Source organism: Anas acuta, chromosome 7 (genome assembly GCF_963932015.1).
Source record: "Anas acuta chromosome 7, bAnaAcu1.1, whole genome shotgun sequence".
Taxonomy (NCBI): Eukaryota; Metazoa; Chordata; class Aves; order Anseriformes; family Anatidae; genus Anas; species Anas acuta.
Window position 1 is genome coordinate 31,770,849 of NC_088985.1, and position 140,425 is coordinate 31,911,273.

Here is a 140,425-nt window from a genome sequence, read left to right on the forward strand (position 1 = left end):
GGAAGGTGAAGGAACTTTTGTAACTCGGCCTAAAATACACCAACACAACACACAGTCTGCTGTTCTTGATTTAAAAGTCAGTGACAGATTATTAGTCCTCTTCTCCTTGTCCGCAACCTGGCATGTGAGAACAACAGAGGGGAGCCTTTCTCCCTGTCATTTCTCTCCCTCTCTCTGTTCATCTGGCGGAGCAGGCAGTGGGGACCTCTCAGCTCCCCCACTCCCGTGAATTAGAGTGAATTTTGTTCAAAGGTGCACCAGATATAATTTATTCCCTCTTATAGCCCTCCAGGGTCAAGTTGCAATCCAGCCTTTTGATTCCATCCTCTTTGGAATAGGGACATTGTCTTCTTGAATGTAACGTGCAATATAAATGACAAAACATCTCAGTTAAATAATGATATCTCCAGCAACACAGCATCCCCTGACACTGTGTTAGAGCATTAATCCAGAAACGACTCAGATTCCCATTTACTAAACCACCGCCACCACTCAGTGGCTGCATGCACTGTAGGTTTTGCTCATCACCATCCATGATTCACCGAGTATCACACTAGAAAAATCCATTTTGTTTTCTATGCACTGCTTTGGTGACGAGACTGTACTGTTCCTTCACTTTTGCTTTTCCTCCATGTTGAGACCAAGCATTGTGGGTGCAGGACAAACAGTGCAGGAATATCCGTGGTCATTAAGATTAAATATGTTGCCTTAGCAGTACAGTGGGAATGCTAATGAGGATGACTAATCTTTGAGAAACCCTTTTTTCTGCCTGAATTTGAAGCGGGCACTAACCAAACAACAGTTCATGTGGGGAAGGATACCATGATGCTGAGGGGTGATGGATAAATTCTCTTGTCACTGTCTTTTTGCTGATTAGAATAAGCAGACAAAAATAGATACAGGAGAAGGAAAGTCCTGGGACTCTGGAAGAGATAATTAACACTCAAATGCCTCTTGGGTAAAGAGAGGCGTTTTCCTTAGACTGTGTTTTTGGCAAGATCTGCAATTCGTGCTTGCTCGTGAAAAGAGCTCATCTTTTTATGTGTCAAGGTCATCACGTTCCTTCCTCTAGTTAGCTCATGTCACTAAAATGCATCTTAGTCATAAAAAGCTGTTCATTTTGAGTGGTTTATTTAGGAAGGAATTACAAAGTGGACTGAACATGAGGGAAGGGGCGTTACCTCAAAAAGAGGAGGTGCAGGAGCAGTCACAACAGGACAAGTAGTGCAAATCAGAACCATAGAAGCGTTTCTGAGACCATCAGCTCTAGTTTTGATGGCTTTTTTTCAACAGCAAGAGTTCTGGCCTTGCTTTTCTCAGCTGTCTTCCTTCAGCCCTCCACTGGGAAGAGGGAGTAAGGGGAGAAGAACAAGGCAGAGAACGATGCAAGAGCTACCAGGCTTCCTCAAAGCAAAATCATTTTTAACACAATGTAGCTCTCAAGGGAGATATTTTTGAATGCAAGCTCCAAGCGTAACATTTTAAGCTCAAAAATCTTTAAAAAAGAACTGGAAGAAAAGACGTGATTGAATATCCTCAGAATAAGTGGACTTGGACAGAAGACAAGGTACAATGATGAGAGAGTTTAAAAAGCGATTATCACAGAACAACAGTGGATATCTACAGTGTATTTAACATGGAACCTTAATCCTCATGTGTGCCATCTATCTCTATTACACATTCTTCCAGGCATTTCTGGCCCAAAAGATCAGCTTTTTAATTTTTTGTGTTTTCATTTTTTTAAAAAAGGGTATTCCAAGAATTACAGTGGATTTTTGTCAGTTTCAGTAATTTGAAATTCCCTCTCCACTCTCATTACTGAGCCAATGGTACATCTGATTAAACATCAGGCTCGATATTCTGGCTGCCCTTGCACAAGAAAAGGCAAGAAAATCTTTTAGCCTACTCTGCTCCGAGGCTGTTCGATGCTCTGCTTTTCATTTCCAGCTGCATACTTGCTAAAGAGGATCAGAGCAGTTTACAGTGGTAAACTGGAGCAGATAATCTGGTGATTTAATTTCTCCCTGACTTCTATTTATGAAGTAGGAAGCTTTTTGCCTTTTTTTTTTTTTTTTAATGCTATCTCTTCTTTGAAATTATTTGCTGAATGATTCTTTGTTGGCAGATCTCGGGTGAGGTGTTTGTTTTGAACATTATGCAGTTGTGAGGCACGGGCTAGTTTTGTCTAGACATGCAGCAAGCTCCTGCTTTCAGCCTAGACAACTAACTTTCAGTAGCTGTTGCAACTGTCCAGATTACACATTTACTGGAGAGACTATGCAAATTTTTGAGACTGAACACAGTTGTTTGTTAACTTTATCTTAGCTTTTGTTATTGTTTCAATTACTGACTTCTTCAGGAATTCAGCAGAATTAATTGATTGCAGAAATCAGATTGCTGGGCTCAAACCCACCACAGTGAATTGGAAAGTTTTTCTCATGCTACTGTTCCTGTCTGCTCTCTTGGTTTGAGAAAAACAATAAATCGTTAAGCTGAATGTATTTTGATGGAAATATTGAAAGCTAGGTGAACACATGCATCGCGTTTCTGGTCTGAACACAAATGTTGCATCCCCAAATATGAGGATTCCTGGTTTTCTGAGGCTGAATGAGGTAGGCAATGTCCCACTTGGCACAGTCCCTTTTACTTTTCACCTTCATTCTTATGGCCGGTTTCCTCTGGATCTCATCCTTCAGCTCCCATTGGCCTCAACAGGAGGGCTGAATCTTCCTATAGCTCTCAACAGCCATACACACACTTTCTTGCTGGTTTTAAGCTCTCAGGTACTGCCACTGTCATTGCTTCTGTGCCTTTCTCCTCTGTCACCAGGGTTTTTCCTCCTCTTTGCTTAGGATGTAGCTTCAGTCTTCCCTACCTCATTCTTCACTGGTACACGAAGGATCGCATGACAGATAGCAAAGTAAAAGTGTGCATAAAGAAGGGGGTGAAGGATTGAAATCAGGCAAATGCACATTGGATTTTCCATTGTTTTAATTGAAATCTGGTAATCTGGTATAAAACTATTCAAACAGAAATCTGGAGTCACAGTTACACTAGAATAAGTAGAATATTGGACTTGAAATAAACACTAGGTAATACTACAAATGTTGGAACCATCATCTTTTTTGTTCATTTTTCATTGAACTTCTTTCACAGCCTTTCAGCAGCTTCATTAATAGCCTTCCAACGGTGAGGGTGACAGGGCATTGGAACAGGTTGCCTAGGGTGGTTGAGGAGTCTCCTTCTCTGGACATATTCAAGGCCTGTCTGGATGCCAACCTGGGCAGCCTGCTCTGAGGAAGGGACCAGGACCGGGGACCAGCTGAGAATCCATGTAAGTAATGTCACTGAAAACAGACAAGGTGAAGGAAGTCCTCAAGCTCCCCAACACAAAACAACTGTAGAACCCAGGAACACTTACCTGCCATCTTCTGAACTTGAGTCACTGCCAAACTACTTCACAGGGAAGTAGCACCACCAGGGTTTTCCTGTTCTGAAAAGTCACCACCAATGTAACTAGCTCATAGAGTCTCAAAAACTATTTCACAGAGATAGTAGAGAACCTGAAGAAAAAGCAGCCTACTGGGGAACACTGAGTCCATTTCACCAGGACAGTAGAAAAGCACCCTAAGTAACCTGAACCTCAAACTCTCCTGGAGTGGCAATTCTTCCCATAACTCCTCATGCTTCCTATATAGCAAAGGTCAAATGATCCCCCCACCTGGCAGATTTCACCTCACAAGGGTGGAGCCAAGAGACCTCGTGGAATAGGCTCATCAACCTGGCTTCAATGTTTTAGGTTCAATTGCTCCTTATCGCTAATAGAAATAACCTGACAAGGGGCTTAGTGGTTAGAGTTGACCTAATGAATTAATTACAAAAGGCACGGAAGGGTCATATTTCTGTTAGTCATTCTGTGAGGAAAATTAGTACAGAGCCTGTTAAAATAAGATAAATAAACATAAATAAAAGAAATAAATAAAAGAAAAAAGAAAATGACCTAAAAGGCAAAATTGCTGTCATAGATTTTCATCTGTCTAGTCATGACAGATAAAGAATATAGCAATCAGAAAGACCTTTTTTGACATTAATGTTGTTTAAATTTGCTTTCTGAGATCTCTTCTTTCTGCAGGACTTTTCAAAATCTAGCACCATGACCTCTGACTGCAGTATTTACTTTGGCTGCATGTAAACTATCACATATAAATGCCGGGATCCGGATCCTCACTCCCTATTCAGGTCAAGGACTGGGCTGAAAGTTTTGGCTTTAATTTGGTTACATGACTGCATTGCTGTTGTCGTGGTTTCCCCCAGCTGGCAGCTAAGCACCACACAGCCATTCGCTCGCCCTCCCCCGTCCTTCTCTAGGATGGGGGAGAGAAAAAGGAAAATGAAGCCTGTGGGTCGAGACAGAGACAGTTTAATAAGTGATGCACAATGCAATTGCTCACCATCCACTTACCTATGCCAAGCCTATCCCCGAGCAGACAGCCCCCCCATCCCGGCTAGGCACCCCTATCTATTGTTTAGCATGATGCCAGAGGGTATGGAATATCATATCGCTTTGGCCAGTTTGGGTCAGCTGTCCTGGGTCTGTCCCCTCCCAGCTCCTCCTGCACCCCCAGCCTGCCCACTGGCAGGACAGAGTGAGAAGCTGAAACGTCCTTGGCTTGGTGTAAGCACTGCTCTGCAACTATTAAAACATCAGTGTGTTCATCCTAATCCACAATATAGCGCCCTACCAGCTCCTAGGAGGAAAATTAACTCTATCCTAGCTGAAACCAGGACAGCTGTTTTCTGGCAGGTCATGGGGAGAAGATTGGCTGGCTTGGGGGAGCTTCTGTACACATGGCTTTTAGGCTGCAGCAGAACTGTTCCTCTAGATCTGGAAGTCTGAAGATCGCTGAGTGGTTTGAAAGCTGCCTGGCAGAGAAGGACCTGGGAGTGATGGTGGACAGTCGGCTGAATATGAGCCAGCAGTGTGCTCAGGTGGCCAAGAAGGCCAACGGCATCCTGGCTTGTATCAGAAGCAGTGTGACCAGCAGGGCGAGGGAAGTGATCGTCCCCCTGTACTCGGCTCTGGTGAGGCCGCACCCGGAGTAGTGTGTTTTAGTAGTGTGTAGTAGTAGTTTTGGGCCCCTCACTACAAGAAGGACATGGAGGTGCTCGAGCGAGTCCAGAGAAGGGTGACAAAGCTGGCGAGGAGTCTGGAGAACAAGTCCTACAAGGAGCAGCTGAGGGAGCTGGGCTTGTTCAGCCTGGAGAAAAGGAGGCTCAGGGGCGACCTTATCACTCTCTACAGGTACCTTAAAGGAGGCTGTAGCGAGGCGGGGTTTTGGTCTGTTCTCCCACATGCCTGGTGACAGGATGAGGAGAAATGGGCTAAAGTTGCGCCAGGGCAGTTTTAGGTTGGATGTCAGGAAGAACTTCTTTCCCAAAAGGGTTGTGAGGCACTGGGATGGGCTGCCCAGGGAAGTGGTTGAGTCACCATCCCTGGAGGGCTTTAACAGATGTTTAGATGTTGAGCTTAGCGATATGGTTTAGCGGAGGACTTGCTAGTGTTAGGTCAGAGGTTGGACTCGATGATCTGGAGGTCTCTTCCAACCTAGACAATTCTGTGATTCTGTAAAAATTATTGACATTTTTCCTCACAGGCACGGCAGGAATGAACGTGGGGCAGCGCCGGGCACCTCCCCTCCCGCACAGCCTCGTCCCCATCCAGAAATGTCTCCTCCGAAGCACTGCGCCGTCGTGGCACACGAGGAGCACAGCGTCCACAGGCTCCATCACCCAAATTTCTCTCCGCAGACGGCGCTGGGGGCTCCCACAGGCTGTGCAAGGGGAGCCCGAGGAGCTCCAGCACTCGGGCAATGCCAGGGGTTGTGTGGGGACTGAGGGCAGGGCCGGGGGGCTGTGGCAGGGCGGGGCCACGGGTGACAGCACAGAGGACGTGTCACAATGGGGGGACTGTTTTTAAGGCAGCAGCGGGCAGCGCTGCTTCACTTTGTCCTGAGCCATTGGCGAGGTGAGTGAAGCAGCGGGGGGAAGGCTGGGCCGGGCCAGGGCCGGGGCACAAACACCAGCCCCCCGAGGGCTGCTGAGCCTGCAGCGAGGGCCCAGCCATTCTGGGCAGGGCTCGTGGCTGTCACCGCCAGCCCTGGGGGTCTGCGGCTCCTGCCCCGGCTCCCTCGGCCGCCAGCCAGCTCCCACCCAGCCCCACTGACTCCCTTCTCTCTCAACTCTTGCAGACCATGGTTTCGGAACTCTTCTTTGCGTTGACTTTCCTGGGCCTAATTCAGAGCCCAGCGAAAGTTGGCGATGAACTGGATGCGCCTACAACCGCGCGCATGCAGCAGCGCGCAGAGGAGCTGCAGGCTCGCATGGTGCAGCTGCTGCTGGAAATCGAGCAGATTGAGCAGGAGCACGGCGGGGCGCGTGTGGGAACCCTGCTCCTGTCGCTGCTGCAGCAGTGGCAGTTCTGGGTTGTGACCGGAGAGATCGTCCTGTTCTTTGTGCTCTGCCGCATGCTCATGAAATTCTGCCGTGAGCAGCGCAGTGCAACCAGGAAAGGCATCTCTGGAAGAAAGGACGATGACGACTCCGAGGAAAACCCCAACGACATTCTGGGTGCCCAGAACGCCTCCAATGAAAGCCTCTCCGTCGAGCTCATGCTTGGGGTCAAGCAGGGCGACTCGGACACCTACCTGACCTTCGAGTAGTCAGAGGCCAGCGTTCCCAGCAGCACGAGGTGGCCCCAGAGCTGCGCTGTGCCAGAGATGCTCTTCTTCAGGAAACACCTCGGCATTCTCGGCACACCTTCCACCTCCAACATCTGCAGCTCTGTGTCTGTATGCTGGTAGGCACCAACTTTGCCACCTGTGCCTCGACGACCGCTGTCACCCACCTCCTGACCTGACCACCATCCTCGTGGCAAGCCACGCACAGGAGGTGTTTCACCAGCGATGATTTTGGTGGCTGCGAGGCTGAAGGAGTGACACCCTGCTTGCCACATGCCCCATGCCCCAGAGCTGAGCACGCTGCCCATGGAGACGATGCTGCTCAGCTGGGAATTGCTCCTCCATGGCATCTCCGCAGCAAAACCACCCCTGGGGGAGGCAAACCCCGTGCAGCTGAAGACACCGCTGCAGGGAAGCTTGAAGTAGAGACTGCTCTTTCCACACGGACAGTGACCATCTGGGCTCCTGGGGAGTGTCCACTCACTCCAGGAGCTCTGAGCTCTGCAATATATAATTGCAATATATATTGCAATTTTTATTATATTGTTCATATATTGTTTATTATTTATTGTAATATATGTTGTTTATTTGAACAAAGGCTTTGTCTGTGAGTGTCTGTACCACACCGGGTCAGGAAATGCCACAGCCCCGGGGAGCATTTAGCTGAGGAGCTGATTCCGTGGGCTCCAATTGCACTCCTGGAGCTACAGCTCTGCTGCCTGTCCTGGCTCCTCCAGCAGGACAAGGAGAACAGCTCAGCACCCTCCTCAGTGCCGCATGTTGCTGGTGTGCTGCATGGAGTCTGAAGGGGGGACTTGTGGAACACGAGGCGAACCATGCCTTGGGAGCCCGATGGCTCCCATCACAGTCCAAACGCTTCTTAAACTCCTGTCCCAGTGTGTGACCACCCTCTCAGTGAAGAACCTCTTCCTGATGTCCAGCCCAAACCTCCCTGCCTCAGCTTGACCCCATTCCCTTGGGTCCTGTCACTGGTCACTAAAGAGAAGAGATCTCACTAAAGAGAGAGGGTTCAGTACTGGGGCCGGTTCTCTTTAATATCTTTATCGATGATCTGGGTGAGGGGATCGAGTGCACCCTCAGTAAGTTTGCAGATGACACCAAGTTAGGTGCTTTTGTCGATCTGCTCGAGGGTAGGAAGGCTCTGCAGGTGGATCTGGGTAGAGTGGAGCAATGGGCTGAGGCCAACTGTATGAAGTTCAACAAGGCCAAGTGCTGGGTCCTGCACCTGGGGCACAAGAACCCCAAGCAGAGCTACAGGCTGGGAGATGAGTGGTTGGAAAGCTGCCTGGCAGAGAAGGCCCTGGGAGTGATGGTGGTGGACAGTCGGCTGAATATGGGCCAGCGGTGTGCTCAGGTGGCCAAGAAGGCCAACGGCATCCTGGCTTGTATAAGTAACAGTATGGCCAGCAAGACTAGGGAAGTGATCGTCCCCCTGTACTCGGCTCTGGTGAGGCCGCACCTGGAGTAGTGTGTTTTAGTAGTGTGTAGTAGTAGTTTTGGGCCCCTCACTACAAGAAGGACATGGAGGTGCTCGAGCGAGTCCAGAGAAGGGTGACAAAGCTGGCGAGGAGTCTAGAGAACAAGTCCTACGAGGAGCGGCTGAGGGAGCTGGGCTTGTTCAGCCTGGAGAAAAGGAGGCTCAGGGGCGACCTTATCACTCTCTACAGGTACCTTAAAGGAGGCTGTAGCGAGGCGGGGTTTTGGTCTGTTCTCCCACGTGCCTGGTGACAGGATGAGGAGAAATGGGCTAAAGTTGCGCCAGGGCAGTTTTAGGTTGGATGTCAGGAAGAACTTCTTTCCCAAAAGGGTTGTGAGGCACTGGGATGGGCTGCCCAGGGAAGTGGTTGAGTCACCATCCCTGGAGGGCTTTAACAGATGTTTAGATGTTGAGCTTAGCGATATGGTTTAGCGGAGGACTTGCTAGTGTTAGGTCAGAGGTTGGACTCGATGATCTGGAGGTCTCTTCCAACCTAGACAATTCTGTGATTCTGTAAAAATTATTGACATTTTTCCTCACAGGCACGGCAGGAATGAACGTCCGGCAGCGCCGGGCACCTCCCCTCCCGCACAGCCTCGTCCCCATCCAGAAATGTCTCCTCCGAAGCACTGCGCTGTCATGGCACATGAGGAGCACAGCATCCACAGGCTCCATCACCCAAATTTCTCTCCGCAGACAGCGCTGGGGGCTCCCACAGGCCGTGCAAGGGGAGCCCGAGGAGCTCCGGCACTCGGGCAATGCCAGGGGTTGTGTGGGGACTGAGGGCAGGGCCGGGGGGCTGTGGCAGGGCGGGGGCGCGGGTGACAGCACAGAGGACATGTCACAATGGGGGGACTGCTTTTAAGGCAGCCACAGGCAGCGCTGCTTCACTTTGTCCTGAGCCACTGGCGAGGTGAGTGAAGCAGCGGGGGGAAGGCTGGGCCGGGCCAGGGCCGGGGCACAAACACCAGCCCCCCGAGGGCTGCTGAGCCTGCAGCGAGGGCCCAGCCATTCTGGGCAGGGCTCGTGGCTGTCACCGCCAGCCCTGGGGGTCTGCGGCTCCTGCCCCGGCTCCCTCGGCCGCCAGCCAGCTCCCACCCAGCCCCACTGACCCCCTTCTCTCTCAACTCTTGCAGACCATGGTTTCGGAACTCTTCTTTGCGTTGACTTTCCTGGGCCTAATTCAGAGCCCAGCGAAAGTTGGCGATGAACTGGATGCGCCTACAACCGCGCGCATGCAGCAGCGTGCAGAGGAGCTGCAGGCTCGCATGGTGCAGCTGCTGCTGGAAATCGAGCAGATTGAGCAGGAGCACGGCGGGGCGCGTGTGGGAACCCTGCTCCTGTCGCTGCTGCAGCAGTGGCAGTTCTGGGTCGTGACTGGAGAGATCGTCCTGTTCTTTGTGCTCTGCCGCATGCTCATGAAATTCTGCCGTGAGCAGCGCAGTGCAACCAGGAAAGGCATCTCTGGAAGAAAGGACGATGACGACTCCGAGGAAAACCCCAACGACATTCTGGGTGCCCAGAACGCCTCCAATGAAAGCCTCTCCGTCGAGCTCATGCTTGGGGTCAAGCAGGGCGACTCGGACACCTACCTGACCTTCGAGTAGTCAGAGGCCAGCGTTCCCAGCAGCACGAGGTGGCCCCAGAGCTGCGCTGTGCCAGAGATGCTCTTCTTCAGGAAACACCTCGGCATTCTCGGCACACCTTCCACCTCCAACATCTGCAGCTCTGTGTCTGTATGCTGGTAGGCACCAACTTTGCCACCTGTGCCTCGACGACCGCTGTCACCCACCTCCTGACCTGACCACCATCCTCGTGGCAAGCCACGCACAGGAGGTGTTTCACCAGCGATGATTTTGGTGGCTGCGAGGCTGAAGGAGTGACACCCTGCTTGCCACATGCCCCATGCCCCAGAGCTGAGCACGCTGCCCATGGAGACGATGCTGCTCAGCTGGGAATTGCTCCTCCATGGCATCTCCGCAGCAAAACCACCCCTGGGGGAGGCAAACCCCGTGCAGCTGAAGACACCGCTGCAGGGAAGCTTGAAGTAGAGACTGCTCTTTCCACACGGACAGTGACCATCTGGGCTCCTGGGGAGTGTCCACTCACTCCAGGAGCTCTGAGCTCTGCAATATATAATTGCAATATATATTGCAATTTTTATTATATTGTTCATATATTGTTTATTATTTATTGTAATATATGTTGTTTATTTGAACAAAGGCTTTGTCTGTGAGTGTCTGTACCACACCGGGTCAGGAAATGCCACAGCCCCGGGGAGCATTTAGCTGAGGAGCTGATTCCGTGGGCTCCAATTGCACTCCTGGAGCTACAGCTCTGCTGCCTGTCCTGGCTCCTCCAGCAGGACAAGGAGAACAGCTCAGCACCCTCCTCAGTGCCGCATGTTGCTGGTGTGCTGCATGGAGTCTGAAGGGGGGACTTGTGGAACACGAGGCGAACCATGCCTTGGGAGCCCGATGGCTCCCATCACAGTCCAAACGCTTCTTAAACTCCTGTCCCAGTGTGTGACCACCCTCTCAGTGAAGAACCTCTTCCTGATGTCCAGCCCAAACCTCCCCTGCCTCAGCTTGACCCCATTCCCTTGGGTCCTGTCACTGGTCACTAAAGAGAAGAGATCTCACTAAAGAGAGAGGGTTCAGTACTGGGGCCGGTTCTCTTTAATATCTTTATCGATGATCTGGGTGAGGGGATCGAGTGCACCCTCAGTAAGTTTGCAGATGACACCAAGTTAGGTGCTTTTGTCGATCTGCTCGAGGGTAGGAAGGCTCTGCAGGTGGATCTGGGTAGAGTGGAGCAATGGGCTGAGGCCAACTGTATGAAGTTCAACAAGGCCAAGTGCTGGGTCCTGCACCTGGGGCACAAGAACCCCAAGCAGAGCTACAGGCTGGGAGATGAGTGGTTGGAAAGCTGCCTGGCAGAGAAGGCCCTGGGAGTGATGGTGGTGGACAGTCGGCTGAATATGGGCCAGCGGTGTGCTCAGGTGGCCAAGAAGGCCAACGGCATCCTGGCTTGTATAAGTAACAGTATGGCCAGCAAGACTAGGGAAGTGATCGTCCCCCTGTACTCGGCTCTGGTGAGGCCGCACCTGGAGTAGTGTGTTTTAGTAGTGTGTAGTAGTAGTTTTGGGCCCCTCACTACAAGAAGGACATGGAGGTGCTCGAGCGAGTCCAGAGAAGGGTGACAAAGCTGGCGAGGAGTCTAGAGAACAAGTCCTACGAGGAGCGGCTGAGGGAGCTGGGCTTGTTCAGCCTGGAGAAAAGGAGGCTCAGGGGCGACCTTATCACTCTCTACAGGTACCTTAAAGGAGGCTGTAGCGAGGCGGGGTTTTGGTCTGTTCTCCCACGTGCCTGGTGACAGGATGAGGAGAAATGGGCTAAAGTTGCGCCAGGGCAGTTTTAGGTTGGATGTCAGGAAGAACTTCTTTCCCAAAAGGGTTGTGAGGCACTGGGATGGGCTGCCCAGGGAAGTGGTTGAGTCACCATCCCTGGAGGGCTTTAACAGATGTTTAGATGTTGAGCTTAGCGATATGGTTTAGCGGAGGACTTGCTAGTGTTAGGTCAGAGGTTGGACTCGATGATCTGGAGGTCTCTTCCAACCTAGACAATTCTGTGATTCTGTAAAAATTATTGACATTTTTCCTCACAGGCACGGCAGGAATGAACGTCCGGCAGCGCCGGGCACCTCCCCTCCCGCACAGCCTCGTCCCCATCCAGAAATGTCTCCTCCGAAGCACTGCGCTGTCATGGCACATGAGGAGCACAGCATCCACAGGCTCCATCACCCAAATTTCTCTCCGCAGACAGCGCTGGGGGCTCCCACAGGCCGTGCAAGGGGAGCCCGAGGAGCTCCGGCACTCGGGCAATGCCAGGGGTTGTGTGGGGACTGAGGGCAGGGCCGGGGGGCTGTGGCAGGGCGGGGGCGCGGGTGACAGCACAGAGGACATGTCACAATGGGGGGACTGCTTTTAAGGCAGCCACAGGCAGCGCTGCTTCACTTTGTCCTGAGCCACTGGCGAGGTGAGTGAAGCAGCGGGGGGAAGGCTGGGCCGGGCCAGGGCCGGGGCACAAACACCAGCCCCCCGAGGGCTGCTGAGCCTGCAGCGAGGGCCCAGCCATTCTGGGCAGGGCTCGTGGCTGTCACCGCCAGCCCTGGGGGTCTGCGGCTCCTGCCCCGGCTCCCTCGGCCGCCAGCCAGCTCCCACCCAGCCCCACTGACCCCCTTCTCTCTCAACTCTTGCAGACCATGGTTTCGGAACTCTTCTTTGCGTTGACTTTCCTGGGCCTAATTCAGAGCCCAGCGAAAGTTGGCGATGAACTGGATGCGCCTACAACCGCGCGCATGCAGCAGCGTGCAGAGGAGCTGCAGGCTCGCATGGTGCAGCTGCTGCTGGAAATCGAGCAGATTGAGCAGGAGCACGGCGGGGCGCGTGTGGGAACCCTGCTCCTGTCGCTGCTGCAGCAGTGGCAGTTCTGGGTCGTGACTGGAGAGATCGTCCTGTTCTTTGTGCTCTGCCGCATGCTCATGAAATTCTGCCGTGAGCAGCGCAGTGCAACCAGGAAAGGCATCTCTGGAAGAAAGGACGATGACGACTCCGAGGAAAACCCCAACGACATTCTGGGTGCCCAGAACGCCTCCAATGAAAGCCTCTCCGTCGAGCTCATGCTTGGGGTCAAGCAGGGCGACTCGGACACCTACCTGACCTTCGAGTAGTCAGAGGCCAGCGTTCCCAGCAGCACGAGGTGGCCCCAGAGCTGCGCTGTGCCAGAGATGCTCTTCTTCAGGAAACACCTCGGCATTCTCGGCACACCTTCCACCTCCAACATCTGCAGCTCTGTGTCTGTATGCTGGTAGGCACCAACTTTGCCACCTGTGCCTCGACGACCGCTGTCACCCACCTCCTGACCTGACCACCATCCTCGTGGCAAGCCACGCACAGGAGGTGTTTCACCAGCGATGATTTTGGTGGCTGCGAGGCTGAAGGAGTGACACCCTGCTTGCCACATGCCCCATGCCCCAGAGCTGAGCACGCTGCCCATGGAGACGATGCTGCTCAGCTGGGAATTGCTCCTCCATGGCATCTCCGCAGCAAAACCACCCCTGGGGGAGGCAAACCCCGTGCAGCTGAAGACACCGCTGCAGGGAAGCTTGAAGTAGAGACTGCTCTTTCCACACGGACAGTGACCATCTGGGCTCCTGGGGAGTGTCCACTCACTCCAGGAGCTCTGAGCTCTGCAATATATAATTGCAATATATATTGCAATTTTTATTATATTGTTCATATATTGTTTATTATTTATTGTAATATATGTTGTTTATTTGAACAAAGGCTTTGTCTGTGAGTGTCTGTACCACACCGGGTCAGGAAATGCCACAGCCCCGGGGAGCATTTAGCTGAGGAGCTGATTCCGTGGGCTCCAATTGCACTCCTGGAGCTACAGCTCTGCTGCCTGTCCTGGCTCCTCCAGCAGGACAAGGAGAACAGCTCAGCACCCTCCTCAGTGCCGCATGTTGCTGGTGTGCTGCATGGAGTCTGAAGGGGGGACTTGTGGAACACGAGGCGAACCATGCCCTGGGAGCCCGATGGCTCCCATCACAGTCCAAACGCTTCTTAAACTCCTGTCCCAGTGTGTGACCACCCTCTCAGTGAAGAACCTCTTCCTGATGTCCAGCCCAAACCTCCCCTGCCTCAGCTTGACCCCATTCCCTTGGGTCCTGTCACTGGTCACTAAAGAGAAGAGATCTCACTAAAGAGAGAGGGTTCAGTACTGGGGCCGGTTCTCTTTAATATCTTTATCGATGATCTGGGTGAGGGGATCGAGTGCACCCTCAGTAAGTTTGCAGATGACACCAAGTTAGGTGCTTGTGTCGATCTGCTCGAGGGTAGGAAGGCTCTGCAGGTGGATCTGGGTAGAGTGGAGCAATGGGCTGAGGCCAACTGTATGAAGTTCAACAAGGCCAAGTGCTGGGTCCTGCACCTGGGGCACAAGAACCCCAAGCAGAGCTACAGGCTGGGAGATGAGTGGTTGGAAAGCTGCCTGGCAGAGAAGGCCCTGGGAGTGATGGTGGTGGACAGTCGGCTGAATATGGGCCAGCGGTGTGCTCAGGTGGCCAAGAAGGCCAACGGCATCCTGGCTTGTATAAGTAACAGTATGGCCAGCAAGACTAGGGAAGTGATCGTCCCCCTGTACTCGGCTCTGGTGAGGCCGCACCTGGAGTAGTGTGTTTTAGTAGTGTGTAGTAGTAGTTTTGGGCCCCTCACTACAAGAAGGACATGGAGGTGCTCGAGCGAGTCCAGAGAAGGGTGACAAAGCTGGCGAGGAGTCTAGAGAACAAGTCCTACGAGGAGCGGCTGAGGGAGCTGGGCTTGTTCAGCCTGGAGAAAAGGAGGCTCAGGGGCGACCTTATCACTCTCTACAGGTACCTTAAAGGAGGCTGTAGCGAGGCGGGGTTTTGGTCTGTTCTCCCACGTGCCTGGTGACAGGATGAGGAGAAATGGGCTAAAGTTGCGCCAGGGCAGTTTTAGGTTGGATGTCAGGAAGAACTTCTTTCCCAAAAGGGTTGTGAGGCACTGGGATGGGCTGCCCAGGGAAGTGGTTGAGTCACCATGCCTGGAGGGCTTTAACAGATGTTTAGATGTTGAGCTTAGCGATATGGTTTAGCGGAGGACTTGCTAGTGTTAGGTCAGAGGTTGGACTCGATGATCTGGAGGTCTCTTCCAACCTAGACAATTCTGTGATTCTGTAAAAATTATTGACATTTTTCCTCACAGGCACGGCAGGAATGAACGTCCGGCAGCGCCGGGCACCTCCCCTCCCGCACAGCCTCGTCCCCATCCAGAAATGTCTCCTCCGAAGCACTGCGCTGTCATGGCACATGAGGAGCACAGCATCCACAGGCTCCATCACCCAAATTTCTCTCCGCAGACAGCGCTGGGGGCTCCCACAGGCCGTGCAAGAGGAGCCCGAGGAGCTCCGGCACTCGGGCAATGCCAGGGGTTGTGTGGGGACTGAGGGCAGGGCCGGGGGGCTGTGGCAGGGCGGGGGCGCGGGTGACAGCACAGAGGACGTGTCACAATGGGGGGACTGCTTTTAAGGCAGCCACAGGCAGCGCTGCTTCACTTTGTCCTGAGCCACTGGCGAGGTGAGTGAAGCAGCGGGGGGAAGGCTGGGCCGGGCCAGGGCCGGGGCACAAACACCAGCCCCCCGAGGGCTGCTGAGCCTGCAGCGAGGGCCCAGCCATTCTGGGCAGGGCTCGTGGCTGTCACCGCCAGCCCTGGGGGTCTGCGGCTCCTGCCCCGGCTCCCTCGGCCGCCAGCCAGCTCCCACCCAGCCCCACTGACCCCCTTCTCTCTCAACTCTTGCAGACCATGGTTTCGGAACTCTTCTTTGCGTTGACTTTCCTGGGCCTAATTCAGAGCCCAGCGAAAGTTGGCGATGAACTGGATGCGCCTACAACCGCGCGCATGCAGCAGCGTGCAGAGGAGCTGCAGGCTCGCATGGTGCAGCTGCTGCTGGAAATCGAGCAGATTGAGCAGGAGCACGGCGGGGCGCGTGTGGGAACCCTGCTCCTGTCGCTGCTGCAGCAGTGGCAGTTCTGGGTCGTGACTGGAGAGATCGTCCTGTTCTTTGTGCTCTGCCGCATGCTCATGAAATTCTGCCGTGAGCAGCGCAGTGCAACCAGGAAAGGCATCTCTGGAAGAAAGGACGATGACGACTCCGAGGAAAACCCCAACGACATTCTGGGTGCCCAGAACGCCTCCAATGAAAGCCTCTCCGTCGAGCTCATGCTTGGGGTCAAGCAGGGCGACTCGGACACCTACCTGACCTTCGAGTAGTCAGAGGCCAGCGTTCCCAGCAGCACGAGGTGGCCCCAGAGCTGCGCTGTGCCAGAGATGCTCTTCTTCAGGAAACACCTCGGCATTCTCGGCACACCTTCCACCTCCAACATCTGCAGCTCTGTGTCTGTATGCTGGTAGGCACCAACTTTGCCACCTGTGCCTCGACGACCGCTGTCACCCACCTCCTGACCTGACCACCATCCTCGTGGCAAGCCACGCACAGGAGGTGTTTCACCAGCGATGATTTTGGTGGCTGCGAGGCTGAAGGAGTGACACCCTGCTTGCCACATGCCCCATGCCCCAGAGCTGAGCACGCTGCCCATGGAGACGATGCTGCTCAGCTGGGAATTGCTCCTCCATGGCATCTCCGCAGCAAAACCACCCCTGGGGGAGGCAAACCCCGTGCAGCTGAAGACACCGCTGCAGGGAAGCTTGAAGTAGAGACTGCTCTTTCCACACGGACAGTGACCATCTGTTGCTCCTGGAGAGTGTCCACTCACTCCAGGAGCTCTGAGCTCTGCAATATATAATTGCAATATATATTGCAATTTTTATTATATTGTTCATATATTGTTTATTATTTATTGTAATATATGTTGTTTATTTGAACAAAGGCTTTGTCTGTGAGTGTCTGTACCACACCGGGTCAGGAAATGCCACAGCCCCGGGGAGCATTTAGCTGAGGAGCTGATTCCGTGGGCTCCAATTGCACTCCTGGAGCTACAGCTCTGCTGCCTGTCCTGGCTCCTCCAGCAGGACAAGGAGAACAGCTCAGCACCCTCCTCAGTGCCGCATGTTGCTGGTGTGCTGCATGGAGTCTGAAGGGGGGACTTGTGGAACACGAGGCGAACCATGCCCTGGGAGCCCGATGGCTCCCATCACAGTCCAAACGCTTCTTAAACTCCTGTCCCAGTGTGTGACCACCCTCTCAGTGAAGAACCTCTTCCTGATGTCCAGCCCAAACCTCCCCTGCCTCAGCTTGACCCCATTCCCTTGGGTCCTGTCACTGGTCACTAAAGAGAAGAGATCTCACTAAAGAGAGAGGGTTCAGTACTGGGGCCGGTTCTCTTTAATATCTTTATCGATGATCTGGGTGAGGGGATCGAGTGCACCCTCAGTAAGTTTGCAGATGACACCAAGTTAGGTGCTTTTGTCGATCTGCTCGAGGGTAGGAAGGCTCTGCAGGTGGATCTGGGTAGAGTGGAGCAATGGGCTGAGGCCAACTGTATGAAGTTCAACAAGGCCAAGTGCTGGGTCCTGCACCTGGGGCACAAGAACCCCAAGCAGAGCTACAGGCTGGGAGATGAGTGGTTGGAAAGCTGCCTGGCAGAGAAGGCCCTGGGAGTGATGGTGGTGGACAGTCGGCTGAATATGGGCCAGCGGTGTGCTCAGGTGGCCAAGAAGGCCAACGGCATCCTGGCTTGTATAAGTAACAGTATGGCCAGCAAGACTAGGGAAGTGATCGTCCCCCTGTACTCGGCTCTGGTGAGGCCGCACCTGGAGTAGTGTGTTTTAGTAGTGTGTAGTAGTAGTTTTGGGCCCCTCACTACAAGAAGGACATGGAGGTGCTCGAGCGAGTCCAGAGAAGGGTGACAAAGCTGGCGAGGAGTCTAGAGAACAAGTCCTACGAGGAGCGGCTGAGGGAGCTGGGCTTGTTCAGCCTGGAGAAAAGGAGGCTCAGGGGCGACCTTATCACTCTCTACAGGTACCTTAAAGGAGGCTGTAGCGAGGCGGGGTTTTGGTCTGTTCTCCCACGTGCCTGGTGACAGGATGAGGAGAAATGGGCTAAAGTTGCGCCAGGGCAGTTTTAGGTTGGATGTCAGGAAGAACTTCTTTCCCAAAAGGGTTGTGAGGCACTGGGATGGGCTGCCCAGGGAAGTGGTTGAGTCACCATCCCTGGAGGGCTTTAACAGATGTTTAGATGTTGAGCTTAGCGATATGGTTTAGCGGAGGACTTGCTAGTGTTAGGTCAGAGGTTGGACTCGATGATCTGGAGGTCTCTTCCAACCTAGACAATTCTGTGATTCTGTAAAAATTATTGACATTTTTCCTCACAGGCACGGCAGGAATGAACGTCCGGCAGCGCCGGGCACCTCCCCTCCCGCACAGCCTCGTCCCCATCCAGAAATGTCTCCTCCGAAGCACTGCGCTGTCATGGCACATGAGGAGCACAGCATCCACAGGCTCCATCACCCAAATTTCTCTCCGCAGACAGCGCTGGGGGCTCCCACAGGCCGTGCAAGGGGAGCCCGAGGAGCTCCGGCACTCGGGCAATGCCAGGGGTTGTGTGGGGACTGAGGGCAGGGCCGGGGGGCTGTGGCAGGGCGGGGGCGCGGGTGACAGCACAGAGGACATGTCACAATGGGGGGACTGCTTTTAAGGCAGCCACAGGCAGCGCTGCTTCACTTTGTCCTGAGCCACTGGCGAGGTGAGTGAAGCAGCGGGGGGAAGGCTGGGCCGGGCCAGGGCCGGGGCACAAACACCAGCCCCCCGAGGGCTGCTGAGCCTGCAGCGAGGGCCCAGCCATTCTGGGCAGGGCTCGTGGCTGTCACCGCCAGCCCTGGGGGTCTGCGGCTCCTGCCCCGGCTCCCTCGGCCGCCAGCCAGCTCCCACCCAGCCCCACTGACCCCCTTCTCTCTCAACTCTTGCAGACCATGGTTTCGGAACTCTTCTTTGCGTTGACTTTCCTGGGCCTAATTCAGAGCCCAGCGAAAGTTGGCGATGAACTGGATGCGCCTACAACCGCGCGCATGCAGCAGCGTGCAGAGGAGCTGCAGGCTCGCATGGTGCAGCTGCTGCTGGAAATCGAGCAGATTGAGCAGGAGCACGGCGGGGCGCGTGTGGGAACCCTGCTCCTGTCGCTGCTGCAGCAGTGGCAGTTCTGGGTCGTGACTGGAGAGATCGTCCTGTTCTTTGTGCTCTGCCGCATGCTCATGAAATTCTGCCGTGAGCAGCGCAGTGCAACCAGGAAAGGCATCTCTGGAAGAAAGGACGATGACGACTCCGAGGAAAACCCCAACGACATTCTGGGTGCCCAGAACGCCTCCAATGAAAGCCTCTCCGTCGAGCTCATGCTTGGGGTCAAGCAGGGCGACTCGGACACCTACCTGACCTTCGAGTAGTCAGAGGCCAGCGTTCCCAGCAGCACGAGGTGGCCCCAGAGCTGCGCTGTGCCAGAGATGCTCTTCTTCAGGAAACACCTCGGCATTCTCGGCACACCTTCCACCTCCAACATCTGCAGCTCTGTGTCTGTATGCTGGTAGGCACCAACTTTGCCACCTGTGCCTCGACGACCGCTGTCACCCACCTCCTGACCTGACCACCATCCTCGTGGCAAGCCACGCACAGGAGGTGTTTCACCAGCGATGATTTTGGTGGCTGCGAGGCTGAAGGAGTGACACCCTGCTTGCCACATGCCCCATGCCCCAGAGCTGAGCACGCTGCCCATGGAGACGATGCTGCTCAGCTGGGAATTGCTCCTCCATGGCATCTCCGCAGCAAAACCACCCCTGGGGGAGGCAAACCCCGTGCAGCTGAAGACACCGCTGCAGGGAAGCTTGAAGTAGAGACTGCTCTTTCCACACGGACAGTGACCATCTGGGCTCCTGGGGAGTGTCCACTCACTCCAGGAGCTCTGAGCTCTGCAATATATAATTGCAATATATATTGCAATTTTTATTATATTGTTCATATATTGTTTATTATTTATTGTAATATATGTTGTTTATTTGAACAAAGGCTTTGTCTGTGAGTGTCTGTACCACACCGGGTCAGGAAATGCCACAGCCCCGGGGAGCATTTAGCTGAGGAGCTGATTCCGTGGGCTCCAATTGCACTCCTGGAGCTACAGCTCTGCTGCCTGTCCTGGCTCCTCCAGCAGGACAAGGAGAACAGCTCAGCACCCTCCTCAGTGCCGCATGTTGCTGGTGTGCTGCATGGAGTCTGAAGGGGGGACTTGTGGAACACGAGGCGAACCATGCCTTGGGAGCCCGATGGCTCCCATCACAGTCCAAACGCTTCTTAAACTCCTGTCCCAGTGTGTGACCACCCTCTCAGTGAAGAACCTCTTCCTGATGTCCAGCCCAAACCTCCCCTGCCTCAGCTTGACCCCATTCCCTTGGGTCCTGTCACTGGTCACTAAAGAGAAGAGATCTCACTAAAGAGAGAGGGTTCAGTACTGGGGCCGGTTCTCTTTAATATCTTTATCGATGATCTGGGTGAGGGGATCGAGTGCACCCTCAGTAAGTTTGCAGATGACACCAAGTTAGGTGCTTTTGTCGATCTGCTCGAGGGTAGGAAGGCTCTGCAGGTGGATCTGGGTAGAGTGGAGCAATGGGCTGAGGCCAACTGTATGAAGTTCAACAAGGCCAAGTGCTGGGTCCTGCACCTGGGGCACAAGAACCCCAAGCAGAGCTACAGGCTGGGAGATGAGTGGTTGGAAAGCTGCCTGGCAGAGAAGGCCCTGGGAGTGATGGTGGTGGACAGTCGGCTGAATATGGGCCAGCGGTGTGCTCAGGTGGCCAAGAAGGCCAACGGCATCCTGGCTTGTATAAGTAACAGTATGGCCAGCAAGACTAGGGAAGTGATCGTCCCCCTGTACTCGGCTCTGGTGAGGCCGCACCTGGAGTAGTGTGTTTTAGTAGTGTGTAGTAGTAGTTTTGGGCCCCTCACTACAAGAAGGACATGGAGGTGCTCGAGCGAGTCCAGAGAAGGGTGACAAAGCTGGCGAGGAGTCTAGAGAACAAGTCCTACGAGGAGCGGCTGAGGGAGCTGGGCTTGTTCAGCCTGGAGAAAAGGAGGCTCAGGGGCGACCTTATCACTCTCTACAGGTACCTTAAAGGAGGCTGTAGCGAGGCGGGGTTTTGGTCTGTTCTCCCACGTGCCTGGTGACAGGATGAGGAGAAATGGGCTAAAGTTGCGCCAGGGCAGTTTTAGGTTGGATGTCAGGAAGAACTTCTTTCCCAAAAGGGTTGTGAGGCACTGGGATGGGCTGCCCAGGGAAGTGGTTGAGTCACCATCCCTGGAGGGCTTTAACAGATGTTTAGATGTTGAGCTTAGCGATATGGTTTAGCGGAGGACTTGCTAGTGTTAGGTCAGAGGTTGGACTCGATGATCTGGAGGTCTCTTCCAACCTAGACAATTCTGTGATTCTGTAAAAATTATTGACATTTTTCCTCACAGGCACGGCAGGAATGAACGTCCGGCAGCGCCGGGCACCTCCCCTCCCGCACAGCCTCGTCCCCATCCAGAAATGTCTCCTCCGAAGCACTGCGCTGTCATGGCACATGAGGAGCACAGCATCCACAGGCTCCATCACCCAAATTTCTCTCCGCAGACAGCGCTGGGGGCTCCCACAGGCCGTGCAAGGGGAGCCCGAGGAGCTCCGGCACTCGGGCAATGCCAGGGGTTGTGTGGGGACTGAGGGCAGGGCCGGGGGGCTGTGGCAGGGCGGGGGCGCGGGTGACAGCACAGAGGACATGTCACAATGGGGGGACTGCTTTTAAGGCAGCCACAGGCAGCGCTGCTTCACTTTGTCCTGAGCCACTGGCGAGGTGAGTGAAGCAGCGGGGGGAAGGCTGGGCCGGGCCAGGGCCGGGGCACAAACACCAGCCCCCCGAGGGCTGCTGAGCCTGCAGCGAGGGCCCAGCCATTCTGGGCAGGGCTCGTGGCTGTCACCGCCAGCCCTGGGGGTCTGCGGCTCCTGCCCCGGCTCCCTCGGCCGCCAGCCAGCTCCCACCCAGCCCCACTGACCCCCTTCTCTCTCAACTCTTGCAGACCATGGTTTCGGAACTCTTCTTTGCGTTGACTTTCCTGGGCCTAATTCAGAGCCCAGCGAAAGTTGGCGATGAACTGGATGCGCCTACAACCGCGCGCATGCAGCAGCGTGCAGAGGAGCTGCAGGCTCGCATGGTGCAGCTGCTGCTGGAAATCGAGCAGATTGAGCAGGAGCACGGCGGGGCGCGTGTGGGAACCCTGCTCCTGTCGCTGCTGCAGCAGTGGCAGTTCTGGGTCGTGACTGGAGAGATCGTCCTGTTCTTTGTGCTCTGCCGCATGCTCATGAAATTCTGCCGTGAGCAGCGCAGTGCAACCAGGAAAGGCATCTCTGGAAGAAAGGACGATGACGACTCCGAGGAAAACCCCAATGACATTCTGGATGCCCAGAACGCCTCCAATGAAAGCCTCTCCGTCGAGCTCATGCTTGGGGTCAAGCAGGGCGACTCGGACACCTACCTGACCTTCGAGTAGTCAGAGGCCAGCGTTCCCAGCAGCACGAGGTGGCCCCAGAGCTGCGCTGTGCCAGAGATGCTCTTCTTCAGGAAACACCTCGGCATTCTCGGCACACCTTCCACCTCCAACATCTGCAGCTCTGTGTCTGTATGCTGGTAGGCACCAACTTTGCCACCTGTGCCTCGACAACCACTGTCACCCACCTCCTGACCTGACCACCATCCTCGTGGCAAGCCACGCACAGGAGGTGTTTCACCAGCGATGATTTTGGTGGCTGCGAGGCTGAAGGAGTGACACCCTGCTTGCCACATGCCCCATGCCCCAGAGCTGAGCACGCTGCCCATGGAGACGATGCTGCTCAGCTGGGAATTGCTCCTCCATGGCATCTCCGCAGCAAAACCACCCCTGGGGGAGGCAAACCCCGTGCAGCTGAAGACACCGCTGCAGGGAAGCTTGAAGTAGAGACTGCTCTTTCCACACGGACAGTGACCATCTGGGCTCCTGGGGAGTGTCCACTCACTCCAGGAGCTCTGAGCTCTGCAATATATAATTGCAATATATATTGCAATTTTTATTATATTGTTTATATGTTGTTTATTATTTATTGTAATATATGTTGTTTATTTGAACAAAGGCTTTGTCTGTGAGTGTCTGTACCACACCGGGTCAGGAAATGCCACAGCCCCGGGGAGCATTTAGCTGAGGAGCTGATTCCGTGGGCTCCAATTGCACTCCTGGAGCTACAGCTCTGCTGCCTGTCCTGGCTTCTCCAGGAGGGCAAGGAGAACAGCTCAGCACCCTCCTCAGTGCCGCGTGTTGCCAGTGTGCTGCATGGAGTCTGAAGGGGGGACTTGTGGAACACGAGGCGAACCATGCCCTGGGAGACCAACAGCTCCCATCACAGTCCAAACGCTTCTTAAACTCCTGTCCCAGTGTGTGACCACCCTCTCGGTGAAGAACCTCTTCCCGATGTCCAGCCCGAACCTCCCCTGCCTCAGCTTGACCCCATTCCCTTGGGTCCTGTCACTGGTCACTAAAGAGAAGAGATCTCACTAAAGAGAGAGGGTTCAGTACTGGGGCCGGTTCTCTTTAATATCTTTATCGATGATCTGGGTGAGGGGATCGAGTGCACCCTCAGTAAGTCTGCAGATGACACCAAGTTAGGTGCGTGTGTCGATCTGCTCGAGGGTAGGAAGGCTCTGCAGGAGGATCTGGGTAGACTGGAGCAATGGGCTGAGGCCAACTGTATGAAGTTCAACAAGGCCAAGTGCTGGGTCCTGCACCTGGGGCACAACAACCCCAAGCAGAGCTACAGGCTGGGAGATGAGTGGTTGGAAAGCTGCCTGGCAGAGAAGGACCTGGGAGTGATGGTGGACAGTCGGCTGAATATGAGCCAGCAGTGTGCTCAGGTGGCCAAGAAGGCCAACGGCATCCTGGCTTGTATCAGAAGCAGTGTGACCAGCAGGGCGAGGGAAGTGATCGTCCCCCTGTACTCGGCTCTGGTGAGGCCGCACCTCGAGTACTGTGTTCAGTTTTGGGCCCCTCGCTACAAGAAGGACATGGAGGTACTCAAGCAAGTGCAGCGACATTGTGGTACAGAGGTATAATTTCAGTTCACACTAGAAGACATTCTTCTCACTACAGTTAAGACCCACAAAGTGCCAAAAAAAAATAAAAATAAAAAAATCACACACACATACACACCAAAAAAAAAAAAAAAGTAATGTATTTTCAAATTAGTTTTACGTGTTGGCATTATTTACTTGTCTGATCTTGCATTCAGGGCTTGATTTATGTGGAGGGGAACATGTAATGCCATGCAAGGTTGTTTGGTTGTATGACTGAGAACAGAACTTTTGAACAGAACAGTTTTTGAACAGTTTGAACTGTTTGTATAGAAGTGAAATACAGAAGGGTACACTATCCCCAAGGGAAACGTAGAAAACTGCCTGTTGCTTCTTAGTTTTAGTTTTCCCTTAAAAGGTGTAAGCATCTGTTAAAGTGTATGAAAAGGTGTAATCAGCTGTTTGAGTACAATTCTTACATATACATTAACATTTTCTTCTACAGTTTCCAACTTGGAGTGCAACACTTTTCATCATACTCTTAGATCAGGACTCTGATTCTAACCATGGTTCCTAGTGCAGGGAACTTTTCCAGACAAGAGAGAAGCAAACCAGTCCTCCCTGCGTTGAATGAGATGGAGATAGCAAACAAATGTAAAAGAAGAAAATAAACCTGTGGGAATGTTTTCCAAGAATTGTCATAGTCCAAAAGCTTTTAATTGGTTCAATCCCTGAAAGTTAATTAGTGTAAACTCAGTTTGCATCACTGAACTTGAAGCAGTAGGATAGACTTGCACCATTGCAGAGCCTCAGTCACGGATTAAATTACCATTACCTCTAACTCTATGCAAGAACGAAAGAGAAAAGCACACCTTTTGACTTTGTCAGCTAATGGCAGACCTAGAGAGAAAAAAAAAAAAAAGTTGTTATTTAAAAAGTAACGTTGTTTTAAGGCATTTCACCACATCTGTGGTAGTAAGCAGACAACAAATGAAAGGGAAGAGGAAACAGTAGAAGGTACTTGCATGGCCTTAATTCATGTGGCAATTGACAATAAGAACAACTTGCAATGATTTCAAAGTGCCTTCCACCATTCAACCTTGGGACTCTCAGGACCAGGACAGACTCTGGGGACCAGATATTCTCCCCATCTCCCTGCCACACATAACTCTCCTACCTCTCAACATATTTGTGCATGATGTGCTTTAGGATTTCTTTAACCTTTGACAAAACCTGAAGTGCATTCTGGAGACATACCAAGAAGAACGTGCTCGTCTGAACATCCCAAGGATAGTCGAAGCTTTGGAAGGCTACCAATGTTTACGGCTTTAGCTTAAGCCGTAGGCAGGCAAATCATTCTTTTTTTTTTTTTTTTTCCCCCCTTCTTCTTCTTCTTCTTCCCTGTCAAAGCATCCGTATTGTGCAAACTCCTCATGCACTTCTAACATAAAATACCTACAGGATACCTCAGGCACACCAAAAGGCCATGGCCCTGTCCAAGACCTGCGAGGATTCACATTGCCTTCAGGCAGACCTCCACATGGGATGGCACCAGGCACGTGCAGTCCCTGAGAGTTCGATTCAGATTTGATTTCCCTTTGGTTCTCCTAAAATGTGATAGAAACCTCCACATGAACTCTTAGGGAAGCACCCATTCAAAAGAGACAGAAACACAAAATGAGGGTCAATCTAAAGAATTGCATTAGAAATAGAAATTGCCTATATGATATCTATTTTCAGACCTAAATATGCACATTCTTTTCTTGTTTGCAGTACATATCTAATGCTTTTGGGTTGCAAACAACTTCTATGCATTGGAACTTGACATAAAAATAACATAAGGAGAGTCACAGATAATTTTGCCATCTCTACAGAGAATATATATATATTTTTTGCACTTGACAGAAACTAAGAAGTGTTAGCAATATAAATAAATGACTTAAAAATTATGACCTTTCCTATTGAACTATAAGAAGGAAAAAAAAAAAAAAAAAGAAAAAAGAAAATGAATAGATTTTTACCGTTGTCTGAGTATGAGGTTTGTTTAGAAGTATTTTTTCTGGGTTTAAATATATTATGCCTTTATTCTCTCTTTATAGGTCTCCAAGGATCTCAGAGACCATTACCTCAGAAATTATCCCAAAGTTATCAACTGTCAAGGAAAACCTCAGCAAATACCATAAAATTATGTCCCCAAAAAAGTTTTTAACAACTGGAGTTCTGACCTTCTCAACTTCTTTCCCCTTGTTTACAAGGCCTAAACGTTCAACATTAATAGGCTGCCACTTGAGACTGGGTAAAAGTAACTTATTTGCAGATACGTTAAACTCCACTATTGCTTTGTGTACTAAGCTTGTAGTTACAGCAAGATGGTGAAGTATCTACCCACCTTAAAGCAGAAACCATGTACTGCTTGAAAGAATAAAAAGAACCTTCCTTCTTAAAGGTTGGTCTTCTTAACAAAAACACGTTTAAACTTCCTCCTCATTCCCAAGACTCTTTCCCAGACTTAGTTGCCCCCCAAAGCTTCTTCCCAGAAACTTTCTCCTACCAAAGGCCTATCCCATGTCTCTTCTGTTGTTGAAGGGTCTAATGGGATCCACCTGCACCACTGAGTCAACTGTGATTAATCTGCAGTTAACTGCAGGGTCTCAACACCTCCGATGTGTTGGTAACAGGATAATCCTTATTCCCTGATGATACTAGGGGAGAAAATAGTAGTAATACTAATAAAAGAAAAGTAAAATAAAATAACATAGCATAAAATATTTTAGGAAGGAAGGAAATTTTATATATTTGCTAGACTTGGACTTAACATGTATCCTTTTCAAGCCTTGATAAACCAAGACGTGTATTTTCTAACTCTTATCCCATGTCGCAGAGCTGGTATAAATCTCAGAATGATGTTTGTCATTTTGGGAGAGTTTTTTTCACTTGCTGTGTTGATGAATAGTTCAGATTTTATATCATCATTGCCTTTTAGCAATATAAATTTCAATTTGGCTTCAGCAAGATCTTAATATAAGTATGTGATTAGAGAAGGAGTCTGAATTAAATTGCTGTAGTTAAGTTTTATGTGCATTAAATGTATGTACTCCAAGCACTCTTCTCCAGTGTTGCTTACAACCCTCTTTTCTTTGAAGCATGGTTTATTCTTAGAAAACTCAAGCTGCTCCTAAAATTCTGCTCCCAGTAAGAGACAAATTAGATAAAAGCAACTTATTGAGAGAAGAGAGCTTACAGAACTCATGCAAATAGACATAGAGTGCTGCTTGACAGCCTTCTATGCTATTTTTTTTGTAAGAATTATCCAATACCCAGACATATAACAGATAAAATTTCACTTTTCCAAGATATCTGTACTGCATCTTCCCAACACCAAAAGTTGGAAGGATTGTGAGGGCTATGGGAATACTGCAAATTTATTTTGGCACTGCCTAGTGCTTCAAACATCCTGGAAATCAGCACTGGATATGTTCTCATAGTCTAGATGTAAATTAGCCATATGTGCATTAGTGGCGTTATTTACAGATTGAATTGTGCAACTATACTTAGGGCCTTAGATAAATTATTTGTATATTGGGTCCAATTTTTGCTGTCATTTACAGTAATATAAATCTAGGATCACTCCACTGAAGTCAGTGGGGTAATTATTTTGAACTTTCTCCAGTATGACTGAGAGCAGAATTTAGCTTCTGATTATCATTTGCAGCTCTGAAGCCTTTTTCCCTACACTAGAAGTCTACTGAGAAGTCTACTCTGTCAGTTGTGTTCACTATTGCTTTAGAAATGTGCTCAGAGACTTTATCTCAGTCTGAAAGCAGAGCCATGCCGTCAGATTTAGTTCTTTTTGGAGTAAATAAAAATGAAAATTGTTACCCTGTTTTACAATCTCTTGTTGGATATATACCTTTGTCTTCTTTGTTTCTAATACAGGAATTTCCATGAAAGTTCGTCATTGGAGCTATAACTGGTTAAGCCTCACTAATGAAGTCATCATTAACAGCGTTAGAATACAGGGGCCACCCTCTGAGCTTCTTCACCCACCACTTCGAATGGACCTTGTGTTAGCAAGTGGCATACTTCCTTACTTTGACCTTTGCCTTAAGCTTTTCAATGTATCTTCATGGCTTAAGCCAGTGGTGCTCCCTTTTTCCCATTTATATTTGACAGCATCTTCTATCTACCTGTGAAAATGTGGTGAATACAAGTAAAACTCCATCTGCTAGAAAAATAGGAAATCAAAGATGAAGCACATTAGTCTCAATAGAAAAATAGGAACCATGCTAACACATCAGCAACTGTTCCCTAGAAACACTCTCACTGATGTTGGAGTAAATAGGATTGTCCGTATAAGAACACAGATGTCTCATCATCCAGCAACACATGATGTTAAGACATACCAATGTTGGATGCAACTTTTTAACTGTGGTTCAAAGCTCATGTAAGAGAAACACACTGGGATACTGGTTATATCTTTTTCAACTCAGTATTTCTAATGAGAAGAAGATGTCTGAATGTATTTTATGTAGGTCATAATCATTTGAAAAAATGCATTAGCAGGCACAGGTCTTGTAAGTGATTTTAAATCATCTCCATATTTTGTTTTTCTTCAGCTTCTCCTTTGTTTCTTTGCTTCTGCTCAAACTCATTTTTTCTCTAACCCATATTACTACAACAGCATGTTTACCTTCATTTGCAGTGCTAGAAAAGGCTGTATAATTAGACGCTTCATTTTGGCCATCAGATGTTCCAGCTGACTCATTTATCTCATCTGGATTTTGTACAGTGTCCTGCCACTACCTGGGTCCTTACATTCTATTTTATAAGCCTCAAAATGCTTTCAAAAATAATTTCACTTTTGAATTTTTGAATATGGTTTGGATAAGGTTTGAGGAGAACAGGAACAGAATGATTACTGTTTACTTATTCTGTGTAAGTGTGTAACATCTCATCATAGATGAATCCTTAAGGAAGAATCCTCACAGATTAAACATTCTAAAAACAAAATGTCAGGTGATAAACTTTAAGTAATGCATGTACTCTTCATGTTGGACAGTCCATCACTGCAGGGTGTACTCAAGAGCTGAGGATGCCTACTGGGTCCGTTCCCCTCTGAGGGCAGTCCAGGCATGGAGGGCATCAGGAGGGAAAGTTCTTAGTGCTGTGGGCCAAGTTAGGCGCTGGTGACAGAGCTTCCCAGAGTGTTGGCCTCGCTTGAAGAGGGGACCATTTGGGATGTAGGTTTCAGTGTGGTTCATATACTGGCTTTGATTTTGCCAACGAATTCAACCAGGTAAAACTGGACTGACCGCCACACATCCTTGGTCATGGGGATCACCATGATTAACAAACCTTTCCTTAACAGTGCCTCACCTGGAAATCCTGCACCCAGCCTAGTTCATAGATCAAGCAAATTTTCTCCTCACATCAAAGTTATCCAGCCTTGACCTAAAAGCTTCTGGGATGAGGAACTCATGATTAAATTTTCCTGATGAATAGTTAACCTCACTGCTAATTGTGTCTTCTTTATCTATAACCTGAATTTGACTATGTTCAGCTACTAGGCCTTGATGCACTTTTATATGGAAAGTTTCAGAGCCATTACAAATCTTCTCCACATGTGGATAGATATTAATATGTCATAATCAAGTCTCTTAACCTTTCTTTTGATAAAGTAAACAGATTAGGCTGCATACATCGATCCCTACAAGGCAGATACTCAAGATCTTGAAATCATTCTTTTCTGATCTATTTTCAATTTTCTATGCCTTCTTTGAAGTGTGAACACCAAGACTAGTCATGATATTCCAGTAGTTTTCCCACCAGCTCACACACAGCTGTACTTCTTGTGCCAGAATCCCCAGCCCAGTAATTCGGCTGCTAGCTTAGGTTTAGGAAATTCAATCTGGGGCATTAAAACACTTGCTATATATTTTCTCTTCGTAATTGGAAAGCAGTGAGAGATCAAGCAAAGGATCAAATTAGGGGGAAAAAAAAGTTTCCAATTCTCAAGCTAATTGTCCTGAAAAGTTTGGAGAAGTTTGCTAGAGAGATACTCTCCCATAGAGCAATCGAGTGCTGAATGTAAGTCTGTTTATGCTTTGGACACATCTGTATGGCAGCAGCATAAAGAGTGTGGCATGCTGTTTAATATCTGTCAGGCTTCTTTTTTAAACCACTTAATAAGCATGTATGTAAATTCTACGCAATAAAAAAGTTCTAACAACCAGAACAAGAATAACCTTTTATGTGGTGGCTCCCACCCTTAATCCCAGCTTCTACATGCCAGTTCCTCCCCCCGCTTTCACATCCCCATCCCTTGACAGGTGCCAGAAGGTTTCAGAATTTCCTTGTGGCTTCACCATGGGAACTGCCATTTCACCAGGAACGAATTTGACCCGCTGAGCAATAAAGCTGAGGCAAAACATTTATGCTCTACCCAGAATTGCTTGTTTTTCTGTTGGCACTCTCTTCCAGCATTTTTTTAACCAATAAGACCTACATGTTCACTCAACCTCCCTCTCAATTCACCTTGAGAAAGGAGCAGAACTTTGAAAGTGTCGTTTTCCCAGCAACAGCTGCTGTTTTTAGCATCCAACAGTCCTTAAATCCATAGAAGGCTAGTTTATACGGACAGGGAAGCATTAAATGCTAGGAAATGAGGGTCTTTAGGTAACTATTCCAGATCTGCTATATCTGCAGTTACAGCAATTGGTGGTGTAGGTGGTGTTCTTTTACTGGCTTTTAATGAGACACATTTATTACTGCCTTGCGATAAACCAAAGTAAAGCCATAAAAGTGACTTTCATTGAACATTTGTTTGAGTTCTGCCTGGGTCTTATAAAGCTCCATTTGTTCAAGACTTCAGTTTTTGTTTTACATGCCTGCCACCTTTTTTGTAACAGCTGTTATCTCCTTCAATAGCTGCATAAAATAAGCTTACCTGCTGTGATACAAAAAAAACTTGTTTCATGACTTGTGTGAGACATAGTCTGTGTCCTTGCTCATGGTGGTAGATCCTTCATAATCTAGTAAATCACTTGAGAAACCCACCTACTCCCTATGAACGCACAGAATGCGGGATTGAAACCACTTATATTTATTGCAATTTCACAATAGCTGAGAAAGGATCTGTGCAGGTTGATAACAACTGAAATTTTAGAAATAACAGCAGCTAATCCATCAGTCTTCGTCCCAGGGAGTGAAGTCTCAATGGCTTCTGAGGGATCTGAGACAGACCAGAACCTTCAGCCGAGCCGTCATGCTTTTCTAGGTCCAGCAGGGAATCCAAACTATTTAAGGCTTATACATTTTCTTAATCTACAAGACTTGTATGCATTTCACTAAACACAACTTCCAATATTGCAGCTAAACTCTCTGAAAATATTCTTCAAGAAATGGTCTTACCAATTCACCTTCATAATTTAATACCTATTAAAACCTAAAAATGAATTAGATTTGGAATTTCCTGGATTCTTGTGTTTGTCATGCAAATTTTCAGGGCTGTTCTTTTTATGATAATATGAAATAAAGTAGTTTCTTATAGTAACATTGTAAATCATTTGCTTTCTATTAGACGCAGCTGGTTTCGTTACAGTAATGATTTTGTATGGGTGCACACTGCAGTGCATATTAAAGGCAATGAGACATTCTTTTTCAGGGCTCACATGCAATTGATGTTTGTGCAAATATAACCAGATAATGACAAAACCGTAATTTATTATCATATATTAGTGAAGTTGTCTTTTTTCCCTTCTCTTCTCCTAAATGCACCTTCTCATAAGCTGCCCTCCCCCCCGAAGAAATCCTTATTTTTTCTGTTTACAGAAATGACTCCCCACCCCTGCAGATGCAGATTACAGTTTTTCAGCTCACTAGAGATCCAGAATCAAAATCTAAACCAGCTGGTGTTTTCAGGCGGGTGTCTTACTTTAGCTTACTCAAAAGAACACAAGATGAACGGTAAGAATTAAATAAACCACAAATTATTTTGGGGACTGTCTGGTTTGTATTAGAAATAAACTTTTCACTGCTGGCTGTTGTTTCAAAAATATTGCCTCTATTTTTGATATTCATCCTTGGGATCTAACACAAACTATGTCTTACTAGTTTAATCCATTGTTAGGCCATGTTTAAATATCTTTTATTATAGTCATGTGCTATAAAATAGTTCTCACTGGAGTTTGCTGGCTCTGAGCCAGAGGGTAATACTGCTTCAAGTGGCACAACACAGTATTAAAAGATTTTTTTTCCTTTGGTGTTGGTACTTACCAATTTCACACCTTGAAAGGAGCCAAACTACATTAAAAATGTGATATATCTACTTTGAGTGCAGTGACTAGAAAATGATTATAGAGCAAAATGAGAGCAAAGACAACATTTTAACTGTATCAACATTCTGTTCATTTTTTTTGTGTGTGATTAGCAATTTATGTAATTCCTTGCTGTAGAGCCTATCAATTATATCCAAATATTTTTTCAAGCTGCTGTTTTCAAAAGTACTTTTGTTTTTCACTTGCTGCAGCAGGACCACTCACAGGACTATGATGACCACAGCTTAGCTCATAGCTAACATTAAATTAGGTCATTTGTATTTAGAAAGATTTTTTCCTCTCCTGAAATGAATGGTGTAATATCTCCAATTCAGCTTCTGCAAGCAGTTTTTTCTTTTTTTTTTCTCATGCACAGCCACAGTCACAGAAACACTGCCAATAATGTCAATGAAGAATGATGATAATGCTTAATAATGTGGACCTTCAACTCTGCAAGCATTTCATCAGGAGCAGATTCCTTCCCCGATGCATTTCAAAATATTTCCAGGTATGAACTAGGCTCCATTGGGATTATCAAGGCTTAAGACAAAAAATTGCTACCATTACTTCATCACCGTGGTTTGCACCAGCACCTCCATTCTGGGATATTATGACATTCAGTTCTGTTGTTTCTATTATTCATGGGGAAAACATGCCCAGAAAGGAAGGAAAGAGATTGTTAGGAGCAGTTAACCTCTGCAGCTTCCAAGGAGAACACTAACCTTCAGTATATGCCAAATGCAGACCCATTAGATTGAATAATGAGTAAGTATATCTGAGACTTTGTATGAGACAAGATGAAAACAGATTGGGCAGGCTTTTGTACCGTACTTTATTACCTAGTGAAATGTAATTTGATCCATTTGCAAGAGGAAGAACCAGAGATGCTTGTTTCAGAATTCAATTGTTCCAGAAAGATGTAAGTACCCCAGTGTCGTTATTTCTATACAGATTTTTATGAAACACATGTCGTTAGATTTTTACAAGGCAGTAGGCTCTCTTAACAATGGCAGCAAGATGAGCAGTGCAAATGTTAGGGGTCTGAGTACATTCCTCTGTCAAATCACAGGGGCAAGAATATACACTTGCAATACAGCTTTGTAGAAATAAAACCAGGAGACATCCAGCTCAGACAGGATGTGGTCAGTTTACTTCTCAGGGAGGTGACTGTGTGCTGTCGCTTCATTCTCCCAGTCCCAGGGTGGGGATGTTTAATGAAGTGCCTTAACTGTCAAAACCCTGGGCTAGGTTCTCCACGCAGCATCTTTAGTGGTGAAAAGTCAGCTTTGTATTTAAAATTGGCTATTGATTTCAAGATGTGGTATTCTCTACTGTGATTTAAATTTGTGTTCTAGAGATTTCTATGTATTTGCTTTATTTCAAGAGTGAGAATAATTTTAAATTTTGATCCTGCATGCTTGAATTTGCAGTAGGCATGTTAGAGAAAGATTATGTTTGAATCTTTAAAAGCGAAGCACAGAATTCATTAGCATAACTTCCACTTTTTTTTTCCTTGAATCCCTCTTGAGTTGAAATAAACAGGAAAATAAAAGACAAGGAGATATGGTCAGAGAAAGGAAAAAAAAAAAAAAAAGAAGAAGAAAAAGATAAATAGCCCTTATATAAATCCCAGCAAAAATGCTGTTGAGCATAGACACTGTTGTATTATCTAAAATACCTGTTAAGCCAATATCAAATAAGCCACATACAGCTGGACACAAAAATCAGCTTGCTGCATATACCTCCAGGAGAGGACAAGAAAAAACATCACTCGCCATTATCACCAAATTGGAAATATTTAACATGAAAAAATACACTATAAATAAATTAACCCTGGAAGTCAGACAGCAGCCCAGTCCCTTCCTGTAGAGGGAGGCTGTATGGGCAAGTGTTCTTTTAAGTTTTATGGAGATACCATCATAGTTTCTAGTACTTTTCTTTTCTGGAAAGTATCACCAACATCAAAGATCTCAAGGCTGACTCATTCACTTTTCTGTCCTCTTTAATTTTTCTTTTTTTCCAACTTCATTGGCTTTTTTTTTTTTTTTTTTTTTTTTTCTGTGCAGACTTGGGAGGAACTCCTGAAATGTCTGAAATCATGTGAACTGACACACCCTTTTTTCCTTTTGTTTCTTGTTCATTGGTGTGGTACATGTATCATCTCTTACAGTAACTCTTTCCAACACTTATCTCAGCTTCTTTCTTCTCATTTTGCAACCAGCATGTTCTAGAGGCCTTTACTTTAGAGAGGCTTTTCTCTGAGAGGCTCTTCTCACTATTTCTGATTTTGTTAAGTTCTGCCTTGTTCCTGGAAGAAAAATCCACATCCAAATCTCTTCATCTTTTCTTGGACATGACTGGGTCCTGTGTTCCTTCAATCAGCTGCCTTATTCCTTCTGGAAGAAGACCTCCTGCTGGTATCCAGTTCACTTTGCTTTTGTGTCTGGTGTCAGACTTTGCTCCCTTTCCCCCATCCCTGTTACTCTGACAGTGGCCTCAGCAGGTTGGGTGTGAAAGCCACACACTTTCTGTATCTCTGCTCACCTCAGCACGTACTGGCTTTTAGCTTGGTATATGCTGCCCCGGCAGAAGAGAATTCACAGATTTTTCAGGACATAACAAGTGATACTGAGGTTTCCACATGCAGTTAAGTGCAAACACCGTCTGTCCCTGCAGTCCAGTCTCCAGGCACTCCCTGGGGGCGGCAGCTGAAGTTCGGCATCCCTTCCTTCCCAGCTGTAGCCCTCAGAGAACGCAGATATAATTTTAGTACCACAAATTGTGCCTTACAAAAGGTATTGTTAATCCTGTACATAACGTAACAGGGAAGGATGTCAGCTGCAAAATCCAGGTTGACATCCAGAGCCAGGAGTGTCCAGAGCTTGGGATTTGATTCACACCCATTCCCAATGCACAGCCTCTAGATGAAGAAAGAATACTTAAGAAAGCTCTTTGAAGTATGTCTGAACACAAGAAGAGATTCCAATCACTTAAACATGATCGAAAATCCCAAATGCGAAGCAATTGTAGTTCATTATACTTCATCATTTACTCGCTTCCATATTTTTCAGTCTGCTTTTAAACTCAGAAGCATCTGAAATACATAAATTTTATGTCTTTATCCTCATTTAAACACTACTGTAAATGCCATTAAAATATCCATGCGTAGGAAATCTCAAGAAACATTCCTATGTAATATACTTAAAGATTTATCATGGTGGAATAATATATAAAGACAGGGTAGCCTGAAAACCACCGTATAAAAGCCTATAGTAATGTATAATGAAGAATCTTACCTTTGGTACAGTAGTAATACGCTTTTTATCTGTCTTGCACACATATGCTAGCTGCATATGCAAATTGAAATGTTGTCTTGAACCAGCAAATCTGTCCTAATGTTTTGTAACTTTTTATGTAGAGGAAAGATGAGGACACACATCAAATGTCTTTGCTTGAGAGTTATTTTACTTGCCCTACTCCATGAAATGGAGTGTGCTGGTAAACTGATCTTCTGGGGTGTTTCTGAATGTGGTCTCTTTATCATATGACTGACTGACTATTAACCTAAGAGAGATCACGATTAGATCTCAGTCTGCTACCTTCTGTCGTTTAAGTAAAAATAAATAAATAAATAAATAAATAAATAAATAAATAAATAAATAAATAAATAAATTCTGAGGGTCTTTTCCACTGTGCTTCCTGAATATAGGTAGTTCAGAGACAAAAGAAAGCTGATGTTATATCCTGGCTCCTGATCTTGAGACACTTGCTCAAGCTAAACTAATGCTTTGCTCACATGGATATCTGTTTGCACTTTACTGAGGGAGAAAGAATTCAGAGAAATAATTGTGGGATCTTTATTCAATAATCTGTCTTTTATATGGATAACAACACAGCTTGTAGTGCAAGTGATGAATAAAATAACAGCACAAGAAAAACATAACAAATATTTGGAGATCCTATAATGTTTGACTCTGAAAAATGCATTTTTGCATGAATGTTCATGTTTGAACTAAAGGTAGGATTCTCTGTTGGGCCCAGTTGACCTGGTGAGGAAGTTCATAGACATCAGCTTTCTGCTAGAGGCTCCCTTGGGTGAAGGAGCCTGCCCTGAGGACTAACAGCCAGAGGCCATCTGAGCTGAGCACTGCAGAAGGCTCTTGGGAGTAGAGGAGATACCTGTGACATGGCCTGAGTTTTATCTGGACATCAGATATATTCACAACTCACCTGCAGCAGTCACCATTAAGGGTCAGCCAAGCTCGTAGTTCAATGCCACAGTGAAGAAAACAGCCCCACCCTGCCATGAACACATCTGATAGACAGATGGACTGGAGAGTGTTCTGGAAGTTAGCTATTCACAGCATGAGGATAAAAACAGCTTCCAGATGAAATCACAGGTGTTCCATCGAATTCTTTTAAAAACATACCAGAATCCGAAAAACAAAGGGAGATCCTTAGCCCTGTCAAAATAAGGAAAAACATCTAGAGTGTCATGACAGTAGAGACAGAAAAGAAAGGAACTGTAAAGTGAGTAAGACTAATGGGCTATTTAATGATTATCCTGACTATCTGGGGTGGGGAGCATCTCCCTTTACTGCAGCCATGCTGAAAAGAAGTTGAATAACAGGGCTTAACAACCATCTACTGAGGTGGAGATGGAGGCTGGCTTAAAAATAGCCCTCCAGAAACTGCCCTAAAAAGCTATTATTCCATGACACATCTGGTTGTGGATAGATTTTCATCTGAACACAAGCTCTGCCTGTTGGTACTGGATTGCTTTTACTGGTGGAACATGGCAAGGTGCCCTGGGCCAGGAGGGTTCCAAAGCTGGGGACAGATGAGGCAGGTCTGCGACTCAGTTAGCATGGCACAGCTTCAGATTTTGGCAATTCACAAACTGCTAGCTCACATTCATATGTGGGAATGCAAACCTCCTGAGCAAACCTCAAGGTTTCCAGCATAGCAGCAGACAGACCATGGTGAGCCACCTTCGACAAGAGCAAAATGAGGGGGCCTGGCTGTAACCATTCCTTTCCCTATCGCCTGCTCCTGATTTCCATTCCACCCAACACCTAAATTGTGTCTGGGAGGAAGTGCCAGTATCTTTACAGGTGATTTAACAACTGTGGCCTGGTGGTACGAGCACAGAAAGATCCCCTTCCTGACCACTGTGCGTCAATACCTACAGGAAGCAGCCGGGCCTACCATAGCAGGCCTTGTCCCATTGCTGTGCTCAGCCCTACACAACCTGCAAAAACCCCGCTCGCCGACCCTGGGGCAGATCTTCGCCGTAGATCAACAAGATTAATGGCACGAGTTGTTAGTTTCAAGACCCAGCTCTCCAAATAAAAGATATTTTTTAATTACTGTCCAACCCTATTAGGCACAGGGCTGAATAACATGTGTTTCCTCTTAGAGATGAGCTGCCCCGGCGGCGGTCCCGGAGCACTTTTTGCATAACTCTTTCCCCCTCCTCTTGCCCTTCGTGTGCCCTACCTTTGTGCTGATGTGTTAATGTGTGGACACAGTGCTAATGGCTTGGGTATGCATCATCTTAAAAAGCAGTTTTGACCTGCTTTTTTTTTTGTTGGGTCTGTGTCACATCCATGGTGCTGACTGATTCCTGAAAGTGGGCAGGCAGTGCCAAGTGGTTTTTGGATCTTCACTCCTTACCACCTGGCCTGACTTCTCCTCGAAGATAAATCTCTCTCCCTTACCCACCAAATACCAAGGCTGTTTTGACCCAGGGGGTTGGTTTCTTATCTGGTTGGATCATTCTCATTTTTATCCATATTTTTGTCGGTTGATAGGGTTTGGCCACTCAAGAGATGTTAGAGGAGGAGGTCTGCAGGCATCTGCAAAAGGTGCATATCGTTTTGGCATTTGTCTGAATGTGTTTTAGGGCAATTTCCTTTCCCACGGTGTGTAATAATTACTCGGATTCAAGCAATAGTTTTCACTTGGATGAAAGTATTTGAAAAGGTCTCAGCCAAGCAAAGGGGGGCACAGTGCTTTGTTTAGCAGGTTTTGGCCATCCAATAACCTGGGAAGAATCCTACAGCCTTTACCTGTGCGAGTAACTCACAGCCGTGTGACTAGACTTAGCAGGATTACATGGATAATTACAGGTTATTCAAATGCAAGACAGTTGCAGGATCAGGCCCATCATTTTCAGTACGACGGCTGGAGCAGATGGTACATGCTGCAGTAGGGTTGCAGGATGAAATTTCCATTTGTAATTCTGACATGCTCCAGTTTTCTCTTACTTTCATTTCTGTCTGTCCCTGCTGCTGGTCAAACTGAAACGTTCCACCATTCAAATACCTAGCAACAACAATTTAATTTGACAATTTGTAGATGGTATTCCTGTATTACCCTTTAGGACCTTAATAATAGGTTTTTCTTTAGTGAAGCATTAAAACATTAAAGGCCATAAATTCCACAGTCACCTGTATCCATTTATTGCTAATTTATTATGGAACATATCATAAAACTTTGCTTGACATATAGGCCTCTTCATAACTATAAATCTTTTTTCAACTGTTTAGATAACTTATGCTTAAGTTCAAGGAAAGACCTCTACGAACAAATATTTAAAAAATCTATTTATTATGCAATAGTAATACATATGAACTACATGGAAAATACTGAGGAAAAAAAAAAAAAAAAAAAAAAGAACACAAACACAAAATAATCTACATTCAGATTACTTACCACTTCACGCTTTTATAGGGATACAGCTATTATAAAAATAAAATAAAAACTCTGTGTCAAGTATCTGCTTTATTAAAAGGTTTAAGAGGTCTAACTGAATAAAGCTGTTATTACAGTTAACATCAAACATATAAATGTTACTCTTCAGATCTGATTTGTCACTTGTAACCTGGAACCACTGTAAAGATTGTAAATGTGCTTCATAAAAGTGAGCTCATCAGAGAGAAGACAAAAGTTTTCAGACTTTATAATTCCAAAACAAAGTACAGTCTGTAATACCGTGCTACAGAGCTTGATCTTGCTCTCATGAAGTCAATTTTAAAATCCCAGTGATGCTGAATCAGAGTCATATACAGAAATAATTTGGATGTTTCATTTATTTTACCTCAAAATAATAGTGTTGGCTTTGATAATGTTTGTTTGTTGTTTTTAAATTACTTTTTGTTGTTTCATATGAGAAAGTGTTCTTTCTCTTAGTGTATAGATATAAAAGTTTATTGTATATATCAAATCAGCCTTCTACAGAATAACTTTTTTTCCTTTACTATTTTTACCTTGTCTGAAATTTAGAATGTGTTAGCATACATAGTAAAACAACTGGTTTTAACAACAATGCATGTGCATATACTCAGCCAGCTTCTTTAGCAAGAAATTGATTTGTAGAAAAAAATTTTGGATGTTTCATTAAAATACTGTTTTGCACTCCATGTTTCCAAGTTATTTTTTTTTCCCACAAATCAGTTTTCTTGCACATCAAAGGTCATTTTCATTTTTGAAACAAATTTCCATCTTAGTGCTATCTTCATCACTTCAGTTTGGAAGGGGTTTGTATATGCTCTGTGGCCTCAGGATTTTCTTGTAAATTGTTCAACTACAGAACTAAAGCTATGGTGAAAGGCCAGAATAGTACAGGAAGCACAAGTCTCGTTTGGGTATATCAAAGTCAGAAAAGAAGGATGTAAATCTGCAAATCTAGATGAAATGTTACTTTTTCAAGTCACCTTATTGTTTCCTTTTCATAGCAAAAAAATCACAATTTCAAACCACAGAAGTTTGTGTAGCTGAGAAAACCACAAATACCACACCTTTAGCATCCAAAAGAAAGCAAAGCAACTGATTTTTCCAAAATGTTTCTTTCTTTTCCTTGTCCTTTTGAGGACCCTTTCCCCCATGCAGCACATGGAGGCAGCTCCAGCAGCCCCGTGCAGCACCGTGTCACTTGGAGAATGGCAGATTCCAGCATTGATTGGGCTGCATGCACCCTGCTTTTACTCAGGTTTTACTCAGGTTCATATATTTTATTAATATAAAAATATTAATGGTTTGGGCCTCGCTGAGAGGAATAATAAGTCAATATACACCTCTCCAAGAAATAATGCCAGCAGTCGGTAAGCTTAAACAAACAAGTTATGTTTTGATTAAATTATCTATAGCAGGCTCATTTTAATATTACTTACAGACTTTGTGTGCCTTTGCAACAGGCTCCCAACACATCTCTAAATTCTCCAGTACCACAATAAATAATTTTTTATATTACTTCCTAAAAGTTGACCCAGATGGATTGTTTAATTACCTATATTGCTGATATCTGACAGAATAAGCAATTTTCCAAGTTATTTATGGTCTTATATTTCACCAAACTATGTAACACAATGTCTCTTTAAATGCTGTCAGGTGCTGTGAAAATTATCAGCCTCCAGCAGTGATGCCTGTGGAACAAGACGAGGTTTAAAGCTGTCCCAAGAGTAAGTTTCAGTTACTGATAGCATCTTACCAAAATAAGAGATTTACCTTTAATAAATATATTCCAGGACATTCTGAGATGGGACTCAACAAGCCAATTAGCTGTTATATTCAGATGCTTTTTTTTTTTTTAATCTGCAGAGAAACTCCTGGGCCAGGCTCCCTTCTGGCACAAGTCTGCTTAAGTCAACAAATGGAGTTACACCCGAGATGAATTTGCCATGCTATGTTTTTCTAAATAGATTAGGGGTCATTTGAAAAGCTGTAAATAAACCTTTCAAATTCTTTAAGGCAAAAAGAAACAAATCTCCAAGAGGAAGAGAAAGGGAAAAAAAAAAAAAAAAAGTAAGAAAGAAAGAAAAAAAGATTTATTCTGCTTTCCCAGAACTGCAAGTTTCCAGGTGTTCACCTTTTGATCTGGCTACAGGCAATGATTTTCTGAAGTGGTTTCTGATGGTGCCTGACATCATTTATGGCACTCTTGAACAATCTTGTAATGTGCTAAACTACACAAAATTAAGTGAGTTAGTGGCTAGCTAAGAGCAGCAAAAGGGCCGAGGGTATCGCAAGTGCTTTGCTACTTGCAACAGCATCTGTTAGTTGCTTCGAAGCAGCGTTATTTCTTTGATTTGGTAACGGGAATAAGATAATGACTGTTCCTAATTGTTAATAGGACAGTAGGGTGAGAGGCCCTTGGAGTCTCGCTGTGCTTGATGCTGTACAAACACAGAGCAAAAAAACAGCCTGTCCTAATAACTTACAGCCCAACCGAAGGCAAAGCACGGTGATGCAGGCAGCAACCCATGGGGAGGAGAAGGAAAAGCAGGGTGAACTTGCATTAAGTCAGCACAGCTGTGTGTGTGGTTGGACAGCCCACGTTACTCGTGTTTGATCATTTTTTTAACATATTCTTCATAGTTTATAATTAAAAGACAGAACAAGCCTTCCTGTGAGATAGAGGCACATCAAAGCAGGACTAAGCTGAGCCAGTGGGAACATTGCTATTTATTTGCGTGGTAAAAGGCCAGGCCCATGCAGTAGAAGCAATGTTGAGTTTCACTTTTCTCTTATCTTACAACACCCTTCAGATAGATACCCGTTAGATACTTTAAGAAGCACGATGACCTACAGCTTAAACAAGCCTAGAAAAATCTGGTTTTGTCAATGTGTTCAAGATGCATGGTAAGCAACAATGCCTGGATTTTGGTGCCCAGGTCTGGGAGATCCCAAGTACCACTTTCTCACCATCCACTTCACACATTTCAGTAACCCAATGCTTCTCAGGATCAAACTCAAAGTGGCTCCAGGGTCAGAACTTAGTGAACTCTTTAAATAAGGGAGCTGCACACCTGAACAGTGTTCTGTGATGAAGCGGAGGGCAGATCTGATGCGGGAAAAACAGGGCCTTGGGAAAACAGGAACTACATCATTTATTAGCTGGCATTTCCTAAGATCTAAGGGCTTCTTGTGAATATGAGCTCTACGTGCTGCTGTCCAGGAAAAAAATATTATGGTCATTCAGAAATGGGATTATCGCATCATCACCCAGTGTGGTCACCAGCACACCAGAGGTTCTTCTTGTGAATATTTTAGTGAGGCAGAAATCCATGCAAGGTATAAGTTCCCAGTGCAGAAATGAGTGAAATGCTGCAGTTCTGTCATTTACAAAATATTTAATCTATAAATAAATAATTAGGAGCCTTGCAGAATTTGTCAGTACAAATGTTGATTCCAGAGGTTGAATTTGTTAATAGCATTTTAAATTCTCATTTCCTATCAACAAAGACTGTGAATGCTTAGCCAAATTAATAGAATTTTGCATTGTCTGAAATCTCTTCTCCCACTGAAAAAGTATAAGAAGAGAAATATATCTTTGAGATTTTAAAGTGATTTTGGGAAGTCTTTTCCAAGTGCTTATTCTGCAAATCACTAGATTAATACCATTTAGAAAGATCAGGCAAATGAAGCTGCAATTAAAAGAATTAGTTAAATCCATTATAGGCTGCTGGCCTTACTCTCCAACTCAGGAAGGATTAAGCACCACACCCAAAGTCTGTTTGATCCTATCTTCGGGGCACTATTTATTAATTGCACTTAATTATTCATGGCAAACCCCAAAATGAAGCAGTTGAACATTAATCCAGCTGTTACCTTTCCCTTAATTCAGGGGCTACTTTGACATGCTTTTCTCATCTTCTTGTCTCTTCCACCCAAAACTTTGCAGCAGTTTTGCCTGAGAACTCCTTGCAGCATTATTTTCTGAAAGATAATGGGTCACTTTTTGTCACTTATTGGTGTTAAATCATCATTCCCCATAAAGTGACTTGGAGCCAATGTTAATCATTAGAGAATCCAAATATTTACGCCGATTAACAGTCTCTATGACCTGTGCAACTTTTTTTTTCTTTTTTTTTTTCTTTTTTTCCTGTGGACTGTTAGCATCTTAAAAAGAGGATTAACAGCAGCCAAGTGAGAAAAAAGAGCCATTAGGAAATAAAACTGATAAGAAAGTCCATTCTGTAGGTTTTATTTCTAACCCTACTTTTTATTTCAAAGAGCAGATCTTCTCCTTTCTCCCATAGTCCAATGGCCAGCATATTTAGCCGGTACCCATTTAACATAGGTAGACTGTGATTGAAATCCTCTGTCTTATTTTGAGCAGAATATGAAACCACTGACATCTCCAAGAACTAAATCTGAGGTGCCCAGGACCCTCTCCTGGTCCTCCACAAGGCTTGAGTTACTCAAGTTCAAAGCAAACACAGGGTAGGTCACCCACTGCGACCATTACTTCGTTACCAATATTATATTCATTACAGTTATAGGGTAACTATAGTTAGACTCTATAACTACAGTTATATCATATAGAGTATATAATATATTTACATGGTGTTATGACTCAGATTCTTTTACCATAAAGAGATAATTAACCACCCAGGTTTTGTAGGTTGTCCATAACAAGGATAGTTTAGTGGTTCATTTCTGCAGAGAGGGTCCTTCTGTACAAAGAATGGAGATGATAGAAACATTATACAAGTGTAACCAAAAAATTAAGCAAACAATGACTTAAAATTGCAGTGGTCCATGTCTGAGGGCAAAACAAGAAAGGGAAATGCTACACATTTATCTGCTTCCTATTCTCACTCCATGATCAAAGCTTTTAACTTGAGTTTGTTCAATTCTTAAGGGTTTTAAGGCTGTTTGTGTAGTATGGAGTACCAACACAGAAGTGGCACAAAGTACCTGATGTTGAACGCCAAGTCTCCTTTTCAAAATTGAGTTCTTCTGCAATGAGATTTAGAGCTGATTAAAAAAAAATAAAATAAAATAATAAAAAGAATAATAACATTCCTCCACCTAAAACCATAATAATCTCTATTCTTGCCTCTGGATTTGCTGATGTGCCATGGCTTTTAAGTATTTACCTTCTAGATATGAAGCTCCTTAGGACTACATAATGCCTTATTATTATTATTACCAGTCCCTGAAGTCATAATGAAGTCTGGATTATAGTATATTTTATCTTTAAGTTTCCAGGACCAACAATTATTATATTTTCCTTGTTCTGAAATTAAAAAAAAAAAAAAAGTCATATAAAAATAAAAAGTCACATAATTAGTTCTTTTCTGCACTACACACCAAGAATAGTTTAGCAATTTCATCACTGCAAATGCTTGGGGAAGCCTAAAAATTTTTTTTTTCCTTTTTCCTGTTGATGGTGGAAAGATAGTTATTTTGTTTTACTAATCCAGTGAACTGGTACAAGTTAAAACCATTAAATGGTGTGAGTGTGAATTTTAAAATGAGAGTGTGAAGAAGAAAGAAAGAAAGAAAGAAAGAAAGAAAGAAAGAAAGAAAGAAAGAAAGAAAGAAAGAAAGAAAGAAAGAAAGAAAGAAAGAAAGAAAGAAAGAAAGAAAGAAAGAAAGAAAGAAAAAGAGAGTGAGAGAAAGAATGAAAAAGAAAGGAAGGAAGGAAGGAAGGAAGGAAGGAAGGAAGGAAGGAAGGAAGGAAGGAAGGAAGGAAGGAAGGAAGGAAGGAAGGAAGGAAGGAAGGAAAGGGACTAGTAGCCACCCAGATTTCCAACAACAAGGAAATGTTGTCTGAATAGAAAGTTTTTAGTCATCTGCGCAGATTTCTCTGTCCAGACATCCCAGACAAGCTGTCCATGGGTGAAGGCACGACGTATTATTGCAGGACTTCAGCCACAGTCAAAAAGTGTCAGGCTTGTGTGGGGAACTGTGGACAAAAACATGCCAGCCCAACAAAGAACTGCCTAAATAAGAGCTGGGCTGCTTTGGTTCCACTTGGTCTTTGCTAGGCCAGAGATGCTGAAATTACCTTTCATACAGAGGTTTGAGTCATTCTTGATAGAAATTTGCCAGCAGATGTTTCCTTGATGGTCTCTTTGAGCCAGTTTGTCAAGCCTGGTCAGCTCCCAAAGTTTTAACAATGTGAGTGGCTTACAATAGTTTTGCCATTATGAGCACCTAAAAAAATATGTGTGATAAAATGGTATTTTTTACTCCTCAGCTGAATTTAATAAAGAAATAAATTCAAATTATACCTTTGTATGCACCTGTTCAGCCCCCGTGCTATGAAAAAGTTCTACGCTGATGAAACAGCTTTTGGAATCAGCTAATGTGATTCGTGATGATCAGATAATGGCTATAACAAATTTTAAATAAATTTCAAAACCAGAAGGGTTTCTTTCGGACAAATACCATTATGGCATGCATTGTCATTGTCTTGTGTGCTGTTACCATTGCTTTTGCTAAACTCCTTTTTGCTGCTTTCCTGTTTCTTGAAGTGCACCCTGATAGGGATTGAATCTTCCTTAGTACATAGTTTCTTACTAATAATGCAGATTTATGTAAGCATACAAGGCTTCTGGCCAGTTTGTTCCCTTGATTCATATTTGGGTGGGTGGAGGTTTTGTTTTTTTTGCCTTTTTTTTTTTTTTAATAATATTCCACAAACTTCCCATTATGTTTCTACAGCACAACATCTTTTCATGGCAGGCAGGAGTTGTTCACCAGTCTTTTGTTTTTCAGGAACTCGGCATTTGGCACATATTGTGAAGGCTGACAAATATAAGTGGGTATAAGGAGGCATTTGGTTTTGGAGTTACAGTTCTAGTGTAAGTGAAATATATTGAGGGAAGAAGAAACTAAGATTTTGTGCTCCATGCAAGCAAAAAGCCTGGTTTTCTTTTGAATATAAGAAATAGGAAGATTCTCATGTGTATATATTGCAAGAGCAGTTATCTTGCCAATGTAACTCCTAATAGAGTTTAAGTCTCCCTGACAGGAGCTGAACTACATGACAACCTTGTACATCAAATTCAGGGAATATCGGGGAGAATGCGATGAATTGAAATCCTCATCCCACATCTTCTTCTCCTCTTGCTCATCTCACCTCAAAGACAAACCACCAGCTTGTGGCTGTGCATACCTGGAAGCACAGAACACTCTCACCTGTCCTTCTGGGAGCCCACTGTTCAGACAACATCCGATGTGCTCACCCCACTCATTTTCCAGTGAGCTGAAGCAGACTGAGGGCAGGGAGCGGAGCCACTTCTCTGGTGCTGGTACTAAAGTGCAGAGCACCGATGGAGTGAAGGGATTTTGGGTAAGGATGCTCAAGGTTGACTTCTGTGCAGCAGTAGGCATGGCAGCGCTGCTCCGTCTGCAAGCAGCACGTGGGTGTTCGCATAATAGCGTTCAGTCATCAGAGCTGAGCTACACACCTACACCAAAGGCTGTGTGATATAACAGATTATGCGGGGGTGGATTAGAGTATGGAGAATATGGGGAATTCGGAGCCAGGGTTTTAGGTTTGCTTGATGTTACAGCTAATTGTTGTCCAAAGAATCATTTAATGGAAGCACAAAGGAACTCCGCCTGAAATCACCTCATCCAGGTTTGCTGGATTTTAGGTGTTGAAAGCCAGGATCTGGGATGTAATTGTGTAACATTACATGACACATCAGGTGTCCTAAATCCCCTTGAATTACAGGCACGTAATTCAGGATGTGCCTCAGGTGCCCTGGGAGAAAAAGACGGAGACATCTAGGGAGCAGTTGGGCTCTCAGCGGCGATGCTGTGGGAACAGGCACAGCGGCCAGGTGCCTGTGAAGGCGAGGAAAGAGGGCCCGAGGTGCTCCAAAGCAGCAGGAGGTGTGAACCCAGCCATTCATCTGCACCAGAAAATGAAAGCCTGCGGCAGGGCTCACACGTAGAACTTGTCTCCATGAAAGCTTGTCCATTTTTTTCCAGTGATATCAGCTTTCCTTATAAAACGCACTACCTCTCCCTACAAAACCTTGCTCTCAAATAGGTGAGTAATCCTGCTGACTTCCAAGCTCATGACTTGGAAATGCTCATGAGCTTTTGCTGGTTGGAGTCCAAATGCCCTTCTAACCTGCACGCAACTATGGAAAAAAAAAATGCTGGCTGAATGGGAAAAAACGTGGTCCTAAAATACATTTAAGTCCTCTCCTCTCCAAACCTCAGCTGGCAAACACAGTGAGGCAGATGCTCCATCCTGAACCACAGCTGTTCAGTCTCCCTGGTTCATAGCCCCCATCATCTGCCAGCTCTGAAGATGGGAGGAGGTCACTTGGGAGTGGACTAGTTAGCTGTTAGAGCAAAGCTCCAGCACTAGCTAGTGCTCCAGCACGAGCAATGCCCTAAAAACCAGGCAGCTCTGCAGAATGAAATAGGGCATTTTTATATGTGGCTGTGGTACGGTTGGGTTATGGCAGGTCATACTTGTCATATCTGTCGGATATTCTCTCCTTCTAATAAACCCTATCTATCTGCAAAGTAATGGATTCTGCAACCCTTGTTCAGGTAATTACTTTTTAATTTTAGTTCTCAAGGAATTGTATTCAGACTTCTTGGGCAGATGCAGAGTCTGGCCTGCCTGTTCCTTGGAGGACATGTGTTTTGTCCCAGCCAGGTGTGTTCAGGGCCACTAATTTTCCCTCTGGGACTCTCTCATGGAAGTCTTCATTTCACTGTGGCAGGTCAAGTCACTTTAGATGCTTCTCAACAGGCAATTATGTACAACATCTCTGTTTCATAGAGAGCAAAGCACTTCCATTAGCAAGGGATAGCCTTTGGGAATCCACAGACCTTGACCTGCTGCAGCACAAGCTCATTTCTTTCTCCTTTCCCGTTTTCAGTGTATTGTATTCTAGACCCTGCCTAATGAAGTCTTCCTGCCTCAAAGTTGCTCTTTACAAAGGTGGGAGAAATGTTGCTTTATTTTTCAGTTTCAGCACTTTCCACCTCCATGAGAAGAAAGGTTTGAGTTTCCCCTAGAGTTACCACGTACTGTTATTATGGTCTTTACTCGGGGTAACACCAGTCTGACAGCTTCCAGTGTATTAACATTGTTAAATACGTTAATAAACATGCCATTTATTATTAACATAACATTCTTCAATTACATTGGTGCAGTCTTATCCAGCAAAAGCAAACCTGGGCCAAATATGCCTTTAAAACATCTGCACACATGGCAGTGCCAGCCAAGGGTGTGACATTGTGGGTTTTTTTATTTTTACAGTTTTTAAGAACACTTCACACTGGCAAAAGCTTTCAGGGAAACACAGCTTATACTGGCATCAAGTGATTTTTGCTCATACTGGTCGCCTTGTTTGCAGAACCGTTTCAGGCTGTAGCAGAAAAGAGCACTCTGGCCAGCATAAGCTGAGCCTGTGCCAGGGCATACACAGCCCAGCCTTGCTGGGCAGCTGCAGCTGTGTCACACCGTGTACAAACCAGGACTTCATTGGGTAGTGCTAATGGGGAACCTTTGTCCCTTTGTCTGACCCTTATTTACCCCCACTAAACCCTTTCTTGCTTCTTATTAGGAAGGTTCACTGGTGTAGTGAGGTATTGGCATGCTTGTGTTGCCTTCAGTTTTTAAAATTTTTATAAAGTTCGGGTCCCCAAAATATGGGCCAGCATATGCTCTCCCTGACAGAGGGAATGCACAGAAATGAAAACAATTGCTCATAAACCACATTGGATTGCATGATCTGGTCCTAGCTTCATAAATAAGGAAACTCCTTGCTTTTCTTGGTATTCACTTGATGCCATCTGACAAGCCCAGAGTAAACAGAGGAGACCAAAGGCTTTAGATCCAGAAGAAAAGTCTTTGGGTTGGGAGGAGACCAAAAGTACCTAAACAAGGATTTTCCTTTTGATGTGGGTTACTGGATAAATTCCTTCTTTTGGAGATGTAGCAAGACTTTCTTTGTGTAATATTTCTACCTGTTGTGATGGAGAAGGATTACCGTATTCTCAGTCTTGAAAATGTGCCATTTTTTCTTTTGTGTGAAAACATTTTTTCCCCATTTTCTGAACGGTTTGGGGGTGAACGGTCAGCTGATAGAAGGATCATCCCTTTTCTGAAACCCTTTACAAATTGGTAAATGTTCTAACTGAAACAAACAAACAAGCAAACAAAAAACTAACTCTGAAGTATACCTGAAACAATTTCTTTTTAATCCAAGAATGTTGTTTTAAGTCTCTGCACAAGTATTGGACAAGGAAGCTGTGAAGCTTGCCAATGGTAAGAATTGCATCTTTCTAAAAACGTAAATCTGTGCCTCCTGTCCTACTGTAACCAGCTGTGGTGCTGCCCACACGTTCCTATGGGAAGCTACCACCCCATGTCATAGGCCCCAGAAAGAACCTGTCTAAACTTTTGTGTTTCACATACCCATCTTTCATGGTGAGGTACTGAGTCGTGACATCAAGGAGTTAATGTGGACAAAAATGTTTGATCTCATTCTACTTGAACTGATTACACTTTGAATTCTGATACTGCTACAGCAAAGCTGTAGATTTATCTTGAAGTAAGCCAGCAGAAAGGCACTATTTTCCTGTAACTAGCAGCCATTCTGTTCCTTAAAAGAAATTTGGGACAGATGTGTGTGTCTTCTTATTTCAGTGAACGCAGGGAGAAAATGTATTTTATTTCTTATTAAATAAATTTGCCCTGTTCATCTCAGTATGTGGGACTGTCAAAGTTTATAAATTTGGCAGTATTTTAACATGATCATTCTGTTTTTCTTTAAACCAAGTTATTAATTTGATACCTTTTTTATAAAAAGCAGAGCCTGATGGAAATTTATTTTCTCATCTTTTGACATTTAGCTGACTGTTAAGGGGTTTTAAGTAACACTGTATCTTAAATCAGAGTGGCGGGAAGATAAAAGGACTCCCAAAGCCTGTTGAAAACCACCCAAATGGTAGGGATGCACTGGGTAACTGCATATTTTGTTGAAACATTGGTAAAGTACTTTTTTATTATTTATTTTTAATTATTATTTATTTTATTATTTTTTATTACTTTTATTTTTTTTATTTGCCAATGCTTCTCTCCCATCTCCTTCCCCCTGATTATGGGTAACTAGAGACAAACAATTCAGGTCAGATTTGATGTGAATGCAATTCAGGTGAAGGCCAGACTCTGCTGACAATGAAGGTCAGACAATGCTGACTCTGGAAAGCTCTCTTACCTTTCTTTTGAAGAAAACACTTGTTTTTTAGTTGCATCATGAGAAGCTGCTATGACTGGTTGAGTAGGTACTAAAGCAAAATTCCAGACCAAGAGTTTAAGAAATTGAGTTTTTTTTCTAGTCTTTGCAATCCCTATTAAAACCATTTACTTCCTAACAAATGAAATCAGGCATTTCTATGGGGAAGGGGGAAAAGTGAAAGCAAAGAAAAATTAAGACACGGAAACAATGAAATCAGTCTGCACTCAGGAATAGGTCAACCTTTACTTACGGAAAAGTGATTGCTACTTACTTTTTTGTGCAGTATTGTGCACACTACCTGAAGAAGAACAGACACAACATTCAGAAGTTAAACCAGCGTATCAAGATTTACATTTGTTCCACTGCCAGACGACAAAGCTGTTTCATTATACCCTGAACTACGTTGTGTGCTTCGTTCTCCTCGAGCTTATTGTGGTTCTACCCATAGCAAAGACTGCTCATATCAGTGGAATTACTTAATGTCTCCATTTGCATGACTGGGAACGGAGTCAGAGCCACAATTCACTCATTTTTAAAATTACAAGTTGCTAAGAGTTTGCTCGAAAGAGGTCTCTCTTCCCATTTCTCAAAGCTGAGCAAGTTGGAGCTTAGATAAAATTTTGGAAGGAATTTCAATCTGATGGGCAAGTTTGATGTTCCAGGAATCGCTATAATCCCCAAACAGGACATTGTTTGCAAGTGTAGAAACATTCCATGGAACAAAATGCTTCAAGATTTATTGATCCCCAGGGTCATGAAAATGCTTCTTTGGACATCTCTAATCAAAGAAAGGTATTTTGTATGGAGAGAAAGAAAGTTCTCCTTGCATTGTGGGAGACATAGTCTGGGCAAAGAACAGATCCCTCAGTTACAGCTGGGCACAAAAGGGAAGTGCAGTTCTGTTGCTTGAGAAGTAACTCAGGAAAATATAAATTAATGTTAACTTGGTCCAAAACAAAGCTTCACAGCCAGACTCCAGAAATAACCACGAGGTTGCTTCCCACTCAAAGTCTACCACTGATTTGCTCTGTGGCTGGATACAATTTAGGATCAAGTATAAAATCTAGTATTGGGAAGAACACGATAACGGTATGGAGAAGTGCAGGGGCCATGCAAATCAGTGTTACCTGTGAAAGTCAACGTGTTTGACAGCAAATCTCTGATCAGGTTTTAGCCACTAAATGTCTTTTCCTCTCTTTGCTGTCTTGCAGTGGAAAAACGTCTTCCAGGAGTCACTGGTCAAAGTTAATCCCAACACAGGTCATGCTTTTTAAATATTTATCCCGTACTAATCCTCCATTTACTCAGATTTGGCATCCTAACATGAAAGATTTCATGGAAAGTACACTTTCTTGTAGCAAAGCATTTGCCTTTTTTTTATTATTATTATTTTTTATTTTTATTTTTTCTTGTAAATGAGATGTCTCATTTGCTTTCTTTCTCTTTCTTTCCTGCAGCAGGGCAGGAAGCAAACACACACAAAAAAATAAAATAAAATAAAAAAAAAGCAAGGACATTCATGCATCTGCCTCAGCTGAATGCCTCATGTCCTCCTGGGCCAGTAAAGGGGAACTAAGTATCAGGTCTATAAAGTATGAAATGGAGAATTTATGAGCTTCCTCATGCCATGTGTGGTAATGATCGTTAACCGCTGTCCTGAGCAGGAAAGTGGTGTAAAGCACGGTGGCTGCTGCCTTCCAGCTCAGTATGAATGCAGCACCTTGTTGATGGGTGATACCCAGCACAAAACGGAGGAGCAGCAATCCCTGCCTTCAGCTTTGATCCTTGCTAGGAAGGTAGGGAAGGGAATAAAACCTCCTTCACAAGGTGTTGAGTCTAAGTCCTCACCAGGAAGCTGGCTTCGGGTGCTGAGGAGCGTTTATTGAGCCAGGGCTGCAGGAGCCCCTCAGGGGAGCTCAGGTCAGGCCAGGAGGAGCTCCTGCAGAGCTGAGGCACCCTGCCACATTCACTTCATGCCACATGTATCTGCAACCAGCTTTTGTTCAACCAACAAAAGCAGACAGCATCTCAGTGAAGAAGAGCCCCAACTACTACAGGCGCACTTCACTCTTGAGTGGCTGCCCATTAAATGTGGCTGGCAAATTAAACAGAGAAAGAGCGATAATGGTTTAGCAGGGAGAAGAACAGTTTTTCCACCTCTTATCTGGAGATAATGGTGGAACGTTGCAGGGCGGGTTTTATTTATTTTTTTTTTTAGCCTCTTCCCAGCACCTGTGCTTATTTGTTGAACAATTTATAGCTCCATCTGAAGTATTATCCAACTGACGGTAGGAGGCATTTGCAGCGCAGCACAACATAATCCTCCCCTCGGAGATTAAGACTATTACCTCATTGATGCTCCCAGTCCCTGCCAGCCTTGGCATACCAACGTACGGCATGAATACAGGTCTGCAGCACAATAGCTCACTATGCTACCAGCTAAGCCACTGAATATTTCTACAGTCATGCCTTTTATTGCCGGAGAGACATGACAGTAATAATGGATAATGAATTCTGTTAATGAGATGACTTATTTCAAAAGTAAATAAAGCTCAGGTGTCACGTGGATGAAAAATCTGAAATATCTGCAAATGTGATTTAGACGAATGTTCCAGGAAATAAAAAAAAATAATAATAATAAAACCCAACCCTGCTCTGAGGCAGCTGCGTGGGTAAGTAGCAAGAAGTGGAACAGGGCTGGTGAGGAGGGATGTGTCCTGGTGTGGATGGCTGCTGGCACTGACCTTCCCAGAGCCCTGCACAAGCACTTGTTGCATGGTGCTGAGCACCACCTCTGCTCTCTGCTTGCTGCTCCGCTCCTCAGGGCAGTGATGGCATTGGCCGGTAACAACAGGCTCTCAGCCTGCTTGCACCAACACTGAGGGAAACACAACTGTCCACCAGCACCTCCGCTAAATGATATTTGTTCCTTTACCACTTTATAATGGTTTTCCTGTGAAGAAACAACTTCTGCATCTTTTCGCTTTGCAGAAATGTTGCCATCTTTTTCCTCCCCTCACACTCTCATGTGACTGAGCCGTGTCTTGCTTCATTTTCACAAGCCAGTTCACTGACAGGCACAAACTGAGTTTATAGCGACTCGGTTTATCAGACGTAAAAACTCTATCAGCAGCATCAGCACCACACAGAGATGTAAACACGCATTGCCCGTGAGGAGCAGCTACGGTGTGGATGCTAATATTAGAACTGCCAGACAGCCTTTGTACAACTCAAGGTTTCTTTATTGACCATAAAAGCATTAAAGCATCAAAGAAAGAGACTACTTGGTGTCTACAGGCATATTTATCTTCCCTAAGACTCCTTGCCCTGATGTGGACTCTGACTACTGCACATCTTTAATACATTTATCCTCACAGTATGCCTGGAGGACGCAGAAGAGCTACTATTTGTATTTTACAAACAGAAAACTGAAGCACCAAGGGAGAATGCAGGCAGGCCCATGAAGTGAGAATTCAGTGAGAATTTTACCCTAAATAACCACAAAACACAGGCTATCCTCCAACTTCCAGTGCTGCTCCTTTGCAGTCCAAGGGGAAAAGGGTCCTGAGGAGAGAGCAGAGGAGGGATGAGGAACCCCAAAGAGGAGTCCATTACGAGCTCGCCCCATCACAGGGGTCCTGCCCACGCCGTGGCAGCACAGCGGGATGCGGCCTGCCCCAGGCTGAGCAGGGCTGTGGCCCCGCGCCATCCTTTGCAGAGCGCTCAGTATGACTTCGGGCTGCTGCGAAGCTGCCCCGCTGTTTGGTTGTTTAAGCTGCGGCTGCAGAAGAAAAAGAAAAGCAAAACCAGGGCTTGATTTATATCTCGTGGTTGCTGGAAGTCGTTCCCAAAAGAAACAAACAAACAACCCCAAACAGTTTTAAACTTAACCGTTTAAAAAAAAAAAAAAAAAAAAGGCAAAGAGCTTCTATCATTTTCAGTAATTAAAGCACGAGCAAAAATTAAAAACTCCTCTGGCTCTGTTCATTTGATGACTTCAAGCCTATTTTTTCCCCTCGCATACTCCTTGCACATTTCATTCCTCACAGCCCCGTCCCCATTAGTGGTGATGACAAAGCTCCCAGCGCTCCCCGTGTGTGGGAGAATCACACTGTAAGTATGGATTTAATCACCAACCTTCAAAGTGACTAAGAAGGCAGATAGATGGGATTCCTGGGGAGACTTTCAAACGTGAAGTTTGACATCCTAGCTCTTTTGAAAATGGTGCTGTTCTTTCCTAACCACAGTGGAAAGCCTGCCCTGCTGGGGCTAATTGCAGGTGTCCCAAGGTGCAGGCACCCAACTGGTGCCAGTGGCAGGGAAACAAGGATGGGGTGGGCAGGGCTGCCAGCTCAGATCCTGTCTCCGGCACTGCTTTCCAGCCTGGGACTTGTGGAGGATGGGCAAGGAAGGGTCATTCTGTTGCTGGCTATTTCCCACATCAGCAGTGTACATGAAATGCATCCACTCTCTGGCAATGCTGGCTCATCATTTTTGGGGGGCAAATGACTAAAAGCCCTTCAGATGCCACCACCCCTTCAGAAAGAGCAGATCTAAACTCAGGGGTTATTCTCTTAAGCATTTCTAGTTAAAGCAAATAATGGGGTTAATTAAAAGACGTGCCGAGCGGGGCACTCAGCCCTGAGCCAGCCTTTCTCCCTCAGCCTGTGCTGTGTAGGTGAGCCCCATACTCAGCCCATTGCCCAGCCTGCCAAACAAGCAACCAGTAACAACCAAATCCAGCTTGCAAGGCATATTGGTCTGTGCTCAGAGAAAAAAAATATGTCATCACAACTAGTACGTTCTTGATATTAGGTTTAAAAAACAACAACAATACAGCAGGTAGTTTCAATATTCTTTTTTCATGCATAGGAAGAGGAAGCTGTGAACAACATTCACACTAAAGAACAGAAAACAATTCTCTTGCACTTATAAAAAAATGATTTTTATTTTACCTTACACATTTAAGAAGGTTATCTCTGAATACCAAATGAATTCACTTTCTTTAGTGTGCTCATTAACTATGATTTTGTATGCATGGAATGATATCATTGGGGCACTGTTAATATAAGCAGTTGGGTTCTGGATCCATATCTTTACCTAGTGAAGTCAATGGGAAAATGCTCATTTATTTCAGTGAAGGTAAGGCTGGACCTTAATGAATAGTTATCTATTGGCACACGGAAAAGAGAGCAGTGCATGTAAGGAGATGTACAGATACCCGTCTGCTCACACTTTCAGGCAACCTGAAAATGCACAGTGTGCTTCCAAGCAAAATATAGGAACACCTTACCTGGCATTAAATAACTTTCCAGAACAAATACAATAAAAGAACGAGCATATACAATAAAACTATTAAGGCATGAATGCATCTGCTTATTAAGCAAAATAGCATTTCATGAAAACAACCATTGCATATTGAGAGGTGAATTTTGTTATGTGGACCATGTGCAGCCCTAGGGTGTAAAAACTGAGGGCTTGTACTGGTTTCTGTGCTGTCAGGGCTGGAAAAAGGAGAGCTCGAATTGCTGTAGAGCTGTGCTGGCAGAAGTCCTGACCACTGATGCGAGTTTAGTGGTCAGGCTGTGCTTTTATCAGCATACCTTTTATTCCACTTGGTGGTAGTTTTAGTCCGCTGGTCAAAAGTAAAGCAGGGCCTTTGTGTATATTAGCAGGGCTAATTATCAAGGCTAGACTGAAGGAAGTACCGGAAAGTTAATGTATGAATACAGAAGTGATTATGTGTTTCTTGTACGGATTCCAGTGCCCCAGTTCAGCCCACATCAGAAGAAAATGGGAGCTGCCCACAGGCTGCAGCCTTCCCAGTGCATCGTGCAGCAGCTTCCAGTGCAGATTCAGCCTGAGTCAAGTCTGCAGCATCCACACTCCTAGAATTAGAGACAGCTGCACATTCCTCAGTTATTGTGAGTTATCTTCATTTATTAGCTGCTTCCATGTGCCACAGTAGCGCCTGCATATGAAAACGAACCAAGCCTGTATTTGTGAAGATGACTGCATGCAAAAGTCAGTCTCCTTTCATTTACAGGGTGTTTCATAAACAGTTTGGAAGTTGCTTCATACGTGTTTTGCTGTTTTGTTTTCTTATTTTTTTTTTCAAGCAATGGCTCAATGCTGATTGTATCAGCAAAGCTATTATGCAGAGTCCCTGCAGTAATTTGTCAAATAATCATCTCCTGGCACATAGCTTTTTCTACAAAGGCACTAATGATTACAAGTATGATTAATAACTGAACTAAACTGTTATTGCTGGGAAGTTCTCAGTCAATTCAAGGAATCGTGACCTGTGTAAAAAACAATGCTAAGAACAACAGAAGCTGATCGTGTCTCGCGGAAGGAATGCACAACCCGCAGTCCTGTTTCCTTTTCCCCTGCCATGCTTTTTTATTAGATCTCTGGATAGAAATCTTGCGTGGGTCATTCCCCGGTCAGCTGCTCATCTCCACTGTTGTTCCAAGCTTCCCAAGCCACTGCAGGAAGGACAGGAGGATTTCTTTAAGGATTGGCACTATTTATAAAATAAATATAAAACCAGGCCTCCATTTTGCACAAGTGACGAGCCATGAGAACTCCAGCAGCTGTATATTTGTTGAACACCCGCCTCCTGTGAGTATAAATTGCACCTTACTGAGTAGAAATAAAATACAGTCCACCAGAGACTTTGCTGCAAGGTGTAGCTGCTTGTCTGTGGGCAAGTAATGACTTGCGTTTTCAGCTGCTCCTTAGTAAGAGCCTTAGTAATTGGAATCAGTTATTCAAAACATCTCTAAATGTGATTTAAATGGCAAGGATTTAATAACATAGAAAGAAGTCATTACAGAGGTTCAAGCAGGGGAGAAGGGAATTCCGTTTTTCAGAGCAGAGGGAGAAAAATAAAGCAATTACTTGATGTAAAGGCCAGAAACAGGACTCCTGCTGTCACGGAGAAATCAAATCTGTCAGCAATTAGTGGGATCTTAGGAGGCAAAGAACCCTTCAGTGTTGAACAGTGAATAAGGGGTTAGCAATTATATGAACTGATAAAAGTGTTCTGGTTTTCAAACAGCAGGTTAACAAGGCTTACTTTTTTCATAACTTCATGCAGATGTGATGAGTCACACTTTGTGACATTTTTCAGGAGAGCTGCATGCAAAGGTAAGAGAATAACAAAGCACACTGCGTTGCCGTTGCATCCAAGATGCTGCTGACTTCGTTACCCCAAAATGACACACAGCCCAGTGACCTGACCAGCCTTGCTGGCTGGCACTTCTCACTGAGGCCAGGCAGCTCTCTCTAGCTTACTTAGATCCACAAAGGCTCTGTCTTTAGAAGTACTGCCATAAGTGAGCACTAATGGGACCAAAATAATACAAATAAAAATTGGGTCTGATTCTGTCTTATGCCTGTGGCTGTCAAGGATGGGGCATGCTCTGAAATCCCAGCAGAAGGTATTTATACCCTAAAAGACTGATCCTGGAATAGAGGAATTCATTCAGGGACACAGAAAACGTCGTCTTTTAGTCTGTACTCTTGCTAACACTATAAACACTGCATAGATGCTATGTGACTCGTTTGTACAATACAAATAATATTTGCAGCAAACAGAGATGAGGGCACTTTCTCGGTACGTCAGAGGCAGAGCTAGAGCTCAGGGTCCTGTCCTTTTATTTATTTTCATAGGGAACGTTTTAAGCAACAAGAAGCAGAAAGAGCCTGGGAACTCAGGTCATCCAGCATGTCCTGTGGCAGACGTGCAGGGTAATGGTGAGCCTGGAAGACTTCACCTTCTCCTTGCCTCTCCTACTGCGTTTGCAGGCACCAGAGCCTTTCAGAGCAGCAAAGGAGCTCTGGCAGTTTCAAAAGGCTTTCTCTCTTGAAAAAGTGGGATGAAGTGTGTCTAGACTGAGATGCAAAATCCTCCTGGAATGCCTAAAGAAATTAGGCCTATTGAGATTAGCAGAGAAGGCCTTTCAGAGGGATCAGCATACACAGAGAAGACTGCTTTATAATAACTTTTCTCTAAGTGTGGGCTCCATCCCCTGAAGCAAAAACCCCATTTCAGCCTGCAGCAGGCAAGGACTGGGGGCTGCTGAGCATTTCCAGCAAGGAGAAGGAATTGGATCAGCATCTGCCACCCCCAATGGGACACATTGGGGCTTATTCCGACTCCAAGGCAGAAGGGGACCTGAACACTGGCTGTGAAAAACTGTGGTGTGATGCTCCAAGGAGGAAAGGTGCAGCTGGGCTGGGCTACAGTACCGAGCATCACCTCGTTTTGTATGCCTGGGAGTGAGGCATCAGCCCATCTTCTTGTGATTTTTTGAAAAGCTCCCTGATGTAGAGCTATGATGGCATTGCAGGGTGTAGTAGCATACTGTTGGGTGGTGTTGCAAAGGTAAATTAGAAGTTGAGAAAAAACAACTCAACCAATACGCCAATCCAGGTCAAGATTTCTCTTATCTAAAAGTCTTACAAAGACATCCTGGGCAGAAGGGAGATAACATAAAATAATTAAAAATAAAAATAAAAAATATCTGTTGAAACATGGTATTAACCTCCAAAAGCCATGCAAATCAACCTGTGAGCAGTATTTAAGCGAAGCATTAGATCACCTCTGTAACCTAAATATCTTGGAAAATCTTTAAAGCAAATTCAGATCTACACATTCAGAATACCTAAAATTCTCTTGAACTTCAGTCATTCCCTAAATGATTTTAAATTTAATGTTTTCTTTAACATGTATTTTAAGTCCTTGGAAGGCTTGGAAACCACCTAAAAATATTAAAAGAAAAACTCATACATGGATACATTTGGGGGTGAGCCTGAATCATCAGGTGATTTGGGGAGCAATAAAATGCATATTTATTTTTAAAAACAATATAAATTCTTTTAAAGAAAATGCAAGTTTCAGGGGTTCTTGTCCCATGCACTGTTCTGAAAATAACTGATTTTAGAATTGCATTGCAGATGAATCTATGTGAGCACATCTGTTTGTGTATGGAAAGATAGCGGATGTACAGGGGACAGAAGCCTGAGCCCACCACCCTCTTTTCCTCTCCTGTGTGCTTATAGGACTGCGTGAGCTGAATATCACACTCTCTGTGAAGAATGGCATTTCTGATCCCTCCTGCTTTCTCTAGGATGAAGGAATACTTCCAGAGAGATTCACTTTCAAGTGAATTCATCAGGTTGCTCTGACCCAGGTAAATCCTTTGGATGTCATATCAAATGCTTTAGATAGCTTCCTTTTTAAGCACCTTTTGAACCCAGTCTTGAGTTTCTTCCCGAGCCACGATTTTTGGCTCAGGACGTGTGCATTAACACACAATTACCTCTGCTCTCAAGAGCAATTCAGGTGCTCATTATCTTTCCAAAGCAGTCCTCGTTTTAGGTATTTTACAATCTCACATTAAGGAAGTGCCAAGCAGTCAGTGCCTATTGAAAACCAGAGGTGTAAATCCTATGTACATGGGTTTTACACCGGTCCTTTAACTGGGAAAGCACTGAGATGTAAGGAAAGATTGCTTACCAAAAAGAGAGGTAGGAAAAAAAGAGGCAAACTCCCGGCCTGTGTGATAGACCTAGTTAGTGTATAATGATAAGTGTTGCACATTCAACACCTCCTGTTTTGCTTCCAGGTACAGGCAGCAAAGTGTCTCTTCTAAATCCAAGTGTGTGGAAATCATCTGCCTCAAGAAGAGTCCACACAATGCTGAGAGATGCTTATGGGTGTGCAAGCAGAAGAATGGCTCCACACCTGCCATCCAGTAGGGCAGGAGCTGATGTCCATGAGTTTGGTTTCCTCATTTCTAGTCCAACACCTCAATTTCTAGGAGGTCTCCCACCATATTTTGGGAGAGTTGTATCCAAATTTATCAAGAACAAGATGCAAATTCCAGTCTGAAGTTTTGAGTTCCCTGCTTCTCTCAGAGTAGAGATCCACAGGATTTATTTAAGAAGGAGCTGCCAGGAGCTGGTAATCTTGCCGGCAGTCCAGCTGTCTCTGAGGCCTTCTTGTCTGGGGAAAATTAGTAGCTTTTAGGGAAAAGCTTTGATGTAAAACAGCATAACTTCATATTTCTTTGAACTACTTCAGTTTGGCTTCAGGACTGAATGTGGCACGAAGACCACACTTGTTGCGTAGCTCCCTGATACCTCCTTGGTCATGGACAATTTCCAGATTTTTCTGGCGGTCCTTTCAGATATGACAGCAGCTGTTGTGGAGCAGTTAACTCCTCAGGAGGTCCCGTGTTGCCCCTTTACGTTTCAGAGAGTGCCTGTGAACACCTCCTGGATCATCCCTCACCCAAAATCCCTTCCTGAAAGAGCTCGCTGGAGACCCAGCTCACAGGTTTTTACAGCAGAGTGCCTGGGGACCTACAAGCATGGAGAAGACAGTGAGGCAGGAGCTAGCATCTACGAGTGGCCGTGCCAGGACAGGCTGTCCCTTGACGAACAGCTCCCTGGAGGTGGTGATGGTGCTGCATGTCTGCAGGGCTGCCCTGCTTCCTCTGGGGAAACCACCCCGACATCCCTGTTAAACTATTTTCTCAATCGCTCTTGAGATTTCTATAATTAAGATCTTATCTTTGGCAACGTTCATCCGAGGATATCCACAAACACTTTGCAAAGCAGCACATGAGGTGTCCGCAGCTACTTGCCACTCGGTAAACTGATTGCATCAGGCCGGAGGAGAAACGTATTTCCTCCTAAAACACGACCTTGCAAAACCCCTCAGACAGCAGGCTCTGCCACCAGCTTAGTGTTGCATTGCAACCTCCATCGGAGGCTGGGGGTTTAGGTCAATTATATTGCAGTGTACCCATCATAAAGGGGATTTTTCATGGACTCAGGCTTAAATGCAGTAGGTTGGGAGAGCACCACATCCCTTTCCCCCTTCCTGCCCCCGCTGTGAGCTTTGACATGGGGGTTCCCTGATGGGGAAGCTGCAGGGGCAATACTTTACAGGTATTTCAGAAGCAGAGTTGCAAAACAAGCTGTGCTGTCCAGGCAGACAGAAGCCTCTGCATTTCCAGAATTATTATTTCAGCACTAACTGACTGCCTCTTTCAAAAAAAATACAAACAAACAGTAATTTTCTACCTAAATGTGGTCTAAACCAGAGGTATATTGCCTTTTAAAAAATGAAACAAAAAGCAGTGTTGTAACTGTTTTGAGCATGGTAGGTTTAAAAGGGTCAGGTATTTCTGTGTTTTTAGATGAACGCTGGAACAATTTGAATTATCTTAACACGACACTGAGAAAGCCCTTCTTAACCTGAAAAACAGAAGGTGAACAACATAGTTTCAAAAACTATTCCTTTTTTTTTTTGTTAATCAAAGGAAAAACAAAAATATTTCTAATATAAAGGGCTAACTTGTCCCAGAGTGCCCATGCTCACCAAAATGCCAGCAGCCATCCTGAGACACAGCCACCCCCATGTGGAGCCCCCGGTGCTGGGGCCAGGCACGCGCCCGCTGGGTCAGGGCAAACGCAGCTGCCTGCAGAGCTGAGGCAGAAAGGCCTTACAGAAGCAGCCATTATCCTATATACCGCTCATTAACGAGTCAAGTATTTTAAATTAATGCTTTGCCAGCTCATTTGTTTTCATGCGGGAAGAAAATCTTCCAGGGCTGTATTCACATAAATCACTTCTTTTGACGGGCTCCTGATGCTACAGGGCTGGTGGTGGTGGGGAAGAATCCCCTTCGGCTGCAGCAAGCTCTGGTTAGGGCTTGGTGTTTTTTTTTAGGTGCTCCAAGATTAAAAATCAGAGCCTATCCATCATAATAAGACTTTGTTCTGAGGGTACCTGCTGTGGACACATCAGCGGCAGCAGCCGAGATAATAGCTGAGCAGGTGGTAATTATCATGATTAACTGCTGCTGCGTACCTTCAAATTTCAGGCAATTGCTGTACTTTAGCACCCACCTTTATTGGGGGGCTTCCCTGGGCTTTCAATGTGAGCCTGTCTGCTTTACGGGATTTTGCAGGCTGTAAACTATCTCTGGGCACTGGACTCTATTATTTGCATATAGATGCTAAATAATGCTAGCGACAATGTTTAGAGAAATTTGGCATTTTCCAAGCCGTACCTGCAGTCACGTTTTCCAGCAGTTCAGCCACTTGTTGCATGAGCAGAGAGAAAATGAACCACAAGCGCTGATCTTTCTCTCTTTTAACCTCAGGGCTCCCAGCTTCACTCCTCCCTGCTTCTAAATCACAGCTTATTGCTATTTTTACAAGAGAAGATTAATGGACTTAAATGGGCACAGGTAATTCTGCATTGTTCGAAGTCTCTTCAAATAGCACCTGCTGTAAATTCTTCTGTGTTCATTATCTCGGCAACACATCTCAGCCTTTACACAGTTTGTTCGGTGGAGGAGGGGTGTGAAGGGTCACAGTGCCCCAGGAGTGCTGTGAAACATCCCTGAGGTTTTATGGGTGTTCCTGGGGAGGGTTTGCTTTTGTGGGTTCCCAACAGGCCCGGACCCTGAGCATCTCCAAGAGGACACATGTAGCTGGATCTGGGCTTTCTGGGGCTGTGGGAGAAATACCCAAAATGATGGTCTTATGAACTTTTTGCTTTTGTAATTTCCTCTTGTTCGGTGTGAGCGCTCAGCTGAGCTTTGTTCCAATAGCTGGGGGGTGTGTGACTTCACCAAAATACAAAACACACTCACACAAAAAAAAAAGAAAATGCTTGAAAAATCGCAATGACATGGTTGTGTTGGTAGCTTGTGAGTTTTTGAAACGAAATGTGCCTAGACAATGAAAACTGAGCCAAGACACTATATTTTGCAAGCAACCTCTTTACCCTCCAAAGAGGCTCCTTGGCAGGACTGAACACCAGTGAGATACCTGCCCTGTGCAATCCCATTTTTTTCACTCCTAGAAAGAGAAACACAGAGTACCCTGGACAACATGGAGTTGGGCAGGCTGGCTCACATCACAGCAACATGCAGCAGGTTGAACTGGACGGATGTAAAGAAACAGCAGGTGCAAAAACCAAATGGCACGCGGGCAGGGGGCAACGCAGCAGTGTGTGCACAGAGCATGGCTGCAACGAAGGGGCTGCAACTGCAGCACGGTGCAGGATCTGGCCTGAGACCTGTGCCCACACAGGGACCAGTGCCTCTGCAAACCAGCAGGGTAGGAAGGATGCAAATGAGCTGTGCCAGTGGGGGAAGTACAGGGCTTGTGTGTCTAACTAGTTGCAGGTGGGAAACTGCGGGCAATGTTTCAAGAAGTGGCTTTGAAAGTTGGCCCGTTGTGACCATAAACAAGAAACTAAAGAGCTTTACAGTATGTACTTACAGCTTTTAATTTTCTCTCCCTGTTCGCAGATATCTGAGTATCTCACACGCTGGCGGACAAGTATTTTGATTGTTCAGCCCTGGTTTTACATTTAATAGCCCCGCTACCTTCTCCCGACAGCGCCCGCACTCTGCTCCCACATGTGGAACAGTTTACATTGCCCTTTTGCACAGTGGTGGAAGAGTTGGGCTCGGCTTGTGCTGCAAGCATCAGCTCAGGCTGCTTCTGAAGCCCATCAGGAGCCCGCTCTCGCTGCCACAACTATCACAAAACAGGAGACACAGCACAGAAAAAGGACCGGGATCTGGCAGCGCTGCCTGAAAGCAGGATTTTCACCTATTCTGCAGTTATTCTGCAGCCCCGTGGCACCAAACATTCATTAGCAACCAGTGCAATTTTGGAGCAAGTTGTATTTACGTGTAGGAACAAGGACTCATAATCGTTGTCATCTACATAGTGTTGTTTTACATAACAGCTGCAGTAGAGCAAGTGCACTTTGGTCAATAGTTTCATTTATAATAAAGTAATAAATTAGGAATATTTTTCCCTTGACAATAAGTTTTATGCCAAGATTTTATGTAGCTTAAAGCAAGTTGTCAATTAGGCTACTTAAATTAATTTTTGGCAGCAGTTAATTGGAGCCTAGAGTCTTTTGTCTTTAAACAGCTAATCCTAAACAAGAAAATACAATGATTAAATGTTTCTTAAACAATATTATTCACAGAATTTAAAATATAGCATTTAATTAAGATTTGGACTTGTTAATCTCTCTCTCTTTTTTTTTTTTTTTTTTTTTTTTTTTTGAGAGAGAGAGAGAGATTAATTTAAATTTCTTGAAATAAAAATGCTACCACGACTCTGATTAAACTGGCTTACCACAGGGCTATGGTCAGAGACCTTGCAACACTTCTACAGCTCTTATGCCCAGCAGCAAAAGATTTTGGATTCATTTCTAAAGAGACATATTTTGTCCTTTCAGCGAAGCAGGACATTCACCTCTGGAGCTCCGGATGTCTGAGTTGTGTTCACAGGATAAAAATGTTGTATTATTGCATTCATGTTCTGGTAAATGCTCTAAATAAATACAAGACTTCAGTGAGCAACCCCAACATGGCTGGCTTCTGGGCAGAAAACCAAGACTTCTTAAAACCAGAAATCATGGAGGTTTACTTCAAAAAGACCAGTAACCAACAATTAAATCCAAGGCTCTGATTACTCTAATGTGTTTCCTATCAATGAAAGTAGGGCAGCTAGAGAGAGGTCTCCCAGTCTTGATTTTATTTTTTTTCTAGTTCTGGAAATTTGCTATATTCCTGGTTAAATGTAACATATGGTATCATGATTTGCACAGAAATGAGTTCTGATAAAACAATAGTCCTGACTGAATCTCTCATTTATATCCACAATCACTGCTGAAACAGAGAGTGAGTTATGGCACAGATCTTTGGTATGTTACACAGGAGTTAAGATTAGATAATTATAAAGCTTCCTACTATGAAATCCCTGAAGATAATTTGTAATTAATGAATTAATTAAAGAACAAAAAAGATGCATTCTCAGTGATAAGTGTATCGAGTCACCTTCTTCCTCATAATTCTGGCCGTCAGTGCCTCCTTCCAACAGAGAATCTACATGTGCAGAATCTACAAGTCTCAAACATGACTGCACATGTTTGAGACTTTCTGGAGCAAGAGCCCGTTAGCTCAAGTACCCTGCATGAACATAATCACAGAAAGGCAATCAAGAAAACCAGACACTTGGAAAGAAGGAGGTACAGACACATAGAGAGAACATTGCCAGTTTCGGGGCAGCTGGAGATCTCATGCCATATTTCCCCGTCTCCTTTCAAGAAGTGTCTGAAGCTCCACACAAAATGCAGGATCTGAACTACCATTCTACCCAGCCCTTTCATTACCACTGTAACAGTCTGTGTGAGGGGAAAATCCATTGCTACTGTTTTCTGGTGGAAAACTCATTGCTACAGAACTCGGACAAAGACAGCAGGTGGAAGCAGCTAGGGAGTATCCAAGCTTAAAACTAGGGAATTGCTATCAACAAACAATGGTAATGATTTCTTTCACAAGAGATTCACAGTACCACTAGTTTGATGTATTCAGAAAGTCTCTTCTCATTTATAGGGTTTTACAGATAAACAGATGCTGGGTTCCTTAATTAATGTCTTCATGTGTTTGAGCCTTTCAGCTTTGCGTTCTTGACCACCGCTTTGCAGACGAGTGGCTAGAAAACTCACCTCTTCTTTGCTTTAAAATAATTAAAAAATAATAAAAAATAAAGAATAAAATGCATTCACAAGACTCTAGCAATTGAATCTTCAGGGAAATCATCCAAAGTCATGATTCATCCTAAAACCACAAGGAAAGCTAAGTATGCTGCTCAAGGCCATATGTCTCACAAAGAAAGAGCATTGCTTCTTAACTGGAAGCACTTTGCCTGGTTGTTATTTGAAAATTAATAGGACAGCTTCTCTGTTACAGTTGTGTTCTCTTATATCTCGATATCATCTAGCACAGCAGCACTGCAGCAGTCCACAAATATAAATAAATAAATGTATAGGCAAATAAATAAATAAAATAAAGTGGGAATATCTGAAATCAAATGTGAAATAGACTAGGCTCCTCTCATTGCTCAATCTGATTGAAATGCAGAACAGCCTTTTCAGTTATTTAAAAACAATTTCACTTCACTTGTGAAAAGCTGCTTTTTGGTCTGAGACACAATGATTTAACTTTTAATGAAAACCCACACATTGGAAAGATAGTCATCAAATATGGAATCAAAATATAGTATCAAGATCAAATGCTTACTCATGGGCAATTGCTGAAAAAACCTTGAACTATATAAATTAAAAACAGATGCTTTAAATTAAAACACATAAATTACTGATGCTGATATTACTATAAATTTCAGTGATGAAAATACATCACTCAAGACTTTAAGGGAGACTCTAAAGGTTACGTATAGGAGTACTTTGCATTATTAAACAGAGTGTCACCTGAAGAAGTTCCCTGAAAAAATGTAGGAGGTAAAGTATCTCAGATTATTGTGACATGATTCAACTACTAGTGCTGCTTTCATTTTGAATAGATGTTGTATATCTTGGACATTTGTTTGTTCAATTTCTGGTGCGTATTTAGTGTTTGAACATAGAACTCTGTGTAGCTTGTTCTGTTTCCAGCTGGACATATATCTTCTCCCTATCCCCTATACAGAGAACGCAGCTGGAACCAGTAACATCTCTGCAAATGAACTGAATATTTAAGTTCAACCATTGGATCATGCTTCAGGCTGCTTAGTGTCTTTCAAACTCTAGTGTAATTTGGTATTATTTCCACTAAATAATGGCCAAATCTTGTATGGAAAACTTCCATGCCCTCAGGACAGTGGGCTAGTTAAAAAAAAATTTCCAGTGTAAACATTTAAAAACAACAACAAAAAAGTTTTATTTATAGCTCATTATTTTAGAAGGGTGACATTTACCTCAGGCTGGAGTATTAGAATTTTGCATTAAGCAGTTTTGGTTTTGAACCGTCTGAAACATCTCAATAGTGTTGAAAACCATATATCAGTACAATAAGCAGATGTTATAAATATATAAAATGTGTATACATGTACAGCTGAATTATGTGAGTTCACATGCATGTGAAAATAGACATTTTCTTAACTACACACATATGAAGTACATTTTATTAAGAAAATTCAAATTTTCATATATTTATGACTTTTTTAGTTCCTTTTAAACCATTTTCAGACTTTTCTATTATGACCACCCAATATTTATTTAATATTCTATATCTAGTAAACTGTTTCTCTTCTAGGACTTTACTAGATACAGACAAAGTAATGCTTAAAGAGAAGAAAAATCAACTCATAAAAAATGCACCTTGTAAATAACATAAAATATTTGTTCATGAGTTTCTCTGAATTCTGTTTGTATTATTATTTGTAACAATGATACAGTCAGTGGGAATGTAGTATTGACAACTGATGTAACCAGAATTTGAAGAGAGAACAATGATGGAAATTCCATGATATTTTTTCCATTCTGCAATACTTGGAGAACATCTGTGGTACTTGCAGTCCTTGACTTATCAAGTGACAGCACAAGGTTTTCTAAACTCCCTTTCTAACATACCAATTTGTATTTCTGTGCAAAGGAAGAGATTTATTTATTTATTTATTTATTTTTACTGTAAATTGACTTTAGATTCTTGATCGTTGAACTGCCTGAAGATAATTTGTTGGTTTTGGACATCCAGCTATCATTAATTTATCAAGGGCTCAGGCATCAGACCCTTCAGGCATCTATGTAATTATTAAAACATCAAGTTACAGAAACAGGAATTTATATGGTTTTTGTTTTGTTTTGTTTGTTTGTTTTTGTTGTTGTTCATTTAAAATACTAATTGTAAACAGTAAAATTGGTCTCTTCAGTAGTGAAAATTATTCATTCACTCTCTAACTCAGTCAGCTACACTGTCTCTAAAACCAGAACTCAAGTGACCTAGCATAGTTGGGAAAACCCAGCTGATTTCACAAGATGCTTTTCTTCACAGGTAAAAATAGCTTAAAAACAGATTCTTATGTCAGGAAGCTCTACCAGATTATCTTCAATAACCTGCTGAGAGGATTTCACCAACCTGCCATATATTACACCCAATTACTTTTCTGTAATTAAATCATTTCTACCAGAGAACAACCAAGCTAGAGAGCCCCCAATTTCCCTGACAGATTTTTCCCATGGATAATCAGCAGCACTATTAGAAACATTCACCTTACTTGTAACTGAAGATCACAAAGTTATAATATCAAAATCTTTAAATCTTTTTTTTTTCTTTTTTTTTCTTTTTTTTTTTCTTTACACCCATTTTCAAAAGCTACAGAAAAATGCTCAAGGTACAGTGTCAAGCACTACCCCCACTCTGCCTGCACTTCACCCTCCTGGTGACCACCACCCTCCACCATTTCAGCAGAACAACCTTTTAAAAATGAGACCATGTATTTTCCTAATCCACATTTTGTCATTCTTCCTTTCAAGCTTATGCAGCAATTTGAAGCTGCGCTAACCTTCCTATGACCTTGAAAAGGTAAGGGAAAACCCTGTGTTAACAATTCTTCTCTCTCCTTATTTGGGTAAACTAGAAGCCATGAGAGCCTTTTATTGACTTTCACTATAGTTTTCACCCTTGGCAGTACAACTGAACCTGCCCTGACCTCTTTTGACCAAGCGCCTTTGTCCAACAAACTGTTCAAAGCATCTTGCAGCCAGATGTGAGCCCCCACACCCTTGGTGTATAGGCTTGACTGTACAGATCTCCTGCTACCTCCCCTGACTGCTTGTACCGCCAGCAATTGCCTTCAGCTTGCTGCCAGCTGGCCTGATTCTGAGATAAGACCCACTGGCCGGGTTAAGAAAATGACACCTGATCATGGGGCTGGTCTTGTTCCCATGAGCTGCACCCTCTCAGAAGGCTCAGTTGTGTCTTGAAAAACCACTCCATGCTGGAGGAAATAAAAGCAGCACCTTCCACAGGCTGTGTGAGGAAGGCTTTCAGCCTCGTTTCTTCTTCCAGCAGGGTTTGCTCTGCATGTTCCCCAAAAGGAGCAGAAGACTGCGTTTACAACCCCACCAGCTACAAAAGGGGAGCACTGAGGATGGGAAGAGACTCAAGAAAGCACTAACCTGTGTCATGTAGTATGCTTATCACTGAATAAAAAACATTCTCAGAGTGGACAATCTCTCAGCCTGCTTGGCAAGAGCTCACAAAGATCTCATTTATCATTCTTTATTTGTCTATCTCAAAGACCATTCATACAAACTCTTTGTATCTTACAATTGATGTGCATAGGATGTGCAAACTCCTTGTATCTTACAATACATTGGTATGCTCAGAGCTTGGGTACTTGGTTAGGCAACTAATTTTGATCTCATGGAAGTCAGGGTGTAGACAAACCCATCTGAGCAGAGGTACACAGAAAGAATCAACAACAATCACTTACTTAAATCTTACAGAGCTTACACTGACTTCTGTAGACTTTGGATTAGATGTAGGCTTCAGGGTTGTTATCAGCTTTTATCATATGAAAACTTCTTTGAATCACACTTTATTTCTTGTGTTCTTTGTGTTATTTTGTCCTAGAATTCTATGAGCAAATGTGTTGTGTTTTTTGTTTTTCTTATTGTTTTATTTTCTTGTTCACCAGCCATTTTGACCACTTTCCAGTCTTTTGCACTTGAACGGACAAACAGAAAAAAGTACTTCTTTTAGTCCTATTTTGATCTTATTTTGACTCATTTCTCAATACACTTTGACATTCCCATGTCTCTCAGAAACAATTATTTGTTTCTCAGCTTTATCCCTGACTCACACAGTATTGAAAACCCCAACACTATTCACTGCAAAGAGCACTTCTGACTTCTTGCTTATTCTAAGAGTCCCCTTATACTTAGCTGCCATCTCTGTTTCCCTGCTCCACTTGACTATATCCAACATCTGGAAAGCAGATCAATCCCTGAAGTCAATCTGACTCACATTATCTGGAAATAGCCTTGTTCCATTATAACAAGACCTTCACTGCCCCATTGCCTTCATGGCTGAAAGACATCTCAGCCAATGGGTTCATGGATTAATGTCCTGAAGGGAAAATGTGCAAACTTTCTAACGAGTTTTTTCTTCTCTATATAAAGAACCATCAGCAATGAAGCTTCCTTGTAATTCTTCAGTTAAGCACTCAAAATTATTATTAGTAATACTTTTTTGGGGGCAAAAATGAGACCCATGTATGAAAAAAAATGTACTCTAAAAATACCCGTTTAGTAACAAATTCTCTAAAAGAGAATGGGTTGCTACCAGGTCTGATCTACAAGTCAACCAAACCCCTGCCAGTAAATAGTGACATATTCCCACCTGGCAAAAATAAAAATGGGTATTTGAAAGTTTAAATATTCACATGCCTATGAGATTTTCAGCCAACCCTACAGGATGTAATATTGCTGATAGTCCTTTAAAAAAGGCAACCAAAATATGAAACCTTCTTTCTCACCCCTTCGACCCCCGTCAACACTGTTCATTTGGATCAGGTGTTTTTGAAGTTTGCACATGGCAGTCTCATTTGCATTTAATGTCCTTCAGATTACTTCCTTTTTGTTGTGCTAAACACCTCTCTCAGTTGAGTCTAATTTGATGAGGTCATGCTGTGACTTCTGACCCTGTGAGTTCTAAATGAAACCATCTGACAAAAAAGTGAGTAGAGAGAGTCTTTTGCCTGTTCATGGACATTTGATATTTGCAGATGTGCAGCAAGTTTTACAGATTTTTTTTTTTTTTTTTTTTTTTTTTTTTTGCCAGGCTAACACTTGATTGGAAAGGTGGAAATAAGCAAATTCCTAGAGAGAGTAAAATATTCCAAAAATAAACAGGTTGTGGTAGTCCAGTCTCCACAACTTCACTAGGTAAAATAAAAATAAATCATAAGAAGTTAACTATGGCCCATTATCTAAGTCAAGGGAATCCTAAATTCTAGCAAAGTTTTTCTACCCCAATAATGACTTAATATCTTAGGGCTTCCTTCCAACGTCTGGGAATGGACACACCTGCATGTCTTGGCATGTGGACACGGGGACTGTCTGATGGCTCAGGGGTAGCTCTTTGTGCACACAGGAACCCTCCACCTGCTTGGGCTGATGTGCCCATAAGTAAAGGCTGAGGAGGTGCATATTTATCTCCAGTTGTCTACAGCCTGTGTTACGCAGAAGGTCAGTATTGATGGTCTTGCAGTCCTCATTTGGCCTTAAAAGTCTGGATCTGTTACTACAGCTTTGAAATTCTCTCATGTACTGATCACTTCATTCCAGGCTAATTTTATGTAGAGAGAGTCACTGGAACACTAAAGCATAGTCAAAAAAGTGCCAAAATATTATTCCAGACTCTTCTGGCCTCAAAACAGATCTAAGTTTTACCAGAATTTTATGATATAAAACTGGAAAAGGAAATCAATAAACTCAGAAATTTCTTCAGAATATTTTTTCAGTGTTCTCTGCTCATCACCCATTACTTTGCTAGGCTGGAAGTGAGACTGTGCTTAAATAGTATTTGGGTTTTAGCCAAAATACACTGAAACTGTCAGAAAGACCTCATCAGTGAATGTTAGATGAGGCCATATATTCCTTTTTTATTTGTAACTCTTCCCATGCCAACGCTCCCTGCTTCCAAATACACATAATTTTCCCTATGAACTGTGTGGCTAATTGTTCAGCTGCCTGTGGTATTGCATGGCCTCTGTAGCAAGACTATTTCAGACTTATCTGACTGTAGTAAATCATCTTGAGATATACTGTAATTAAGTAGGAATATGCAAAGCATCAGGCAGATTATCTTTGAAATGCATCAAAGTACATTATATTATAAAAAAATTAGGAAAATCTGTAGGTCATATATTCACTAAACTCCTCTACCTTATATGAAAATGAGTCATTTTCTGTCGTACCCTGAGGGTGAGGAGGCAATCAAATGAAGAAATAAAAGACACTGCTAGTTAAGAAGAGCAGACCATGCCAAATCACTAATTAAAATTTAGATTTATTTTTGTGTGTGTGTGTAGAGAGCAGGTGCATATGCTAAAAGCTCTTCCAGAAATGGACTAACTTTTACCTCACATTTTATTAAAAAAACTATTTTGCAGACCTGTGTAAGAGCCTCAAAAAACTGAATATATTGTTGAACCCAAGTCTTAGAGATACACATGTAAAGAAGGAGTGTTGAGAAGTGCATCTTAATTTTCAAAGAGTATTTTCAATTAATCTGTCATCTTCTGGCATCTTCTGAAAGAACAGGTTATAAACCAATTTAAAAATCATTTTAAAATACTATTTTTGATCAAATTCTGTTTATATTATTCAGGAATTAGATATGTAAATAGACATAGCTACATCTTTACACAGCTTTAATTCCTGCAGTTTCAAGACCTTGTGTCTTTTTAGTTGTCTAAATTATCTGTGTACCTTATAACAAGACAGAATAATGTTATCTTTGCCCTGTTCATTATGATAGTCCTATGAAACTTTAACTACCTGAATCCAAGCTAATAGATAGATAGATAGATAGTTTGTGCAGCCAAAATGGTTGAAATAATTGTTTAGAAGTAAATGTCTGAGATTTTGTAATATTTTGATGCATCCATTTCCATTTATGTATCTCCAAATCCTTAAAATTACTTGGAAAAAACTGCAATCCCGCTGCCTTCAACAGGAATTACAGGACAAATTGCAGGAGGAACTGTACCAGGTCCTCATCTGAGAGAGGCTGCAAACCCTTAACTCCACAGGAAGACAACAGAATCTAAAGAACTCACCAGCTACAATGTCTACCCCTTTGGTACCCACAGTTGTATGGCCCAAACTGAGGAACAGAGTTTTAAGCAGCAGCTCAATATTGGGGACAATTTGGAAAGATGAGATTCTGCTAGGGGTAAAAAATGCATACATGTGTATGTATAGTGGAAGATATTTTAAAATAACTGTTTCAACTTAGAAAAAAAAAATCTAAACTTGCATCTGAGCACATTCTGGATTATAAACAAAATGCATATTCATCAGGATTATAGCAAATTTGGGCCTAGAGAAAGACTGGGATTTTCCTTGTGTTTTGTACACTGCAAGAGAGGTGGGCCAGAAGCACATGCATGCCTGCTAGCAAGTGAAAGCCTGCTGATACCTAAACCATTGGGGGCTCTTTCCAAAATCATTTATCCTTATATTACTTGAAGATTACTCATGTAATCCTGTTTGTAAAGCTGAATGAAATTGTAACATACTTCCTACAAATACTCATCTGAATCCTTAAATGATATTTTCTGACTGTGTTCACATGCCCTTGGTGTTTACTTTTCCAAGGAATTCTTGCAGATGAATTGACAGGCTCAGAAAGAACCATTTTTCAGCAAACATTCTTGAATACTACTCTTTGTCTGAGTTTTTATAATTATTATTCATATTACAGAGTTATTCAGAGATGCCAATCAGGCTACGAGCCCTATCATGGCAGATCAAATTAAAATGACAAGAATTTTACCAGAAACCTGATCCTATGTATAACACTCTCAATTACATGCATGGCTCTTCCCCATGGAGGCAGAAATCAGCTGCTTCTGTAACAGTCTCAGCTGTGTTGGAAGAGACATTAGACAGTAAAGATTTCAAGTGAACAAACAATGAACAACATTAATCTTCCTTTAAATCATGAATTTAGCTATGAAGTAATGCTGGTTAAAATGATCTCAATAGGTCTTCTGTGAGGCTCCCCTTCGTCTGAAATATTCTGGTTTTCATGGTGACAGCAGATGTAAGAAATTATGTAGCCAGTGTATTATGCCACCATGTGAAAATAAAATAAAATAAAATAAAATTATATTTAAAAAAATCTCGCAGAGTGGAGAGCCAGGGAATTTAATGAAACCTGTTCAAATCAAGGCATGCATTAGGTGGACAAGATCTGGCATCATTTTCTTGAAGCCAGGCTCTCTCAGTTAATAAATTGGGAAAACTCTAATACAGAGCTTTACTACGGCACTCCTCTCCATACCTCCTGTCCTGGAAGGGGGCTGCCTGGCAAAGCAAATAAAACCAAGTCACATGACATGCATTTTCCTAATAAAAATTTCAAATAAAGATAAAATATCAAACAGCAAAGTTGAAGTCCTGAGTAGAATAAATTTGGAAGCCATATCCATTTCAAAAATCCACCTCAAAATTCAATATAGTTGGCAGCTAGGAATAATAAAACAAGACCATATGGATTTGAACCAACCTATTAAAAGTATGCTATTCTGAAGGGCTGAGTCCAGCTTCTTGGATATTATCTGCCTTTAGTGACCCTGAGATGTGACCATTTGATTGCACCAAAGTCAAATTTACCAGGTTCACTTCTTCACTTCTTTGAACAGCTAATCTTGGAGTATCCCTACAGTACTAATTTCAGCTAGAATATTTACTAGGAAGCTGTACTAGTGCACTGTCCCACCATGGCAGAAATACCACAGCAAACAAATTCTCACAATGAACTTTCAACATAACTAAGAGAGGAGGTATGCTGAGGAGGGAGAGGTTCGTTCATATTGCAAATCTTATTTAAGCTGTTCATTTTTATCAGAGTAACTAGACCTTCTATTGACTTCTGACAGCATTTTAGAAGTGATTTCACTTCTCAGGGGATTGTTGTAAATATTTTCTTTGTCTAAAACTGTCTTAGAAAGCCACCCTCCCCTCCAAGAAATTACTGCACTTGGAATCACATCTTGCTTAGATCACAACTGAAACCATCAACAGCCTGGTCTGCTTCCCTATGGGCAGTCAGAACTACTGATGATGTGGAAAAAAAATGCTTGTCTGAAAGAAAGAAAAAAAAAAGAGCCTAAAGACCCCATTCAATTTGCACTAGAGTGAATTTCCCACCTGGCAGAGCAGGAGCCCCCAACCCCAGAGGCAGCCCCTGCCCTACTCTTGTTCCACCTTTCCTCACCTCATCCCCAGGTCTGTGACATTGTGGACACCCATGGGGCCAGCTGGCAGCTAATGGTGGCCCATGGAGAGGTGGGGAAAAGGCTTCCCTGCATGCCCCCCACCTGTGTCTGTGTCAGCCCAGGCATGTGGTCCATGGGCACTCGGTGGAGGCCCCACAGCAGGACCTCGTGCTCAGAATTCATCTCCCTTGTTGGTCTGAAACAGCCCTGGTTTGTCAACCCCCAGGACATGTTGCAAAGCACATTTGTTTTCCCAAACTGAGAAAAACTGGGAGAACTCTGGCAAGAGATCACAAAGAATGGAAATTTCTTTTCATCTGCTAGGTTATGATTTATGTTAATGATTGGGCAAAGGAAGGAGGGGGACTGGAGAGCAGGCTGTCTGTAGGGCTAGGAAATCTCTCCAGACAGCACTCAGCACTGATGACGAGGGAATGCACCTTCCCTGAAAATAAATAAACCACAAAGGAGCAAGTGGGTGCATGGCAGATCTGGTGGAGAAAATCCTCTCTCTGCTGAGAGCACAGGAGGAGCAATTGTTGCTTCTCATTGAAAATTGTAGCCAGAGCCATGGCAGGGCCTGGCGAGAGAATTCCTGTCTCTGCAGAGATCCCCTGTGCAAAATATGTTTCTTCTAGTTGTGGTGGTTTTACCATGCTGGGCAGCTAAACACCACAACTGCTCTCTCACTCCCCCTCCTTAGATGAGAAGAGGAAGAAGTAAAGCAAAGAACAACTCATGAGTTGAGATAAGGATAATTTAATTAAAGGGAAATAATAATAATAATAATAATAATAATTAAAGAAAGATTATTATGAACTAAACAATGCAACTAAAGGGAAAAAAAAAAAAAGGAAAGGGAAAGGGGAGGAGGAAACAAAAGAAAGGAAGGAAAACAAACAAATAAAACAAATGAAAGCTATGTGGAAGTGCAGAGGAAAGAAATTACTCTCTACTTCCCACAAATGAGCGATGCTTGACCACGTCCTTGAAGCAGGGCCTCAACGCACATAGCTGGTGTTTGGGAGGAGGACCGACGTTTTCACAGAGAGCCCACCCCTCCCCTCTTCTTCCTGTCTCCACCTTTTATTGCTGAGTGTGACATCCCATGGTATGGAATATCCCTTTGGTTGGTTTAGTTCAGCTGCCCTGGTGATGTTTCTCTCCTCACTTTTTGCCCACCCCCTAGGAGTGTTAGAGAAAGGCCCAGTGCTGTGCCAGCACTGCTCAGCAGCAGACACAACACTGGTGTGATAACACTGCTGTTCCAGCTACAAGTACAGAGCACAGCACTGTATGGGCTGCTGCAGGAAAAGTTGACATTCCAGCCAGACCCAGTGCACTAGTTTTGCTCAGGAGATCAGGCTTTGGCTACAAGACACAGGCAAAAGTAAAAGTTCAAATGCAGTGACTGTTATGTATGATAGTAAAGCTCCTCTCTTCCTCTGCCTTGGAGTGAATTTCTTTCTGCAATTATTACAGATTTTATTACTCCAATGTCAAATTCTTTAGCACTGTAAATTTCAAGACAGACCCAAATAAGCATCTCCTAGACTTACACACACATATTTTCTTTCCCACAGAACTTATCCACACAACTTCAGCTGCAGCTTCTTTTCCAGTTCCTTGCTATCTAGGAGATGGTGGAGGGAGTGGGGAGGTGAAGGAGGGAGGAGAAATGCTAGGAGAAAGATCTGAAAATGTCAGGAGAAAGACCATTGATACACTGCAGACCAGATCTTCCAGGAAATTCATGGATAACACAAATCTCAGTGACAAGTCTTTTACTTATGAACTACCTCTGAACATCTTGAGTCAACCAAATGAGAACACTGCTCGCCAGGCACTCTGGAGCACTGCAGACAGGTTAGATCTGGGCCACTCCATCTTAAACTTCAGTTTGCTCTCAAAACTCTTCAGTTTGATACTTTGCCATACAAACAAAGCCTCTACATCACAAGTGCTGAGGATTTGTCTCTGCTTGGACTGACAGTGCCATTTCTGCAGGCTACCTGCTCGTGGTCCTCTCACCTTCCATGAAGATCAACCTCACTGGAATCAGCCTCACTGCCGTCATCTCCACTGCTGCGTCTTTACTTCCCCAGTGTCACACTTTTCTCTGTTCCTACACAGCTGTGTACTCCAAGTGTCTGCAGCCCTGTTCCACCAGCTTCAGCTCAGAGGCACAGGACTTCCAATGTGGGGCATCAGAGAAGAAGGCCCAGATTACTCACAGCAGATGAAAAGGGTCTACTACCCTATGGAAAGGACCCATTACTACTGAAATAGGAATAGGTCCAAACTGACCTATTGATGGGTGATGCTGCTCACCCCAGCCCCATGTCAACAGAAGTTGTAGCAGAGGTGATCTTCCACTTAGCAAACCCTAAGGCTTTACCTTGGTATGAATGTTCCTTTCTAAAACCACCGTGAAAACATCAAAAAGAAAACTTACATCCGAGAATCTTAAGGACTTTCTGCACATAAATTAACCCTGCAGCACCCAGAGTGAGGCAGGGAAGTGTGATTAAACCAATTACATGGAAGATGAAGAGGAGGAACTGGGGGTTAAATGCCTTGCAGATGTGGGGAGTGCAACCCAGGTTTTCTGGCTCTCGGTCTCAGATTGGCTTCCCGGGAGAAATGGAAGTGAAACTTTCCCTGTAGAGCTGTCGCTCTATAAAATCAGCTTGGCAGTGTGTGACAGACATAATCCTTTTCCCATATGTTTTATTTTCTATAAATAGCAAGACATCTCATTAGCATTCAGTAACTTTGTAAGATAAGGAGAATGAACAAACAGACAAACAAATATCCAAACTGTTTCCAGAGAATTGTTTAAAATCCCGTGCAGCCCGGGAGGACAGCACAGGATTTAGCCTTCTCGCTTCTGATTTTCCATCACCTGCATCACCCATGACTGGCAAAACACTTCTGCAAACTGCAAAGAGCAGTCAAGCCCCTCAATACCCTGCACCACTGTTGGTGAAACAAGCCCTGTAACACATACAGACAGTATTTTGGTTGGGTCATATCACAGAAGTTGTGTAATCCCACCTCAATCTTTGGCAAACCACAGCCACAAGACAGAGAGATGAAATATTTTTCACATTTCTGACATTCGTGCTCCACACCGTAACAATCATAACCTTCTCTATACTCCTGTGAAACCACAATGGTTTTGTTACCATCATTATGGAAACATTACAGGAGATTTGCGTGAACCTCCCATGTTTCTGAAGATACAATACTGCTGGGATTGTTCTGAACAGTTTATCATAGTATAGCTTTGCAAATTAGAGAATGATATAGTCTGTCCTTCACATTAAACTTGTAATATGCACACTCTCAATTATTTTAGTGCCAATTAAAATAATCTTTCAGACAATTAGACTAGAAAAAAAAAAAAAAAAAGAGAGACTATTTTGTATTTGATAATTGGCTGAAGGTTTCTTAAACAGAGTAAAACCTGCAAGAACTGCCACACTAAATTGGATGTGGAACCATTTCCAGCACCTTTCCCAATATTAGATATCAAGAAAAAAATTACAGAATCATGAAGAGAAGCTTGCATAATGAATAGTAAGAACTAGAACGCAGCAATTCAGTTTCATCTGGAAATTTGAATTTTCAAAAATAGGGTTTTTTCCAATTCAAAACGAAGGAACAGCAGAATAAAGAAAGGAGAAAAAAAATCCTATGAAACAGACATCTAAGGTGGAAGAGACTACCCAGGGTGAATGAATTGGTACTACAGCATTGTGAGTGCAGATCAGTCAGTCTCTTACCCTCTTTAGCTCAGAAATCTTCCTCAAAATATATGTAAATGTATTTCAGGTATGACAAAATGGTATTTCTCCCCACAGAAACAACAAATTCATTTTTTTAACCTGTTTTGAGCAGTTATGCAAAATTTTAAGACCATTTCCTTCTTCATCTGATTAACATCTCCATTTATTGCCTTTGTGGAGCTTAGGGATATGGTCTAGTGGGGACTGTTAGTGTTAGGTTAGAGGTTGGACTCGATGATCTTGAGGTCTCTTCCAACCTAGAAATTCTGTGATTCTGTGATTCTGTGATTAAATATCATTGAACACCTTGTTTTTTGTATTATACAAGTTGGTAAAAGCACCGCTGAATGTGCCTTTCAAACATATTGATTTTAGGTCACTTGCTTTTTATGTTTTCTCTCTCAAGAATAAACCATCCCATTCTGCATCACACTGAAAGCTCACAGTGGCTCCAGCTACTGCAGTTTCCAGTCTCCAAAGTACTCCTACACCTGCTGCAGAGCCAGGCTGCTACAGGACATGGGTTAGCCATTGAACCAACAAACAAGGACCATCAGGTGCAGAAAGAAACCAGGGCACACACACTTACATGGTTCCTTCTCATAGGAATTTCTGGACATTTGAAGAATTTTCAAGAGTATGAGGTCTCACAAAAATCTTATTTCCATTCTAATGCATTAATGATTCATTCCATCAATGATTAAAAATAAAAGGCTGGGGCTAGGGTATAAATATACCAAGGCCCTTTTTTTGATAAGAACTACCAAAATCATGGGGAAAGGGGGGGCGGGGGAGGTATCTAGCATGCTGTCATACTAAAATTATATGAATGTCTAACTCCAGGAGGATAATTACAGTATAACACAACTTGAAATCCTTTTCATCTGTCTGTCAGGATCTTTTTCCTGTAGCAATGTTTTGCCAGAGGCCAGCAAACAGCTTTAAAAAACAAGCATTTTTTCTTCAAAGAGGATATCCATGATTACTGTATGATCTTAGGAACAACTGTAAAGCTCTGGGTAAGATTTATCTTTGTCATTTGCCACAAATGTTTAGCACTCACATTCACAGCCACCCTGATCTGTTCCTGCATCCCCATCACCCAGCTCCAGGTGTGTTTTTTTGGGAGGGCTCTGTCACCAGGGTGGGCTTTTGGGATGAAGCATCCGCAGTCCCATCCATGGGCCCCTGGGGGCTTTCTCTCTATTCTTGTCCTTTCTCCCTCCTTTGAGGTTTTAGGAACAATTTATTTCACCATCTCTCTCATCCCAGGTCTATGAGTTTCTCTGGTTAAAAGCTTTCTTAGGGGAATTGACAATTAAGGTTTTCAGAGCTCATTTTACAATGCACAATGTGAAACACATAGCTATATACACATTATTCTCCTCTGGTCTCAAGCTATGGTTAATTTGAGCAGTGAATCACAGCCTCCTAGAAGATAGATAGAAAAAAAAAAGAAGGTAGGAAAGTATGAAGGAGTGTAGGCAGGTATGAGCTTAAGCACACACAAGCGTCTTAAAATATCACAATATTCTCCATGGGAGCCAACACAAAACTGTGCTCAGAACACCAACAGAATATTTTCCAGAAATGGTAAGATAATTAAGTATAAAAGGACTCTTTTGGAAACAGCTAAGTTTTGAAATTAAGCCGTAGAATATCTCTACATAGAAGCACAGTTACGATTTTTATTAATAGTTTCCACAATAGAAAATTCCACCGTCAACTAAGCTCTCAGAAATTTAGCTCCCACAGATAAATATTCCCATACTTGAAATGAATTTTGTGAGAGAAAATCTTTACTTTGGCTAGTAAATAGATCAGAGGTAATCAAACTAAGAAAAATAATAATAAACTAATAAAAAATAATATTTTTAAAATGAAATAAAACACAAAAAAATCACAACTTTTTCCTAAAAAATTGTACAGCTGACAGAACATCTTTCATCAGATTTCAGAATTTTTATTGAAACAATTTCAGAGGAAATCAGTTTTTCTTCTTCATTTAGCATTGTCCTTTTTTGTCTTTTGCTTTATTGTGCTCAACCCATCAGCAGCCTTTGAGAGTAGATTGTAACTGAGAGGAGGTTGTTTGTATGAAATTACAAACTCCGGTTCATATTATGTGTTTGACTCATGCCTAAACTTGCCCAAGATAAGCCTATTAAATAGCATTCCAGACAGCAGCTCTGCCCAAGGGAGACACTTGTCACTCTCTTGGAGGACTACCCCTGGGACACCATCAGGTCTGTCACCCCATGCCACCTTATGAAGAAAATGGTCTCGAACAGAAGGTATGAAAAATGCTGAGCAGGTGAGCGAGATTAGATGTTGCTGTTGGAGCAGATGCCAAGGAGGCAGGTTGAGTTATGACCATCGGACTTCACTACATCTGTCCTTCCTGGAGTACAGGGGGGTATACTCGGATTAATTTTGGACACACAGGGTCTGCTAAGCGTAGGAGACAGAGTCTGCCAGGACATTGCAGTGTTCTCTAATACGATTGCTACTGTTTGATATTTGAATGATTTCAAAGAATCCTGTTGTTAAAATAATCATGTGCTAAGCTCATTGTTTAAAAAATAAATAAATAAAATCAAACCAAAACCAAAAACATTAAATTCATTGTTTTCCTGTCACATCAAACCATAATCAAACAGAAGATCTGATCCTGTGGAGCCTTGGGAAAACACGTGTAAATGACTGGTGAGAGTTCATGTGGTCTTAGAGGTCACGTCTTGAGAGGACCCAAGTGTGCCTCAGACCTCAACCTAGAAACGACCACTAAATTGTAGCCAGACAAAGAAGCCAGGATCACATAGGAGCACCTGGTGGATCAAATTGTGCATTTAGTGTCAATCAGACATTGTCAGGACAAGAGCAGCCCACGGGTGAATCCCCAGCATGGCTGGGCCCAGTGTACAAATGCCACAGCAGAGCCTGCCCTGCAGAAGATGTGGTGGAAGAGGCACTGGCTCTGCAGCATGCAGGACTCGGGCAAAATGCAGGACTTCAAAGGGAGTTTTGACTTTGATAGAGAGTGAGTAGGGGCTGCTGAAGAGGGACCTGTGCTACAGAAGAACCCAGCATGTGCTTCACATTTCAGAAATTATATGCAGAAAAAAAAGACTTCAGAGATGAAGAAAAAAAAGAAAAAAAAAAGAAAAAAAAGAAGAAAAAAAAAAAAAACAGTCTGCAAAGATCCTGGGCATCTCAACTTTTCTTAAGGTAGTGTTTCAGAACCCCACATTGGCTAGGACATTGTAGCCGAAAACTGCAGTGTTTGCACTTAAATAAAAATATACTTTTTATCCCATTTGGGCTTATTTAGCAGCACCTCTCCTGAGACATGAAAGAATGCAAATAAAACATCCAACATGATCTTTACCAAATACAAATTAGATTAATTTGTCCTTTGGAGAATAACCTTTAAACGTTACAAAATACGCAGTACTGGCTTCCTTGCCTATTTTTCTCTCTTTCACTATTTTCTTGGACTTTTGAAGCAGATTTTTGTTGAATAGATCATGCAGGATTATATAGTTATAGCTCTCTTTCATATATTTCAAAAAGAAAATCATAAATATGACCTCATATGTTAATAAATCAATTATGGAATGCTGTTTTACACATATGCTCAAAACATGACCTCTTCCAAGTTCTCCTAGAGCAGAAAGTTAGAGTTTAGATTTAAGGCACATTAGCTTTAAAGACACAGGGAATAACATTATCTGGTAAATATTAAGTAAAACAGTTTTTCTGTTAAGTTTTATCTTGCCTTCAGTGCTTTATTAAAGCCTGTTCAAGAACACCATTTTAGTTTCTCATGAATAAGACTTGACCTTATTTTTCTTCTAAAACTAAAAACGGTGTTTATTATCTGTACTGTACTTAACCACTTTTGAGTCATGAAGGGGTAAAGCAGAAGCAGCTTACATTTTATGTATGCTCTTTTGCACTCTCAGAGGCAATTCAGTGCTAAAACGTTTTCATTTCATAAAACAAAACAACACTGGTGACTCATTTGTAATGAGGACTTGCATAATTGCTTTTTTGGGAGTTTGACAAGAAAAAATGTGCTGCAGCCAATCCACACAACTTTTAAAACTGTGTAACAAAAGATGCACAGAGCACTTTCTTATTCTATTTTGGTTTCAATTTTCTACTAAATTTCCTCCTGGGACTAATGTAAAATTGTTAGCTGTATTGTTATCTACCTGAAGGAGGTGAAATAATGCTGAATAACATTTGATATAAAATCACAACACCAACAAAATGCCCTCCATTGTTTTCTGTAGTCCCTTCATGGCTTCCACAGCCGTGATATCTGAGCGTGCCAACGTTTTTGCACAGCAACCTCCTCTCCTAGCCCGTGCTTTTCTCCTGTTTTGAGGAACCAATGCAGAAACCCAAAGCCAGACGCAGGAAGGGAACACGGTCCATTGTTGGGCTTGGGCAAACAAAGGCACTGAAGGCAGTTTGCTTCCTGAAACTTGGAGATATCTTGAGATCAAAGGAGTTCAGCAACTGAGTTGCTCTTCCTAAAATCTACAGATATTTTTCTTTTCAGCCTCAAAATTTCAGGTGCCTACAGCAGGGTATGCACTTGTGCTGAGACCTGCATCAGTTATACAACCCATGGGTTGTAAGCTTGCACCTTTTCCACACTGTGCCTGCATTCCCCAAGGTGACGACAGCTCCCTCCAAGGGCTGGCCTGGCAGAAGTGTGTCCTCATAGCCCAGGGATGTGCCAGACAATTCCCTCACGGGGAAGGGCTCAGCGAGCAGGGAGCAGAAGTTTAACAAAACCTCTGATCACACTTAAAGCCCAGCTAAGTCTGCTTGTCTCTACCTTTCCTGCTTTAGAAGTAATCCCCAAGCAATCAACACGGCTGTATTACAGAGCCTGCATTCAGCACACCAGAATTATTCTTTCTGGTAGGAGCCACGCCAGTCTGCATCAGCCAAGAGTTCTGCTTCTGTATCTAATCACACCTAACGTCAACACGCAGCCCAATCACATATAGTGACAAAACACCTTCTTCTACTTGAATTTCTCAGAACCTGGCAGGATATATGTCTAGGCACTTAGAAACCCTCTTGCCCTCAGAGCTGGATGCCTGGGAAATTAAAATGAGCGTGAGCGTATTGCTATCAGGACACTTGTGAGAAGTAGAGAGCCTGTTCCTGTATATTTCAGAGAAAACAGCGCTATTAAAGGACACAAATGTGATACTCAATTTGGATGTTTTCCCATGCGGATGAAAGGAATCACTCCTCATGCAATTCTGAAAGGAACTGATTAGATTTATGCAGGCAAGTATCAGCTTGTGATTAGCATTTAGGTGAGGATGCAGTTATGTGCTACAGGAAATATTGGTGTGTGCATTTTCTGTTTACTTTCATTATCTAATGTGCTCTGCACTAGGCTGGGGAAGACAGAAGTGGTTATTTGGGAGATTTTTGAGCACTTGTAAATTTATTAGCCTTTCCTGACAGAGGAACTGGACATAGAGTGTGTTCATAACACAGTCTTTTTGGATGCACTTGTATAAAATGTCTTCCAAGCAGTTTCAAGGAGAGAATCAGGCTGTTGTTATTCTGCCCCAGACAGGTAAGAAAAGGTTTGAAGAACCAGTTTTTCCAATGAAAATTCCATTTCACAATAATATTTATTTTAAGAAGTAATATTGCCTTTGATGAAAAGTTCAATCAAAAAAGTCCATGGGGGGTTGAGGGGAGGGGGGGTTATTTATACATTCCTATATATATATATATATATATATATATGCACATACACGTATCTATTTTTTGCAACTGATTTGGGATAAAACAAATCTGAGATGTTATATTTTTCATTTATCAAGAAAACCTGCTACCAAAAGCTTAACTTCTGGCAACATTTGTGCTGAATCCCACAGGGACATTTACCTTCATGTAACCTCCCAGTGTAATTTGTGTCTTCATTACAGCTAATGGGGAGATAGACTAGTTAGTCACTACCTCAAGAAAAAAAAAAAAAAAAAAAAAAAAAGCAGCCAAGATTGTTGTATAAAAGCTCAGAAATCCTTTCATGCACTGTCTAGGCTTGGAATATAGAAGGAAATTTCTGCCAAGAAGCAAAGGATGTTGAAACAGAATCATGCAATGTGTTAATGCCGCAGGGCACTGGAAGTAAGATGCCAGGGACTTCAATCAGAAATTGAATGATCTTTGTGATATAGCAAAGAAGATGGAATAACATCAGAGAACTGTGCACACAATGGAAAGAAACAGCATAATCATTTGTCATCACTCCAAGCAAACGAGTGCTGGCAATGACGTTTTCTGCACCAACCTATTCATGTCATAGTTTGAGGTTCAAATACCTTTCAGTAGCAGATCCCACCAGCAACATCCTCTGATGGCATAGAAATGTGCAGCAATATCCACCTCATCTGACACTTCAAAGGACTTGTGCTCTGGTCCTCAGACAGTTAAGTGTGGATACGCTAAGGTGGCTATGAAATCAGATTAACTTAAAGAGCTTGTATAATTCACAGCCTATTAAGTTAACCCAATTTCAAAACTGGTTCCACTTTGCATGAGAATGGACATCTGTGGCCTTCAAAATCCTCTACTATTTTTCATTCTTTAGTAAGTATTCTTCCTTCCTTCATACTGCTGCTGATCTCTAGCTGTCTCTTATAAAGACACAGCTGAGACTGGTCAGATATTTAAAACTGGCCCTGGCCTGTTATATGCAAAATATATAATTACACTGAAATCTTATAGAAAGGTGTCAAAATGTCTTGCATTGGACAGAACTCGAACTGGAAGCAATTGCTTTAATGCAGATAGACCATTTGGTTGCCAGTGTTGGTCATCTTTGTGCATATTTTAGCAACAAAGTGTACCAGTTCTCTGGTGTTGAGCAGATAGTATTTAAAGATGTTATTTGTAAAGATGTTGTCTGACAGTATGTAAAGATGTTGCCCAGCTCTTTTGTATAGGGCTCTACACATGTATTTGGAAAACTAACTTCATGCTCCCGTTTCTTAAAATCTTGCATTTCATTTAACATTCAGCCTTCTTTTGCCTAAAAATAAAGATAGACAAATAAAATAAAATACTGCATACTAGAAACCTTGCCTATAAACACATGGAGTTTCAAGATGTACAGATTTACTCAGGGATGTACATTAAGCAGAGAGCAGTACTTCCAGAATGAAAAGCAGTCAACACATCCACTTAAATGGTGAAACCAAACTCTAATTACAAGATATCATCTAGCCAATATACCTTCACATTTCCACTTTCAATACAATATAATACAGTCTAATTTATAAAGTGCCTTATCATGGAAGCTTCCATAGGCACAGTAATTTAAAAGGGATTATATATAAGCCCCTCTAAAAGCAAATAAAAATAAATAAAATAATAATAATTAAAAAAAAAAAAAGATTCTGGTCTTGCAATATTTCAAAAACATATATTGTAGGATCTTCTCTGCTTCTGGAGCAGTATGGAAGAAAATGTATGCCATTTAAAATTTTTAAAGTTGGATGCCTTTCCTGTTTTTTATTTCTAGTACTCAAAGGAAGGGTACGAATTCACTTTTTCTAAAGGCTCTACCCTAGGTCTAGGTAAATCAGTGTCATTCTACCAACTTACAGAAGCTGAAGACAAACCATTGGCTTGAGAGGTGCTGTGGGGATGCTTGCTTTGATTCTTCATCCACCCATATTCCTGAAATAGAGAGGATTCTTTCTCCTGCACAATTTTTCATTCCAGTTTCCAGACACCATGATCCTGTCATTTCTCTCTCATGGATTTTCCAAATGCAGTGTCCCTAATTTCCATTGCTACAAGGCATATGTTGTGGATGTGAAGGGAAGTAGGATTTAGCTGTCCATGATCTATACAGCTAAAGGTCTACAGGCAGTTTTGACAAGAATAAATGACATGAAGATTTTTCATGTAATAGACGTGTAAGGATATAGCACTTCAATGGCTCACTATCCAACTTCTCTTCACAAACATCTTTTTCCCATTCTTCTAATAAACAGGGTTTGTGGATGAATTCCAGCTGATTGCAGTGCCCTGAACAAAGCAAGTGCAATGAAAACGCTGGCAAGCACATTCTCACCAAGATTTGCATAAGTTTTCATTCAGGATTACAGGCTTCATCCTACACAGATGATGACATTTAACATTTTCTTTGACTTTGTCAGCAATTGGAGCAGAAGTAGGATAGTTAAAAGACTGCCCTAGGAAGACAAAGCTCCCCTTTTTTTTTTTTTAAAGGGAAGTTAGCCGTTTTTAAAGATGTTGTTTTACGAATGTTGCCTGCTGCTTATACAGGTGTGGATATCCTACATGATCAAACTGATATCCTTGGATGTTTTATTGTTGGGTACAAATGAGATGTTTTGACCAAAGATTCATTGCTTGAGGAGCTAGATATATAGATAGCCCAGAGACAAATCTGGTTACAAAAAAGGATTACCAAAGAATTTGGAAGGGCTGTTATCTTGTAAAGTTATACATACATAATAGGTCTAGCTACTTTGAACACTCTCAAGCACTGTGTGGGACAAATAAAGATCATTCTGTTATCATGTGGATGTCTGCCCACACCTCCTCAGAGAAGGGAGGTGAACAGCCAACATGACACTGACAAAGCATATCCAGTGTTTTCTCCAATCTCTTCATTATTACTGCAAATGCATCTCAGGATTGGTTTCTCCACACCAAACTTAAGTTCTTGGAAAGGCATAAAAAGAAATTATTATGTGCAATCACAAGATAAAAAGCTAGACACATCCATACAAACAACTGAACTAACAGATGTTATAATTGGGTAGTATTCAATCTTTAACTATAGCTTTAAAAATACTTTCTCCAGGCAATTAATACTGCCTATCTCAAGTGTACCACAACCTGCCTGATGCTTTTTATGTGGGAACAATCAAGCAATTAATATTAAGTAATTTAAATGACCTTTACTGTGCACTGAGCTATTGTAACTGATAGTACAGAAATGTACCAACATGTCATGACATCAGCTTCATTGAGCTCACTGAATCCATCAATTACATTGAAGAGATTCCTTGTAAAATGAATGGAATTTTGTTATTATGAGAAAACAAGGCAAAAGTACTCAATAACATTAATCAAATAAAAATAATGTGGAAATTTAGAGTTGCAAAAAAGAAAACAGTGAATCATCCATGAACTTGGCACTGCATCAAGCATACACTATTCATCTTCACTCTAAAGGCCCTTCATGACCTATCCACACTCCACCTATCATTTTTTTTCTGTGCTATCAACATGTCATCTCCCTCTGCTGATCAGCCAGCAATGCCTGCCGTCATCACCCATTTGTAATGTTTACCGATGAGCACCTTTGCCCTTCCTCCCATGCCAGCCTTCATGCATGGAAGAAGCTCTCATAAATATCAGCAAACCCACCTCATTGTTCTCTCTCAAATGCCTCCAGAAATGTCTCCTTTCCTGTGATAGCTACAGGAAAACACTTGATAGCAAGTATAATGACTTTTTTTACTCTCACTACTCTTACCTAATTATTTCCTTGTGCTTCCCTGTCTGTCTGGTAAGACTATCTGCTATTTCTTGCCTTAGACTAGAAGCAGCTAAGGGCAGGAATTGAATCTTTGTTCTATATTTGCACAGTGCAGAGCATAATAGGTTTCTGTCTATAACAGGACTTCTTTACCGTTACTGCAGTATTAATGATAACTTGATTTATTGGAAACCTAGTGGCAACACCTAACCATATGGACCTAATCATTTTGCTATTTAAAAATGAATCACCTTAAAAATTAGATTTTTTTTTTCCACTATAAATAGGCTGTTTACTAGGCAATAGTCTACCAATCAGTCTAAAATTAGTCACAATCTTTTCAAATCTTTTTGAGAGGAAAAATTTAACAAGAACAGAGGATAGTAAAGACTCCAGTCTACCCAACCATCCACATCCTTGTGACCTCAGTTTGTAGGGTGTGTGTTTGGCGAGCTGGACTGTTTCAAAGGCAGAAAACATTATTGCCTCATCATTTGGAGAAAGATGTTTAAGTCTAGGACTTTTGTTTACATTGTTTTACTTTCATTATATATGCCCATCATGGAAGGAAACTAATTTGTTACTAGCTCAGTAAAAAGTTTACTTTGACCAGTATTGGTAGTACTTGGTTTTCATTTAAATGCTTTTGGTTCTATATAAACCATATTTTCAGACATTTTTCCCCTCACAGCCTTAATCTCAAGTAATAACTTAAGAAAAGCAGCAGAATTTAATATAAACCATTACTGGTAAGACAGGTAATAATAATAACAGTAAAAAGTGATTTCCCCACCACCACCACCACAGTTATTCGTCATTCTCCAATGCCTGGGGGAGAAAAGGTGAACTTTCTGCATGTCTGAATGTCATGAAATTCAGGCAGTTTCAGACCAAGAAAGAACGAATTCCAAAGCTGTGAATCTGTTCTTTCCATTATAGCTCTAAAAGAAATACAAGACCTTCCACAACATGTAGGGAAATAAAAATGTCTCATGGATATAGAGTTTACAGTGGTTAAATCCCAGACATTTGATATTTCTATTGCATAGGTTACTGTATAGTGTGTGGCACAGTTGATGTCAGGTAAATATTTATTATTGTATATAAAAAGAAAGACTCTAGAACTAATCGGTGGTAACTACTAAAAATAACAATAAAGAAACAGAATTTAATTTCTTAAAAAACAACAACAACAACAGAAAATCATCCTTCATTTTGAGGTTGCTTTTCATCACTTCTCTCATGAGTTTGTAACTGAGACAGCTTTTGGTATATATACGTGACTACACACATATGTATATGATGAAAAAGAAGGAATAGTGGTACCTCTCTCATCAAAGTCAGTGGCAAACACCCCATTGACTAACCAGGCACGTAAGGGTAGCCCCAGAATAAATGAAACAGCCCCATGTGTTGTGTCAAGGAAGGACACTGATGGGTTGACTGTTAGCTGATGTTTCTAATATGACTTTAAAGTGCACTCAGATACCCCACAAAATCACTTTCCATAAAAACAAAATAAATAATAATAATAATAAAATATATCAAGCAAGTAGATAGGAACACTCTTAAACAATAAAGAACAAGAACCTCATTGCTGGTTTCTGCTTTTCTCCTTCCTGCAGGAAAGGAGCACAGGTTTATCTGTGGGGGTGCATAGACCTACCAGTTGGAAATTCACATCAGTCCAAACTCACAGCTTCTCCTTGTACACAAGCAGCCAAATCCAAATGTGCTGTGGTTAAAATCACTTGTCTTCAGTGTCAAGAGATAAGAGATGCACATGGTGTAACCATCCAGTCTAAGAAAAAAAAAAAAAACAGCAAACAAAAACAAAACAGCAAGGTTTCAAGACCAAGCAATTTTAACATAGTGTGATGGTTGTGAAAGAGTCCTCATCTGAGACTTAGCTTCCATCATCCCATTGCACAGATTTGTATATTTGAGGTACGGATGAAAAATTATTATCTAATCAGCAGAAATCAAAGGCACTGAGCTTGGAGTGATGGCCCAAAGTGCAAAATTTAACAAACTCTTTTTCTTGCTTATAAAAATACAAGCTAATGCAGACATTTTATCGGCATCACATAACGATGCCTAACATGCAAAACAGCTTTTACATCCCAGTGAGATGTAAGAGCCTCATGCTAAGTGTCTCACTGCTGCCTCAGCCAACTGCTCCCACAGCCAGGCAGGTGCAGCCCTGGCCACAACACATACTCAGCAACAAGCTCTTGCTGCAGGGCTTCAACCCCATTCTACTCAGGCTTCCAGCTTTATTTTGTCCCAGAACAAAATGCATAAAATGAATTCACCTCATCAACCACATCCCCTTTCCCCTATTTTGCCAGGGACTTTGCAGTCCCTCCAGTGTAACACCTGACAAATGACATTCCTGCCAAGCTTTCAACACCACTTTCCCCATAATTTTCAGCCTCCAACATCCAGCTATTTTTCTAAAGAGATGGCAACCTTCACAACCAAATGAGGAGTCTGAGAGACCAGCAGACCCATCTAGATCCAGCTGCGATGCTTTAACTAATTGACTCTGGGAGCAGGGTCTCATCCTTTTATAAATGAGAGACTTCATCTGAGGAGGGAACCACAAAGATATTCTCTTGGCCTAGCCAAAAGTCACATTTTTGCAGAAGGTGAATTTGATCTAAATTCACCTCCCAGCTGAGTGACAGTTGCAAGGGAAGGGAAGAGGGAGAGAGCAACAACACCTGGATTCACTTCTTTCCTCCGTTCCAAATTCCAGTAAATAACTTAGTCTCCCTGTACCTCTCCTCCCCAATCTGTAAATTCATCATCTGAGAACCTTTTTCCCCCTTGTCCTCATTTGGAGATAGCAATGCTTTCCCACTTCATTGAAATACTAAATATATAGAAGATTATGAGGTTCTCAGATGATGCTTGAGCATGAGGATATGGAAAACACTTATGACAGGCTAGTTATGTGTCTATTACTAAGTTTATTTTTCACATAATCAGGCATGGAACAACTTGAGTCCCTAACCTCTCCACTAGAATAGACCCTGAAGTCACAGCACTAGCTGGTGCTTCTTTCTCTCTCCTGTGAAATCCCTGGACTTTTCCACCATCTTCTAAATCCACTGTGTCCAGCCTCAGTAAAATTAGGTGCACTTTTGGATGGCATGCTACATTTTGGTAGGTTATATTAACAATTAAAATTTAGGGAGACTGAATCAATGGCTTGGCAGTGTGTTTTAGATCAGTTCAGGGATAATTTTTTCTGCTTTTTCCAATTTTAAAGGAAACACCACTTTTATAACTATTACTATCACTGAATGCAGAGATCAGTGTAAACCTCTTTCAAATCTTTCCAATGATCTCTAAAGAATGTTTTCATAGAATAGTAGAATCATCTAGGTAGGAAAAGACCTTCAAGATCACCAGGTACAACCACTGTTGTGTAACAGTCTTTCATGAATTCTCTCGTAAGACATTAAGCAGAGGGCTGTAGAGTTTGGGGAGCACTATGACAGCCATGGGGATTTATTCACCTATAAGAAATCCCACTGAAATGGATGGGACTTCTGACTGTAAACATGAACCATAATTCTATGGTGTCGCTCAGTCATTTCCAGAGAAGAACAGCTTACAAACAGAGAAATCCTTTTCAAAAGAGATGGATGAAATAAACACCTCCAAACATGAGGCTCACACCAATCCCAAACCATGTTTTTGCTGCAGGTGTCCACTCCTTGCAACACTGAGCCTAATCCCGCTCCATTAAATTTAACACAAGAAATTTCCTATCATCCACTTCCTAAGAGTAGCATAGTTGTCATTACAATGTTGAAATGATATTGCAAAATACCTGGTGCATTTCAAAAAGACTGCCTTTTTTTTTTTTTTTTTTTTTTTTTTTTTTGTAATTGCCAGCAATTAAACATGTTTATCAGATTTTAGCCTCTCTCCATCATTCAGAGAGGTAATTAAAGGTTTAGTCATTGCATGCTGGGCTGTTTTTCTGTTTCATTACCTGTGGTGAGTCTCTGAGAATCAGGCTGATTCTGCTCTTGCAGTGTTGCAACACCAAGTAACTTCCCGTAAGCTGGCCAGGAACCACAAACACTAACTTCTCTTTTCAGAACCCACCTCCTTCAAAACTCATTTCACCACCAGCATTTCTGGGTCAGGGCGTACCTGCCAGGGCACAAACTTCCTGTGACACCACTCCTGCACCATCCCCTGCTCTGTCCCCTGTCCCCTGTGCAAGGTGGATGTTCCTGGGGCTGCAGCATGGCTCATCCAGATGCTGGGAGGTCTTCAGCCAGCAGTTGGGCTCTCGCCCAGTGTCCCGAGATAAAAGTACAGGAAAGAAGTTGCAGAAAAAGAGGGTGGCCAAAATTTGGTGTTCTACCATCTTGGAAAATTAAGGCATTTAGCCAAGTGCCAAAAATGGGTTTTAGTGACTTAAAATAGAATTTTATTCCTTCTGATTCTGAAAGAGGATTTTTTTTAATTATTTTTTTTTAACACTAAATGTAATATCACTTTTGTTCTGGGTTTAATTTAATCCCAAAGTCCTTCAGCTCAGATGACTGCTGGGTGAACATCTGTCCTGCTCTAGGCAGACAAACATCTGCTTCACAAAACCTAACTTTTTGTAGGCAAATGCGTGACACTCATACTGGAGAGGCTAGCATCTCTGTTAGGGCTGCAGTATGCGAGCTCTGCGCCAAGGGAAGGCAGCCTCATGTTGCCTCTGGTTTCTGCTTATCCAGGGCTGTCAAACCAAAATTGCAGTGACTAGAAAAACCCAAAGCACTTTAGGTTTCACTATTTACTTTTGATTTGGCACTGCACAGCCTGACTTCAAAGGAAAGGCATGCCGTTTGGATATCACAATTACAATTTCTGAAGCTATTTACCTTGAAAAGTTTGTATTACAGTGCTGGTGGTGATATATGAAAATAAAATATTTACTCAGTTGTGGGATTCGCTCCTCATCTTGGAGAAGAGGTTTGTCTGAAAAGAGTCTGAGAGTTTTTTACTGACCTAGTAGAGTGTCATTATAGCTAGGGGAAATAAATATGAATCCATTGCTTATATGAAACTATTCTGCACTGCTTAAGAGCTTTCCCATTGACTCTCTATAAAGGTGATGTTGTCATGTTTTAAGTAAACAATCAAATCATAAAATAATTGTATGGGACTGTTGGGAGTCATTATAAATAATTTTATTTTGCTATTGTTTGGAATATTTATATTAAATTGACAACTTAGAAAACTGGGCCATAGAATAGCAATAAATACATATGAATGTCAGTGATGAACATGCTCCAAATATTGGTGTCATATAAAATAATAACATAAAACCTTAATGTATGGGTTTAGCGCAGCCACAGCCTCACATCTACCCTGTTTCTCTGACCTGATTCCATTTAAAGCATTCCTACCGTGATACTATAGTATACTAAAGAGTCCATTTCTCAAAACGTGTAAAATAAAATAATTTTTATCTTATAAAAATTGTGAGCATGTTGTAAAAAGAAATGAAAGACTTTGTGTAAATTATATTTGCATTTTATTTTATACTTTAAAATCGGTTTACAAATAATAATTTAAGAGTGCTTGTACCCTTATTTAATTGAAAAACGGTTTTGGTTGATAATACATCTAAACATGAATTTCATGTGCAAGTATATTGTTCGTAGTAATTATTATCATCATTACTTAAAAAATTGCATATTAACTCTATTATGAATTTGTCCAGCAACATCTTTTAAGTTTTAGAAGTCATTTTATTTTTTTTCTGGTAAAATAGTGGTTTTCAAGAGCAGCTATTTCCTGCTCTTGAAAGCAGGAAATATCATCCTACTTATATAAATAGTATGATATTTTTAAATTGGTTGATATAAATTATATTTTCCAGACTGCAGCATCCAGTCAGGTATACCTAGAGCACTGCCCTGTAACATTTTCACCCTTGACTTATAGGTACAATTTCCAGGCAGGTTTTCACTTTTATTTAAACAAACTCAAGTTTTCTCTAGATTCAGGTCATCCCAGCCCTGCAAATGTGTGTTCTTTATTAAGCAGATAAGTTAAGGTTAGTGCTTCTGAGATGGAAAAGCCCAGTTACTTAGTTTTACCTTATTACTGAATTAAAACTGGATAAACTCATTATAACTGATTTTGGATTTATTTCCCATGACCATCTTCCAAAGTCTGTTCAGAGTCTTCTCCACCTATCAAAACTATCAGTAAAATCAAATCATATTTTTTCTTTCACTGACCCTGTGAGGAGGGACTGCACTCGCTGTCAGCTTAGGAACAATTTAGCCGTTGTAATTAGGAGTGTCTCTTCTTCAGTACGTATTTGGGTTAAACATTCTCACAGTTGTCACTTCTGATAGCATACATATTTTCAGTATGATAAAGAATTTTCTCCATACGCAGATACAAAGTGGAGATCTAAAGTCAGTCTCCATTGTATTGCCAATATAACATTTTTACAACAGATGAGGAAAGTGATTTGAACACAATCCAATTCTATCCACAATTTTTCTCCTGATTCCTTTGCACTGTCTCATAGCTTTAATGTACATCTCAACTCAGGCACATTCATCTTTAGTCCTCTCTCTTGGCAGCTCTAACCCTTCAGCTCTTTTGTTTGGGTCATGATTTCTGTTTCGCTCTGATAGTACTTTATTTAGTTATACAAACTGCTTCAGCTTCTCAACTTCATCCATTTTGTTTGTTTCTAGTACTGGTAAGACCAACATTACAGTTGTTTCTTACTGCCCAAACCTAGGTCTTTATTCTAGTCTTATTCTAGACTTCTACACCAGTCTGCTTGAAGCAATCGATGCACCCTTATGTAATATAGTTATCCATGTTTTCTTTTCCAGCTTTTAATTTAAAGATCTCATTAGTTAGATCAAACTTTGTCCTCGAAGACCTGTACTCCCATACATTTAATCAGGTTGGATCATCTCTCTATCTCTCTGCAAGTGCCTTTCAAAGACAAAAAGTGATCCAAATCATTCCTCAAGGGACTAATATTTGCCTCCTTTTCTTTTTTTTTTTCCCTTCCATCTTTCTATCAATATCTTTTGCATTTACTTTGTTTCACCTCAGCTTTCTTTCACTTCTAGGTACAGGTCTTATCTTTCTTCCTTTTTTTGTGACACCATTTCGTTACTCCTTCTTTTGTTTCTGTCCATTCTCTTACCTCTTTCTAGCAAAGAAACCTGATCATCAATACATTCCCCAATCAGCAGCCAGTTTTTGTTTTATCTTACTTTTTGGCTTACGTGCTTCCTTGCACCTTCAACCTTCTCACAGTTGTCTGCAAAGGTAGCATTACACAAGGACTTTCTCCTTTTTTCTTTCTCCACCATGCTGTTGACTACTTGCTTGAGCTCCATCACTGCACCTTACATCAGCCCTGCTCCTAGAGAAGAGATCTACTCTTTAATCATTTCCCTCAAGTGACACACAGAACTAGTTTTTCCCAGACATAGCCACCCAAAGGCTATCACCCAGCTTGTGCATCCAGTCTCTAACCTTGGGATTCACCTCTCAGTAACCGTTACCAGTTCTCCCAGAACTGTTTTTAAGGAAGATAACGGCATTTCCCTCTCTCCCTCACAAGTTTTCCCAGATCCTTTCCTGCTTATTTTTTTGGTTCTTTGTGCTCCTTAAATTTTAAACTAATCAGCCTGCCTCCTCACTTAAACTTAATGGATAACTGGTGACAAGCTATCAACTATCACTCCTTCTCCAGCCAAGAATATTTGTCCCTTCCACAACTGGGACATCCCAGCCAGACAGCAGTCTTCAGCTGAGCCCCATTTCCCACAGGCTGCAGTCTCTTTCCTGCACACCAAACAATAAATACACATGATTACTTCTCTCTTTTTCCCATGGAATATTCCACATGGAAAACTTCTAGCACAAAATCTCATTTGTTCACCTCTCGCATCAGTTGGGATGAGCAGAGCTGTAAGCAGCTACCTGATGCTGCTGAGGGAGAAATGTAGGTATATTAGAAAATAATGTTTTGTGTTACTTTTGCTTGGTCTTTAACAACTTCTGAAAAATGTCTAAAGGAATTGTAATTTTATTGCTAAATTAATTTTAGTGAAATGCCTCTGGACAGCATGCTTCAGGAATTTCTATAAGTTATATTTATCCTACCAGTGAGGATTATCTGACTTTTTATAAGCTAATCCTCTTGAGTGGTGTGTCTTAGTCCTATGAGAAGGCATGTAATATTTTACATTACAAGTATTTTAATTTTATCTTCATTAATTTTCAGCACAACACTTTAAAGACACATAAATTCCACACGAGGACAGGCAGCAATTCAGATGCAACGTTTGTAGGTTTTGATAATTATTTTCCTTTATCATGTAATAACATCTAGTACTTTTTAACAATCCCTTTGTTTTCACTCTTATTCCCATTGCCTCATTTTACAGGCCATCCCCATTTTTTCATGTCTTGGCACGTATCAGCTGCAAGAGTGATTCACCTTCTGATGATTTTCTGTCTCAGTAGAACAATCAAAGTAAGAGAAAGCCGTGCTTTCTTATTTATATTGAATTGTGTTTATACGGGGTGGCCAAATTCTGCTTTTATGTGGGTGCTCTGTCCTGCCTGTGAATGTAGGAGACTCCGGGTTTCTTGTGAAGGTATTCTGCCATTCACAAAGTGATCTTTTTTTGCCTTGCATGAGGATATAGATATTTTATGCCCGCAAAAAGAAGGAGGAGGCAGTTCTTCCATAATTTCAGTGAAGTCAGAATTGCAGCAGCTACAAATCTGCTGTAAATATACAGCTGATACTCATTCAAAAACCAAGACTGGGACCTGATACAATTTGGAATAATCACAGTACCTTTATAAGGATATATACACGTACTATGTGTTAATTTTCCCAACATATACATTAGCAAACAGGAAATATTGCAACTTTTAAAATACAATGTATGTAAAATGCCTATATGTAAAATAGCCTGTGCTAATATAGCCCACTAATTTTCCTTGGATAAGCTGAAAGTATTTAGCAAATGTAAGTAAGCAGTAAGCACACTGTCAGGCAGTCACTAAATTCCAGAAAGGATCAATATTTCGTGCTGGATGTTTGCACGAAGACAAGGCACAGCCACAAACTGGCATCCCCCTGAAGTTACCCATCTTGAATCAATAGGAAGTTTACACAGGTGAGAAACAAATGACAAGTCTCACAGGTTCTTCGGGGTAAAGCACAAGAGGTGTGGCATTGCACTTGGTGAACGTCCACCACTTCTGCTGTGCCTCTTGTTGCATCTCTACTACTTCTATACTGTCGTGGTTTAACCCGGCCAGCAGCTAAACACCACACATCCTTAGCCAAAATATAGCATTCTACCAGCTACTAAAAAGAAAATTAAGTCTGTTCTAACTGAAACCAAGACATATACTCACGTCTTCTTGATGTGTTGCATCTTGTACCAGCTCCCCAAGGAGGGGACTGCTCTCTTACCTATTTTTCTCTCTGAAACTGTATTGTGGCACTTGAAGCAGAGAGACAACTTTATGCAGCTGGCCAGAGTAAGGTTTTTGTGCTCTGCTTAAATCTCACTAACACCATCGCAAGGCTTAAGGGACATTTAAATCACACAGATTTCCGTCAGCTTTCCACAGACATGTGGCTTTGTAGAGAGAGAACATCTGTGTTTGGAAAGATATACATCTCATTATATGCCCTTTCTACTAATTATGATATGTTCTAGAGTTTCTGTGGTTCCTGTGCATCCAGGTGCCAAGCTCAGCAATGAAAGCCAATGTAGCCATGTGAAGATTCCATTTGGGCTGCAGTTTTGAAAACCACAGATGAGGACATTGCAAGCCACAGAGAAGGTTTTCAGCACTGGCACGTGCATCAGTCAGTAGAAACACTACCGAATTTTATACACAGGTGTTTCTGTATATACATAATACTGCAAAGGCCATTTTATCTACCTGGTTTACAAGACAATACCATTATCCATTTATATCACACAATAGCATCATGTATTTTTGCTGAACTCCTTTGTTCTGGATAAAAACTCAAACATTTCCTATAGAAGCTTCTCAGTGTATTTCTCTTTCGAGATATTTCCCTTCTTGTGAATTTGCAGATGCAGGTCCAAGAGAAATAGAGCAATTTTCTTTTCCCTGACTTGAGCAGCATTGCAGAGAGACTGTCCTCATCAGGATGTGAAAATGTTCCAATTGCTTTGTCTCTTGTTGCTCTCCACACCACTGTTCTTCAGAAACACAAATCCTCCCAGTGTTCCTGAGCAATACATTTTGCACTTGGAGCTCTGACTTGGCTGACACTTTTTAAATATATATATATATATTCAGAGTCAGACAACTCCCTAGTGACTATTACACATCTGCAGATGCTGAAGGGCACAAATTATTCCTGCTAAGGTCAACATTACCTTACACTAAAAAATTGTCTTCCTGATCATGACTTGCACACCGTGAACAAGTGATGAATTTTTATGATTTCACCACCAACTCTTGGTCATAATATGTACCTCTTGGGGATGAGAAGTGAGGAGGTGGAAAGAGGTCCCAGCCCACATATAGACACCTAAAAATCTGTCCCTTTTTGTTTCATAAGATGCCATTAAGCCAGATGAGCCAAAATTTCACTTGGAAGCTGTTATAGGACTTAATAATGGTCAATGTAAGTGAGCCACAAAATGAGTCTCATGAAAGGGATGGAAGGACGTACGCAGACAGTCCAAATTTCAGCTCATATTCAAAGTCTACTGTTTCCTACTGGCTAGCCAGTTTGAAAGGCATAGAGCCAAACAACGAATCGGAGACCTATGTGGAAGTTAGTTAGGCAATTTTAATATCACACAGAGCTGCTTAGCAGTAAGTGAAATTCCCCAAGCTGAACCTGTGTGGAGGATAGACATTCTGTTTCATGAAGCACTACACTACGCTAAAATATGATTGAATTCATATGTGGAATGAAAGACATAAAACTAGAAGTTCCCCATGACTTTCCTTCAACCAACTGAAATATTATATTCACCTACACTGAAAAATTTCAGTTTGGTCATTGCAATACTTAAAGCAGCATAAATTTAAAAGATCTCTACTTCGAAAATGAAAGCTTACATCTTGCAAGCTTTGGAAGAATCACATTCTACTTTTCCCTTCTGATCTATATTATCCTTAATATTGATACCATTGTGTTAAACATTTTTATTTCAAGCAAAGTGCATTTTGCAGAAAAAAAAAAAAAAAAGTTCCCTCAAAAATTTTCCCATTATCTTTACCCACTTACTAGCATATTTACTTCTTTCTCTAGCAAGGAATTGGCAGTTTTTTAATACTTTATTAAAAGTATTCAGATATTGAAATACCACAATGCAAGAAGAGACACAGAGTGGAACAGGATTCACAGGCTGCAGGCAAGAACTTTCTCCTGTTTTGTCAGGGCAGGCAGCATGTAGAGTCTGGCCCTAATCAGATTAGGTTGTGCATATTTATAAACATCTGAAGACCATAAAGAAAGGCTTCCAATTAAAAGATACTCTGGATTTACTTCTGCAAGAGCTGCAGAAAAGCATGGTGATTAGCAATTCCATTAGAAACTGCTATTTTGCATAAACCAGGCTTGTAGAAATTTAGAGGGTCCTCTCTAAATGTCTTTTCTACCAGAATAAATTCCTGCATTCTGTTCTGATACATTAAAAAAACATGTCCCATTTTATCTGGTTGTATGAAGTTACACAATGCCATGTCACCACATGGGATGTAACCTCGTGTAATATAATGCACATTTGAGCAAAACTCTCTTTTCCATTATGGGCAGGAGTAAATTACAGATAGCAGTTTACCATAATTAACCACAAACTGGCAAGAAGGCCTATTTTCTGTCTTTCTAGATTACTATCAAGTTGACTAAGCCCTTCCCAAGACTACTTTTAAAAACAGTTAAAAGTACAATGAAAGATATTTAATATGAATCATTCTGTGGACAAATATGCTGTGTAAACCATCCCCATTTGGAACAGTGAAACCAAGATCCTACATAGGTTTGGCCTGTTTGGTGAGCAGTCTGTACCTGACTGCTGTTTCTCATAAAACTGTTTAACTCCTTTTTTTTTTCTTCAGACCAGTTATACTTCAATTAAAACCTGTGCTATTGTTGCCTCTTAACAATAATACGTCTGAACTCATGAGCAGCAGCTGTCCACAATGTGTCTCTTACAGCTGAAATCACTTCATCATTTATTATTCCAAAAGACTAAATAAGGGCAAGCATTTTCCTAAAGAATTGATTTTTGAGGGCTCAGTATCAATCAGTTCTTTTTGCCTTTGATCCTCCATAATCAGAGAGACCAATATTTATAGAATTCAATATGTAGCCCATTTAAAGACATTCTAGACTTTCTGCTGCTCGTATCAACAACCTACTTGCTGTAGACAACCATCAACTTTTTATTAACAGGGTGCTTTAAAACAAAAGACAAATTCACACTAGTGCTTCTCTGAGATTCAGGAAGGGCAGATCTAGAAAAGTAAGCTAATTGGGCCATTTGCATTTTAATATTCCTGCAGTAGCTCTGACTAGCTACACTTTGTTAAAGCACAGGCACTGAGGCTTCTACTCTCCCTTAGGAGCCCTGGCCCCATCCCTGGTGCCACAGTGGTCCTGTGCCTTGTGGCAGTCTGGGAGCATACAGAAGGTCTGCGTAGGTCCAGAGGCACCAAACTGGTTGCTGCACAGGTCACCCAAACATGTCCACAGTTTGGTTTTCACCTGTTGGAGCAGAACAGAGATCTGCAGATCATATCCATATGTTTCTCGGTTTGGGCACTGGAGAAACTCCAATCAATATTTTTTGTAATATATTTTGTGTGCAAGTTCAGCAATCGAATCCTTCAAAGCTGCACTTTTCCAAATCCATTCAGATAGTATCTTCCCTGTTGTAAAGTGTACCTCTTCTACTTCTCAGTTTCTTTTACTCTAATTATCCTAATGACAATTGTTTTTTATCTTTCCCTAATAAATGAAGTAATCTCCAACCACTATAAAATATTGCATATGTTATTCAAATGCAACCCGCCCTATGAGCAAGAACTAGAATTTCACAAAAGCTGATGCATCTGTACTGTTTCACTTTGGAAGATGCTCCTTGACTGCCCTAGGATATGCTCAACTGGGGAGAGGAGGAATTTAGGTCTTTTTACTGTCAGAAGAGAGAGTAGAATCCGACAGATAAAAGGTCCCGCAGAATTTTTTTTATTAAAGTCTTTTTCAAATAAATGCATAATTAAATAAGGAGTCTTAAACTGGGGACTTTCCCATTATTATTATTATTTATTATTATTATTGTTATTAATTATTACCAGAATTGCAGGACACACCTATGCAGGAAGTGTGTGATCACATAGGAAACTTGCAGACTGTTGTTTTGAACAGGGTGGGAAGACTTTGCTATTGTACGTAGTAAAACAAGATGCTGTAAATACCGTGGAGGATCTGTCTTTCCAACGTTTAGTTCCTGCTATAACACTGTTCCCCATGTAATTTGCACTCAGGTTAATAAGATATGATTTCGAGTCATATCCAGTCCGTAATGAAGTTGGGAAAAGAACCTGAAGTGGTGCCATAAGGTTCCTGCAGTTTTGCAAACCACAAGCCCCATGACTAGCTGTGTTGTGGAGCACAACTCAGAATGCAATAAATTAACTAAACCAATATTTATTCTGGTTGCTTTCAATACAGGAATTAAGCACAGTCACATGCATTAAAATACTTAAATTTGAATATGAATACCGACACAAAATAAAATATTTGAAACACCCACCAAATGTAAATTTCCATTTACATTACTAATGCATTTAAAAAAAAAAAAATCCTGCTACTTTTTAAAAACGGAAGAAAAGAAACACTGACTTTCTAAGAACTTCACAGAAAAAGAGCAAAAAACAGGTATCCAGATGGACTCTGCCCCAACTTGCTGTCAGCAGAAGACCAAGAGCATAAATCAGCACTATAAGCCTCCCCCCTTCCTGAGTTCAACCTGATCGATAATAAAAACACAGCTTTAGACTAGGTTTTCAGCCCCATGAACATCTCCAGTGTCTCTCCATAACCTGTGTATTCATGAATATAACTCTCCTTTCTTTTATATTCATTTGGAATAAATAGGCCAAGGCAAGCCTGATAGCTTTTGCAGGGTTCCCAAGGCTGTGACACGATAGGTTTGTCATGTGTTTGCTTTCTGCATTAGGTGTGTTTATGTGCTGGGCACATTTCATAAATATCTAGCTACCTCAGAGTAAAGGCACATCCATCTGATAATGAATCCTCCCAGAAGAGGCTAGTTTGGAGGTTTATAAGGAAATTTTTATGACTGAATCATCGTCATTCCATTATTCTCTTTTAAAAATAATTTCATTATGTAAACAATTAAGTACGATTATATGGATTTAGAAAGCTTTTACTCCAACTTGCTCTTGCAGTGACAAGTTATAACATAAGCCTTAACACCACTTCTGACAAGACTGTGCCTAGACAAATGCTTTCCTTTGGTTACCAACAGTGCCTTGTGTCCTTACCTCTGGTGTCACCATGCCATTGGAAGTGTAATTAAATCTGGTGGGACACATGAGCACAGAGCACAGATGAGACAGAAACATCACCTCTTCCCTGACCTGATTCCAGTCCTACAACTGAAAGAGCAACATTGAACTTGTGTGACTCCTTTGGAGCAGAAGTCCTCTAGAAAACAGGCTGAAGGCAGCACCTTCATGCTCATGGCCATGAGTCTTCATGCAGAGAGAAAGAGCAAGGTCCAGAAAACCCCACACTGCTCAGCCTGATCAGTCTTCATCAGGCAAAGACCAGAACAAACGAGTAATAGTCATTGAGTTAGATGTTTTGTAACAGGCACACTGGGAGCAGAATCAATGTACACGTGCCCAGGAACTCAGTTATCACATTTATGGAGGGCTAGGAACTGCTCCCACTTGCCAGTTTGACCACTGTGCCTTTCACCTCTTCCAGTCTGAAGAACTTGCTAAAAATTAATTCAAAGGGTTCTATGTCTGCACAAGCACTTAAGTGACTAAAGTAAAGTGTTTTCATAAATGCTTCCAGACTGGAGGCTTGTTGGCCCTCTGACTTCAGCTAAAAGTCATTTTTTTTTCCTTAAAAAAAAAAAAAAAAAAAAGAAAATTTAAAAAAAAATGAAAAAAAAAAAAAAAAAGACACATCTGTGTAAACTAACTAATAAACTAACTTTGAGAGCAGTCCTCCAGTGGACAACAGCTTCTTTCTCTCCCCTCTTTTTATTTTTAGTATTATTTTATGTAATCTTAACAGCTGTATTTACTGCAAATTCCATGTGAGTTTTTTTGGGTCATTCCCTTTCCGAAAGCATAACCCTGAAATGCATACTGAGGGCGTTAATTCTCTGTGCAGTCACACTGGCTTGACTCACATGCCTAATGGCTCCTTGGGTGATTAACACTTTCCATCACCAGGCCCTACAAGATAAAAAAAAAATAATAGAAAAAAAAAGAAAAAGAAAGAAAAGGAAACTTTAATGGCACTAAAAATATTAGGAGTCAGCTATTTCATAGTAATGACTTGCTAATGTAACATTATTGCTCGTGCTTTAACTACTGTTGTCCTTAACGCTGCTATCATGAAGGACTTCGGGAAAAGGAGAGTATGGTGCTGAGACTTATTGCATTAAGAGATCGGTTTAACAGATTGTTTAGTTTTGGTAATATAATTTGACATCTAAACATAAGCTGAGAGGGATCTCCCACAAAACCTTTGATAATATGATTCATTGTCAAATGTTTGTTTTGCCTATCTGGTACTCATTAATTAATTCTTTTTAATATATCTTGGATTTACTGATTTGGAAAAAGAGAATTATTCTTATTGATGTTGCTAAAATATCCAGGTGGCTTGAATTTCACCAACTAGATGGTATAATCTAGCACATTTGTGTAGACCTAATCAAATCTCTACTAACAGATGTGAAGAGCCCAGCATGGGAGCAAATGTTTGTGTCTATATGATAATTAAATTACCTCAATAAAGAGAATAAATGAACAATGATGACTATAGTTTTTTTAAACCTAGGTTATCTTCCTCATGCACAGCCTCTGTTAACCCCTTTAGCAATTGGCAAAACTTGAAGTTTTTCAGAAGGACCAATGTCTTTCAGGTAGTGCATTGGATTAAAGCTAATGACCAGGCAATACAACTACCTTTCTTCAGAATTCCTATTCATCCCCATTAATGGAAATCAGATAAATAAATAACTGCATTAAAGGTATGCTGTGTGTGGTGTATTTCATGGTACGTAAAAAGTTCAGTCAAATCACACTGTGTTTTAAATCCTCATTTAGTTCTCTCGGTCTTGGGGAATTGCCTTTATTATTATCACAGCATTCTCAAAGATCTCCGTCCAGATTTTAAAGGTGCTCAGATGCCTCTGCAGTCAAGCAGATGTCCTTCAGATGAGCTCAATGTAGGTGTATGGGCAATTCAGAGAGCCCCACTAAGCACTGAAGTGAACCATGTGCTGCGAAGTGTCTTCAAAATCTCTCCCTCTAACTTCGGTCTGCCACACAGCCTGGTAACTTCATCCTAATGCCTGCAAAGTGTAACAGAAACTCGATTGTAACCCACCACCGAATAATCATGTTGCTGTGGTTCACTTCAGAGAAACCTACAAAAACAAACTTTGTGAGATAAAAAGATGTTTTAAATGTATCTTTGTTTTAAAGGTGGCCTTGTGGAAGTGAGATGCTTCGACAAGAAAGGGAAGCTGGCCCTTAGCGGTGGTATTGCTTGGATATCATTAAGCAGGCCAAGTTGCAGCTGGAGTTCAAATCGCTTCTGACCATGTTTTTGCTACAAACAGGGGAACAGTTCTTCCTCTGTTCACTCCACCGCCTGCTCTGACCTTGCTGGAGGCTAAGTAATGTCACCAGCTGCATGTGTAACACGGCCACTGGTGATGAAAAGTGAACCAGCACAGTTCGCCTAGGGATGCAACCCCTTTTAACATATCTAACATTCCTGCAGGTGTGGTGGCTTTATTTGTGTGCTTTACTGTGTTTGTTTATTTGCCTGACTAACTAACTCATGTCCTCTTGCCCACTGCAGATAGAGCCTCCTGATTTAACATTCCTGAAACGTCGACTGTTTAGGATATAGATTGTTTCCAGTCTCAGGATGTAAAAGACATGGGATTGAAGCAAGAGAGATTAGGGCTCTTTTCCTAAAAGTTAAACAACTGTATTGGTTTTCAGGCAGTGGGCCCCTGAAAGAGCTAAATAAAAATAGTCTTGCACTTACAAGGAATTCACAGATTGTATTTCTAGAAGGTCTGACCGAGAAGCTGATATGAGCAGCAGCACTTGGGAATAGCCCAAACACACAAAGCAGTTACCTGCTGGTGTCATAAAGAGACCCTCAGCCAGCCAAAGGGATGCAGCGGCAGGGCTGGAGTCATTTGGGAGGCTAATTACATCCTCTCGGTATCTAAATGAATCTTTCCACTGAGCCCTCTGTACTGTGGGAGAGAAACAAAGCCAGGAAATGGGACGATCACTCCCAGCTCAGTAACTCCCAAACTGTTTCTAAGAAGACCTGCAGACAAAGAAAAGTTGGCTTTTACTGGACTTTGCTGGGGGTGCACAACAATGGCACGGCTGGAGCTTGGGGCTGCTGGTCCAGGCTGGTCACCATGGAAAAGGAAAGGGGCAAAAGCAGTGAAAAAAGCAGAAGCTGGAACAAATGAGTTTCCTTTCAGGAACTGCAGTAGTGTGATTGCTACATCTTTGATTGCTCAAGGGGGGTTTTATTTACAAAGTCTTCAAAAGTATCAGTGAGCACCAATATTTTTCAGTGCCCTTTCCTAGCTCTCTGTCCAGCCTTGACTATTGGTCTGGCAGGATAGAGACCTCTCCTGAATCCTCATGGCTATTTCCACAGCTGTTACAAATTCACATCTTCAGCAGGTATCCACAGTGCAGAGTTGCTGCTGTGCACTACCATAAACAACTGGTTGCATCCATTCAATGCTGATTTCCTAAATAATATATTTTCCTTTGGCATGCAAGGTCCACCTGTATGGGTTGTTTCTGGTGGAACTGGCTTTCTCCCCTTTTTATGTTTTTCCCAAACTGTGCACATCCCACCAACACACTGCTGTGTAAATCCTTCTGCTTCCTCCTTCATGTGTTAGGTGTTGAACAGCTGAACTCTTACCCACCCTCCAAACAGCCAGGCATTGCCTATGCCCACAGCTTACACCAGCTCCATGTGCCCAAGGGACTGTACCGCACCTTTCATCCGCAGAAGACCCAAGGTAGGCTGAATGTGAGCTCGAGTCTCAACTTTCTCTGCCTGGGAGCTGGGAGCTCCACTTCTGCAAATATCAAAAGTAGCACTGACGTCCCCTTCAAAGCCATTTTCTAGCCATTCATGTTCACAGGAAGACCAGTCTCACCTGCCATACACATACAAACTCTACCAACCAAGTACAACAGTAGCATTTCCCTGACTTTCCAATCCTACTACTTCCTCCATGTCTACGTATTCAAAGCTGACCTTTGGAAATATTCCCTTCAAGGAAGTATTTGGGGAACTTTATCCTTGTTAGATTTGGATGCCAGCCCACTGGAAACAAGTAGAGAGAAGGATTTTTTTGCTGCACCATAAACTTACCAGGCTTCATGGTGAGAGGCATGGCTAAACATCATCAATGACCTGTGAAAATGTAGCATAAAACAATCTTGTAGCAGGGATCAGGAAGGAAAGGTACTTTTGTGCTTATGTCATCGACACAACTATAAGCACTACTTGTTCGTTTAGGAGCACAGGAGCAAAAGTGATAATACGATTTATTTTATTTTTTTTCTTCCTCCTTCTTGGTAGAAAAAGCCATTTTGGGCTGTCTGGGTGTTACACACCACTGCCAGCTAGGCACCAGGCTGCTCTTTGTACTCAAACATCTCCTGCACTGCGTGGGGTCACCAGCTCACCAGCTGCAGTGGCATTAAGACCACAGGGTCTGGAATTTCTCTGGTATTTGGAAATACCAGAGAAATGGGATTTGTGGAGCTCTGTTTGGAGCGGAAGTTTCCTGAGACAGGGCCTATACGATCTTCACTCCTGTTCACAGCCTTGTTCACTAGCACTAAGTTCTAGTGCCATGGGAACCCTCAGCAGCCCTTTCCTGGAGGACCACGTTGTTGAAGAGCAGTGCTGAGCAATCAGCATCACCGAGGCTGGAAGGACACAAGGAATTGCTAACCCCAGGAACAGCACCCGCTTCATCCAGCAGGCATGCTCAGATCCCAGCCACGTCCCAAACAAAGCTCACAGCAAGATCTGGGGCTGGAAGGAAACCCATCCAGGTTTTTATCATCATGAAAACTCTGAGAAATGTGTCGAAGTGAAAGGGCGAGCTTCTTCATTTCACTTTTACTACGGTAAAAGTTGCTTATCAATCGCCGTGTGTTTTCCTAAACCATCCTTCACAGTCCTTCATTGTGCAACGTGGTTTAAACCCAGTTTTTCATAAATAGGTTATGCATTGCAAACGTGTAATTTTATTTAAAGTGGAAACAGGCTCGGGAGTTTGTAAATACACTTCGGTTGAAAAGGAGTTAAAACTACAGTCAAAGAGATTTGCTTCCCTTGTTTCTCCCATGGTTCATGACCTTTGCTTTTTTCAACTTCCTCAATTTAGTTTCAGTAAATTGTCACAGAATGGCACAACACCTGCCTTGGGTACTTGAGAAATTGACTTTTCCTGCAAATTACCCTGATCAGTGACCTTGTCTGGCTACTAAAGGGGTTTGCAGAAGCAGCATAGCTTTATGTGTGGCCATCTTCCATCTTCTGATTGGTATTTAGCCCTTTGAAGTCCACTTATCTACTTACCGTGCAGCTACTTTTTGAAAAATATAAAATAAAAAAATGCCACGGTACCCTTGTCATATGTGAAACCAAAATACCAGCAGAAAGACAAACTGTGCTCCATCTCAGAAGGTGCCCAAAGCGATGTAAGCTGAATGCTTACAGTGATCCCACTTCCCAGAAGAATGTCGAGTATTTCATTTTCTCTTTGGCTGTAAAATGTTCAGGCACTGGCCGATATCATTGCAGTGAAGTGGTGTTTATTAGAAAGGATGTAACAAGGTTGACTCTTTTCCCTTCCCTTCCCTTCCCTTCCCTTCCCTTCCCTTCCCTTCCCTTCCCTTCCCTTCCCTTCCCTTCCCTTCCCTTCCCTTCCCTTCCCTTCCCTTCCCTTCCCTTCCCTTCCCTTCCCTTCCCTTCCCTTCCCTTCCCTTCCCTTCCCTTCCCTTCCCTTCCCTTCCCTTCCCTTCCCTTCCCTTCCCTTCCCTTCCTTTTCCATATATCTTTTTATAAAAAGTCACTACTCCTTGTTTTTTTGATCTCTAAAAGTAAAAATCTGCCCCTCCACCTCCTGCACCAGTGCTGGGGCAGAGGTTACCTCTGGAAACCTACAAGATAAAATTCTATTTTACGCTGAGGCTTTGATTTCACAGGGCCACGTAAAGGGGGCTATTTGTTTAATTAATTATTAATTGCTCTGGCCGCTAACAGGTGCCAGGTCTCAAGTGCAGTCCCCGGGGCAAGCAGCCCAAGGGAAGTGTGATTCACCGCAACCTTGAGCAAATTGGCTCAGGAGAAAGTTCTGGAGCTACTTCCCACGTCCTTGTCAAATATCAAAGAAAAACAGTTAAAATGTAAACTTATATTAAGCATTGTACTTAATTCTGACAAGCTTTTAGGATCGAATTGCAGGCTTTGGTCAACAAAGGCGAATTAGCCCCGGCTCTTCAACGGGGGCAGTGGGGGAGCTGTTTGAGCGCTGTATGCGTGGCTCTCATCTTATTTTTCACATCTGTTCTGTTTAATTTAGCTAAGCACGTTGAGTCGCAACCTGTGGCTGAAAACTAGAATCCTATTTTACCTGGGACTCCGACTGATATTCTAGATCTTAGAAGGAAATTAAAAAATGCCTGAAAGATTACATTATCTAATAAATTTCCCCCACCCCACTCTCTTTATTTTTGCAACTGGGGAAGATTTATTGCTTAATTGCAATTTAAGAAAAAAAAATTAATACAGTAGGATGCAAATTCTGTTTGAATGCGTGGGAGGGTTTTCCTTCCTTCCCTTCTTTTTCCCTTATCTTGAAAAAGAAGCCTAGCTGAGAAAATCCCACAAATAAGTTTTGTGTAAGGAAAAAACAGCTGAGAATTCTCTCCTTTCTTTTTATTGCTGTCCTTGCTATGTGCGGCCTGAACCCCTCCCAAAATTTGCAACTTCCAAATTTGCACAGCATCCCGAACTGCGGAGCCATTACCCTGGTTTCAGAGAGAGGGCAGGTAGTGTGAGATACCCACGATCGTGGACATAATGCATGTTTGGATCAGAGATGATCCCCAAGCTGCTCAGGCACAAAAGGTCCCCCAACTCTTAGCCCATTCTCCCCTGGATTTGCTCTAAGAACTGCCCCTCACCGCAGCCTTGGGGCGCACCTTGTCCCTGCAAGGGCTGTCCGTAGGCTCTGCCTGCACTGGACGAAGCCCCTGGTGTTAGGGCTAATGGGAACTAATGAGAATAACAAACTGCTGTGACACCCTGCTCCTCTGCTATTAGAGAGGGCAGGCAGATGGAAGAGGCTAAGGTAAGTGGATCCAAAAGCCCAGTGCATTCAGATCACGGGGGTTTAGCTGTGATCTCTCCTGCCTTAGGGTCAGCTACTTCACATGAGCTATCTGTGATCTCTGTGGCTCAGATCCCAAATGACGGGCATGCCGCACACCACAGCCAGGCCTGGGCATCTTTAAGCTGTTCTTAAAATTTGGTTCTGCCTTTTCACTCAACATGTTGCTGGTTTGAGTGGGATGAAAAGCAGACACACTCCAGCGCAAGCAGAGCTCAGGCACAGTGAGTAGCTTGGTTTGATAGGGAATCGTTTGTAGTTTCTCATTTCCTTACAATAAAGATCAGCCTGTTCAGAAAATCAGCGCCCAACACCACGTTTTACTGTAAATTAAAACAATTAAAACGCAAATCACATCTTGGATCTGTTAACTTTCAGATAAGTATAATTAGACCTCAAAATGCTTTAAGTAGTGTTTACGCATTTATTTACCAAAAGACAATTATTTAAACAATGAAACATTTCCAGTTAATTGATAGAAAGATAGGAGAAAATGTAATTAGCCATCATTAGACCATGGGGCCCTTTCTTGTTCTACGGGACATAGCTGTGGGAAGCGCTGGTGGTGACACGGCTCCTGTCTCCAGGACTGGGTCTGGGAGGACGAGTGGGTGGCCACTGTGCACCTCGGTGGCTCAGCTGGACCCATGCAGAGCTGCAGACGGCTTCTGCCTGAAGATGCTGACGACACGGCAAACGTCTTTTCCTCAGCCCCATGTCAACAAACAGGAGAAACTGGAAAGACTCAGCACAAATAAACCTGGGACTGAGCGGTGGAAATCAGATGAAATTACAGACGTTAGTAGAACTACACCAGTGAGGGAGGAAGAAAGATGCCCTATATCCTTAAGCTATTCAGCTCTCCAAAGCACAATACAACAATATTACCTTTTGTATGATAAGAGAGCTTTTTATTCCAATATGATGTGAAGTGGCTTTGCTTGAAAGATTTCTTCTGTGTTTTCAAAAATCCTTCTGGTTTCCCAGAGGGAAAATGGGGATTACACCAGTAAACCCTGAGCAAGCATGCCCATTGCAGGAGCGTTTGTTCAGCACAGAACCAACACTGGTTATTTCCTTAATTGCAACAACTCGGACAATTACTTGGCTTTTTTGGAATGATTTTCAAATCTAGATGAGCTGCCTCCTGTAAGACAGGAACCTTTACAAGTTTTTGTTTGTTTGTTGTTTTTTTTTGTGTTGTGTTTTTTTTTTTGTTTATCCTCCAAACTACTTGTAAAGGATTTCCACAGCTTTCTCCACTGTTCAGATACAGCTAGCAAGCAAACTTGCACCCTAAAATTAGGAAGTACTCCAATTTTACTGCCATAAATTTACTTTGTTTTCCATTAACTGAAATTCCAAACACAGAACATTCAAAGCCTTCACAAAGAACCACAAAATTTCAGCTTGACACATCAATCACAGTATCTGAGTCTGAAATGGCATCTTGTTTTTTGTTAGGTGGTAGATAAGCATCCATGCAGGCCTTGCAAAATACATGAACTATCCAAACCAAGGCAACAAAATTTCAGTGTGGATGGGAATAAACTGCTGCTAATCTCTCTTAAATTCTGTTGGGTTAGAACAGGATACATCTACAAGTTTCTAGGTAACTGTGGTCTCAGAGAAACTCTTCTGCTCTTTGCACTGTCAGGTGCTACAGGAAGTGGTGATCCTGGCAAAATTCTGTCCCGAAGGATTGCATCTGATTTACCTAATTCCTTCTTTCATGCCTGCTTTCAGACCCATTCCTCTTTACCATGTAACTAAACGCTATGTATTTCTCTACTGTAGCTGCTAGATATTTCACCTACAATAGATGATGTTATGTTTCACCCTGGAAAGCTCCAGTTCAGTGCTGAGAGGGGCAGTTCCCTCCAGAGGGGCGGGTAAGGCTGACGAGATCTTCTAGAAGTCGTGATCGTCCAGGATACCCAGGCTGTCTGAGAACAGACAAAGCTTTTCAACAGGAAAGCTTTTCAAGATGTAATAATTATTTTTCCCTTTAATGCTGGAGAAACCATCCATAGAGGACCTAGATACTGCATGACAGCACAAGTGTACAGACTATCGATGCACGCAAGCATGCAAGCAGTACTAACAGAGCAATCTGCACATTGTGCCAAGGGATTCTATGGGCCTTTACAGTGGGAAACACAGAAATTACTTTAAGGATTCACTAGGTTCTGATTGCTAAGTAGATATTTTCATTTCTGAAAATAATAATAATAATAATAAATCATTTCCTTATTCTCTTTTTCCCTTCACTTCTTCTCAAGATCTAGTGTCACGTCTTATGTCCCATGACACAACAGTTAGCCTCAAATTTTTCCCCAAATACCTCCTTACAGTACAGATGATCTATAAATCACTCTTGGGACACAGCAGCACCCAAGATGATTCACACATTTCTGTAGAAAGCTTTTTTTCTCCAGGAAAAACTTTGGGATTCTTCAATGTGAGTGACAAAATGGACTTCTACACAAGTCCTTAGTTGAAAAACACATAAGTGGTCTGGCAAATAAAGGGCTTAGTGATGCTTCTGAAGGAATAAAACCGATTTACCTGGCCAAGAAATTGCAACAAGAGTTTGGTGATAGAGACCACTACCTGGTGGAGTGGGGTGCCAGGACAGAGTTCACAGCAACTCTGTGAACCACCTCCACTCTGTACCAATGGCCTGGTAACAACAAGTAACCACAGATAAAGAGCTCTGGTCCTTCTTTCACTTCAGAAAGTCCTAAATGAGTTGGTAATGTGTAAACAGAGAAGGAAGAGAAACTGAAATGTAGTAGTAGTATTTAATGCAAAAAGTTTGGCATAATAAAAAAATATGATTTTTTGTAATACAAATGCAGATTTCTACAAACAATCCCAAGAATAGGAAGCACATTTTTCAGATTTTCTGCTTCCCCTGATTTCAGATGATCCAGTTTTGCTGTTTATTAAACACAAAAAATTATTCTTATCAGTACAAGATATTTTCACACGTAATCTGTAAAGAAGAGGGCCCCTGTACATTCAGTGGCTGGGAGAAGATGCAGTAAAACACGAACAACATTAATTCTAAATACTGCTGCAAATTTATTGATCTTACATTCTCACAGAGTTCTTTTGCCTTACTTGAACATCTTAATCACTAAACTAATTGAGGACTTAAGTCCTTCTCATTTCTTCACTTCTTTCATCCTCAAGAAGTACATTTCTGTAGCTGTGGATCAGTCAGGCCTGAGCCTTTTATTAGGTACATCACTGGTGGAGTCTACGTTTCGTTTATAGCTCACACTCTTCTTTTTCTTTTCCTTTTTTTCCTTTAAAAACCAATAATCTTTACTCGGTTCTCTTTAAATATTTTAATTTGCTTTTCCAGATTTGGACCAAAAAGTGTTAAAAAAAAAACAGTGCTGTAACATCACTGGAAAAAACAAAATTCTGAAAAACAAAACAACAACAAAATGAATAAAAGTGAAAAGGAAAAGTTCCAAGGACAAGTTAGAAACTGTGATAAGGGACCTGTGCGGAGAAAACTAAGGTAACACGTGATTGAAAATACTTTGAATTTATAATCATACATTCCAGCCTACTGGCCTGATACAGCCCACACTGTTAATTTTACCAATATTGAACAAAACACCTATATTCTGCCTGTCTAGCTCCTGATCTCTTAGTTTCAGTGGGACCAGGATTGTCATTTCCCCTCTATATTTTATAACATTTGACAAAATTATGCATATCAAAGGACTACCCATTAAAATTGAAGGAAGTACTTAAAATTATATCATCCTTGAAAAATCATATTGTGGGCCAGTTCTTCTATTCAGCTCAGCTGATTTCATAGTTGCTTTAGATAGAAACCTGTATTAGAGAGAGGAGAACCAGCTTCTACTACTTTTTCCTGGAAAACACAAGTTCTTCAAGAAAAACTCATGAAAAAGATACAGGGAAGACACCTCCCCAAGATGACTCTTTGGGGAGGGACTACCGAGAAAGCAAGCTGAACACTTTCAGCACCTCATCCCTCAAAACATTTTTAGTCTGCAATGTTCTGTGCCATGTACATGTATATATAGAAAGTCTATGTTCCAAATCTCCCAACTAAAACCAGATTTTAGGGATGGTGGGGGAAGGGGCGGATTGCTCAGGCAACCCTGTTTCTTCATTAAAATATGCATAATTTTCATTGATTAAAAATGTGGATCATTAGCTATGTTCCAATTAGAAAGAAAATGTCAGTGAATACATTTTTGTCAGTTCTAGTCCCATTTGGCTATTTAACTAGAGACAAAACAAAGAATTTCTGCTTCTGCCTGAAACACAAAGTAGCATGCAGATTTGTGGCATGTCTCTTACAAGCTGGGTCCAGAGTGATTCCCTTCAAGGACTGTATAAATCAACACTCAGACGGAGACCCTTAATTTATACCTGCCATAACATTCACTCATTTACAGACCTAGCACCCAAATAGCTACTCTTCTCCTCTGCACATACCTTCCCCCAAAGATAACTACTGGCTTGTGTGATATATAACACCCACAGCAATGCACCGGTGGGGATAAGAAGCTGTTTTGTTGATGAGCACAGGCAGAGATGGATCCTTTCTCTCTCCCAGGCACTCCCCAGAACTTTTTCTTCTTCCTTTCTGGTTTCTCTGATATTCTTTGTATGTCAGCTATACACTAGCTGTCCTACCCAGAGGGCAGCCTGAGAGTCAGCAACTGCATCAATGTGGTCTTCAAACCTCGTTTCAGGTCGGTCTGTCCTGCAGATCCCACCATGGCAGGTGATGCTGGGTTCTGGAAGGAGAAGGTTGGCACATTTGTCTACCCAGTGCAGTCTCTTCAACATCTCAGCATGGGCAGATCATGCAGACGAAGACTTCTGGGATAGATGCCGAACTCATGACATACCGGCCTACACAGTGCACTTTGAAATTTTTGAAAGCACCTGAGCTAACCATCCTGTGGAGATACCTATATGAATATTGTCCATAATCCAATCTTCAATGCAAACTATGCTGAAAAGCAATGGAGAATTAGGCCCATGTGTTGCAGGAATTAGCAAAGGTAACCTGCAGGTGCCTATGAGACAAACTAGGGGCCCTACTATATTTTTATATCATGGACTCCACTCTGATATTCCCTCCAAAATTTTGTTTCTCAATTTCTAAGTTAGAAGCAAAGAGCAACATACACGCCTTTAGGGCAGGATTTTTCTTCTTGTATTGTTTTTTTGTCACAGATCATTAAAAAAAAATAGCTCTTACCAGGCCGCTTTCATAAACACAACATGTTCTTATGCGTCACAACATATTCCTACTCCTTCCTCCCCTCTGTGACAGGTATTTAATTGAGCTAAAACTTTGTTTCTACTAAGATGCAAATTTGGAAAAACATGATCACGGCTGCCGCAGGCTAGGTTAGCTGCAAGATAAAAAAGCAACACCTGTTTTAGGTATGGCCATGTTGAATGTTGAAATGCAGGTATTCCTCGGGCAACATACCCATGGTAACCAGCTACAAAACTTGTCCTTCTTGTTTGCTTCCTGGAGACTACAGCATAGATATGGTTTGAGAAGGCTGCGCGTAACATGGATTTTTTTTTTTTTAATAATATTGCCTTGTGAAATGTTGCTCATTATCATTTTTAATGTGACATAGAAGACAGCTTTCCATTTAAGTTGCCCGTTAGTCTGATTAATAACTTATTTTTATTTTACATTTTGTGTTTTATGCTGCCTGCAAGGCAAATATTATCAGTGTTTTCCTACAAGAAGTAACACAATTCACAGAACACATTTTATGCCCCGAGATCAGAGAAATAAGTTTAGATTTATAATACCCAAGGACGGTGGCTTTTTATGAAGTGTATAAAGAGGGCATGTTTAATTATGTTTTGTTTATATCAGTGCTTTGTCTGCAAAAATAACACGCATTACCATATTTTCCTATCATTGGCAGTTATTTCTAATGATTGATTAAATTTCTTAAGTGCGGAATGGATTAAATCGCAATTTCTTGCAAATAATTTGGGAAAGAAAAGATACAACTAACCACCCAATTAAAGCAGGAGAGATCAGAGTCTGGCCGCTCGAGGCAGAGCCCTGTCCATCTTTCATAGTGACAACAACCAAAAAAAAAAAAAAAAAGGCAATTTCTCATTTGACACTGAAATATGAAGAGGTAGATCCTAAAAGCTGGGTCTTGCAGAGTCTCCCTCTGCTCTCAGAGGTGGGAATAATTCCTCGTTTTGCTCTAAGTGACGGGGATGTCTCATTAGGGTCACTCACGGACCCCATGTCGAAGCCTCTCACTGGGGTGCCGTGCTCCTTGTGCTCCTCAACGCTTTGCTGTCCTCACGTTCATTTTACAAATCGGGAGATGGCTATTTGGGTGTGCTAGAAAAAAAAAAAAAAAAAACACACTACGAGGGTATCTTGGAGGGTAAATATGGCCTGGCACCAACAACGAGCGAGGCCAACACCCGTAGCACCCAACCTTCCAAAACCTTTGGGCTTTCTTTTGGCCGCTCAGCCCAGCAGCCGTTTTGTTCACCTGCACGCCGCCGCTGTACAAATCTAATAAATGAAAAAATAAGCGACGGGAAGAGTTTTCCTGGAAGCAGGGCGAAGAGGCCGGGCTCGTTTTGGAGCCGGGCACGGCTCTTGCAGCAGCGGGTGCCAAATACCATCTAGTGGATGCGGGGCGAAGTGCAGCCGGGCCGGGCTCGCCATGGCCGGGCTCTCGGGCAGGCCAACACCAAGCCCCTCGGGTTTTCCCCTCGTCGCTGGCCTCGTTCATGGCAGGTCCTGCTTCCCAGCCGGCAGTTCCCGAGGGCCGGGCGTGTTCTCAGGCTGCTGGAGAAGCGAAGCAGCCCCCTCAGAAGCACAGCCCAAGCGATGAGGCCTGGCCCGCACAGCGAAGGGCCTGCCGTGCGCGCAGCCGGTGGCAGCGCCAGCGCGTTATGTGGAAAGCCTGCAGATTTATTAAACCGACGCTTTGCTTTTGTTTTCATTGCAAGTCTTTTTTTGTATTGGGAAAGGAGGGAGTGACATGGGAAACAATGCTTCCCAGTTAACTAAATTGCTGTTGCAGCGAAGTTTTACTTGTGCAATAATTTGACAAGGATGTTCCCAAATCCCGGCTCACTCTGTCTGCAAATCGGCCTTCCCAGAGCCCAAACTCAGTGTCAGGACACATCCCTAGGGCCTGTGAGAAAGGGGCAGACAGAGAAAACTGGGCTGGGTATCCAAGAGTAGGGATTATCCCGGGCAGCACACTCCTGCACCCAGCACTGGTGGGCTCCATGACAAAGTCACAGAGAGAACCACGAGCACCAAGCCCAGGGAGTCCAGAAGGCCGCTAGAAAGCCATGGTTTGATCTCCAGCTTCACTGGTGGGCAGAATGGTGCCAGGAGGTACAAGACTGAAATTTCCCTGTGCAGAAGGTGCAACTACGCCCTGGCACGGCTTTGCTGGATGAAGGTATGGAGAGAGACCTCCATGTCTTCTGTCTTGGGGCCGTGGAGCGGAGTGTGACTCCCTTAACCCTGCTCTCTTCCAGCACCACGATGTGTAACCTCAGGAAGGGATGAATGCTTTGTGCCCTGCTCTGCCTTTCTGGGGCCAGCTCCAGTCTGATGACCAAAGGCAACTGCCAGCTGTAATACACCAGTTCAGAGGGCTGCCTTGGGCTGGTTGCTGTACTTACATGGACCAAGAGACTCTCACACCTGTTGGGAACATGAGTGTGCCATATTTTCACAATTATTATATTATTCAGCCCACTAGGACTCTCCTAAACCAACACGTTGCCTATTAAGACTAAGACATATCTAGCCAAGTACTCAGTGAAACCACTTGCCTGAAGCTATCCCCCATCACGTTTAGCCTCATTCATCTTATCCCAGTATTTACAAATATAGGCGTTGATCTTGCAGCTAGTGGGACCCCTGTGGATAGAACCCTGGGCCTGTGCAGAGCTCCACTGACATTAATGAGGTCCTGCTGTGCAGAGCGAGTAGCAGCATTACATCAATAATCCATAATAAAGTCTCATCAACATGAAAGGCGAGCGGCCATCTGGCCAGAGTGAAGCATTCAGTCCTCCACCTGCACAAAATGCTCCTGTGCCAAGAATGTATCGTGGGGAGAGTCTCCTTCCAGCAGGAGACCTAACTGGTCCATGTGAACAGGGGTTCACAGGGGTGGATCAACAGAGCAGATCCTATGACATGCACTGAGGTTCCAAAGATCTTAGCTACAAATCCGATAGAGTGACAGTGACTGTACGACTTTGGACATAATGCTGGAACTTCATATTCAACTTTCAAATTGCCTTTTGCCCTTGGGGCAGTCATTTTCTGGGTTTGTGACAGAATTATTCATTTTTGTTTTATTTATTTATTTATAATTATGATAATTTTAGTCTAAAAATCTGCTTCTATTCAAAACAAATTAGATAACAACTTTCAGGACAGAGTGTCCTTGCTTCTTAGCAGCTTTTGTTTTGGCTTTTTAAAAAAATGTTCCCCCCAGATATTGTTATTTCCACATATTTCAGAAGTACAAAAGGAATGCAGGAGTCTGTTTTTCCAAACTTGAAACACCAATGCAATCACAGAGTTTTGCAGGAGCTCAGATACCACGATGACAGGTGCAATATAAGAACCACCTGTGCATGTTACTTTAGACTTACTCATTGCAAATGCCGAATTCCTTGTGTTTTGCATTCATGGGGAACTCTTGGGCTATAATCCTGTATTCAATTGCAAAGTTGATAATTATGGCATAGTTGGGGAAAGGAATTATTCAGCACAAGTGCAAGGTCACTCTTGCAGATCTGGCTATCTTCAGCTCCAACGAGGAAAGATAAGTGGCTGTAGCAATAAGACCAAGCAGTGCACCTGCTAACAGGGGCTCAGGGCTGGGCTTGTACATGAGAGGAGACAAAAGATTTTCAACAAAGTTTTTGTGGAGTATTTTGTACTGACTGTCTCTTCCACAAAGAAACCAAGATCTCTGTTTTCAGATCACCTTTATTCAAAGGAAAGCTGGCAGCGAAATCACCTACAAATAAAAATGGGTATGACAAAACTTTAAATTGCTCATTTGTGTTCAATTCCTTGCAGTACTTTGGTTGGGAATCTCTAAAAGGCACATTAAACCATACCTCACAGGCTGCAAATCAAGTGCTAATTAAAACTGCATTAACCCTAATGGATTGGAAAGGAGAAATCTAATTGAGAAAACTTCTGTTTACCTAAGGCACCCTGGAAAAACAAATGATCCCATATTTCTCTTCAGTCTTTTTTTTTTCCCCTTCACCTTTCAGCATGCACACACAGCATTGCCTCCTCCTCCTCTATAATTTATTAAAACAACCTTTTGAGCGAAGTTAAAGCATGCTGGATCTCTCTCACAGTGCTTTGCAGCAAACTTTGCATGATCTGCAACTTCAGGATACATGCTGCTGCTCTCAAAGCCGTGCCTGCAAATGGCTTCTGCTAACCAGTGTCACAGGTGCTTATTTGCTCTCTACCCAATTGCTTCCCCATCTTCCTCCACTCCAAGGACCAGTCTGTGTTTCCAGTACAGGATTTACCTATTGCTGTCATTTACTGGGACCAGTCCAGCCATTCCATAAATTCTCTCTAGGTTAGGGCAAGTCTTGTCTTGTCTTCCTTGATTTCCCATGTGGATGGGACGGAAGCATCAGTGTGGAGTTTCTTTAATGACAACAGCTTCTGGAAGCACCTGTGACAAATGATCTGTTGTTTGGGGTGGAAGGAACCAACCATTTATTTCCGCTGCCCTTATTTCTGTTTGTTTTCCTTTTAGGCACTCATGCCCACCTTGCCCCACATCCACGTGGGGACATATCTAAAACCAAGTTTCCAGAGCTGTGCACCCATCCTCAAAACCAGCAGAACCTGGGTTTACAGCCTGAGAAGGGGGGGGGAACTAAGCAGTAAATAGCCCCCTGAGGCTTGTTGTTCTGATGAATACCAGGCCACAAATTAATGAAGATTTTAGGATAACATTGTGATTTTTAGCCCTTCAAGCATCACCAACTCTGCTAGAAGTTAAGACAGCTGTTTATAGCTTGGTAGGATGCTGATTGTTTACAAATTGGATTTTCCCTTTGAAAATCCTGCACCTATCAGCCTGCTATTGTCACTCATCGGTGTGGAGAGTATCAATGCCAAAGAAGAAAGGCTGACATTAGGTGGTCTAGCCTGTAGCGAGCTTGTTTGTACTTCCTATCATCAGAAATATTCAATATTTCCCTAGTCTCCCCGTTTCAGATGGATTTGCACTTGGTTTTCTTCACCACTCAGAAATCCATTTGTTTGTAATAACTGAGACAGCCTTAATATGGAGCACTTATATTGCCTTTGCATTTTGGGTATGCAAAAGACATTTTGGCTTTTTTTTTTTTTCCTTCTAGAAACAAAGACCGGAAAAAAAAAAAAAAAAAGAAAAAAAAAAAAAGAGGAATATGATATAAAGGAGGAGTTTCTGTATGAGAAGATTTGTTTTCTCACTGACAGCTGTGCAGCCCCACAGGCAGCACAAATTGGCTAGGTTGTGAAGTCAAGGCCGGTGCCTACAGCACTCGGCAGCTTCCTGTGTCTTAATCTTTCTGTTTGGAGAATGAACTGTAATTTGTTTTCATTGACCCATAGCTTCAGTTGCAGAGTGTAGGATTACCTTAATGGACCAAAACTTGAGAGACACCAACTTTCTTTCTCGTCCCTCCAGTGCTGTACCCTTTCTTGTGCCATTCACTCCCCTGGTCAGAGCCAAGCACACTGTGCTTGCTGCCAGCAGGGCAGCCCGGAGGGGAACGAGGATGCTCCAAAGCTGCCTGAATCGCCTTGGGCAGGGATGGCCAAGGGTCTCCAAGAGTCCCCAGAACCATTTCTCTGTGCCTCCTGCCCCAGAGCACAGTTCCCCACCCCCAGTCCATCTCGGGAGCCCGTTTCAGTAACAATTAGGAGTCCTGCCTCAGTTAGGGGCACCATAAATCAAACTGTGAGCCACCAGCAAGACCAATTTCCTGGCTGCCGATGAATGTGCTCCGTAATTTTCTGTCTGCCATTCTGACCTGCAGTTTAGCAGAGGCGCAGGTTTTTCTTTTCAATCCGGGGGTGCTACTGTGTGATCCTTTATACCATGTCACTGTGTTTTTAATGTGAACATGGACAACAGACACCCATATGGGACTCACAGAGAAATGTAAGTCCACTGAGAAAAATATACTTTTCTGGTTAAATCAGCAGGCTTGAGGAACACCAATTCTGTCACAGAACTTGGCCTTATTACTTCATCTCCTTGTGCCTCACTTAGTAGAATGGAGATAAAACTTTCCTTTGTAATTAGATTAACATTTTCAGGGCATAGATATTGTACTCAGCATCTGCTACAGTGGAATATAAACTTTGAGGCCTCTAAATGCTAGCATATCCCACCAATGCTGCTACATTTTCAAATATTGGCACATGTGTTGCACAGGAAAAGAAAAAAAAAAAGTTTTTCTGGCTTTTGAAGCTCAAGTACTAACAGCAGGTGTAACTCCATGTGGTACACTGACAAAACCTTGATTATTTGATTATTTTCCTTAGGATACAACCTCTAGCCCGGGTTCCCCATTAAGGTTAGACAGCAGATAAACATATTAGAGGCTGACCTGATGCAGCTTGATGTCCTGGCAGGGACTGCCTAGAAGGCAAATTTGCAAAGGTCTTTGGATACCTACAGGTATCCTATAGGTTCTTCAGAAAAATATACTACACACTTATCTGAATATAATCTGAAATCTTCTGAATCTTTTCCAAACACTCATGAAACTTCAACAAGTGAGCAAGCACAAGCTCAGAGGAAGCTGCTATGCAACACTGAAACTAAGCCTTAAGCTTTTTTAAGGCATCCATGAGTCACTGGAAGATTTGCACTGACACTGCTTCACGCTCAATGCAAAACAGGAAAGTAATTAACAAGGAAATCAAAGTCTTCACCCAGACATTTTAAATCGCTCTAAAACTGGAGTCTCTAGTAACTGTGTCTGTCAGCTGTATGGGGCTTTTCAAAGAATCACGCAAAAAATCAGTGATTTCCAGATCTACGGCCCATCTGCCATTCAAATCATTATGGCATTAACCCAACAGACAACAGGAATTTGTACTCTTTTATTCCAGAAATTCAGGAGCCAAAAGAAATGTTTTTTTTTTTTATTATGAGTTGTCCTGGAACTTTATCAATTCTTCTCACCTGAAAAGAATTTTCTGTCTTGCGTGGGAAGTTCCTCTGGCAGGAGGAGAGACACCTCTTCAGCCATCCTGGTGTCAGGTCAAAAGATAAAACGTTGTATCAACACAATTAGCATATCAAAATGAAAATCCCTATTGAAAAAAATGCCCTGTTGACAAAACAGCTAGAAGGCAGCTCATCGTAATACAGAAAATGGAAGGGAATAAATAAATAAATAAATAAAAGAAATCCATGCCCAACAACTTGTATCCAACCAGCCACTGAGACAGAGGCCACCGAGGCCAAGATCCACAGGGTTAAGGACAATCCTCAGTCACACTTGGAAAGCAAAAGTCATGGGTGATAGGAACCAGAGTATATTGTCTATAAACTATGATAACAATTCCCAGACAACAGTTCCCAATTTTTGTCGTTTCTTTAACATTGTCACATTTAATACCACATTCAAGCAGCACCCTTGTCTTAAGACAAACACATCTTTCAAACACTTAAACAAAGACCAAGCTTTAGGAGAAACCCAGAGCTCGTAGGGCTTGTCAGCAACAAAGACAAATGTATTTGAGATCTATAGGCTGTTATTTACAAAGGGAGAACTGGTTGTTCTCTTGCTTCTCAGACAACATAAGAAGAAAACGTTCGGTATTTGCAGTTGCATCTGCTAGGTTGTTCCCGTACAATCAGTACGATGGGTGAAACTCCTTCCCAGAATGAAGCCCCACCAGGAGCAGGTGGCTCAGGAATGCCAAATACTTTGAGACCTACTTGAGCCAACACAGAGGAAGAAGTGGTCCATAAGTCTAAGAAATTTTACTTTTCTCAGTTGGTATTAAAGTTCCTGGTAGAAAATTAGATCCCTTTTTCCCCCTCACTTGCAGTGCTGTAGGAAACTTCAGGTAAAATACATAAAATTCTAGCACAAGATACAGATTTCCCAAAGTGATCAGTGCTTTTGAGTATCTCCAACTGCTCCCCAAACTCCTAGCTATTTCTGAACATCAGGTGATGAGTCAGGGTGAAATATTCACTAAGTTTGCCAGCAGGACTCCCAGCATTCAAAACATTTGAATATGCCTTCAGGGAAAGAAAGAGTTAATGGAATTACCTTGCATTTAGTATTCTTTTTTTTTTTTTTTTTTTTTCAGCCTTGTCAGGTAGCAGACCACAAGCCCGGGCTTGACTTGGAGCATCAGCTCTGTGCTAGCATAGTCTTGTGGGTAGCCTAATGTAATATTAATAGAATTGGCATCTCTGTTGAGATCAGTTACACATGTAAGATTCAAGTTATTTAACAATTTGTGTAACTGTAGTTGAATTCTGATCATAAAGACACCAGCTGGGTTAACACAGCCAGAGGCAGAGCCAGTGTCACGTAGAGCAGAAGTGACCTAGGACTCTTGTTTTTAAGGTATGATTTATGCAGCAGAGAAAACAGATGATTCACATACATTGTTCCAGAATCAGCATTGCTTTATAACAAACAAACATGTCTCATAGTCAATATTTCACCGTAAGCTGACCCTAATTTGACTTGTCAGAAGACCAAGAATTATGAACAGCAAAGAAACATAGAATCATAGAATCATAGAATATCCTGAGTTGGAAGGGACCCATAAGGATCATCAAGTCCAACTCTTGACACCGCACAGGTCTACCCAAAAGTTCAGACCTTGGAGTTTCCTCTACCAGCTGACTCATTTGTGTCTCCCTCCCTGGAAAGAGACCTGGACCCTGGGCAGATCTGGGCATAGGCTTTCTCTTATATTTAAACCAAATATTTGAAGAACCTCTACCTGCCCTGGCTTTCACTAGGCCCTCTGCTCTGTGTCTCTGCATCTTGGTCTCTGGAAGAGGCTTCACTGTCAGCTGAGGTCCAGTTTTCCTGGGATGCTTGCGAAGTCATGAGCATAAAGTAGCAACAGCAGCAGAGCAGAGGTCTGATTGTGTACCCCTCCTACTGCTTCAAAGGCTGGCTCCATGCCCTGTGTGTGAGCTTAGTCACAGAGAGTAAGCTTACTTACCTGAGAAGTTGTTTACTTACTTAGCTGTGTAGATAAAAGTGTCTCATAGGAAAAAAAAAAAAAAAAAGTAAGAAAAATCAGGCAGTGGACTGAGAAAGGTCTTTTTTTTTTTTTTTTTAACTTGGTTTGCCCTGGTAAAAAACATATATATATATATCTGTGTGTGTGTATGTACATATATATATGTATGTATGTATGTATGTATGTATTATTTTTCTAAAGAAAATTTTTAAAACAAAAAATCTGAACAAAGGCAAACTAAGCCCACCTTGTCCAAAGTGGGTATAGTGGGAAAAAATTGGCAGAGGGAACCAGAACAGGAGCACTAAAAAATTAATTCCTTGTGCTGCTTGCTTTCCTGCCTTCTGTGGCCAGTGCCAAAAGCCCGTGCATTTCAAATCCAATCTGCTGCAGTTACCCCAGTCCCAGCCACGCACCGTGCATCTGTAGGAGCACAGAGAGCAAGAAATGGATTTCCCTCAGTGAAGGTGTCAGGGGACCAGCCAGCAGGCTGGAATCACATCCAGCCGTTTGCTCAGCTAAACAGTAGTAAAATGAAAAATCCTTTCCACCCTTCACTAAGATCCAGCTCACAAAGCTTTTGTGCTATTTTATCCATTTTGTCCTGGGTCCCATCTTTATCCTGATCCTAAAAACAGTAAAACCTTTCAAAGAGAGAGTATGTTGTTACACAGGTACATAGTTTACCTCTGGAAGCACCTTTGGGCTGCTGTAAGAAATGCCACACTAACGCTGCTGTACCACGATGGGACAAATGTCTCATGCTTAGATGAAACCTTCCCGGTGTAATCCTATGGAAGTGTGAAAACTTTAGAAGTTGCGTCCTCAGATCACAGGTAAGCAAATCTCTTGGAGACCCCATCAGCTAAGTCCTCACGATAGATTTAGCCACAACATTTGCAGAGGGAGGCCTGCTGGATGGTTCTTCCCAAAATCTCAGAGCTGAGCCTCCAAACTGCCTGTTAACACCTCAGGATACTCCAGTACTGGCCCAAGGAGCCTGAGACACTCAGCCTTTGCGAGCAGCAGCATCTGGCAGCAGCAGGTAAATCACCGTGGATGTTGCAGCCATCACATCTGCCAAGGGGAAAATAATTGTGGGGGAACACCTGGTTTTGGACCACCCAACATACCTGCCGCTCGGGACACAGAAGAAAGCAGAGCACACGTTTATTTAAAATCACTGTAAAAAGGATGAAAATATCTGAGGACAGGGGAAGCTATGGTGCAGAGAGTCCTGAAGGTAGCTACTGATTTTATCAACCAAAATGGTTTCGTGGAGAGTGGAATAGAAGCAAGAGATGGTAAAGGAAGGATCCAAAAGCCTTATTTCTAGTTGTTAGTTTCAGACCGAAATGTAATGATCCATTTTAGTCTGTCGGCTGTAGCTATCTTAGGTATATGTATAAGGGATAAACAACCACCCTCTTTGTCCGAAACATCCTTTTTCAAAGTCTTCACTCATTTTAGGGCCAGTTACTTAAATTCTACAGTTTGCAGCTGTAGACAACACACATCGGGAACGCACAATCACAGCGCTGAGGCTGTGGTGTTGATTTTTCATGGCAGCTTCTGGATGATCCAGTGAAGCTGAATCTGTGCTGCCCAACAAAAATGACTGCACCACTGCCACCAGTCGTCAAATGGGAAACCAAGCAGGAGACATGCCTTTTTTTTTTTTTTTTTTTTTAAGTGTTTAGACATTGATTGCACCAGGGTGTTAAGCACCCAGCTGCTTTTAGAAATCTGACAACTAGAGCCCTGCTCATAATATCTTCTGATAAGCAAACCTAGTTTGAGACAGCAAACTAAATCACAGTTTTTCCCAAATGCCCAAACTATACAAGCAAAATTGTATATCATCCTTTATCTGACTGGCAACTGTCCTTTGGACGTTATTAACAGCTCAGCTGCCGGGAGGGTGTCTTTGCCAGGGATCATCTGGGTTACAGAGAAATGAGGGAGTGTAGATGCCGAAGCAGTCCACAACTTAACTTTCAAAAGAAGGCTATCGCATGGCCAAAGTTGAAGGAAAACTCAACAAGTGAAGGTACGTGTGTTTCTGGACTTTGATGTGGACGAGGTGTATTCTTTCATATGACCCAGATAAATATCACTCTCAGTTCTCACTGTATCGCCTCTCCTAATGCTCATAAACAGAGCTCTTACAGTACTTTGAATTAGATCTGTGATTTGTGAGCGACATGTATAATAATTAGAGTGTGAAGATGTACAGTTAATCCATTTAAAGGTGTAAAGAAGTCCATTTAATGAACATTATAGTCACATTAGACTTGGAAACATCTAACTCTTTTGTTGAATAAAAAGAAGTTCAATGAGATTAACTTCTCTTAGTTGGTTTTAAAGAATACTCAAACATGTCCTACTCTGATAGTGTACTATTCCTTAGTGCATGGTTTCTGCATACCAATGCCTTCAGTGCAGAAGAGTAAGAATAAGACTGGGAGACATTCTATTTCAGTTAAATAATTACAAATTAAAGAGGATCACTTCTACTTTCTATACTTACTGTAGTATGATAAGAAGCTGAACTCCTTGAACTTGTAATTATATAACAGAAATGTTAATCTCCTGGTTCGGTATTCAGTCCTACTGCATTAAATGTATTCTTACAATTATCAAGTTTACTACATGGCACATAGACATTTCTATTGGGAAACCTATTATTTGATCATATCAGATTTTGACCACAAATACTGTAATGGAATTCTGTTTTCAAATCTCTCACTGCCACACAATGACTAATGAGGGTTAATACACCTATGTAACTTGAGAACCTGAAAAAAAAACACACATTGGTATAATTTCTGATTTTCAATTTGTAATGCTAACTGAGCTTCCGATTATTTTCCACAGCTTTGTGCAATTAAAAGAAAGAAAAAGAAAAAAAAAAAAAAAAGATTTAAGCTAGAGAACATATAAGTCCAAAATACGCTAAGTAACTTGTAATAAAGAAATTTAATTTTAAATATATGTACTTTAAGCAGCTGTTCTCCTCTTAGGAGAAACTCATTTAGGCTTAAGAGTTACTGGCCGGAGCTATCTTCTTTTCACAGGATATTATAATGTGTGCTATTGGCTTTAATAGTTTGGAAGTACAATTTACATCCTCGTCCGTTTAAATATATAAAACTATTTCAAGGGGTAGCATAGCCGGTTAGAAAAGAAAACAAGATAATTCTCCGACTGCCGCTTTCATATTTTTAGTGAAAAAAAGTTATCTTTGCAGCAAAATGCTGGCTCCCAATGCTTTAATGAATTTGTACTTCTTTTTAAAACTGAAGATAAATTCTGCAGATAGCATCAGTCACTTCAGATTTAGGCCGGTGAAGCGCCTGCTTCCAGCGGAGATACCTGGCTTGTTGCATACACCAGCCGGGATTGGTTTGTGGTTTGCAGAGCAAAACCTGATAAGATGGAGAGGCAACATAATCCTGGCTAATGCAGAATGACTTTGTGTGTGCTGTATGTGATGCAAGATGAACATGAGAAAGGCAATCCTTACACCCAGGGAGGTTTTGGCAAGGGAAGTGTCCTCTTTATGGCTAAACCTGCACCAAAATGGCATTCTTGAGTTTTGCCTACCAAGCATGCTGAGCCTTGCAGGTCACTGCCTAAAAAGAGGCATTTTACACATGTCCCAGGGTACTGGAATCGTACAGCTCCTCGTTATCCACTACTGGAAAGAGTCACAGCACCGTTTGCAAAACACAGTCACAAACACACCAAAACAATGATTTTTCTTCCCAAATGTGTTGGTCTGAGTTGTATTACTGGCCAGACACTTAGGCAGAGGCTTCTACAATCTAAAAGGCCAGAAGGAAAGCAAAACACCGAAAAAGAGCAGTCTGTTCAGGACAAGACATGTTGCTAAGGATCTCTGAAGCTAATGCTGCTTTTGACCTGTAGGCAGTCTGGGGAGAAGTCTGCAGGCATCTGGGGCAGAGATAACTGGGTCCTCACTCAAAGGTCAGCCTCGGGGTGCCTGTGCAATGCCCAGATTTCCTGAGTTTCCTTGGCTTATTGAGGACCCACCACCCACAGCCCCAGCACAGGGCTGTGCCTGCCAGGCACGAGGGCTGCTCTCTGCTAGCCTGGCACCAGCCCCGTGTCCCCTTTAGACTTCACATTTCTCAGAAGCCTCCTCCCCTCAAGTATCGAATCAGGCATTTGATGCTCACTGGAGCGAGCAACTGAGATAAGGATAACATCAACTTTGATTGCTCTGCATAGAAAATATACTTCCCTTTAAATTTCCTGCCTGCCTGAGTTATTGGATACGCACACAATACCCAGCCTAATGACTCAATCATGCAAGCCGAGCTACCCAGGCTGACCCACCAAGCCTCTCGCTGACCCGGGTTCTCACACAGCGTGGTTTGCAATGGCACAGCTAACTCCAGGCTCTCAAAGAGAATAACCATTGTCTGAAATCTCACGCAAGATTCTGAAACACCAGAATTCTTTAATTCACTCATTTTTTTTTGTCTTTCCATCCTCTCTAGGCATATTAGTCCATTGCTTCATTATTTTCCCATTAGCAAGTTTCAGCTACTGTCTACACTGAATCTTCCCTGTTTCAACTGAAATATCCGTGATGCAGGTTGCAGGAAGGAGTGGGTTTCAAGGGAAATCCAATCCTTGTCCTATATATACACCATGGACATGGATAGTGAGTTACTGACAACCTCTTCACATGCACACACCTCTGCTTTTCATGTGTGCTCACAGAAATGTTACTGCACCTCCATTCCAACACAGGCTAACCAGAACTACGTTTTTTACATGACTACCTCCTTAGTCATGTTTTTTGGACTCCTGCTTACTCATGCTTCTTTTCTCCCTCCACACCTTTATTTGAAGTGTGATGCCTCTGAATGTGGTGCTTTAGCTGAGGCTTCGTCAACCCTGGACAGACCTGAAGGATTACTCCTTGTGTCCTGAAGGCTTTGTGTTTTTTTTTTTTCTGATTAGAAAGCCAACCAGTGGTTGGCCTTGCTACAAGGCATTTTTGACTCACCTTCAACATGCGAGCAGAGGGAACTCCAGATCTTTTTCTGAAAGAAGCTAAATAATTTTAATAATTAGTTAAGATCAGTAACCGGTGTCATGAGTTGTAGGTCTCAGTCCACGTTCCCCACAAATGCATATTTATAGTCTATTTCTACTTGTGGCATCTGCTAGCACCCTCCCTTGTTCTGAATTGGCCCAAAAAACTCCTTGACTCATTCCAGGAAATGTCTTGTCCGTATCGCAGCCTCCTTGAGTCACGTCGCTGAGCCAGCCTGGGAAACGTCCTCTGGCGGCCGGGTCTGCCTGCTTGGCAAACAGCACGCTTTGTTCTTTGGGGTCAAGCGAATTCACAGGTTTGAGCAGGCCACTGCAAGTCAGAGACCACAGGGACAGGAACGTGCTGGGGTAGCTGAGGCACTGCTGCAGGCGAGAGTGAGAAGGAAAAAAAGGTGAGTGGGAATGATTCAGCTTTACTGTAAGCGGGTAAATCCAGGCCCTGTCCCTGCCGGGGGGGGGAGCAGCTCCTGCCTCTGCTGTGACAAATCCCTCCCTGCCCTGTAAGCAGGGACACATCAGGGAGGTGACAGAAAATGTCATTGCTGCAGGTGAGCAGAGCCCTGTCCAGCCACAGAGCTGCTGCACTGCGTGTCCCCGAACAGTGCAGCGCCCTGCACATGGCACAGAGAGCGGCAGCAAGGCAGCAGCCTTTATTTGTGCTCCGAGTGCAGCTGGCAAGCACCTGAAGAAGGTATTCCAGCCTCATTAACTTATAAAAAAACTTCATGCTTCCCTCAAATATCCAGTCTTAGTGGAACATCGATATATCTCTACTGCGTTACAAGGCTGCTCAGATAATTAAGCAGTACACACAAATGTGAGCTGACACATTGGGAAATATACTGCACTGCTGCTTAAATGTGGGAGATAAAGCTATGGGAAAGAGGCAAGAGAACATACTGCTGTAAGATTACGGAGATATAAATTCATGCCGTGGTGCCACTAGAATACGGGGAGAAAGTTGTTAGAAACAAAATGAATTCAGTAGCGCCTTGAACTCACTATCATAGTCTGGGGCAAGTTAATCACTTCATCCTCATCCACTAACACATTTATCCACCTACTAATTCTCCACCTAATTAGAGAGAAATTCAGAGCTCTACTGGTCAGGGAGGCAGGGATTAGGGTTAAGAAAACATTTGTATTTGAAACCCCCTACCTCTGCTGGTTAGTGTGAAAGATCCTATAAGAAACTCCCACCCTAGCTAATCCATGACCCTCAGCAGGGAGGAGTGTTAACAATTTGGTTTAAAACTCACACTCTCAGACAAACGCATCAAAAACGGCTTTTCTTCTTTGATTTATAGGTATTACTTGTTTTTCCAAGCTCCATTAAGGACTCTTCATCATGTACTGCAAGGGGCATTAAGCACTGAAAGTTGTTCCCAGCTCTGTATTATTCAAAGGCAATTTACACTAATTATTGGAGTCCGTGGTGTTACCCATACTCATAGAATGATCCATCTCAGCAGGCTAAAGTACTTTTGAAATGTTAATTTATTACTGAGGTATAAAAACGTCCTTACATTAAAGCACAATTCTTTCTTAAATGCCAAGGGTTTTCTATTACTGATATATTACATACTTACTGTTTATCTTAGATATAAGAATAAAGATATAATTTAATTTACTATATAATAGTGCCTATAAAAGCCTCCATTAACACAAATTGCACTGCATTTAAACTCAGTTACGACACTGATATTATTCTTGTTTTTCTTGTTTGGCAATTTTCTCAACACACATGCAAACAGAACACACGGAGCTGCCTCACGGAGGTTAGCTTTTCAGGCAAGCAGCCGAATGGCAAAGTGGAAAAAAATAAATGTTTCACTGGTGAAGTGTTTCACTGATTCCAAACTAATTTCATTCACATTAAAGTACAGATATTTGTCTGATATCACTCCAAGGACAGAGAAAATGTCTTCATAAACTAGCAGGAGAGAACACCAGCCTACCAGGTGCCAACAACAACAACAACAACAAAAATCCACTAAAAGTACCCAAGCATTCAGTTGAATTCTGGCACAAAAGCCATTTATTTTAGCACGAATAGTCCAACCAGTGCTGAGAACAAAGACTCCACCTCTTACAGGTTTTGTTTTTCTTGGTCACGGCGTGTAAAACTACAGCCACGCCAACAAAAATTTATTTAACCTTGTGTTTGACAAAAGCCATTGAACAATCAAGGGTATTATTTCTTAACTAGCTCAACCAACAACTTTTTCTTCATTCAGATGGCACTGCGCTGCATTCAGTGGTAATATAAATGTTGCCTTGCAAGTGTCAGAGTCTTGGGATGTGTAAGGAGTTTGTGGCAGGTGTAAAAAAGCCACCTTTGCTTTCCTACATCCTCTGCAAGGCCTCAAAGATAGTCTTTGCCCACAAAATGGACCCTGTAGTGAATTAAGACCATCTGCTTTACATCTGAAATGCCTAGATAACATCACGTAAACAAAGCTTGCCATGATAGGCTCAAACCTTTTTTATCCAAAAATTTCTGGCAACCTAGATTTTGTTTGCATAGCTGAAATACAAAACACAACTTTGGAATAGCAGTACTCTATTCCCAAACTCTGTGAAGACTTTATAAGACCTTTTCCTAGATTTCATTTACCTCTTCAGGTCTCTCTCTGTCCATCCTTATACATAGTAGTTCCTAAAATGTAAGGACTTCAGAAATAAACTCTTATGCCTACATAAAGCTTGAAAAGCCCAAAGAAATCCAGATTTGGGAAGTACAGCCTCAGAAGCTGGCCAGGCAGCTGCAGGTGCTCAGGAGGCTGAGACTTTGCAGAGGAGTCAAGCAATTACATGGAGGAAGTATTGTGCTCACCTGCTTGCCTAAATTCCATGCGTAGGACTATAATTTGCATGCACTACAGTTTGCATACATTAAGGATTTTTTTTTTTTTAGATGCCATGTAATGACTTGTATACAAAACCACAGTAATTCTACCTGCAAGTCAGGCCTTTAGATATACAAGCTTGACTCACAAAAAGCAGCTCTTAAACCATGAAAATCTGCTTTTGAGAAATGTGTGTTCTCACAAAGATCTCTGTAACTGATCATGAAAATGATTCACATTGGAAAAAAAAAAAAAAAAGGAAAGAAAGAAACAAACAAACAAAGAAACAAAAAACTCCTGTAAAATTTAAATCATGAATTAAAATATGGTTTATTATTTTGAAGCACTTCAGCACCCATCTGATCAGTCGTTTTTAATCTTGAATTTAGTCCCAGGCTATGCATCATTTTATCTATAATTCCTTTCTTATTTTGGGAATAGGTGGGCACAGCTAATCCTGGACTACAGAGCCCTGAATCACCAGAATTTCTTTGGAAAGAAGCCATCTGGGTATAAAGGTCCCTCATAGGATAATCCCGTCTATCCATAATAAACTGACTTTTTGGTATGCAGATGAACCTATGTTTTGCAAGTTTCTATTTTATTCTTCACTGAAAGTTAGCCAGTTTGAATCATTGGTTGTCTCCATAGATGTTGTAGTTTAACACAGCTGGCAGCTAAACACCACACTTCCAAACCTAAAAACTTCCAAACCTAAAAAGCCAGCTTGATTTCCCTTGTACAAAGCTAGCCAAGTCCCAAATGTCCATGAGGAGGGACTGGAGATGCCGATGGGCAGCTCAGAAGCAGTGTCTCTGATGGACAGTATCACACAGGACAGTTTTGGTTTTAGCTGAAGTCCATCTGGGAAGAAACACATTCAAGCAGAGATTGTAAATCCTGTCCTTGCCTGAAAATCTTACGGTATCTCAGACTGGTTTGTTTCGGCAGGTTGGGCCAAGCAAGTAGTAGGAATTCCCTGTCTATCAGAAACAAACATAGGCCATCATGGAGCCATTCTCCTCATTTCTCCTCAACAAAGGAATGGTTAGAGAGATAAATACAGCTCAGATGTAATTTTTGGCAATAAGACTTATCTTTATCCACATGGAAGTCTAGATAAAGAATCACTTGAAGCTGTGCAAACTTTCAGTAGTCACTGACATTGGCTACTGGTTAAACTCAAACAGAAAAGGGTGAACTCATGCCATTTGGGGTGACTCAGAACATGTTAGGATCTACAGAAAGTATGTTGTGTATCTCTCTGTAGGAGATGATTTCTACCTTTGAATTAGTGGAAATTACCACAGAAAACAACAAAAGTAGCTCTGGAAAAAAAAAAAAAAAAAAAAAAAAAAAAAAAAAGTCTAATCAAATCCTTAGCTTTCCTTCTAAAAGCATGATTTAAAAAAAAAAAAAAAAAAACGTGATTTTTAGAAGCATGATTCCTTCTAAGAGGAAAAAGAATGCTTACTTCTAAAAGGAAAAAAAAAAATGTTTCCTTTCTAAAAGCATGATTTTTACCTTGTTTACTAGGAACCGACATGGAACATTATTCATGTCTCAAGCTGACTAAATGTTCAGCAAATGGTAACATCTGAGATTTAGGGAATTTGAATTTGTAAGCTGGAAATCAATATTCTATGTCCCCCTATAATTCTGCTCAGTAGTTCAGTCCCCCTCTGCCTCTCTCTCTATATATAATTTTATTTATGTATATATATTTATCAGCAATGGCTTAGAGTCTTCTGATGCACACATTTAAGAAAACATTTTTCAAAATAAACAAAAGGAAAAAAAATACTCACTTCTGAAGAAAAAAAAAATTCCTTTTCCAGACCTTTGGTTTATGCACACACTGTAAGCAGTGACCTGTCAGGTTTCAATGGCTGTGGATTAGAACAGAATAAAGTCATCATCATAGGGCCATAAGAGATATTTCAGGTTGACAGAGAGAACAGTTCCAGATATCAAATTCTAAACTAAATCCCAGCCTATCAAATGACTGCTGGATCAGGCACTTAATGAGTATGTTTTATCTTATTAGACAGAAATAAGTAAAGTTTGGAGAAAAAAAAATGTTACCCATCTTACTTGTATGCATTTAATTTTTTAGCCATAGTAATATATTTTATTACAAAGATAGGTTAACCTAAAAAAAAATATCAACAGGTTTGCCTAATAACATCAAGCCAGATATTCTTTATTTTATAAATTCATCAGGATATTGCTGTGCTGCCATTCAGATCACATAGCAGCTGTGCATTATATATGCAAGACTACTGGCACCAGGCAGCTCTTTTTCTAATTAATACAAGTCAGACTGAATTGTTAGGAGGAGGGAAATAGAGCAAAAATGAGAGAAAAGAAGATTTCAGCACAATTGCCTATTGCAACATGAATACTCAGCTCATCTGCATAATATTAATGATACCAAATATGCAAACAGATGTTTCTCTCATTAAATGCTGTATGCAAATAACACTAGAAGGAGTGGTAATGTTGTTTCAGGGTTGAGAGATCACGGGGGGTAATTAAAGGTTAATCCAGTTTTCAGTTCACAGACTGTAAGACATGAGTGGTTGTAAAGAAAAATCGTCACTTAACCTTCAATTCATTACCCACAGCACATGGATTTTTCTTCTAAAATAACAAAAACATATATGTATTTATCCACACTCTAGTGCCGAGGTATGGTGCATATCATTAGGGAAGAACAGAAATTATTTGTTGCCATGAATGCCATTAAGTAGGTGCAGGAATGCATTAATTAGGGAAGCCAGAATATGATCAGGAGTTCCTGATGACAGACTAAATGCTGCAATCTCACTAAGCATATTTCAAATGCTGAGATGTCATCAGATGTTAACAGACAATCATCTAAAGTACTTGTGGAACGAAACCCCTAAAATAATTAGAAGTCTAATGTTTAGATACTGCGTGAGTTTTGCAGGGAGCCTCTGTGACTTGGATGGTACCATCAGCAGCAGGCTGCCAACCACCACTTTTGCTCAGAGCATCCTGCTGGGTGGATTGAAAGCAGTAAACATTTTAGCACTTAGATCTGAGTTCAACACGCCAGATGAGACATTCCCACTCCTTGCTCATAGGAGAAAATAAAGTGATAAGTGTCTGCGCTGCAGTCTAGCCATGTTCTTCAGCAGCAAGATTCTGTGCTGAGGAAAGGAAAGGCCAGTGTGAACTACAGCAGCCACAGGTGGGAAGAAGTAGAAAGAAGCAAGGAAATATCTTGATTTGTGCAACCCTCTCTATATAATTTCTGGGTGAAAATCGATGTGGGCTTGAGATTGCGAGATTTGAGAAAGCAAAGAGGAGATGACAGTTGGCTCTGCTTGGCCTTAGATCCAAATCAGAGCACCCTCTCCTTCCATGACTGTAAAATAAGTTTAAAAATTTTGGTGTTTCACTTAAAAATCTGCTTCCAGACCTCTCACAAATTATTTTCTTTAAATATGGTTTCCTAAGAAGAAAAAGGGCTTATGCTGTCTCCCATGTGCCTCTCACCATCTGGCTGTCTCCACCACCTCTCTCACTCCTCCCCCAGCAATGCACAATGCTGGACCTTCCATCTGTGCCTCATCCATTTCTTTGGGTCTGAAAAGTGGTTTCCTTCTTCTCTGACCTCTCCAGTTCCCACTTGGGCTGCTTTTGAGCCTCACACTTAAAAAAAAAAAAAAAAAACAATGACCACACCAACCTATCCTGAAACTTTAACTTGGTTTCCAGGGCAAAGGATCTCAGGTTTGGCCCAACAGCACTGGGTATGGTATATCCTCAACTTAAGCTGTCATAATTGTTTGTTCCATTCATCATTTGTGTTGTAAATCTTGCTGCTGGAGACAGTCTTAACACTCCATGCCACTAATTATTCATTTCTTTTAAAATTGCATCACTTTACTCCTTGCCTGAACTGCTCTTTTCCTCTTTGTTCTTTCTGCTAACTCTGGAATTTCATTATGGAATTCAATTGAAAATGTTCTTATTGATTGAGGGTATGAAAAAAAGACATTGAAAAATGCATTATAAGAGATAAAAAAGTCATCATATCTATACATCGTTGTCTGCATTCATGTGGCATCCTGTGGCACAAACTCTGTTTCATAAAGATCCCCCCTCTCAATGATTTTCACAGCTATTTACAGCCTGGTTCCATTTGAAAAAGGTCTGATATCCAAGAGAAAAAGCCTGTGAAAATATCACTTTTTCTGAAGCTGAACACAGCAGAGGGGTTTTATTATACTTTATTTTGTCCTGACTGAGGTGAAATAGAAGCATTATCTTCCTTGCCTCGAGTGTTCAAGAGATCTATATGTTCCCTTGGAAAGCATATTTTGTTAGTTTATTATATTTGGCCACCCACAAATTTTAGGACAACGGAAGGGTCATCTACAGCACTGTGGATAAGAGTTTTAAACTTCAAAGGCTACAGTTACTCCATATATCTTTTCCAGTGATGGGAGCTTTGCTTGAAGCCCATAGCAGGAACAGGACAAGGGGGAAAATCACCTTTCAGCCACGCAGGACCTGAGTACACCCTTTTCCATGGCCACTGCCCCACCTCCTCAGCAGAGCAGCAGCTGCTGTCCCTTCTGAACCCCCGGAATAAACAGCTGAGGATTACTCTGCTGTGAGCGCACACCCGCCGGCGCGGTCAGCTCTGCGTCACCCCAGGGTAAAGGGAGCACACGGCAGGATGCAGCACAAGCATAAAGAAGCGGTGGCCAGCAGGTGCAGGAGTCCCGCGGGGGCCTGTCGCGGGCTGATAGCATTTAAACAGCCGTCAGCCCCCTGCTTTGATCACTTGAGCACAAAGGTGGTTTCCACGCCTTCCCTATCACCATCATTCCTAGCCCAGTACAAGGACCTGGAGAGCAATTCAGGTTGGAAATCTCCCCATCCACTTATCTCAAGATCCCATCAGAAAAGGCACCTGTCAAAATCTCATCCCTGGTTTATCACCCCCAAGCATCACTGATGCTTTCTGACTTAAACAAGCAGTTGAAGTTTTAAAGTTGCAACCATGAGGTTTGGAAGTGTTCTAGTAAATGCCACCTGATCCCCATTAAAACAGATTACAAGTATCCCCTTGAAATGTCACAACACATTTACAGGGAGAAACATATGGAAAAATAAATAAATAAATAAAATTAAAAAAAAAAAATAAGCCATAAAATTTTCCCTTATCATGCTCTTAATGTACTTTCAGGGCAAGTGGATATCAGTAACAGTACAAGTAAATCAGGCCATTGAGGATTTGGACCAATGCTAACAAGAGCATAAGAAAATAACGAATACAGTGGATAGAGGGATGCACACAGCCCTGAAGGCAGACATCTCATGGGTGTGCTTGCCCGTGTGTGTGCAAGTAGGTGCCAGCCACTGAGAACACATTCCTCAGTCTTTGGTTACCTGGGAGAGAGCTTGGCTCTGGCAAGTAAGCCCCTGGATTCTGGCGTACACAAGGAAAGAAATAGCTGTTAAAATCTATTTATCACGAGCAGAGTTTTGAACGTCTAATGGCTGCAGTTGGTTAGAGGAACAAAAAGATCTTCCCTGGCTTCAGCCATATCCAAGGGGATTAATTTGTCACTCTTCAAAAACAACTCATTGGAGGAATACTCTCTTTGATTCTTTATTCTCACATTAATTAGGAGTAATAAGTACACTAGATACACTTGGTATTTAAAAATTAGTAGAAATAAATCTGCTACACATCTCAAGAGGGCAAAGAAGATCTGGCTGAGCAGAGCGAGAGCCTTAAAAGTGACTCCTGATGGCAGGATGGCCCTGCCCTGCCCTGCCAGGCTCTGGCACCCCTCTACCCTGGGTGCACATCCAGGGCAGCTCCCAGCCTTGGGTCTGTGGCAAGTTGTATGACAAGCTGAGAGACCCCACTGATAACACTGAGGGCAGCTGGGATGAGTTCTTCTCAGCATGCTGTAGGCAGTGTGTACGCAATGCCCCAGTGTCTGCCCCAAAAACAGCTGCCTGCAACTGCCTTGTGTGCTCTGCCATGCTCAGCCAGGCCCTGCCAGGCTCCAGGGGGCAGGCTGAAGACACAGGTGCCCCCTTCTCCATTCTTCCCAGTGCAGCCAAGTGCATCCCATCCCACCCATGGCATCCTCAGCACAGCTTTTCTGCAGCTCCACATGGAGCACCAGAAAGGGCCCGTCTGCAATGGCTGTTGGCCACATGCAGCAGGCATGCAAGGCTTCAAATGGGGCCTGGTTGGTCTCTTCACTTTTTTTTAAGACACAGCCTTATGGCCTGCTGGAAGCCCCCAGGCACCGCATCCTCCATTTTGTACCTCACAGGGTTTTCCTCATCCCCAGGTCCCTGCCAGCACTTATCATCAGCAAAGTTTCTCTGATTTACCATGGGAGGAGTTGGCTGCACTGGCACAGGGAGAAAAAAAGAAAAAAAAAAAAAAAGTATTTTGTTCTTAAAAAAAAAAAAAAAGGTGACTGAAAAATTCTCCTCCAGAGAATAATTCTGACAGCATTGAACCTAAACCCATTTTTTTTCCGTCATCAGTTTTCAAGCGAGAAACCCCCTTGGTGCTTTGGATATCTGTAAATCCCTCCTGTGAGCAATTTCTCTCCCTTGAGGATGCCTTTTCCATTGGTGGGGCTGTTCACCTGAACAAAGCCATCCTTCCCCTGACTCCAGGGGTCCTCTCGGCTCCCCCGTCCTGGCCCCGCAACCAAGGCCCTGCCCGGCGGCAGGAGCCGGAGGAGCTGGGGACGCCGCGGTGCAAGGCAGTTGTTACGGGCTGAGTGCTGACACCTCCACCTTTCATCATGTCCTTAAACCGCATGGCTTGAGAGGCAGCCTTTATTGCCTGCTTGTTTAAGGTAATTACTACATGTATTTCCTCCCTGCTGGTTCTGCTGAAGCAGAAAGGCTTTGGCCTTCACTGCACTATACATAATAAAGAAAAAAAAATCTGGTATATAAACACCACTTTTTCTATACTTTCAAAGGCAGGTTGTAGGGTGAGCATTAGGAGAATGGTCCCTATTTGGCAATCAAGCTAATAACTGCAAAGTTGCTGGAGGGAAATCTCTTGTGGAGCCTCCCTGAGCTGGAAGGGCGTAGAGCGCTCTTTGTTCCCCTGTTAGTAAACAATAATCCTTTAAAGATATTCTGCTGTCCCCAGCATTCACTCCCCTATAGGACATTGCAAACAACAACAACAACAAAAAAACACAGCCCAACTGAGTGTAAAAAAGTGGATTTAACTTCAGAGAGGGTGGGGAAATTTTTACTTTTTAAAGACACTTAATGTTAATTAAAATCTATGCTACCCAAAGAGATATACAGCACTGGTTTTCAAAGGGGGGTGAAGGCAGTCTGATTAGCAGATGATTTACTAAGTTAAAATATGCTTTTTCATTCTTAAAATCCAGTGCTTTGTACTGAGGGAAAACAATTGTACTCCATTCAACAATGAAAGTTTGTTTGACTTTAAAATACAAAAAAAAAAAAAAAGCTCAAAAATACACATGTATATGTTTTACAGGGAAACCTTAAAAACGAGACATTTTGAAAAGTACACAGAAAAGGTAAACATATAAGCAATATGGAAATTCTCCATTTAAAATCTACTTAGCAGTCAGCAGTGTGTCGATTTGAAATGCTTTGCATTTCTAACTGTTCCCCTCTTCCTAATAAGCACTTCCTAATAAGCATCCAATTTGTATGTTATTCTGATGAAATGGTTTAAGCGAGAGAAAATGAGTAGTTTGAAAAATAAAGGAAAGTTCTACAGAAGAAATGAAGTGCTATCATTGAAATCTTTATTTATATGAAAAGAAAGGGCTAAAACATTACCTCAGAATTCAAGATTACAACATCAGTAGGATATAAAGTAAATCCATTCTCGTAGTGAAACATCAGAAACCATAATCCTTTTTCAAAGACCTTTTGTTATTTTAATGTCTGACAAATTATG

The 140,425-nt window shown here is 42.6% G+C and overlaps 2 long non-coding RNA genes across 2 annotated transcripts; both read right to left on the reverse strand.

Moving 5' to 3' along the window:
* Positions 1-24,030: 24,030 nt before the first annotated feature.
* On the reverse strand, positions 24,031-26,445 carry LOC137859415 (uncharacterized). The gene is made up of 3 exons (XR_011098263.1): positions 26,276-26,445; positions 25,346-25,493; positions 24,031-24,786 (listed from the first exon to the last, which is right to left on the reverse strand). It is a non-coding gene; the product is annotated as an uncharacterized lncRNA (long non-coding RNA).
* Positions 26,446-57,874: 31,429 nt separating this feature from the next.
* LOC137859651 (uncharacterized) lies at positions 57,875-61,749 on the reverse strand. The gene is made up of 2 exons (XR_011098438.1): positions 61,614-61,749; positions 57,875-61,489 (listed from the first exon to the last, which is right to left on the reverse strand). It is a non-coding gene; the product is annotated as an uncharacterized lncRNA (long non-coding RNA).
* Between the last annotated feature and the right edge of the window lie 78,676 nt (positions 61,750-140,425).